Source organism: Dermacentor variabilis, unplaced genomic scaffold, assembly GCF_050947875.1.
Source record: "Dermacentor variabilis isolate Ectoservices unplaced genomic scaffold, ASM5094787v1 scaffold_12, whole genome shotgun sequence".
Classification (NCBI taxonomy): domain Eukaryota; kingdom Metazoa; phylum Arthropoda; class Arachnida; order Ixodida; family Ixodidae; genus Dermacentor; species Dermacentor variabilis.
In genome coordinates this window covers 62,006,179-62,130,812 of record NW_027460280.1, presented here as the reverse complement: position 1 = coordinate 62,130,812, position 124,634 = coordinate 62,006,179, and the positions used below count along the sequence as shown (strand labels likewise).

The 124,634-nt window shown below is 46.6% G+C and overlaps 1 protein-coding gene, 1 long non-coding RNA gene and 1 other non-coding gene across 4 annotated transcripts; 1 reads left to right on the top strand and 2 right to left on the bottom strand.

Annotated features, from left to right (window-relative positions):
• Positions 1 to 15,149: 15,149 nt before the first annotated feature.
• On the top strand, positions 15,150 to 37,158 carry LOC142566064 (uncharacterized). Of its 2 annotated transcripts, XR_012824959.1 has the most exons (4): positions 15,150 to 15,408; positions 36,067 to 36,258; positions 36,529 to 36,668; positions 36,726 to 37,158. It is a non-coding gene; the product is annotated as an uncharacterized LOC142566064 (long non-coding RNA). The 2 variants fall into 2 exon arrangements; XR_012824960.1 differs by lacking the exon at positions 36,067 to 36,258.
• LOC142566063 (uncharacterized) lies at positions 20,038 to 58,650 on the bottom strand. The gene is made up of 5 exons (XM_075676798.1): positions 57,522 to 58,650; positions 54,888 to 54,990; positions 54,701 to 54,741; positions 48,927 to 49,120; positions 20,038 to 21,521 (listed from the first exon to the last, which is right to left on the bottom strand). Exons 1-5 carry the CDS (start codon positions 58,533 to 58,535, stop codon positions 21,338 to 21,340), a joined length of 1,536 nt encoding a protein of 511 aa, XP_075532913.1. The 5' UTR covers positions 58,536 to 58,650; the 3' UTR covers positions 20,038 to 21,337.
• A 20,057-nt stretch (positions 58,651 to 78,707) lies between these two features.
• TRNAS-GGA (transfer RNA serine (anticodon GGA)) lies at positions 78,708 to 78,782 on the bottom strand. Its single transcript has one exon. It is a non-coding gene; the product is annotated as a tRNA-Ser (tRNA).
• Positions 78,783 to 124,634: the final 45,852 nt, after the last annotated feature.

Below are 124,634 nucleotides of genomic sequence, written 5' to 3'. Positions count from 1 at the left end.
TTTTCTTCCCACTGTCCACCAAAGTTGCTTTATATTTGGCGACAGATGTGAGTATCAGAACAGGCCTCTTGTCCATCCACTTCAGTGCCTTCACTCCATCTTTGGACTGAAGTCCGGTAACACTGCCATTTGCAACCTTTACTGCAGTGACATGTTTTGGCAGCCCTTTCCTCACTGAGCGAACTGTGCCACAGATGAAAGTGTCTTCCTTTAGAATGCGAAGAGTGAGCGGCAAGCTCATGTAGAAGTTGTCTACGTACAGCGGGTGCACGACTTCCTTGTAATTTTGCAGGAGTTTCAAGCATACATCTTCGGCGTGTCCGATGCCAACTGTTCACTCACACTTTCCAGCATATACATCAACCTTTAGCCTGTAACTGCCTTTTGTACATTCCTTGAACAGCCTGACTCTGTAAGAACGAAAGTCTGCCACGCCATGGCACTATTGTTTCATCTATCACAACCTCCTTTCCTGGCTCAAGCACAGTGGCAAAAATTTTGGCTCAATTTCTCTATCAGAGGATGGATCTTAAAGACATGATCCTGCAACTATGCAACCAGTTAATTGTCCGCAAAATGCTGGAACCTCAAAAGTAGAGAAAAGGCGGTCACGGCTCATATTTTTACGAATGAGTTCAACACCATACAGGTTACTTTTTGCCCAGTAGTGACTCGGATAAGAAGATGGACAAGATCAATACAAATTGGTATTCCAACAAATGCTTTCGTTTGTTGGAGATTGGTTTCCATCCAATTTTTCAACTGTGATTTAGATTTGGGAGTAGGAAGATGGAGGAGACCAATACAAATCAGTATTCGAATAAATGCTTTCATTTCTTTGGCATTGGTTTCCGTCCAATTTTTCAACCCTGATTTAGATTTGGGAGTAGTTGACTTCAACACTTGTTGTGTGAACCTGTTTGTTTCATTGACCATTATTAGCCAAATGTCATCCGTAATAAACAGTGAACATAAAGATGGGGCATAATGCTAGATGGCAACTGAATGATAGCGGGCGGCCTAGAGTGCGGTGTCACACTAGGCGAAGTGGTTGTTGCCGGTGTCCATTTCTCTAGAGATGGGCTGAGAAGAATGAGAGCATCGTATCCTGAAACATTCGCCTCGAGATCGGAATCATCAGTCAGGTCCGACTCTCCATTCGACGTGCTGGCTGAGGTCTGCAATGGTTCGTAAACACTATCTTTGTCACTGATTTCACTGTCTGTCCACGGCTGAACATCTGACACTGAAGCACTTGACTCATCAGCTGGTGATCACAAAGTTGCTGGTGCATTCTTCTGGCCCAAAACTAAGTTTATTTGTTTCCTCTGCATTGTGCTTTTTTTTTTCATCCGTAAGGGGCATGAGGATCTATTAGACACACTGAAAAGTTTGGGAGTAGCAAGAAAAATGCAGGTACTTATTCCAACAGCACATACGTGCTGTTGGAATAAGTACCTGCAAAAACTCCGGCGAAAAGTTTGCAAGCAACCCAACTGAGAAATGTGCCGCCACTCCACTCTTTGAAACAAACGTGCTACCCCATGTCCAATGCAATAAAAAGATATATTAGTTGCAATTTCAAGCCTCAGATGGCAACACAAGAGCAAGAATTGTGTGTGGGTCACTGGTGGGTCACGCCGCACACAGCATAAAAACGTTTTCATTAAGTGCATCGTGGATTGTCAGTGGGTCATAGCATTTAACATCAGACAAGTATTCTTCTGGCTATCTATAACCTCGTGCAACAAAAATCATACCTCTGAGTTCAAGTGTCATAAAGTTATCGCAGCAGCAAGCAGATGAATGCCCGTAACTTTGCTGCTGCATAGGAGGAGCACAGGCTGTGCTGTGATGTCACTCAGAGTGACACGTAACTTAGATTCAAGGCAGCATCTGTTATTTGTTGAATCTGTTGCTTCAGTGGACTAATTAAAGTTTAGAGAAATAATGAAAAATACAGCCCGAATGTCTGGGTGCTTTTGTTTTACTTCGCACTGTAGCAAGAGAGATGAATTTCCGTTTCGTCTCCTTTTTCTGACGTTTGCACGCGCGCAGAGAACGAAACTATATGTCATTTTCTACTGTACGTGTTCCAGCATTGCGATCATGCTCTTTCATCCTCTCGCGTTTGCCTCACTGCTTGTGGCTATTATACCGCTAATCACGTGTTCTCGTGTAGAGCGCGCATTATCGTCCGTTACAGTAAACGAGACAAGCGCAACAGCTCGCGCGACACCGTCACCGGAAGTACGTGTGCCGGTGACGGCGAAAAAAAGAAGACGGCAGGGTATACCTGCTGCGCGATCCCTAGAACGCAGTGAAGGAAATTCGCTTACACAGGCGAAACGGGGAAAGTCGAGAGAGTGTTTATATAGGCGGCGACGCTCGCCTCCTGAAATCATCTGTTCGCGGCACTTCAATCATTCTCTCTGCTGTTAATGAGCCAATTTGAATAATGCTTGCGGTAGAACACTTCTTAGAGGGCACGTAACAACTTTCAGCGTATGACCAAAATTTGTTATGTAGCCTGTGAGGGGCCCTTTAAAACAAACGCGGTAAAAATCGGGTGTACTGTGGAATGTTGTTACAGCTGTGTAGAGCTTCACAGCCCTCTACACAAGCATTGCTGTGAAGCCTGTGGCAGAAATAGAGTTTTATGAAACCAAAGGACTGCATAGAGCGCGCTCTCGTGTTGTGCTACGTGAATTAAATCATTCGTTTCCTGCCTGCACAAACGTGTGCATCTCGAGTGAATTTCGAGCACACCGTATAATAATGTGCAGTTCCGTCGTGCTTCGCAGCACTATACACAAGCACTGCCGTAAAGATAGTGGCAAAAGTACGATGTCATGAAACCAGATCAATGCATATACCACGCTCTTTTGGTGCGCTGCGTGAATGGAAACATTGGTTGCCTGCCTGCACAAACGTTTGCATCTCGAGTTAATATCACACAGACCATATAATATGTGCAGTTTTGTCGAGCGCTTCACCGCACTGCATGCAAGCATTGCCGTAAAGCCTGTAGTATAAATAGGGTTTCATGAAGTCAAATGAATGCGTAAACCTGGCACTTGTGGTGTACAAGGTAAACAAAGAATTCGTTGCCATGTCTCCGCAGTAGTTGGTCGCGTTGATTTGTGTGAGCATATAGGTTCATGTGCCCCATCTACCTCTGTGATGAGAAAATAAGCAAGAATGTCAGCTAGCTATGTGTCGATGCATATGCTTTTTATTACAATTCAGTACATCTTACTGCATGAGTAAACCATTCATGGAAACAGTACGTTCCCTGAACATTAACTATTTAATAGCCTAGGAAGCGCGTTATAGTGGAAGTTGCAATTTTCTTTTCTGTTCGCAAAATTAAATAACTCAATGCTTTTTCTAAAAGCAAATTTCGCAATAATGATAAGTGTGCTACCATGGTAGCACACTTATGCATAGAGAAGGCTGTGGTGCTGCGTGAGTAAGTTAAGTAGGCAGCACATAATTAGGCTAAACCAGAGAAATATCTGCAGTTAGGGATTTATACAAACGTGCAGAGTATTTTTTAAAAATGTTTTCTCAAATGTTTTCAGTGTGGAGTAAGGAGTTGCATGTGCGTCCAGCGCTGATTTCCAGCGCTTAATTTTTGTTGAACCTTGATGTAACAAAGACGTAACACTCAGCACTCTGTTAGTTCAAAAATTTTTTACAACGGAACACTGTATATTTTAGCTACTCTACGTGCCGCTCATTCGCCCCAAAATTTTGGCCCCTCTGAGGAAGTCACTGTTTAAGTCACTGTTCTCTAAGTGTCCGAAACTTAGATAACGCTACTTCCAACACTCGTGAAACCAGCGTTCTCTAAGTGTCCGAAACTTAGATAACGCTACTTCCAACACTCGTGAAACCAGCAGCCACGTCGGCTTGCCGCCTTTACATCGGCCGCAAATTACTTTTTAAAAATGTGGCACGCGCGGGCCATGTATATGCACTCTGCTGCGCGCGGACAGCCATATGCACGGGCACGGCCGGGCAAGAGACGTTGCGCGCTCTCCTACCCTAGCGCGCGCTTGATCACGGGACGTGGACAGCGCGCATAAAGCTGCCATCCTCCTCGGCTCACCCTCGCACCCTTTCATTCGCAATTAACCCCAGCATGTGGGATGCAATTAACGGGGCACTATAATTTTTGTCACACTTGGACTTTAAAGCGAACATCAGGGCGATGGCGAAAATTCGCCTAGGGTGTCCAAAAATTGCTATCGCAATAATACACTATATATAGAAAGGTATTATGGAAGTTATCTGTGGATGGGGTCGAAACCTTCTAATTTCCCAAACACGTACCCAGCTCTCTGCACACATGGATCCCGCGCGGCACGCTGCATCATTAAGGCGTATCGGTCTTCTCTAGCATGATCATTTCTGCAGTAGTCACTTGGCGAGAAGCTTAATTTCCAACCTATGGGCAAGTGTCGTACCTGAATTTGGAAAGTGCACGGACCATATATATGTTGGCAAAATAATCGGAACTCACTATTTAGACTGGCCAAAATTATAGCTGCTCACTTTAACTCATAAGAATCTCAGCTGAGCTCACTCGGGCTCAAACTCGCCAAAATACTGCTCAGCTGGGCTCACTCAGACTCATGGGATGATCTGAGGGAGTTGACTCATCAGTGAGTTTGCCAGCGTATGATGTGTGCTGAACCACAAACTTGGCTTTCTTGAATAAAAACAGTTGGTCACTGCAGCACATGGATGCACATAAGTGTAATTCAGAGAGCGCAACATTGTAAAGGCTGCCACAGTTACCATGCCATGCTGCAGCTCGTTTCAGTCATGTCAAATGCAATACCACTGCCAGCTTTAAGAGTCAGTCGATCAAATGCAATTGTGATTTACTTATCTCATCACAAAACCTCATTTTCCTGCCTAAGGCTTTGGGTGAATTTTCCTTGGCATCCATTTTGTTACTCTAACAGGTTACCAGTTATCTGTTGCCTATACGAAATTTGAATTTGTGCACATGTCATGTGGACTCCATGCCAGACTCGTAGTACTGCATGCGTTTTTGCAGTTAGGTCTAGAGTTGCAGAATCGCATGTGGGAGCTACTTTAGTTAGCAACTGTAGCTTTGGAACAAACATGTGCATGAGAGAGTGCTTAAGTGTTACCTGTTAAGACTGGGAGCACCAAGGCAACTTGTGCAGTAAAGGCATGGGCAGTACGAGCCCACAGATTTTACTAAGTGTGCACACTTAGTAAAATCTGTAGGCTCATCTGTAGACGCATCACCTCAGCCATGGCTGAGATGATGCGTCTAGACTAGCTTCACTATGAAGAGAGCCAAATAAAAGGTCACCTATCCATCATACCTTATTCTGGAGCCTTTTCTTGAGCTTTTCTAAAACATTAAGCTCAGCGTGTACACTTTATCACAGCATAATTATTACATGTGATATAAAACATTCTATTGCACAGTTTCTCCAACTCTTCATGAAGGCATCTATCCATAGATTAAACAGGAATAGGCTCAATACGTTGACATATCTCCACAGTAGCGTCTCCAGGACCTCCTACTGTCACAATATGCATCACAGCTAGACATTATTTAAATGAACTCCAACAGTGAAGCTCTTCGTTAACATTGGCTAAAATTGTATCTATATACAGCAAAGTGATCATGCATAAATCTGTATGTCATGACAGAACACTTCATCGTTTCTCACGGACTTTAGTTTACAATTGTTTTCAAGTTGCAGGAAAATTGTGCAGTGGGCTAGTTGGTTCAACATACTTAACACTGTTGTACGGAGTGACGAAGGGACAGGACTTGAGCGAGAAAACAACACACGACACCTGAGCACAAACTATCAACTGGTGATTATCACAAGACAATGATTCTGCTGAAAAGTAGGAACCAAAGGAAAGGAGAAGTCGTGGAAGCATACAACATAAAGATGGACCCACAGGGCTTATGTGTCAGTGCGCCGTCTATTTCACTCAGCAATAAAGAGATTAGCATAATCGCTGACAATAGAGGGTGTAGGTAGACTGGGAAGAAGACCCCTGTGCATGCGTGTAGGCTTTATGTACTCTTCACTTGCAGAAAAATAAACCAGTTCATAGTTTGCGCTCGGGTGTCGTGTGTTGTTTTCTCGCTCAAATCCTGTCCCTTCATCACTCTGCGCAACAGTGTTAAGTTTTCAGGTTGTTCACTATGTGATGTAGGAAGGATGAGATTGATGGGAAATCGCAATATTCTCTGGCATATTGCAAAATATATGGCCCAAGTCAAGTGTCATTTTAGGCTTCACTGTCCCCTTTTACAGGGCAAATAGTAAGTTTGAATTCTAAGGATGCTGGTTGCTTTTTCTGACTTAACCTAGGCCATGCTCAGCTCTCGGTTGAAAGGAACAGGTAAACAGGAGGACTTGCCACATAAGCAGGAGGTAGCACTCCACACAGACTTAAGCTTAATATACTGCGTGCTTCCACAGCCCTAGGGGGCTAGTCTGTAAGTGTTGACTAAGTGGACTGTCCATTCCAGTACACACTGAATGAATAGAGCAAGAGAGCCCACGGTGACAATTGCCACTTGCTCTACCAGCTTAGAGCTCTACCTAATCAGTGCGTGCTGAAATAGACAGTCCACTCAGTGGACCCTTATAGAATCTTTCCCTAGAGTGATGTTTGTGTTGGTAGGTTGCAAGTATTGCACTTTCTTTCCCTTCATGTGGGCAGTTCCCACACATGGATGTCATTTAACAAATTGTATTCATATTGCATTTGGTCTATAAATTTCTAATTCATGCTTATGACCAGGCCTACCAGCTCTTGTCCTGCATATTTATAGCCTTCTCATTTCTGCATCAACACTGCACATATTCATAGCAAATTGGAGTCATTCTCCATTGATACCCTCAAGCACTTGAAGTAGACACTGCAATAACCCCAAGGGAGGGGCAACAGTAAAGCGATAACCTTATTGGGCTTGTGGTGCTGCTGAAGGATGCACACATACCATTTATGCTAAAATTCTCAGCACACATCCCAAAGTTCGTAAGAGTTCGACTTTAGCTGGCTAAACTGAATGATGCATTTTGAAGGCAATTCTTGCAACACTTGGTCAAACTGAATGAAACTGGACAGCACAATTAGTTGTGTTCATCTACCATTTATACGACTGCTGCCCCGAGCATTGTGCCTGTTATTTTGCCTTTCGTTTCTGTACTATCAAGTTCAAGTACACACGTACTTTACCACTGTACAAGTAGAAAGGCTTCAAGGCTTTTCCTGGGCATTCAACAGTCACTATTTATTCCTGTAAACCTTCCTGCATGTGAAGGCAAAAGAAACATTAATTCATGCTGGAAGTATAAAAAGACAGGTATTTGCACAGAAAATGTTTATTTTGAGCACTGATGTTCTTGCTGATGTAGTTATGGTGCTGGCTCCCTCCTTGCGTGAAGCATGTGCTTGCTGTACACAGCACCAGACGATGGCTTCCTAGGTCAAAAGATCAAATTGAAATAAGAGGCATTTTGTTTTAGCTCCGGAAAGAGAAAGCAGGATTGAGACATTAACATGTAAAAAAATACTTGTCTAAAGAAAAATTAATACACAAGCAAATTCACTAAAGAGGTTCACTTTCAAGAGCAAAAGTATGGTTACGATGAAAATTACAAGGAAGCTCTACTGCTCATTGAGGTTTCGGTTCAGTAGTTGTTGAGCCACGAGGGTTAGCATGCTACATCTTGCATATTATGTTTTGTATAATATTGCACTCTGAACGATGTAGTGCCTATTTAAATGAACTGACAAGGAACGCTGAAACTCCAGGCTAGTTTGGTCTGCATAAGATATGATACAGACACTGTATTGCATTCATTTAGTGTTTTTGTAACTGATCTCATGCACAAAGGTCATTCACTCCTATCCTACATGAAACACAGTTACTTCTTTGAAGCTTCATCTAGTTCTTGAATTTGCTGCATGCTTATGTCTGAGGGAGTTTGTTTGGTTCCTGTTGATGTGGTACATCTAAGCCACTGCTTTCAAATGCCTATAGTGTTCCCTTGCATGTACAAAACACCCAACAGCTCCTTCCGGCTCTTTACAACCTCTGCCTTGTCCCGCTTCGCCTTTCGAAGCAGTTGGAATAGACTTGTATGGTCCTCTTCCCACGACCTTACATGGCAATTGTTGGATTGTAACGGCCGTAGACCATCTAACACGCTATGCGGAGACAGCATCTCTACCACCCGGGACTGCTGCTGAAGTCGCCGATTTCTTTCTACACAACATTATCTTACACCGCAGCGCTCCGCGCGTTCTCCTTAGTGACTGCAGCAGCCTTCCTCTCTTCTATCCTTACCCAAGTTCTGTGCGCCTCTAACACAATTCGCAAGACGACTTCCAGTTACCGTCCGCACAGGAATAGCTTGACGGAGTGTTTTCACCATACCTTCTCTAACATGATTGCGATGTACATCCGCCCCGGCCACACGAAATAGGATGCAATCCTGCCGTTCGTGACATTCGCCTAATAACATGGCTATGCAACGTACTACTGGCTTTTCACCTTTTTTCTTCATCTATGGCTGTTCACCAAGTTTCATTCTTGATGTATCTTTCCTTTCGACTCCTGCACCCCCATCAGTTCCTTTCTCGGAACAGTTTGTGTCTCGCCTCGCGGACTGCAGTCACCTGGCCCGCTTAACACCAGCATCTCCCAGGATGCTCGCAAGTTTTGTTACGACTCGACCCACTGTGCTGTGACTTTTTCTCCTGGTGACGAAGTTCTTCTTTGGACTCCTGTGCGCATTCCTGGCTTATGCAAAAAATTTCTGACGTGTTTTATTCGACTTTCCACGGTCATTGAGCAGACATCACCTGTCAATTACCATGTCTTGCTCATTAGAACGCCATTCGATTCCCGTTGCTGTGGGACAGAGATAGTGCATGTCTCCCGCTTAAAACCAAATACTTGACGCATTTTATAGTACTTATGCGCAGCCAGGTGGCCGCTTCCACAGCGAGAGAGAATTAGTGTGGGCGCAACACATGCCCGACTTTCAACTTCATCATCTGCACATCTTTTCCGTCTACATATATCATCACCAGCAGCACAGTTTAATCCTCGAGGTAGTAGCCCAAGCTTGGCTGGAATAAAGCGGTTCCTTACGATACATATATATATATTTCTTGCACTTCAAGAAACTTCGTGTGACCTCGAAGACTTGAGCACTGAAGTGACGGCGCTAAGTATATACAAGACCTCGTAGTAGGAGACAGTTCAATTTCACAGCCCGAGTCCCCTTGCTGGTGTAAATTCTTGCCGCCTGAATGAGATCGCTAGGGATGGTTGGTCAATAGTGGGGTCAAGTGGGTGTGGATGGAATTGCACAGGACTTGTAGCCTCGATTTCACTCCGAACAATAGTGTGACGTGCTCACTTAAGGGTGGTGAAGCGGTAAGGTCGACGCTAGACGATCTCGCAGCTGTGTTAGGGAGCTGGGAGAACTGTGGAAAGACGCGGCGGCATACCTTGACAATGACGTCGGTGGACACATTGTTGAAGACCAACAAGTTGAACGCGTCATCCGCGATCCCTTTGAGTATGTGGCCGACTTTCTCAACATGAAACATTTTGTCATTGACTTTCCGGCAAAGAGCGAGCACTTCTTGTATGTATGGGACATACGATTCAGTAGAAGACTGAACTCGGGTAGCAAGCTCTTTTCTAACAGCCAGCCCCCCGGTTCCCACCGTTCGGCAGAACGGTGGGATTTGCAAAGAGGTTGCTGAGCTTCTCCTTGAAGCATCCCAGCTAGAGATCTTGTCCTCGTGTGTCTGGAACCAGACACGAGGAGTTCCACCTAAGTAGAATAGGACATTGGCTAGCATAATGGTAGGGTCCCAGCGGTTGTTTTGGCTAACACGCTCATACAAGTTGAGCCAGTCCTCAATGTCGACATTATCTTGGCCCGAGCATATGCCAGGATTGCAAGGGTTAGTAACCGTAACGCAAGTTGTTGGCGGGGTTGCAGGAGTAGAAGCAGATGAGGTGTCGTCACTGGGAGCCATGGCGGAAAGCAGGACGGTGCGGCCGCTGCGGAGCTCTGTGGCGAGGACGGGGAACGGCATCCTCCACCAAAATGTTACGCAAACGAAGGATTAAGAACTGGAGACTATGTACTAAGGATAATGCGGTGCTGGCCAGTTCAGCCGACAGCTCGAGAGCCAGAGAGCGTTCGTCGTCTTTGTCAGGGCGCCTGTGTGCATCGTCCACAAGAAACTCGCAATATGCATGTATCAATATGTACCCACTTAATAAGCTATTCCAATTTAAATGTAGCCATAATGAATCCCCTGCCCTGTCGCTACTCAACCTGATGTGTTGGCTGAGCACTTGGCCATAGTTGCTTAATGCATGCCAAATGGTTAATGTGTAGTATTTACTTCATTTTTCAGAGGGTACAAGCATGACACTGACGAATGACTGCTTAAACCGTAGTCACTTTATGCATGCCAAGTGGTTAATGCGTAGTATTTACTTCATTTTTCGACGTGTACAAGTGTGACATTGACAAAATGTTGTGCTTGCAGATCATAGACAGCAAAATTGTGGCATATGAACCTTTCCCATACTGCATTGCCACCGATAGTGACGTCAAAATACAGTAGCCATGACGTCTTTCCTGCTCCCATAGCTTCTAGTACTTCCACGTCATCGCCACAGATGACGACATGGATGATGGCCCTTCCGTATCTGACATGGCTAGTGTGTTGACCATCATCAGGGCATTTGCAGAGAAGTGGGGACTGATGGAGAAACTGGCTGGCGGACTTGCCGTGTCTTAGGATGCGGTCACCAGTGCAAGGTTGCTACGGTAGCAAGTGAAAGTAAAAAGTTTTTTGCTGCCTGCCTGCAAATAAAGCTTGTCTGCGTGTGTTTGAGAATTATCATGTTTTTTTTAGCCGGTAAGTCTATAGCCGCTCATCTGTGATTGTTGGCTAATTAGTATGATTAGTGCATACCTGATCCACGTTACCCGCCAACTACATATTAACGAGGTTTGTAACAGTAACACTGCCCGCAACAAATATCAATGTGCTGGACACTTTTTTGACTGCATGTTGAAACCTTCAAGCTCCTTCAAGCTTAAGAAGTTACGGAGCATATGCAAACCCACTGGAAGTGCCCTCTGTATCTGCAAACATCACCCCTGTGAGCATCGTTTGCATGGTGCTGCGAACCTCAGCAGCACCAGCTAACGAGCAGGTGCAGCGGTTCCCCGCAACGCAGCGGCACATCGCCTACACCATGCCACAATTGAGAACTGTTGTGCAGCGGCATGCTTTTGCACCAAAGAATTGAGGGCTATGGGACAGCACACCATGACTGGTGCGCATGGTGCAGTAAACTGTGCATAAATCGGACACACCTTATTTAGTACATCAACCACCATGTCTGCAGCATGCCAAAGTGCCACAGCCATTTCAGCCACAGCTGTGCGCATCACTGAGTGACACTCCACGATAAGGCTATCAAAGCAGTCTGCACAGTGGGCTTCAGGGAAGGTTCTTCAGCAGATATTGAGTGTGCACCCAATGGCAAACAAGCCAAATTAAAGTTTGTTCTTGTTCAGGAACCTTGACCCCTGTTTCTCACTGATGGTAGCACAAAGGCATATTTACTACGATTTTTAGACACCAATTACCATAGACGTTTAACATTTTGACGAGATGGAAAAGATCTGACAGTGATGTTCAGGACTCAAAGCACAAGGTAAGGACAATGAACGTATATATGATGGCACCTGCACTGTTTTTTTGCGTAAACTCATCATGCCACAGGTTTTTAGTGTCAAGATGTAAAACTTACCAGACCCAGCTTCTCTTGTCAGTCAACAACATACACTATAGAATTAACGTCTAAAGTTATCACTAAAATGAGTGCTAAAACCCCTTAATGCTTACATTAGGACCAGAATTCACAAGTAGTTGTAATATCAACGTGTAAGCACTCGGAGGGTTCATTCACTACCGCCCTTAGTCGGCGGACGGCAGACCTGAACCATGCGTCAGGAATGCGAGTTTACATTGCGAGATAAATGATGAATACTCTTTATGTTCTCTATAAACAAGTGCGCGCACATGCCGCACTTGGGTCATCTGCCATTTACACATTCTGCCGTGTGTTGGTAGCAGCACCGTAACCAGGTAATGTTACGTTTAAGTGATTGTGAAAAAGGCTCTTACAAGTTTGAAGGAACCTAAGATAAACAGTGTCGTCTAATATGCATTCTCGGCGCTAGTACACTGTAGCACTGGCTGATCGGTGCGGCGGTCCGTGGGATGCGTCACAAGGAAAATAAGCTGGTAAGGAACCTGGAAATGAAGTATCAGGCAGCCGAAAGCGTAGGTTTTCATAGTAGATGCACATCGAGTGGAAAAAGGAAGTACTTACGATAGCTTACGCTAGCACAAGCCCCAAAAAATAAACGCTCCACATCTTTGTGCAGTTGTTTGAGCGTAGCTCCTCTTTGAGCTTGCCATTCTGCCGCCAAAACCAAAGACGGATGTCACATCACGGACGCAAAAAACAATGAACAAAACAAAGCTCTACGACAAGTCTTGTTGCACCAATTACAATACATCCCTTAACGTATATCATTTACTCTGGCCGTGCTCGCAAGCTCACATAAACTCCGAACCGGACAAGCGCAAGTTTGAAAAAGCAATCCGGAGCGAAGAACTCGCTCCCCAACTCTGGGCCGTCCAGCAGGTCCACGACGCTGCCAGGGAGCTCAAACTCCCGGTTCCGTCGTGGGAGACGCCCACTCCCACTCCATGAGAGCCCAAAGCTCTCGTGGCCTGCAGGACCTGAATAAAGTCCTTCCTTCCTTCCAAAGAATGAATGCGACATCCCGGACGTGACGTTTGGGTGAACCATGGTGAACCTAACGCCTGCGTTCCGTCGACCAGGTGAACGCATACACTTTCCCCAAAAAATCACGAAAATAACACAAAAACAGCACCGTGCAATAAACACGCTATTGGTATGCATTCAGGCGTTCAGAATTATAGCTCATGATAATTTCGCTTAACGCCACACAATGCACTGATCGGAAAACTACAAAAAATTTCAAGACAAAGTCTAACACAATAGATGGCGGTTGGTACAAAATCTAGCACGATATATAGACATAAAAAGTATAATATGATTAAGCATCATGAGCTTATTGAGACGTGGCTGCTTAATTTGGTCCGTACAAAATGTCTGAGCTGAAACAGGACAAAAATTCTTGGCCCTGTTTAAAATCCTTGCAGCAGCCTCCGTTTCTGGCTAGGCCAAACTTCACGTGGAGGAGCGCTACCAATGTCTTGTTCGACATTCTATTTCGAAGGTCGGTTTTAATGACCGATACCAGGCGGAACACTCGTTTGACGGCGGCATTTGATAAGGGTAGCGATAGCAAAGACAGGAGGGGGGTTTGGAGTTGTATGTAGGGAACGGATGGCTGTGGTGGCTGTGGGGCAACGGAAGAGGATATGTTCTACGTTGGCGTTGGAGCAGGGGCAAGTCGGGCAGGAAGGGTCCGAGCGAACTGCCACGTAGGCGCCATGCGGCCGGCAGAAAATTCGGCAAGGTGTTCTCCCTCCGTTCTGGCGCCGAGGTCACCCGCGGCGCACCGTCAACTGGAGCTAAAATCATATGCTTAAAACGTAGAACGCCGAAAGCTCACATGTGGAGTACGCGCGCGGGTAGCGTTAGTTCGCGGATGGACACTTGTTTCCTGAGGCCAGCTTTCTTAATTAAAATTATCAAAAGGCCGCGATCCTTGACCTTTTGACATGCATATGTGTTCTCTAACATATATGTTAACATGTGCTTTTCATTTGTGCTTAAATATTTTTACTTTTTTTTACACAGGAAAAAGATGCAGCCCAAAAATAGCCATGTAGCCAAAAGGAAAATTCTGACCACAGCTCGGACAAAAAGTAGCCCAATTTGGCTATTAATAGCCCAATCTGGCAACCATGGCGGTGGGCTGCGTCAGAAAGCTCTTGCTATTATACTTCTCAATGTCCTACCCATATTAACTCTACGGTCCTACCTAGGTAAAAAGAAAAAGAAACGCACGATAAATTCTCATAACCAAATTTTCTGAGCCCCTATTGTGAACTTTGTTTTTGTACGCCTCGGTTTTAATGTCGTTTCCCTACTTTTCTTCCACCACTTGCGGACAATCATACAAGCGCGCTCGGGCGTTTTTAGGAAAGTTGACGTACAATTGAGCAGCATGATAATGCAGATCATAATGAATACTGATGCTGCATCTAAGATGTTTGTTGCATGTACTGCTATTACTTATAGGCTACATTTTCAGTTTTTAATTGGATTTTGTTCTGACAGCTCAATTGATCAATTTCTTGATTAATTTCTACACTACATTAAATAAAATGAATAAACGCTAATTATATTGCGCAAATTTTTTTTCTATTTTGCGGCAGCTGCATATTCATGCTGACAAAACGGAAAAATTCTTCAGTAATCGGATATCTGCGATCCGGAGACCTCCAATATGGCTCGCCTCATAGCCCACAGTGTTACATATAGAACTTGTACATCCGTTAAGCAATAAAAAACTGCTGGAAAATTCTGCGAAAAGCACTGCGAAGTTCTTGGCAGGCCATCAGGCCAGCAGTTTTTTGTTAACCTCCTTGGTCTCATCCAAGAAGTATAGGAAGGGCTACCTTCTTGTTTGTGTTTGTATAAACCTTTCTCCAAAGCATGCTTTCTCATAAAAGCATACAACCATGACATTGTCACATGTAGGAACTAAAACGGAAATGCGTGCATGTTTTGCCTACATTTTTTTAAGAAAAAAAAAAGTACCGCTGACCGCTGCTGATCATATTACGCAGAAAGATCGCATTTTAGAGCCTACGCCCTTAAATGTAACCCTTGTAACAGTCCATTGTCTGGTAATTAATGGGAAAAATGCAAAGTTGCTTTCGTTTATGGAAATGCAAGCTTCTGCAAAGACGCGCTAGCATAAACTTGTCTCGCCGGCTGTCGGCAGTGGCGGAAAGCAGCCGTTCAGGGCATGGAGGTCGCCTCATGTTCCAGAGGCTACCAGAGGGTAGGAAACTCTATGACCAGAGGTGCGCGCAACACGCGGAAACCATCCCTGAACGACTGCTTTCTACAGCTGCTGACAGGTGGCGAAACAAATTTATGCTAGCGCCGCCTTTGCAGAAGCTTGCATCCCCATAAACAAATGCAAAGTTTGCATTTCTTCCGTAAAAAACCAAAGACGTAACTGTGCAAATTGTTACATTGAACGACATAGATCTTCAAGTGCGATCTTTTTGCGAAACTTTATCAAGACCAGAACATCGGTAAGTACAGAATCCTTTTTCGATGATTTTAACATAGCACAAACGCAGAAACTAGCACCACAGAACACCCATACAAACTTAGAGAAGGGAAACTGTACCTTCCACAGTGCTACGGAAATAAGCGTAGCGGTGGCGTCGTAAACTAAAGTATGCGACCACGGGTGGCGCTGTACAACAGGAAACGGAAACGGGGTTTTGCACAGTTTACCAGGTGTTCTGTGGCTTTACTGGGTTTCTGGCTGCTGCGCTAAGTTTGTATAGGTGTTCTGTGGCTGCGCCTCGATCGTGCTCCCGCCAGTTGCTGTGTGGCAAACGTAGCGCCTACATATTTATGTAGGCGCTACGTTTGCCACACAGCAACCAAACTGGCGGGAGCACGATCGAGGCGCAGCAGAATACATGTAGCGCTGGGTCATATCGAGTTAAGGCACACTCTGAACTGACTTTTAAGGGCATCCCGAGCGGTTTTTCGTTTTTCGGCGGCACAACTCGGGGCACCCCCAGTTGTGCCGCCGCGCTCCAGCTGTTGCATTTCGTGTAGGGCTACTGACAGAATGCGGTTTCCAGATGGCACGATGGCCTCGACTGGAATAAACGCACACGACACCAAAGATTGAGTAAGCCTGAAAATATTTTATTTGCATCTTACAAGTACAACAAAAAGCACACGCCTACGCATCCACTCAAACGCGGTTACATAGTCATGAACATAGTCAAGAAATGGATCATTAATAAGGGTAGCACAAACGCACAAGAAAGAAGACCTAAGCTACAAAACGTACGGTCGGCTGCTAAGTATAATAATTTCCCTGTCACCGCGTGCCACTTTTATACAGCATCTTTACAGCACTACCAGGCCGGGTAGTTTGGCGGAAAGAACGCAACAGCTTACGGCCGTCAGCTGCCTCTTCTTTACGGGCGTCATAATTATCCTCATCTCCGCATCGACGTCGTGCAAGTCTGCATACAGGTATCTGTATCTGAACCATATGTGCCAGCTTAATACATGTGTAGTGAAATTATGATAACCACTGCGTCTTATCAAACGTATTGGTCTTGCAAATGCGCATTACAGCTGACGGAACGACATACTCTAAGTGAAGCACAAGAGAACAAGGACGAAAGGAGGATACAACACTTGAAGAAGAAATGAAGAATTAGTAGGCGTACAGCAAACAAGCGATGACGGAGAACACACGATGATGCATAGGGTGTTCTGTGACATCGGTTTGCGTACTTACGGTGTTATGGAGATCAACGGCATAAAAACGTACCTTCAAGCGTACTCCCTCAACCTCCGCCGCATTCATTATGGTAACGCCTAAACAAAATGAGGCACTATTCTTTGCCAAGAGTAGACCTTTTTACAGCAAGTCTATGTAATGACTCGCAGACAAAACCAGCATGCTTTCGAAAATGTTTTACCGCCGTAGTATTCGAACGCCAACGGCCAGGAAACACATCGATACCAATAGGCTGTCGGCTGTCGGTGGTTAATCAAGCACAAAAATCTTGACGCTATGACTAAAAAGCAGTTTCAACAATAAAATTTAAAAAAAATTAACTGCCTATTTTCCTGAGGTAAAAAAGCATCCTTAGACACCTCGATTGTTCATGTCAATGGTTTGTGTAAATTAAAAAATTCAGCATGTTCAGCGCCCCTAGCAGAGAAAGCACAAATTAAAGTATTCGACCAAATTACAGTAGCTCCACTTGCGCGCTTACGCTGAAACGCGCCTCGATTGATTTTTCGCCCTCTGTGGCCATTTGTTGAACTTGAGAGTGTGCGGGGCCTGCTAGCACCAACGTTTTTAGATCTAAAAACGTTGGCTAGCACACGCTAACCAGCTGTGCTACGCTGACTGTAGCCACGGCCATCGCACGGTCCAGCGACCGTGCTGTAGCACTGCAGAATAAAAACCTGCAGTATGTGGCCATATTCTGTCTTACTATATTACAGAATGCGTCGTAAATCGTTTGTTTAAACAAGCAGGAACGCATCAGGCCCTGGAATGAACACGATAACATTTGATTTTTTTTTCTTAAACTATACTTTTTGTTCTGCTTATGTACTTATTTTTTTCCTTCATATTCTTGTTTAGCATTGGCGCTCGAGCAACGCTATGCCTGATTATATGCTGGCGACACTGTGTTATGACCGGAAAATCCGGCTGGATTGCCGACCTACGGACAAGTAGTAGGTGCTTATGTAGTAATCCACGTTTTGGCTGCCAAGCTTCAGTCCGTTAGCAAGACAAATAAACTTCGTTGCCATATCTGATATAATGAATCAGTGCACTGGCTTCTGGACCGGCCGAGCTTACAAATACACTGCGCACGCGTTGCACCCGCGGCCACTGACATCGCGGCTCATCGGTTGAGATCACGGAGATCGGTCTTATTTCTCAAAAGCACGCATGCAATGGCGTTAAGTAATAGAAGTGTCACGCGCTGCATTTCAATCGCGATCGAGCTCGATCGGGACTAAATTTTTCAACAGCGATTCGCAATTATCCGCAGATTTCGCAAAGCAGCCACTCGCGACCGAGAAATTTGATCCTGGAAGGGCTCAGTCGCAAGACGCTGCATGTTTTAAGTACGCACACCCAATGGCACACACATTTCTTTGCAATAAACACAACCACACGAAGAAAGGCAAACAGAACTAAAAGTTTGTTACAAATGGATAATTTCCTTTTCGCTTTCCTTGCACGCTGATGGCCTAAATGGTTCTTAGTAGGGCCCTAAAGCACTGTGTTTGATTTAAAGAAAAAAAAAAAAAGACAGCTGTGTACCAGTCTACAAAAGACATTACAGCCACAAAAATATTTCGAAATGAAAAGTTTGGCGTTTGATGAACGAATACGTGGCTGCCGCAGTCTCTCGCATGCTTTCGCTGCCCTCCCCACATGCGCTCCCTCTTTCTCACCGAGTACTGTCACCAACTCCATGCGGCTCATCTCCATGCAAACATTTCTTGGCTATGCCACTGGCGCCACTCTTCCTGCTTCGTTCTCGAAGGCCACATAATGACTGTGTTGCCAAAAGCAGACCAAATTTGTTTATTATGCACTTTGCCCCATTCTACATGAAAAGAAACCTTCGCCTGCTGTTACTTCCTTGCAAATGCAGGGGGTTTTACTCACTTCATTACCCGCTTTATCCGGATAGGTTGAGCACTTATGGCAGTATGTACAGTCAACTGCAAAAGTTTATGGGACGCAGGATCTTCCAAGAAGCTGAATTCGAAGTGAAGCGTGGTCACACAGCCTCGAATTAAATGTTACAGCATGTAGTAGCCTTTGCTACCTACACAGTGATTCATCAAATACGAAGTGTCATGCCTTGCAGTGCAAGAACTTACATTTGAAGGGGAAACTGCATCCCGTAAACTTTTGCTGTTGACTGTACATAACGTAAGTGCATGCATCAGTGTGTGATACCACGAGATCGATGGCCACCTCGGTTTTAATGCGAAGCATTCTTGTCCGAGTCAACCCAGTTTTTGTCTTTATCTGGTACCTGACAGTTTTCGTGAGCTGATCCTCAAGATTGTGCAGTCTAAAAATATATGCCACTACAACCACTGGGTACGTGCTCCTGGGCATGTTCCCCTCAATGTGTGCCTCAACAAACTTCTTTGATGCCAACTTCGGTCAGTGCGTAGTAACACCACCAACATAGTGACATCTACGTAACACTTCGTTTTACAGCATTACTTTGATGTCAATTGGAGTTGAGTCCACTTGGATTCTTTACGAGTCACTCAGTTTCTAAGGACAGCGTACTGCACTTGGTACATGTTTCAAGCTGGTTGCATTACAAAGAGATGCGATTATTTATTGTGCTCTCAAGGAATTGAGGCTTCACGCTGTATCACTGGGTTGAGACCATTGCAACACTATGCTTTGAAACCTGTGTGGTTTAGGAGTCCACACGCCACAAAGCCATAATGAGGGGATTACATTAGCTTGCATCACAACATGAAATTCGCTACGAGCGCCGACAAAAACAGTATATACGTTGCTGTACTTCTTGTTCCAGCCTACAACGATGCAAAAAAGTTATGTCCACTAAAATGACACGCAGTCTGATGTGTATACTGTAGTTTCATAACAATGGAAAACTGTGGAAGCTATGCAAGTGGTGCGGTCATAGAAGCCTCGCTAAATGTTTTTCAGTGTACAGGCGTTTTAGATTTGCTACGCTTTCTAAGAAATAACTACTTAATATATTTCAACTACAATTTCCGGGTGTAAGGCTGCGTCAAATTATGCATCATTTGTGCTGCTTTGTGTTTCCAGTATGCGACATACTGCACTGTAGCTGCTAGTCGCAGAAATGTACCACCCTGCTCATTTGGGGGTAAATAGCTTCAGATCTGCGATGCTTTTCAAGTACTAATTAACATGTCATATATTTTGTGCCATAAAAGTGTGAAACAATGTTACATTGATTTACATGACACATATACCTGTATGTGACACACTATTTTTGCGTTGCGAATGCAAGCAGTGAGAGAAGTCTCCTTAGCCTGCATAGAGTTACCTGCTATGTATGAAACTGAGTATAACAGATGCCATGTTTTTTTCCATCATGGCTGCAATTCAATACACACGGACAACAGCATAAAGACAAACATATATTTCTCAAAGCCACAACTGCACCGCAATAAAGCATTTACAATCCTTTCAACACAGTTTAAGCAGTGATGCAGAGATTTATATTATACAGTTGACTATTGAAGTCAGCGCATGCATACTTATGCACACACTCGACAAACGATCATGGCAACAGCTTTGACAAAATATTCTTTCAATGGCTGGCTTTATAAGCAGACACTGATGTATCCAACTTTGTGTAAGGTTTGTAACAACTGGGCAGTGAAATTTCATTTGTGCAGCAATAGAATGGGAAGACACCATCAGGCAGAAAGAGCTCACCATGTTTGTACTATGTATAATGTATCACAGGGAACTGACATGGACAACAATTCAACACCTACCTAGTGCCTCAAGCTTTGAAATGACCATAGAGGAAAAAAACTACTTTGTAACTTTCTCAAGAAGGAAAGGAAATATTCATTTAATACCACTTGCAAAACAGGACTGATGCACTAAAAAGTGTGTGCTAGAGAAAAATCACAGGGACAGGCAAAAAGCAAAATTATATAGCATCAAAAATGAGCAACAGAATGTGCCAAGCACAGATGAACTATGCTGAAAAATGCTCAAATGTATAGATGCAATGTGTAAATAGACCCAAATGACATGTACAACATGAAGGAAACAGGTGGCAATGCCCTAAAGCACCAGAGGAAAATTCACTTCTTAATGCAAGAATTGTGTCTGTGTAAAGAAATTATACAAATACTAAACATATTTTGCGGTCTTTCTTTTTCCTGCAAAAGGCACAGGAAAGCATAAACAAAATTATATAAACTACTAATGAACCCCCTTCAAAATCCCTAAATTAAGAGAAGAAAAATCTGCTGGTTCCTTATATAAATGCCTCTGTGATGCCAGCAAATACACTTGAGCAAGCAAAAAAGGAATACTTCCTACAAATGTAAATTCCTGCCTAGGCTGGCAATTCAAGAAAAAATGTAAAGGTGCATGCAGTTCTACTGCAAACCTATCAAGAAAATGAAATTTTATTAGCCCTCAGGCGAGTAAGTTGTGTCATGCTGTAAGGGCACACAAAAAGCCACTAAAACACTGGGTTATTGCCCTAGCGTTTCAACCAACATGAGTCTCAACTAGCTAGGATTTGTAAACACTGGGGTGTTGAATGAAATCTCTCGCATAATGCTCAAGAACTAAATGTCATAACAGTGTGCATAACACTATTTTGAATGACTGTTAGCCCACACTCAATATGAGAACAATTCCTACAAACTTTACAGACTTTACAGCCCCTACTTTGTGATTTACTTAGAGGGGTGTGATTGGCAACTCTGTGAGACATCTTCGAGACTGGCTTCGCTGCCACTGCTTACACCCGATGTGTCAGTTGAGTCGCAACGATTCAGTGCACGTCGAGCAGCAGCTTTCTTTTTGTTTGCTGCCTTTTTCTGGTTTCTGCGGCGACGTGCTAAAACACTTGAATTAGCCCTGCAAAAGAGGGACAGATAGGAATTGGTGAGATATATGGGTTAACTTAGCTGCAACAGTTTAAAGAGGCAACACAGTAACAAATGACAGAGCACCAATGTGCCATGTTCAGCATAACTGAAAGAAATTGGAATGGTTCTTTCAGGTCTCCCCCTCCCACCCCCCCCCCCTTCACACACACACACAGACAAATGGGCTTGTATTTGCCATCTTGTCAGTGTCAACCCAGTGTGACAATTAAGCCACTCTGCCACCGAGGTAGTTTACAGGTCAACCACTGATTATTCACATGCCGCAAGCCAAGCAGTAAATTCTGCTTTAAAAACATTCAATGAGAAGTAACCACTTTTCACTTTCCATTGCTGACTTCTATGTCAGGAATGCTCTCCAGCAAAAAAGTTCCATGTCGATATGAAGTAAGTGGCTTTTTCTTGCACTGCAGGAATTTTTTTTTTTTTGCCACACATTTTGAGTATTTCTCGAAAGTGGTACTGTGCACAGGATTTCTAGCATGTGACCATGCTTTGTACGATGGCTGCCTTCAATTTGGCAATTATAGCATGCCTCCTGTGGATTTTACATGGTAGATCCATCGGCGATTGTCACACAGTTCACGATGTCTACTGAAACAAGCAATGCGTTACTGAATACAGTCAAACACCTTTATAACAAAATGCTTGGGACACCCACAATTCTTTGTTGTACAGGCGACTTCTGTTTAAAGGTCATGCTCTGTACAAGTCGCAATAGAGCAGGCTAACCATGTTCAAAAAAACACACACACACACACACACACACACACACACACACATCTTAGTGAAAGAAATGGCTAAATTTCTTGTGCACACTTTGTCTGATGGAATTGAGACTTCAGGCAAACGTTACTACAGCAAGGTTCAAAGCATGCTCAGCGGCAAAATGCAGAAGCTGCGCAAAGTAAAGCTGCAGATCATCTAATGCTGTTATTGCCTCCCTTGCTGTCATAATTATTGGTTTGTATAAAGGACCTTTGGCATGCTAGCCTTCATTGACAATTGCGTCATTTACACCCTAGATGGTTTTGAAAACATTGTACGAGTTGAGAAATTCCTGGAACTGTGCAGCTGTACTACTTCTGACATCCGCATGCTCCTCCAGCCGTTAGTGCTTTTGCAGAGCAGCTTGGCAACGTCTACGGAGGGCAGTGCCGCCACCTAAATGTGGCGTTCATTGTAAAGCAGAAAATCAGCCGTAAGGGATGCCTAATTTCTTTCCTTATACAAGCAAATTCGTTGTAGAGGCGTTCACAATATATAAGAAAGATAGGAATTCAACCGGGACGCAATCAATCCTTTGTTATACAGGTATTTGACTATATATTGTTTCTATATCTCTCTGGCACTGCGCTTAACTATCGCTTATCCTTCCCTAAAATACCAGCTACAGTGATCTTGCACAACCTGCTCATGCAGCCTTCACGGCTGCTATGGCCAAGCAACCTGCAGTCAGGGCAAACGGAATGTTTGACTAGTGCTCCTTATTTTGAGAAGCCTGAAGAATGCCGAAGGACATAATATTGCTACACGCGTGTGGAATTCGATTGTTTGAACGAGGCACATGGGCGCCATCACCCAAGAAAAGAGAAGGAAGAACGAACTGGGCTCGCGCGGTGAATCTAACGGGTCAGCGCTGCAACCAATTTTGTAAATATAAACTGTATATAGTTGCTCGTCTTACTGACTCATCCTTCACGTAACATTGTGGTGGAGGTGGAACGTTCAATGTTCTCACCACGGAGCTCCAAAGCGGCCGCACCGTCGTCTTCTCAGCCATGGCTTCCGATTGAACCATTCCGTCGTCACCTACACCTGCGGCGCCAACCACAATGTACGTTACGATTCCTAGTCTCCGTGATCCTGGGACATTCTACGCCCAAAATGGTGTTGACGTCGACGACTGGCTCAGCATGTGTGAGCGGGTTAGCCAAAGCCACCACTGGGACCCTACCATCATGCTTGCCAATGTGATTTTTTATCTGGACGGGACACAGCGTGTCTATTTTCACACCCACGAGGTCGAGCTCTCCAGCTGGGGCATTTTCAAAGAAAGGCTTCAGGACCTATTTGGCAACCCGTCAGGTCGCCAACAGGCAGCATGAAAGGAGCTTGCCACCCGTGTCCAGTCGTCGACCGAATTGTACGTCTCCTACATACAGGAAGTGCTCACGCTTTGCCGGAAAGTCGACGAGCACATGACCGAGGTTGACAAGGTGGGCCATATCCTAAAAGGCAACGCGGACGATGACTTCAATTTGCTGGTCTATAACGACGTTTCTACCGTCGACGCCATCGTCAAAGAATGCCACCGCATTGTCCCACAGTTTTCCCGACTCCCAAACACCCCTGCCACGTCCTCTTGTTCCACTCTTACTGCCGCACGACCATTTCAAAAGAATGTCACACGTATCGTTCAACGTGAGATTGAAGCGGCAAGTCCGGCCGCCCTTCATCCATGACCCCTTGATGGAACCTTCGACCAAGCGGCCCCCACTATTTCCATTATTAAAGCAGTTGTGCGGCAAGAAATTGCAAACCTTGGCATCCCTAATGCCTGCTCTGTCTCCCGACCTGATTCGGCACCCATTCCCATGTCCACAACCTGTAATGACCATTATTTCGCTCCCAGACCACGCAATTCTGCTGAATGGAAAACCCCCGACTACAAACCGATCTGTTTCTGCTGCCACCGCGTTGGTCATGAAGCCCGCCACTGCCGCACCACCTGGATGCCGCTCTACTGGAGCTCATTCCCTGCTCCTCGCCCTTACGCTGACACTCGCCGTTATTCACCTCACCGTCTGTACCCTACTTTTGATGCCCAAGACAGCCGCTCCTTCGTGCGATCGCCGTCGCCTCAACCTCGCCAAACCCACAGACGGAAAACTAGGCCATGCAGTTCTTGGAGGTAGTGCTGCATCACCTTCGTTCTGTCCAAATCCTCTGTTGACGCTCCTCACCAACACAAACCTAATTGAAGTAGACGTAGATGGTGTTTCGTTGATGGCATTAATTGATACTTGAGCCGAAGTGTCCATAATGAGCGCTAACCTATGTCGTCGCCTCAAAAAAGTTCTTACGCCTGCCATCACTCGAGCTGTACGCGTTGCCAATGGCGCCACTGTTGCCATCAGTGGTATGTGCACAGCTCGCATAGGAATTGCTGGCCACCAAGTTCCAGTCCTGTCCACCGTGCTGACCAGTTGCCCTCATGACCTAATCTTCGGGCTTGACTTTCTGACGGCGCATTCTGCCCTCCTCGACTGTTCCACAGGTACGCTGTGCCTCGAGCTTCCTCTTCTTTCAGACGTTCGCCCCGAACAACTGAACACCCTCTGCACTACAGCATTTGTTCGCTTACCTTCAAAAGCCCTAACGTTTGTCGAATTGGACTCAACGGCAACCGTGCCTGATGGCGACTATGTTGTCGCACCTATTTGTGATGTCGTTCTGGCGTGCGACATCTCTGTGCTACACTGTCGTAACCCTTGCCACTAATCGCATGTGTCTCCCCCTTACCAATTTTGGCTTGATGAAGCAAGTATTACCTAAAGGCATAGCGGTGGCCACGCTCCGGTTAGTGACAGATGACCACGTGAGATGACCAAGCAGCCGCACTGCTTGGTCAGGTGCGAGGTCGAGTGACGAGGTCGGCGAGGTCGAGGTGCGAGGCAAGTGGTCAGTGCAAGGGACGTCTGACCAAGTGGTCAGACGTCCCTGGTGATGCACTGGTGAAGACGCACTGGTGATGCTGGTCCCATTCACCGCCGACCGTATTGCATGTCCACGGCAGAGCGGCAAGTTATTCAGTAGGAAGTAAACAAGAGCTCGCCAGAGGCATTGTTGAGCCCTCGTCGAGTCTTTGGGCGTCGCCGGTCATGCTCATCAAAAAGAAAAATGGCACGTGGCGTTTCTGCATTGATTACCGCCACCTAAACCGAATCACTAAAAAGGATGTTTACCCTTTACCACGAATCGACGACGCTCTTGACTGTCTTCACGGTGCCAAATACTTTTCGTCCATTGACCTTCAATCTGGTTATTGGAAGATTTCCATCGATGAGCAAGACCAAGAAAAGACCTCTATCATCATTCCAGATGGCCTCTACCAATTCAAGTTTATGCCGTTCGGTTTATGCAATGCCCCCGCCACGTTTGAACGGATGATGGACTCTCTGCTTCAAGGTTTCAAATGGTCAACTTGCCTTTGTTACCTCGACGACGTCCTTGTGTTTTCTCCTACATTTGAGACGCACCTTGAGCGTGTTGCAGCTATCCTAGACATCTTTCGCAAGGCTAGGCTCCAATTAAACTCATCGAAGTGTCACTTAAAGCGCAGACAGATTGCAGTGCTAGGCCATCTCGTCGATGTTTCCAGCGTACAAACTGATCCAGAGAAGGTTCGAGCAGCAACGGCTTTTCCTGTACCTCAGTCTGTCAAAGACGTCCGTAGTTTTGTGGGACTCTGTTCTTCTTTCAGACCGCGTTATACCCTATGCTAGCCGGCTCCTGACAACTGCAGAGCGCAATTATTCGATTACTGAGCGCAAATGTATTGCTCTCGTCTGGGCTGTTTCAAAGTTCCACCCATATTTACATGGCAAGCCCTTCTCAGTAATCACAGACGATCATGCGCTCTGTTGGCTTTCGTTGCTCAAGGATCCTACCGGCCAGCTCGGTCGTTGGGCCCTCCAAGTACAAGAATATCCATACACAGTGACTTACAAGTCGGGACGCCAACACCAGGACGCAGATTGCCTCTCTCACTACCCAGTCGAAGATGCAACCTCTACGTCTGATACTGACACAGACGCCTGTGTGTTCTCTGTTTTTCCACTGCTCCATGTCGCCAACGAGCAGCGCCGTGACCTGTCCTTGTGTGTCATCATTGACCGCCTGGAATCGGCACTTGCCGACAGTTCCCTTTACTTATTCACACTTCAAGATGGCGTACTCTACGGCCACAAAATTCACCCCGACGGCCCTGCATTACTCCTTGTGATCCCTAAACACCTTCGCTCGGCTGTTCTCCACGAACTTCACCACCTCCCCACTGCCGGTGGTCACCTGGGTGTGTCACGTACTTATGACCGGATCCGCCGACGCTTCTTTTGGGCCAGGGCTAGCTCGCTCTGTTCGAAGATACGTAGCTGCGTGTGAGAAATGCCAGCGACGCAAGACATCATCGACGCTCCCTGCTGGGTACCTTAAACCACTCGAGATAAATTTAATGATAGTCTCTGTTCAGTTTCTCTCTTTAGTGTATTGTTGCTTGTACAGAGCTCAATATAAGATTTGAACACTGCGAAAGGGCCAAATTCCATTGCTTTCTCAGATTAAAGCAGCAGAAAATAATGGACTTCACCATCCTTAGCCTCCCAAGATCACATGCAATGCTATCCTAGAAATACACTCCCAATGGTGGTTTTTAAAGTGAAGCTTTCTTTGCCTCTTCCTTCGACTTTCCCACAGCTGCTGCTGCTGTCTGGCACAGCAGCGTCAGGGGGTGGTTCAGAGCGTGTGAAAACATGAGAGGAGCATGGCAAAGAGGAAAGGCTATGCGAGAAACTCGTTTGAACCGCTACACCACGTTGAATGTGCACAATACCCTCTAGAGGTCCCTGGGCATTGCCACATTAGCCTCTTGACAGCTGTAATTATCCGTGACTCTCCGCAAAAGCATTGCAGAAATTGCAGCGCTTACCTTCTACTAATGTGCAAGTCCAGAGGGATGCTAGACAGAATGGTAGAGAGGGGGCAGAGAATGGGTGGGTAGAACCAATGCAGTCGCGAAACGAGTGAATAACAGCCTTGCCACTCTTTGCTCACAGTTCCCATACAGAGGGGGAATAGGGAAAAGGTGACGCGAGAAGGCAAGGAAACGCTACTGCTATAGACACGACACTGGTTGCAGGTAAACAGGATAAGTTCAAGGCACGGTATGGTACGTTTTTGATATTTCTGAAAAATAAACACCATGCAAATTTGTCAAGCAGACCACTTACACAGGGTGTGCAGAAGCAGAACCACATCAAAGCACATGGTAAGGTACAGGTGACACTACAGAAGTGGTCACACATCAAATTAACACACTGTGCCCGCTGCAGTAGCTTTGTAGCTATGGTATTGCTCAAGGTCGTGGGTTTGTTCCTGACTGAAGCAGTCGCATTATGACTGGGGCGAAATAAAAAGTGCTTGTGCACTTAGGTTTAGGGATACGTTAAAGAACACCAGGGTGTCAAAATTAATCCGGAGTCCGCCACTACGGCATGCCTCATAATCCAATTGTGGTTTTGACACGTATAGCCCAGAATTCAATTAAAGTTTAATACTTCTGCCATGATATGATGTGCCATGTGAGGCAATGAATATGCTCAACCTTCTCAGAGCTTATGAAGTATGGCGCACAACAATGCCTCAAGCAAAGACCTCCTCCTGTGTTTTCTGTGTACTATGCAGAAAAAAAGCAGTGGTGTAAGCAGAAGAAATTAAACATTCGCCGTCAACATCACTGCTCATTATAGTTAATCAAAGCAAACAACACAGAAAGCTTTGCTTACATTGCCTCCCACAGTGCGTGGGACCTGCATAATTTTTGAATCATATTTATTCTTTTTTTCAAAGGGGGCCAAGAATCAGCTTTGCAGACTGCATTAATATTAAATTAATTTCAATTCAATTATGTTAAAGGAGTACTTCTGTAACATCTTTTATGTTTCATTCACTGAGTCAAATGAAGGCCCCGGACCTCGAAACCTTAAAAAGAATACTGCCAAGCCTGAGAGCACCCTATATAATTTACTACAATAGCTTTTCTACGAACCAGTTGGTTTATTTTCTCATGAGGTGTATGTGTCGTGACATTATGATGTAGAAGGTGGTCATGTTAGAGTGAAACATGCAATGTTTTGTACTTGCCCTGGCTCGCACGATCAACTGCTACGCTGCAACTTGTTGCAAGGCTAGATGTGGAAGCACAGCAGATGAGCGAGTGAGCTAGAGCAGGTGCCAAAACATTACAACGTTCTATTCTCACAAGACCACATGGTCCTATGCGACCACCTTCTGCATCATGACATGTACACCTCCTGGGAATAGAAACGCTATTGTAGTAAATTACTTAGGGTGCTTAGAGGCTTGGCAGTATCTTTTCTAGGGTTTTGAGGTCCAGAGCCTTCATTTAAAGGGGCAAAATAAAAGTAAAAAAGTCATGTCAGCATTCCCTTAAGAATAAAATTAACAAGAAAAAATAATGAAAAAAACATTTCCTCCGAGAACAGAATATAGGAAAGATATCTTAAAATACCAGAATATAGTGAAATAAAATCAAGTGCCGAAAAGGGTCTATGAGAGAAAGCGCTCTCAAAGGTTCTCATTGGCTTTCTTAATTATCATGCCTGATCACAAAAGCTGCTCTTCTGTGCAGGGAAGGCTGGCACGCTGCTTGCACATGCAGCACTTAAAAGGACACTAACTCAGTTTAGACTGATAATGTAGTCTTTGAAATCTCCTGGCATAAGGCAATGTGCGACAGCACCTGGGATCGCTGGGACTGCTTTTATTTATGTTTTAGTTAATTTTGGTATAAGCAGTCGATTATTAGGAGAGAAAATGAATGTGAGTTATCGTGCTAAAATCCCAGCGCCGGTACACCAGTGCGACTTCACAAAATTCAAAATATTTTTTATTATTTGGGCCATGTTTCCTTAGCAAAATTTTTCTAAACTTGCTATGTTTCGTCTTTGGTTTCTTTACAATACAATGTAGTGAACTTGCTGTTGAATGAGCAAGGCAAGTCCTTGACTCTCAAACTCCCTTGCCTTCGGTGTGCAATTCCCTTGCCTTTTTTTTTACATCGTTCTGTTTACACCATGGATTAAGGTATTGTGTTTTGATCTTTTCACGAAGTGTTTCTATGAGCAATATATATATATTATGAATGTATACAAACGTATCGTGTCTGTGTCTTGTATTCAATGTTGCCCGTCCTGCAAGGACCACAATGTGGTCTGCAGTATGTACCAAATGAATATATAAAGAGTCCATTTTTAGTGATAAACAATTAACTAGGCCCTAATAGATGCCGTCAAAATCTAGACACCATAGCAAGCTAGTGCAGGAGCTTCGAGGCAGTGTCGGCACTATTCTTTCATTTTTGTGCCTTTTTCTGGCTTACTGAGCCTCTTTTTGTGTTAATCATGGCCTTTTTGAAGGGCAATTTACTAATACGGGTGAAATCATTTTTCTCTTTAGTGTCCCTTCAAGTTTTGGGGATCGGTCTGGGAGCCTGTGTACAGAGTCAGTTTGGATTAGTCTGTGTTACAGAGTCATTTTCACTTTGTGAATTTGCCATGGTGAGACAGAAGTCAAATGTATGAATGAATACAGACATACTGTTTGAATAATGGCAAAGGACCAGACAGTGCTATATTCAATTCTGCCCTGCAGTTGTTGTGTGTTGCAATATGTCGAAAGTGTCGGCCTAACATGCTGTCCAGTGAATCAGCGAAATGATCGGTGGCATCACTGTCAAAATCTTGCTCCAGGAGCTTGTCCAAGTTATGCAGCTGGAGAATCTGCCATTGAAGAACTATTTCCCGTGTCACACGCATTTTTCGCTTCTTGATAATGGAGGTGTTTACAAGGTCGGGTGCTACACTACACAACGCCTTTTGTGCATTCAATAAAAGGCTGCCTGTGCTTTATGCTGCAGTCATGTTGCTGGGTTGATGCCAGGTCGGTCAACCTGCAAAGCTTTGACAGCTTGTAGGGGGCAGAGAACATGACTTTCATGTCGTAATGCTGGGCCACCTTTCAAAAACAAAAACCACCAATTTAATACAACCAAAATATCATTGACAATAGACAACTGCCAATCATCACTCAGGGACAAGAATGTTGTTAAAGCGTTCCGCTTTGTCGATTTTTGGTTGTTTTCAAATTGTGAAGCGCAGGCCATTGAATGTGAAAGCAGAATGGTGTTGGCTACATTCAAAGATGCAATGAACCTGCTTGACCTAATGCACGAACTCCTGGTCAATGGTCAAATTAGATTTTTCAGTTTAAAGGTGTTGATGTCTGCTGGTGCTATGAACCGTGCAGCAACAAACCACTTCTGCCTTTCAAGCCTGCCCCCACTAAGCTCATTAAATGAGCTATTGCCACATTTTGCCTAAAGAATGCTCTCGGCAAATATTGCCTGCACTGTATCTCAGACACATTCAACTATCAAGATGAAAGACTGCCGAGCACCGGGTATCCTCAGCACCTCCTCATTTCGATTACAGAGGGCCTTCTCAAAAAGACGCACACAAAGCCACAAATGTGTGAAGCCCGTGCACAGTGTAGGCAGAAGGTAGCTGTAATATCTTATGTTTATATGCTATCACACAATCTGCAAAACGTGGCCCAGCATTACGATGCGAAAGTCGTGTTCTCTGCCCCCCATAAGGTGTCAAAGCTTTGTAGGTTGACTGACCCAGCGCCAACCCAGCAACGTGACTGCAGCATAAAGCACAGGCGGCCTTTTGTTGAATGTGAAAAAGGTGTAGTATATGAAATTCCTTTAAGGTACAGAAAAGTGCATGCTGGCCAAACTGGGAGATGTGTTAATGTAAGGTTAAGGGAGCACGTAAACAATGTAAAAAAATGCACGTGAAGGAAAAGATTTCGAAGGTTTTCTGGCAAGTCATTGTCTGACTTGTAAGGACTGCTCGCCGGGCCTTGTAAATGCCTCCATTATCATGAAGAGTGAAACGCATGTGACATGAGAAATCACAGAATCTGAATGGATTTCTAGACTCGGGGAGGGATGTGTCCATCATGCTTTCAGACAAAGAGCTGGCATATTTACGCATGCGCAGATGATAACCCCTGGCTTGGAGAGCATGTATATTCACGACTCATTCACAATAAAAGCTGTTGGAAGTTCAGCACTTGTGCTTGTCGTCTTGTCTCCGTCCGTGTCCTTTCTTTGTGCTGCCACCTTTTCCTTATGAAGCCTCTCCTCGATAGAACAAAATCAAAAGCCAACCCAAGCTCAATGAGGAACTCACAAAAGTGATATGATAGCAGTAAGCCTCTGTCAAATAAAGGAAACAGCCACTGATGAGATTTTTTTTCTAGCTCTTCAGGCCTGCTTGGTACCATAGAGAGGAAAGCTAAAATGAAACTATAGCATGTTTTTTTCTGCCACCAAGATAAAGAAACACAGAACTATTGAAGATTGGGGCACATATCTGCCAAAATCATTGCTGCTGTGCACAATCGCACTGCATGGGCTAATTCTGTTTTACATGTTGCATCAAGGCATGCTATTTGGCTGTAGAAGCCAGGTTTTGCAGATTATGAGTCAATCATAGCATTGCTAGTACCTTACCAACTTCTGTTACTTTATTTAACATGTAACATAACATGTGATGCATGTTGAGCTTACTGCTCAGAGGAATAAACTATGGAGATCATGCACACTACTTGGCATCGTAAATGTTAAATAGAATGAAGTGCATATCATGAAAATTTATATTCGCAAAGTGACACCACAACAGTTTTGCATCATAAACCATAATGTGCCTCATTATACTGAGCAATTGTAGACTTGCGTTTGCTTGCCTTCTATGCTCAGAGAAGAAAAAATAAGGTTCTTCTGCTTTCCAAAATTCTGTTTTTCTCAAGCTCTCGCACCTCCAACTGCGTAAATTTTGTCAGAATGATGGAAGTGTTTATGTACTTCCAAACTGCAGAAATCATTTTTCACTGCACTGTACTTTTGGGAGACTACCAGCCCATTTCTGGCCACCTCGCAACTGTCCTGTGGCTTGGAGTTGCATTTACGAAAGCCTACTCTGCCCTGCTCAGAATGGCTCACAGTGTCGCCTGCATTGTCTCCTCTGTGCACCAAACTGAGGGTAGTCACACAGCAAGTGGTCAAGGTGTCTGCGGTTGCGCAGACACCTTGGCCACCTGCTGTGTGACTGCCCTCAGTTTGACGCACACAGACACTTTTGTGTGCATTACTACAAATCGGAGATTGCCTTTCATGTGCAGTCGGAACCCTAGATAACTTACGCACCTCCTCCGTTTCAAGCTAGTGGATGATAAACACCATCACAATATCCACTGTACATCTCAAGGTTTGCATTATCATTGCACATGTACACCCGGCCACAAAATTTTACGGACTAAGGGATCTCGTAAAACTTGGAGCAGCCTGTAAAAGTAGCCAATAAAACAGTGCATCAATATGTTGCTTGCATATACTAGCAGCGGCTGGAAATACGAACACCAGGCTCCATTGTGAGGCTGCAAAGATATTAAGCTTTTCCTCAGATTCTGTGGTCCGTATAATCTTGTGGCCAGGTGTACAAGCTGTTGCTAGCTGAGGCACACTACGCTTGCCCATTCCCACACAAACACACAGTGCACTAGCAACTACAGTCAAATACTTCTAGTAAATGAAATTGCCCTTTTGACAGAATTACCTGTATAACGAAGGATTCAGTGTGTCCCGTTGAATTCTTATCTTTCATGTTTCTAATTTATTCATCCCGAATGGCTTAACTGTTTTACAATAAATGCTCGTATGGATTGGCACCACTGGTGCACTCCACATTATTTATGGCAGCCTCCCATCCTTGAAGCAAAAAGCAACGTCCAATGGGACAAACAGCCAAACACTTTGATGAAGGGCACCAGTGTTTGAGTATAGTATGATAACAGTATATTATATGGAAATTGTGTTAGCCAGCACAAAAGAAAAAAAAACGAAACAATATAGTTGCAGAAATGCTAGTGCTTCTTATTGGTGGCGGTGCTAAGTACACGGAGCTGTAAGAGCTGCTGGGTGCGTTCAAGTAAGGACAATCGAGGGGGATCCCGACTATTTTTTTATTTCAACAAACTTACACCTAGACATAGTGAAATCCCTCCACACATTGGAGCTGAGCTTTTTTTTGTAAGCACAAGTCTTTGTCTATAGCAGAGGTAGTCCTGGGGCAACTTGATCCAAATTGAGATGATTGTTGCTTTTCTTTTTTCGCATGCAAAAACTGTCACATTTCTTATACTTTGCGATTTTTCTAATTTTGCCGCCAAAATTAAGAACCTGGTACATAAGGGCAAAAAAATACACTATGCTAAATGTTTAGCATGCAGCAAGGTATGTTAAAAAAACATTTTGAAAGAAACTCATGGAAGTAAGAAAATAAAAAAATTGTAAAACATAAAGGCTCATATTTAGCCTCTCATTCAAAAGCCAAGTTTGTCTTTTTTTTTGTTTGCACAGTGGGCTTGTGCAGACAATTGAGTGCATTTTATTTTCATTAACAATTTTGTTTTAAGTAGGCATATGAAGTATGAAAGAAGAGAAAATATTTTTTAGACTCAAAATTGGAACAATGTACAACTGTGTAGCACAGTTGTGTGGCTAGACTTTGTCTCACCTAAGACTTCAAGGCAAAACAAAAGATATGTGCAATTCGATGTGTGGAGAGATTTTGCTATGTCATAAAGATTTAACTGAAATTAAAAAAGTTCACAGACTATTACGATACTCCCTAATGTGAAAGTTGAGCTCAGCTCTATACGTGTATTCATTTCACAATATATCTGTCTCATGCAGCACACTGCAAACGGAGCGAACTGCGGTTTAACTGCCTTGCTAATCGAGAGATCCCGAGAGGCAGTGTGTGGGTGATGCATGGGCGTGATTCACAGCAGTCGCCGCAGACAGACCACCACTCATGCAGCGCTTTATTCCTATATTTGGTATCAGTGGTGCTATCAGTGAACGGAAGACACTCGCTACTCTGGCACCATCTCGTAGCCATCATCTCCACCCGTTTTGTGCAGCACTATGCTTTTCTTCTCACGCTTTTGCCATACCCTCCTCCTCCGCTTTCCTCCTCATACTCCCTTTGCTACTGACGTCTTTCATTGTGTTTGCTCTGTCATCCTTCCTGTGCTCATTCACTCGGGCATGCTGAGAGAGTCCGAGGGACACCGACGCTCAACGCAGAAACGGGCGCCCTGTCTCGGTCTCTTCTCTTGTGTGTGTCCTTTTATTTGGTGTCTTTATATTTTATACTAATAAGCACTTAAAAGCTGCGCTCTAAAGAATAGTTGGGAACCCCCTCCAACTGTCCTTATCTCAATACACCCAGCAGCAAGGACCGCCAGAAGATGTATAGTACGATGGTGGAACAGCTATTTGCATTATTGGTGCAGATCTTGTCGCATCCGAAAAAGTAATAGTGCAGTGATAAGAATTTTGACACAGTGTCAAATATATATCTATGAACCACATAGTCTTAATATTAATTGAAAGTGCCAACAAATATAGCAGAGCTAGCTTTATGTGGATAAATCATCATCATCATCATTTATTATCCCTTAAGGGCCCTGGATTGGACATTACATAAGGGGGGGGGGTTAACAAGAGAAGTATTCACATGGTCATATAATTATAAAGCGAAATAAAAAGGCAGACAGGCAAAGTAACATTATACATTGTTATGGAACCGTGGTTGAAGGCAAAGACGGAGAAAAAAAAAAAGATGAAAATAACACCCATGCAGTTGATCTCCGCATATGTTTGCAATTGAATAAAAAGCTTACAATACAATTCAATATAAAATTCAATTCAATACAACATTCAATTCAATACAAAAATACAATTCAATACACATATACATACACACAAGTCAAAGCAGAAAATGTGACATATATGTTATGTCCCATCTTAGGGAAGAGCCACAAAGTGAAATACGCGTTGGATATATGAGAAAAGCAGAAAATGTTTACCGATTACGAGATTATTTGGCAAAGTGAGCCGATATTAGCTGCCTGAATTTTGAGTTGTCACGTTCATTGACTAATGGTTCTGGAATCGAGTTCCATTCTTCAATCGCCAATGGTAAGAAAGACTTATTAAATGTGTTTGTCGAACCAGTTATGCGTTGTACACTCATAGAATTGAAAAGACGGCGTGATGTCCGTACAGGTGGCACTAAAAGGGAGGTTCTCAGGTCAGGGCAATTATAGCATAGATTTTGAAACAGGCATAGCCGTGAAATCTTCCTTCGATGAGCTAACGATTCAAGATTAATGGATGATTTAATGGCACTAATGCTAACCCGTCTATTATATTCGGAAACGATGAAGCGAGCCGCCCGATTCTGAATGCTTTCAAGTGATTCAATTAGGTATTGCTGGTGACGACTTCATATTGCGCTGGCATATTCAAGTTTCGGCCTAACGTACGCCTCATAGGCGAGTTTTCTGATATAACTAGGGGATAAAGAAAGGGCACGCTTAATGAAACCAAGTGTTTTGGATGTCACTGCCACTAATTTTGTGAAGTGTTCAGACTAGTTGAGTTTGTCGGTGATAACAACACCTAAGTATCGGTACGATTCAACACGTGATATGGCAGTGGAGTTTAATGAGTATGAACAGTTAAAGGTGGAAAGCTTTCGAGATACTTGCATGCTCTTGCATTTGGATATGTTTAGATTCATCAGCCAGGTGGTGCACCAGGTGGCGCCCAGTCGCGTAAAAGTGCAAAGAAAAACGTCGTGAATGCGCCGGAACACGCCCCCCCGAGTCACTTTAATAGACAAGTGGCGCCATCCCATGCCGAGTGAACAAAATGTTGCCGGAGAAGCGCGGGAAAATGGATGCGACTAACTTCTACGGAGCGAACCGTAAGTGCTTCTTGTTTTCTATCATTTTTCACTGTTAAGAGTGTACGCTGAGTGACGCATTGACATTTATTTATTATAGTAAGGTCCCATGAATGCGATATAACCGTTGTCATTCTTATCGTTAACATATTCAGCCTTGCACGTGCTTTCGAATATTGGCGTCCTCCCCCGGGGACATGGCGCCTCAAACCCGCCTTTGCCACACGCTCCTTCTCTCAGTGCGCGGCGTCGCTCCCTCATTGACACGAAGAAAACCTCTCATTTTTCCAGGGATTTCCAAGCATGGTTTAGAAAGAAAGAAGCTGGATGACGACACAGCTGAAAAAATATTTCGAAGAATTCAAAACGGCGATATTTCTGACGCAGATCTCTCTGATGACGAGCAGACCGAGCAAGAGACACGGCATACGGTAATGGTGCATGTTTTGTGATCCCAGGCTTAGAAATAATTTTTTGCTTCTTTTCAGACTTCTGCTACAGATAGCACTGTGCAGCGTGCAGGAGCATCGCCTGGAGCACCTTGCACGCAGGACAAGCAAGTGCCAGATGCATCATCGAAGAAGATGAATGCGTTGAATTGGGTGGCCCAAGCTTTTCAGCCTAAGAACACCGATTGCACCTACAAGCCTCAAGGTGGATCAGTACCTGAAGAGCCCATGGCATACTTCACTCGGTATTTTCCACCCGCACTTTTTAGTGATCTAGCATCATTCACTAACATGTACGTGCTCCAGACAGATGGAAATGTGCTAGGAACTTCTGCAGAAGAAATCAAAGTTTTTTGTGGAATTCTCATGCTCATGGGAATTCTAAAATTCCTGAGAATTCGCATGTATTGGCAAGCCTCGACAAGAATTCCAGCAATAGCGGAATCTATGACAGCAAAGCGATTTTTTAGAATTAGAGCCGCACTGCACATTACGGACTCAAACGCTCCTCGTGACCCAGCCAGCCAGGACAAGTTCTGGAAAGTGCGCCCTGTCATAGAAGCCGTCAGGTCACGATGCTTGCAGCTGGAACCCCTGGAGCACAATAGTATAGATGAGCAAATGATTCCTTTCACAGGCCGTGTCCCTGCAAAACAGTTTGTGAAGGGAAAGCCAAATCCAGAAGGGGTGAAGGTGTTCCTCCGCTGCAGCGCCGATGGCTTAGCTCATGACCTTGAGCTGTACCAGGGTAAGGGAACAGGAGTCAGTGCGCAACATGCACATCTCGGACTTGGCGGGTCAGTTGTCATGCGTCTTGTCGAGGAAATGCCTAAAGAAAAGAACCTGAAGTGCTTCATGGACAACTATTTCACCTCAGTGCCACTCATCCTGCAGCTGAAGGAAATGGACATTCTTGCCAGTGGTACGATACGAGCCAACCGCCTGCTCAAGTGTTGCTTAAAAAGTGACAAAGAACTGAAGAAAGAAGGTCGGGGAAGCATGGATGAGAAGGTTTCCACGAAAGGAGACATTGCTATTGTGAGATGGCAAGATAACGGAATCGTAAATATGGCATCCACACAAATTGGAATTGGTAATGTTGGAAAAGTGAAACGATGGAGCGAGGCAACAAAGCAGCATATTGAAATTGACTGCCCAGAAGTGATCTTAAAGTACAACTTGTACATTGGAGGGGTCGATAAACTCGACTTTTTAATGTCGCTGTACCCCCTTACGGCAAGAACCAGAAAGTGGCCAGTGAGGGTCATGTCTCACTTTGTGTCTTTTGCGTTGTGCAACAGCTGGATAGAATACCTGAGAGACGCAAGTGCCGAGAACCTTGCACAGAAAAGTACTTTGGACATGATGGCCTTCCAAACAGACATTGCTAACAGCCTAATCGCATGCAGCAGAGCTCCTCCAAAAAAGCGTGGTCGGCCAAGCAGTGAATACCCTGAGCCTGTTGCGAAGAAGGCAATACCGCATTTGCTACCGACCGTAACCATCAGGTATGATGGCTACAATCACTGGCCGGAGTATGTCAGCACACCGAACTCGCAACGCTGTCGCCGTGAGGGATGCAAAGCGAAGTGCCGGGTTCGCTGTCGAAAATGCCACGCGTTTTTGTGCGTGTCAGCACACAACAATTGTTTTTACCTTTTTCACGCCAAGTAGGCTTTGCTTTATATTTACCAATCAAATCATAATCCATTAATCACATTCTGTTCCAAATATCTTGCTAAGAACACTACTGCACGTTCTGTTATTGCTGTGCTTTATTTTTTCTGTATTGAGGCGCCCTGTCCCCGAACGGGGACAGCGCAAAATACAATCAAAGAATAAAATTTTTGTTGTAGTTTCTTAAAGACTCGTCATTTGAAGCGTAAAGAGCACAAAATGATGCTCATATATTTTCTTTAATGCAAAGATTTTATTTGCGCCTGAAGGGTATATGATGTGTTCCAGCATTTTACAAGTAATACATGTTAATGAAATTGGTCGATAGTTTGATGGATCAGAGCGGTCACCAGCCTTGAAAACCGGGACAACCTTGCTTAATGTCTAGTCATTTGAAATTGCTGAACTTGAAAGTGATTGACTAAAAATTATTTGTAATATCTGGCATGAAATATCTCTTGTACCTTTTAGTATCTTGGTAGTTATGTCATCCGGCCCGGGAGCACTTGATGGCTTCAAGTTATCAATGAGTTTAGCTATGCCTTCGACTGAAATGGAAATTGGAGGAATCTGGCTGAAATTATGACTGGGATAGCTGGGTACGTTTAGCACTGGTTCCCGAGTAAAAACTGAAGAAAAGTAAGTGTTCATGACATCTGCGGCGACGTGCGAGCCATCTTGGTCGTGCAAGATTATATTTTGAGGCGAGTTTCGGTTTGGCAACAGGATATTCCAGAACTTTTTTAGGGTTATTCCGAATGATGTTTTGCAAGTCTTTATGGAAAAATTTCTTTTTGGAATGCCTCAAAAGATTTGTATAACCCCGGAGGCATTCAAAGTACTTGTCCCATTTTGAAGCAGAGGCAGAATTTTTGGCAGCTCGGAAAAGTCATTTTTTTTTCCCTTAACAACCGTCGAAGGCCGTTAGAAAACCAGTGCTTATCAGCATCTCCGCGAATACAGATCAGCGCGACATATGTTTCCATGAACGAAAGTATTTTTTGCTTGTAAAGTAACCAGTTACTATTAACGGTTCGGTTGTGAGCAGTTTTACTAAAGTGATAAAGAAATGCCTCCAGTTCAAGGTTAATTTGCACATAGTCGGCTTTGTTATAGTCGCGAATATATTTTAAAAATGGCTTGCGGGTGGGAATGGGAATAGCCAAATTAAAAAATAGTAGTTTGTGATCACTAAGGCCACTACTAGTACACGAGAGAGACTGACATAACTCAGGCTTTGAGACAAATACTAGATCAAGGATGTTGGTACCACGGGTTGGGATTCTAACAGACTGGAACCGATTAAAGGTGAGAATTAAGTCAATAAATTTCTTCGACTGACGAGAAGATGCTGACAACAGTTCCCAGTCTATATCCGGATAATTAAAGTCTCCGCATAGGACCAAGTTCGCTTGCGGAAAGCGGGTTTGGAGGTGGTAAAGGACAGAATACAGCTCATCAACAAAAGAGCAATCTAAATCTGGCGGACGGTAGCAGGCGATAAGCAAGGTGTTACCAAATTTAAGGGACAGGTTAATACATAGTAGTTCAAGGCTGCATTGGACGGGCACCAAGTGTGAGACCAAGTGCGCCGGACGCACTGGCGCCCCGCGGAGCGCGGCCACGGTGAGCCGTGTTCACCCTAAGAGTGGACGAGACTGTACATGTCTCGTCCACAAAGACTCGTGCAACACTTCGCATTATGCCGATGTCAACTCCAGTTAGTCTGTCCGATTTCCTTAGTTACTTCGGATCGTACGTTTTCTCGGCTCATCATCATCATCATCATCATCATAAGCCTATTTTACGTCCACTGCGCCACTGGGGTGCAGCGGTGGCGTAGAGGTAGAACACCCGCCTCGCGTGCAAGAGGTCCGTGGTTCGAATACCGGTGCCGGCAATTTTCCACCGGATTAAAAAAAAAAAATCCACGTGTTGATAAAATTGCACAAACAGGCCTAGAGTGTGGCCTGATCCCGGTGGCCAGAACCGGTAACGCACTCCCTCACCAGAGCAGGATTGGCCACCCTGGTGCAGTACTTGGCCACAACCTCCCATGAACACAACAACCAAACCCCGGCCCTCAGTCCCCAGCAGCTGCAAAGCAACTGACCACGGCGGCGGTCAGACCTGCGACGCAGCAGACGGTGCTAAGAATCACTGGCTCCGGACAGGCCGCCACAGGAATATGACCCTGGCAACGTTTAACGCTAGAATGTTATCTAGTGAGGCGAGTCTAGCAGTGCTATTGGAGGAATTAGAGGGCAGTAAATGGGATATAATAGGGCTCAGTGAAGTTAGGAGGCCAAAAGAAGCATGTACAGTGCTAAATAGCGGGCACGTCCTGTGCTACCGGGGCTTAGGGGAGAGAAGAGAACTAGGAGTCGGATTCCTGGTTAATAAGAATATAGCTGGTAACATACAGGAATTCTATAGCATTAACGAGAGGGTGGCAGGCCTTGTTGTGAAACTTAATAAGAGGTACAAAATGAAGATTGTACAGGTCTACGCCCCTACATCCAATCATGATGACCAGGAAGTCGAAAGCTTCTATGAAGACGTGGAATCGGCGATGGTTAGAGTGAAAACTAAATACACTATACTTATGGGCGACTTTAATGCCAAGGTAGGCAAGAAGCAGGCTGGAGACAAGGCAGTGGGGGAATATGGCATAGGCACTAGGAATAGCAGAGGAGAGTTATTAGTAGAGTTTGCGGAACAGAATAATATGAGGATAATGAATACCTTCTTCCGCAAGCGGGATAGCCGAAAGTGGACGTGGAGGAGCCCGAACGGCGAGACTAGAAATGAAATAGACTTCATACTCTGCGCTAACCCTGGCATCATACAAGATGTGGACGTGCTCGGCAAGGTGCGCTGCAGTGACCACAGGATGGTAAAAACTAGAATTAGCCTAGACCTGAGGAGGGAACGGAAGAAACTGGTACATAAGAAGCCGATCAATGAGTTAGCGGTAAGAGGGAAAATAGAGGAATTCCAGATCAAGCTACAGAACAGGTATTCAGCTTTAACTCAGGAAGAGGACCTTAGTGTTGAAGCAATGAATGACAATCTTGTGGGCATCATTAAGGAGTGTGCAATGGAAGTCGGTGGTAACTCCATTAGGCAGGATACCAGCAAACTATCGCAGGAGACGAAAGATCCGATCAAGAAACGCCAATGTATGAAAGCATCTAACCCTACAGCTAGAATAGAACTGGCAGAACTTTCGAAGTTAATCAACAAGCGTAAGACAGCTGACATAAGGAAGTATAATATGGATAGAATTGAACATGCTCTCAGGAACGGAGGAAGCCTAAAAACAGTGAAGAAGAAACTAGGAATTGGCAAGAATCAGATGTATGCGTTAAGAGACAAAGCCGGCAATATCATTACTAATATGGATGAGATAGTTCAAGTGGCTGAGGAGTTCTATAGAGATTTATACAGTACCAGTGGCACCCACGACGATAATGGAAGAGAAAATAGTCTAGAGGAATTCGAAATCCCGAAGGTAACGCCGGAAGAAGTAAAGAAAGCCTTAGGAGATATGCAAAGGGGGAAGGCAGCTGGGGAGGATCAGGTAACAGCAGATTTGTTGAAGGATGGTGGACAGATTGTTCTAGAGAAACTGGCCACCCTGTATACGCAATGCCTCATGACCTCGAGCATACCGGAATCTTGGAAGAACGCTAACATAATCCTAATCCATAAGAAAGGGGACGCCAAAGACTTGAAAAATTATAGACCGATCAGCTTACTGTCCGTTGCCTACAAAGTATTTACTAAGGTAATTGCAAATAGAATCAGGAACACCTTAGACTTCTGTCAACCAAAGGACCAGGCAGGATTCCGTAAAGGCTACTCAACAATAGACCATATTCACACTATCAATCAAGTGATAGAGAAATGTGCAGAATATAACCAACCCTTATATATAGCTTTCATTGATTACGAGAATGCGTTTGATTCAGTCGAAACCTCAGCAGTCATGGAGGCATTACGGAATCAGGGTGTAGATGAGCCATATGTAAAAATACTGGAAGATATCTATAGCGGCTCCACAGCCACCGTAGTCCTCCATAAAGCAAGCAACGAAATCCCAATAAAGAAAGGCGTCAGGCAGGGAGATACGATATCTCCAATGCTTTTCACAGCGTGTTTACAGGAGGTATTCAGAGACCTGGATTGGGAAGAATTAGGGATAAAAGTTAATGGAGAATACCTTAGCAACTTGCGATTCGCTGATGATATTGCCTTGCTTAGTAACTCAGGGGACCAATTGCAATGCATGCTCACTGACCTGGAGAGGCAAAGCAGAAGAGTGGGTCTAAAAATTAATCTGCAGAAAACTAAAGTAATGCTTAACAGTCTCGGTAGAGAACAGCAATTTACAATAGGCAGCGAGGCACTGGAAGTCGTAAGGGAATACATCTACTTAGGGCAGGTTGTGACGGCGGATCCGGATCATGAGACGGAAATAATCAGAAGAATAAGAATGGGCTGGGGTGCGTTTGGCAGGCATTCCCAAATCATGAACAGCAGGTTGCCAGTATCCCTCAAGAGAAAAGTATATATTAGCTGTGTCTTACCAGTACTCACCTACGGGGCAGAAACCTGGAGGCTTACGAAAAGGGTTCTACTCAAATTGAGGACGACAGAACGAGCTATGGAAAGAAGAATGATAGGTGTAACGTTAAGGGATAAGAAAAGAGCAGATTGGGTGAGGGAACAAACGCGAGTTAATGACATCTTAGTTGAAATCAAGAAAAAGAAATGGGCATGGGCAGGACATGTAATGAGGAGGGAAGATAACCGATGGTCATTAAGGGTTACGGACTGGATCCCAAGGGAAGGGAAGCGTAGCAGGGGGCGGCAGAAAGTTAGGTGGGCGGATGAGATTAAGAAGTTTGCAGGGATGGCATGGCCACAATTAGTACATGACCGGGGTTTTTGGAGAAGCATGGGAGAGGCCTTTGCCCTGCAGTGGGCGCAACCAGGCTGATGATGATGACGTCCACTGCAGGACGAAGGCCTCTCCCTGCGATCTCCAATTAATCCTGTCCTGCGCCAACTGATTCTAACTAGTGCCCGCTAATTTCTTAATTTTATCATCCCACCTAGTCTCCTGCCGTCCTCGACTCGCTTCCTTTCTCTTGGCACCCATTCTGTAACCCTTATGGTCCACCGCTTATCTAACCTACGCATTACATGACCTGCCCAGCTACATTTCTTTCTCTTAATCTCAATTAGAATATCGGCTATCCCTGTTTGCTCTCTGATCCACAGTGCTCTCTTTCCGTCTCTCAACATTATGCATAACATTCTTCGTTCCATCGCTCTTTGCGCGGACCTTAACTTGTTCTCGAGTTCCTTTGTCAGTCTCCAAGTTTCTGCCCCATATGTTAGCACCGGTAAAATTCACTGATTGTGCACCTTTCTTTACAATGATAATGGTAAGCTTCCAGTCAGGATCTGACAATGTCTGCCATATGTGCTCCAACCCATTTTTATTCTTCGGTAAATTTTCTTCTCATGATCAGGGTCCCCCGTGAGTAATTGATCTAGGTAAATGTACTCCTTCACAGACTCTAGAGGCTGAGTGACGATCCTGAACTCTTGTTCCCTTGCCTGGCTATTGATCATTATCTTTGTCTTCTGCATGTTAATCTTCAACCCCACTCTTCCACTCTCTCTGTTAAGAAGAAGCTTTAGCTCGGTTGGACCCGCTGTGGTTGCTCAGTGGATATGGTGTTGGGCTGCTGAGCACGAGGTTGCGGGATCAAATTCCGGCCTTGGCGGCCGCATCTCGATGGGGGCGAAATGCGAAAACACAATGTGCACTTAGATTTAGGTGCACGTTAAAGAATCCCAGGTGGTCGAAATTTCTGGAGTCCACTACGGCGTGCCTCATAATCAGAAAGTGGTTTTGGCATGTAAAGCTGCATAACTTAAATTTTAGCTCGGTTGCTCCTATCTAAATACATGTCAAAGGAGAATTCGTTTTTCTCGGCAACCACTGCGCCAAATTTGACTAGGTTTGTAGCCCACAAAAGAAAAACTTAAAATCTAGTGGCTGTTGGTTTCGAATACTAGATTTAGGTCGACAATATTTGGTAAAGAAATTGCAAAAATTGAAAATTTTCAGTAAACGAAACTATGAAGTTCACAACTCTACAACTCATCAATGAAAAATGAATCGCAATTCTGTGAACTGCATCTAATGGTACATCTAAAGCGGACAAAATTGATATGTTACACATAAATCTTAAAGAATTTAGTAATATGGAAATATAGCTTTTGCAGAACCCTTCTACACAACGTAACAAATTCACTTAAGATATAAATTGACATATCCAATTTGTCCGCTTTGAATAGTCTAATGGATGCTGTTTATAGACCCGTGATATCTGCTCTTGAATTGGAGCTTCTCCCTTCTATCTCTTTCGAATTTTTAAAGTTTTAGAAATTCTTTTAACAAAATTCAGGCCCTAAATCGAAATTTCATTTCCAACAGTCACTAGAATTTAGCTTTCACTCTCAAATGCAACAAATTTCATTAGAATCTGTGCAGGGGCTATCACAGAAAAGCGTTTTTGCGTTTTACATGTATTTGAATAGGCCGCGTCGGAGTTGGGCCCGAGCTAAAGCTTCCTCTTAAGGTCGTCAATCATTTCTTGTAACTCGTCCCCAGCGTTGCTGAACAGGACAATGTCATCCGCAAACCGAAGGTTGCCGAGATATTTGCTATCGATCCTCCCTCCTAAGCCTTCCCAGTTTGACTTGAATGCACGCAGTGAATAGCACTAAGAGATTGCGTCTCCTTGTGTGACTCCTTTTTCTATAGGTATCTTCCTACTTTTCTTGTGGAGAATGAAGGTAGCTGTGGAATCTCTGTAGATATTTTCCAAGGTATTTACATAAGCCTCCTGTACTCCTTGATTACACAATGCCTCTATGACTGCTGGGATCTCTACTTAATCAAATGCCTTTTCAGAATCTATGAAAGCTATAGACAGTTTCATCGGGCGAGGAGGATAGGGCACGCGAAGAGCCTTTCCTCCTCTCTGGCTTGGGCGATCCGGCGCGGCACTGCTTGAAAGTATTGCTGTCGCGTGTTGCGGAACGATTTTGAGATGTTTTAGATCTTACTTCGTGAAATTTACGCCATGTTCGTTCATATAAGGTCATCAGGGAAGCCTTTCGGTGCATCGGTAACTACTGTAGGCAGAAATATGTCTTGGGGGGCGCAAAAATGTGACGCGCATAATCAGCCGCCGTGTACGCGCATTATCAGTCGCGATGCGTGTATGTGTTGTTTACTATTTTGCTTATATCGATTTTAATTCAACAAAGAAAACCGGCGTCTCTGTATTACCAGCATTAAATGGTAAATCAGCTCACTGTCTGATCGATTGGCGTAGGGAGTAAAACACAAAACATAAGAGCGCATGCTCGTGCACGGCCAACCTAAGGTAACCACGAAACATCTGAGCAGCAGGCGCTATCAAATATTTGTGATACACTGGCATCGTTTTCACGCATTTCAAGTCTAGTATGCTTGAAATTACCATATGTCTACGCTAGCCTTGCTGCATGAGGCCCATGGCGCTGCTCAACACAGCAATCACTGCGGTTGGTGAGCCAGCACGATACATATATAAGCTGTGTGCTTCGGCATTGCCTTTTTGGCCTGTATACAGCCATAATATATGAGAGGGTTCGCATAAAAAGAATGCAATGGCTATTTTTGAGCGCAAAATTTCCGTAATACTTGTGAGTGCGTCGTAGAGAACTGAACGAACACAACTGAAAAAAAAAAATCTGTTATCATCCTCTTTCTTTAAATAGCAACAGAAAACGGGCTAACGCAGCACTACGTTTATAAATATGTAACCGCTGATGCTGTACGCTTGGACCATGCGCTATATAAAACAAAGATATCTGTAATCCAGCACCCACTAGTGCTTAGGACGCTCGCGCAGTTCGTAAACAGTCGCTTTGCTGGACAAGCTTAATTCAGACTGTAAGGTATGCTGATGTTGCTGGCCAAAACTATTTTATTCATGGGTGGAAACCTCATCCATCCAACCAAGTAGTCACGCAATGTAACCTGCAGCGAACAGTTTGAACGCTTGTCAAAGTATAACAGCACAGCTCCTATCGTAGCAGAACGGTACCGACACTGTTACGATCGTCGCGTATGTTTCATGGCTCCTATGTATATAAACCGCAACTTAGAAATAGAGGATAATACTGCAATAAGGTCACATTAGTGATTGGAACTTTCGGAAATACACAATTGGTCTCCGAGGCTGATTGTTGGCTCAAATATTCGCGCACACACTGCGCTGCGTGTTCAGTCCACCTACACGCCACCAGAAATTCCGGCCATGACGCCTTAAACCACTTCAGCACGTCTCAAAGAACCGTTTACCACGTAGAAGACGTACGTCATGCTAAACAGACCGCACGACCACGAAAACAAACACCAGAACCTACCGCAGAGCATATACCTGCCATGCAAAAGACTGCTTTCACCCAAGTCAGTATGGCGCTGCTCATAGATGGCGCCACTGCATTAACAATAAGCCGGCGCCTACGAAAAAACGGTCTATATAGAGAGGCTGAATGTACTCTGTGGATTTCTCGATTACCTTATTGATGACACGGCTATCATCCATTGTAGAGTATCCCTTCCTAGTACGCTTTCTCTCGCATTTTTTTTCCAAAATGTATGAACGAGGTTCTACTGTATTTGTTAACATGGTTCACGGTACATCTGCCCTTTGCCTGTTTATCCGTTAGCATTGGCAACTTTAAGGCAGACGTGTCCTACCTTATTACCTTATTTCTTGCAGAAAACAGATCTACGGTGTACCTGGAACCAACATTCTGTAAGCGAAGTGCCGTTTTGTGTATGTACACAATCACTCACTGCACATCTTTTTTTTTTTTGCTTCGCTCAGTTTGAATACACTCAAGTTTCTTATGGGTGTACGTAATCCTGGAAAGCATACCTTCACATACAGGCAATGACAGTGCTCAGAAATCTAGCATCCATCAATTAAGCGTAACATTTGTCCTGCACATGTCTGGATTTTTGGACTTCAGTTCCTATATATGTGTGTGAACTTCCTGAACAAAATATCAGTTGTAAGTAAGCCCCGTGTTGTAGTGTTTTCCTTCCCTTTGTCTGTGTTGCTTTTGTGCTGTTATAAATTGTACGATTATCCTAACCTAACCAACTCACCCACCTTGCTATCTTACACACGAATGTGTTAAAAAACTGTGATCTGTGTATAGTGCCTTACAAGTTCTGCTGCTAATGTCAGTAGACAATGCCAAGAACATAATCCAATGACACTGAACAGAAGAAAGCTGTGTACAGTGCAGTAAGAGGTTCCTCACTAGAAGAGAAAACGAAGGCCTGTAATGTGCACCTGAATTTAGCATCTGCACATGATTGGTGTTAGGATAAATACAACGATGCCAAGAATGTGCGTGAGATTTCCGCGTCAACAAAAAAACCAAATGAAGAGCCAATCAGGCAAGACCATGCTGAGGTTCCAAGGAAGAAGAGATGACAGAATCAGTGGAAGATGGCTTTAGTTGCAAAGGTGACTTGTAGGGTCAGAGGGACCCTACTGTGCAAGACAGCTGCATGGAAGCTTCCTCGATGACCCAGTGTCTCTTGACAATGGCACCCCATGACGGCAGCTTGAGAGCATGGAAGTAGAGGTGCGAAGGAGTGTGCTAGAAGGGTGCATCGGGACCTTGGTGCGTAAGGCCTTCACTCAGCTGCCTCAAGACTACCGCAATGGCCTGGCGACTCCCAGCAGCAAGCATTATCAATGGCAGCGCAATGGCCAGCTATTCCCCAAGCATCTACAGCCTGCTGGTGATGCGATGCAGCAACTTGAGTTCTATTAGTTCGTCGACCAAGTCACTGAACCAGTTTCGAACCATACAGATCGCTGCCATCATTGACTAGGATTCGGTGACTATTTTACAACTCTTTTCGTGTAGTTAGAGTGGCATGAAAATTTATACGTGGAGAACTGGATTGGATTGAATAACTTTATGGCAACCCACCATGCTATCTGCATCCTTTTCTTGGTTTTGTGAATGTTTGAGTAAGTTTCCCGTGAGTGCAAGTGGTCATATTTTTCTATGTCAATAGTTTCACTGTGGAACCGAGACAACACTTGGTTACAAAAAGTCACTCCCGAACCTTAACTCACCACAAGACCAAAAGTCCATTTCTAAGAAGTTTGCGTTGAAATCCCAGTAACAGTAAGTCAGTATGATGCCAAAGGTTTCAAATTATTTCTTCATATAGGCCTGAGCAGAAGTCATCAAAATCCATGGCAACATGGCAAGCTGGTGTGAAAACCTCAAAAACAGCATCGCCCATGTCTCACTTCTCCATCTTTCCAGGCTTACCATGCCTCCTCTCAAAAATACGAGTGCCCTTTTCAGCATTACAGAAGTGTAATTTACAACTACAACTCGTATTTCTTTTTAGTGTACCCCTTATATGAAGAAAGGATAGAGATATACCTGTACACAATATGGCTGATGTGGTCATTGAAGCTAACTGTCTTTTTGGGCTGGACACTTTCAAGGGAGCTGGCTGGAAGTGAAGTGTCTGAATCGAGGGACAAGGATGAGAGAAATTCATCGCTTGACTCAGAGGTGGTACGTCTCCAGTCAGTGCCATTCTTGAGAATGCCTCGACGAGAACTCTGAGGTATCTAGAAATGCAAGAGATCTTAATTAGCCACAAGAGAAAATACAGCACACCATTCCTGCCTACAAATAAATACATTATACAAGTCATGACATGCGGGCCCAAGGCCACATTGGTCAAGTGCATCTGGGACATGTAGAGAATGTGAGTGCAATCACAAGCTACAGATGGATGCAGAAGGTCAAATGTTCTGACTATTTTATTAAAGAAATGGCGTAAACCACACCATAAATTGCTTTGTGGCAGTTACTACATCCCTTCACTATGAGCACTGCTATTTGTTATTTACAAATAAAGTTCACCTTTCACAGTGATAACACACATCATTGATGTGTTGAAAAAGTGTTTTATATGGGGAGATCAGTTTCAAGTTTTACAGAATTTTAAAAACATCACTTGTGGCAGATAGCATAATTCTTGTCTTTGAGCTGGATTATTTGAAGAGGCGGACATTACTAGCATGAGAAATTGAAACACATATTCAACTAATTAAAAAGTTTTACTAATTAACTTCTTAATTACTTGACAGCACATATTGCAGTTTACAAATCGTAGCCGGCGAGTTTGCAAGGCGTTATCCACAAGTTTCAAGCTATTATTTTCCAAATTGTAGGACAAAATACACGGGCGTTCAGTTATTTTTGTACTTCAATGCATAAGAGTGTTGAGAAAGTAAGTGGAACAACAGTGCATTTTAAGGAGAGTTTAATGGCATGTATCTCCAAGCTGGTGTCATTCTGGAAATTTATTCCAATTGAATACACCTTGTGAACTTGCCAATTACAATTCGTGATTGTTTAGACAAGGAAAAACCTTTTTTTCGTGCACAATTCGTAGGAACGAAGGATGAAGGCGACAGGACAAAGCGCATGTTCTGTCCTGTCACCTTCTTTCGTCCTACGAATTGCACACTAAAAAAAGGCTTGTTTTCCTTGTTTACATAATGTTTCACCAACCAGCCCAATTTCAGTATGTGCCATAAAGTAATTAATTCAGAAGTTAAGTAGTGAATTTTTGTTCATTAGTTAAATGTGTGTTTCGATTTCTTTTAGGTAATGTCTGCCACTCTGAATAATCCTACTCAAAGACTAGAATTATGTTATCTGCAACAGGCGATGTTCAAAAATTTCACGACAGCTAAAAATTGTCACCCCGTATATATTGTGCAGCACATGTTGAGTAGTGGCCCACAACTGACAAGGACATTAAATGGCCTTTTTTGCTCCTCGAATCAAAACTCAGAATTTTCTGCAATGTGTACAGTGTACAATGTGCACTGCTAACCCACGAGGGCAGAGCATGCACGTTTCCTTCACATCTCTCAATTGTAGAATCACCCAGCCCTGCAGGAGATCACATGTGGTTTGTTACAATGGCACCTTTCTACACACCTGTACAGTACACTGACACAGCTTCAGCTAGCACTGGCAGTTTTCCCTTTGACAGTAGACCACACTGTCCATCAGACGTTTCAACATACACGCACAAGCACATGATCATTAAGAGTAAGGTATCTAGTATGCCACAACAGACAAAACAAGATTGCTTGGCTTTCTCGAACTTAGAAAATGTGAGGAAAATGCCTGTTAGACTGCATTTTTGGAGTAAGGCAGTCAAATGTGCGTGTGTGCCTAGAACACAAGACAACTTTGGCTTCGGCCGTTAATGACTGTGCACATTCACAATTCCTGAACACTTAGCCACTAAATATTTTCCACTAGTGTCTTGGCAGCATCCACTCCTTTGTAGAACATATTTATATCACATCACATACGCTTGGCTTGACTATCATAAGAGAACCTGTTTGCTGTCAACTTTTCTTCCAATTAACGGTATGCTTTACATTGTTTACACAAACACTCGAATGACATGAAACAATATAATAGAATAGCTTTGCTTTGACATGAAGCAATACCAGGTTTGTTTCTTGCTTAATCCTTTGTCGAGGTCTACTAGAGGGGACAAAAGACATTTGCAATGTCTTTGCAAACCTGTTTGCTGTCAACTTTTCTTCCAATTAACGGTATGCTTTACATTGTTTACACAAACACTCGAATGACATGAAACAATATAATAGAATAGCTTTGCTTTGACATGAAGCAATACCAGGTTTGTTTCTCGCTGAATCCTTTGTCGAAATAAGTCTACTAGAAGGGACAAAAGACATTTGCATACAGAGGGTGTCCCAGCTATCATTCTTCGCATTTTTCAAGAAGACCAGCCAATCTACATGAAGATAACCAAGTGCATATAGCTCACAGTCTAGTAGAGTAGCCACTAGTACACTTTTTTGTTACTGCCATTCAGTTTAATAATAATTGTTGCAATTAGCTAATTTTTTTCATTACTGCTCTGAATAGTGTGCTGTCAATGAAGAATTTGTAGGAAATTGAAGGTTAAAGCTCGCGCGTTCTCAGCCAGGTGCTTTTTGTCATTTTATTTCATCCGGCTGAGAAAGAAAGCCTGTGAAAAATGAAAAATATCACGTGACTAACCGCCTGCCTGAGTCAAAATGCAGTGCCCTCAAACAAGCCCCATAGCAGTTAGCAAAGGTGTCGGTGCTGGTCCCGTAGCACCACCAAGGTGTTGCACTGTCACGGCCGGGGTGCGACAGATTGCCCACAAACATCTTAGGAGCTTTTCTGCAACCAGCTTAGTATTGTTCGCTGTCCTCCTGACCAAATAAAATTGTTTTTTACTATCTTAAGTAATTAACAGTTAATAATTACCCACTTTAAAGCTTTGATTTACATTTGAAACACAAAATCTTCAATGTACAAGTTGTAGAGCCTATTGAGAAACATCTGAATAACTTCTTTTCGTGCTGATAGCTGCTATGGTTTTAATTTTTCCGGGCTACAAAGAAAGCACACAATATTTGAAAAAATACCACGTGACTATGCACTTACGGGCAGTGACTTTAGTGCCCTCAAGCATTCTACCACTGAAAGATTGGCGCTGCATGCAGACGTAAGGCATGAACAGGCTGCAAGGAAAAATTATACCCACCATATCCGACACTTCGTCATCTGCTGCCAAAACCTCCATGCCCTTTATGATGCAAACAGCAAAAACACTGCTAGAGCTTCAAGAATGGTCATGCGCTATTTATCACATATTTCATTGCTTCAACCTACAAGATATCTCGACAAGACTGGAAGCCAAGATCATTGCTTCTATCCATCTGTTTGCTCAGAGCTTGCTCACGCCTTCGGTCTGCATGCAGCATTGATCATTCATGCGTGGCATGTCTGTGGGCACTAATGTCGATGTGTGTAGACATATATTCACAAGGTACTTTTTCAAATATTGTGCACTTTCTTTACAGTGCAGAAAATTAAAACCACAGCAGCTATCATTACGTGAGAAGATTATTTGGACATTTCACAATAGGCTCTTAAATTTCTACATTGCAGGTTTCACATTTAAATTATTTTAGAAGTTGCCTAAATAATTATTGTTAATTAATTACCTAAGCTAATAGTAAAAAATATTTTGAGTTGTTCAAAAGGGCAGCTAACAATACTAGGTTATTTGCATTCTTGTAACCCACAAAGATATCTTTAAAGTTTGGGCCAACTTAGCTGAAACACCCTGATTGTGAACAGTTTGGCAAGGTAAAAAAAAAAAAAAGGCTCCTTATGAAGGTTTCTGTGGTGACGAATTCAGATCAGGCATGACAAAGCATTCCATTAACTTCATTCCAACCTAGCTAAGCTTTCCTTTTCAGGAATGCTAAATTCAAAACATTATGTGCGAGACATGGTCTCTACCAAAACAAGATGATCATAAATTTTTCTTTTGGTAGTATTAAGAGTTATTTACTAGAATGTAAGTGTATCTGCTTTGATGCCACCATTCATCACCACACACGTGGTTTCACCAAGTGACAATATGGAAAAAAAGTCGAAATTGGCTATTCTGCAAATCTTTCTTCCAATAAATAACTCTCGCCCACAGATTAATTCCTACATTTTGTTTTAACAAAATGCATCTGGAATGTTATTGGGCCTCTATGCATCATGAGTAGAGCTGAAGCACAAAATTGACACAGGGGTCAGGGAACCAGACACAAACAAGTGCTGTGTTTGGTTTCTTGTCCCCTGTGTCAATTTCATGCTTCAACTCCACTTGAGGATTACCAACTAGCCCGCTCTCAAGCTTTGCTAAACTCAATACTTCCCAAAAATTTCATTTCCCCAACTGTTGCAAAGGGGTAGTCCCTCAGGATGAGGGAACAGAGAGACAGCCTTGTTCTGAGGGGCCGGTGTGGTGTGAAGCTAATTTTCAGATAAACCAGCTTACTGAGCAAGAACATTCCCTTTTAGCAAGAAGACTAGTAGCACCTTCATACACACAATTTACCTTCATCCCCGAGAACTGTGCGTCTGATGTAATGATGTAGTATATGGCTATGGCGAGTGTTTTTCAGCAAGAAAAGATGAAGGCCTAGAAAGTTACACACAGGGGTGCCAAACTTTCAACATCTTATTTTCGCAAACATACATGCACACACACTGAATGAGTAGCACGCATCAGTAACCCAATGTACTATATATATATATATATATATATATATATATATATATATATATATAGTGTCCTTGCAAAAATAAAATCTAGTTGAGAGTTCAGTGCCCATGTGTATCGCCTTGTCTAGTCCCTTGTCTTTTTGCGTTGAAAGACATTCATGATGACCCCAAACCAACTAGCTCAGAAACTAGTCAATAAGTTGTATATGGATGAGACTTTCCAGTTGTAACAAAGCCTTGCATGGCTGCCAACTTGTAAAATTTAGCAAAATTTAAATTCACTCGCAAAGCAAAAGTCGATGCATAAACAAGCCTTCATTTAGCATCTTCCATGATCCTGCAAGGTTTGAGGTGCACAATACATAAGCCCCTCCACAAATACGACGCACACATACAAATTTCTTGTGAAAACCAGTGCTAATGGCAAGGAGGGTCCGACTAGAACTTGGAGCTGAAGAATGACCTATATTAGTTGCAAAGATATCCAAGGCATGGGGCCTCATCCTTACTGCGACAACCAAGTGCTCACTTAAAGGTAATATTTCAAATAGAAAAGAGAGCGCACAATTAAGGCCCGACTTAATTACAATAAAGGCAGTGAGGATGTCTGACATTTGTTGCAATACTTGCCCTGCTTTCTGCAAGACCTAGTTTTATTTCCCTTAGTTGCTTGAAATGGGTGCACAGCACAGATGGATGTTGTAGTAAATAAAATAGCCATTTCTTTTCGAGGGTTGACAGGGTTTTTACTCCATTGCTTCCTTTTGTTGATATGTTGTGATATGCAGCAGTGGCTCACTGGCTATGGTGCTCTGCTGCTGAGCGCAAGTTGCAAGTTCGAATCCCTGGCCATTGCTGGCGAGCTTAAATGGGGGTGGAATGCAGAAACATGGTGGTCAAATTTAATCCACGGCCTGCCACTATGGCATCCCTCACAACTTGCTGTGCAGTTTCGGGGTATTAAACTCTATAATTTGATTATTATTATTATTTTAGCTTCTCGGCATGATACGGTACAGCAGTCACACAAGAAAATGGCCAACAATACACACCTGATATGCAGAAGACTCAGAGAGGGATCGTTGCTGGCGGGCTGAAAAGTGATACATTCATGCGTTAATGCAGAAACAGCGTTGGTAACTGTATGTAAAAAAAACTGCCTCTGCTAAACAACAAAAGTCAGTACAGCACATAAGAATAAGATTTGCTTGAATTAATATTATAAAACAGCGCACTTACAGACAGGCAGTGCCTTTGACACCAAGTTGCTCTTGTCTTCCACCTTGTTTTTCTCTGGCAATTCAACGGAGTTGCACTTTGAGAATTGAGCCTGCCTAGACAGCTGTATTGGAAATGGTGAAGTAGTAGTCAGACAATGAAGAAAAATTTTGGTACGAACCATTTAAGTATTGACATGAGAATGACGTAAACTTAAACAGGGATGTGTATGCATCTGGATAGCATATTCATGCTCCTATTTGCCACTCAAAAAATCTTGTCTTAAAGGTAAACTTTTTAAATGTTCCCTTTTCATGCAGGAACTGCTGAAAATGGTGGAAAGAGCCAAGAGAGGGCAGTAATAATAGCTGCAGACATGAAGGGGGAGCTGAAACCATGACTGGAAACAGCACATACACTGTTCACATACAGCTTCCTGTATAGACCTACTGCAACACTTATGAAGACATTGGCAATGCTCATGCAATCACAGCAGACTGTACAAGACTGATAAATGAAGCGGTAGCCAGGCTTCCTAGACTTGTACAGTGGTTATTTGTGATAAACAACGATGTATGTCGGCACTTCATAGTCATAGTATGTATACAGCCCACTTCCAAAGCATAAGTACAGTCACATCACTAAGGCAGTCTAAACCACATAATTCAGAAACGTGCTTTAGCTTGAAGCCCATGCTTTACTTGGTCCACATAACACCTGGCGTGAAAATGCCCAAGGCACTCGTGTTTCCTTCGGCATGTTCACGTCAGGCATTCTTTTCACTAATTCAAGCATAAGGCACATTTAATACAGGAGTAAGTAAACATATATCATGAAAAACTTTAAACTCATTTCACTGGTTTATTTAAACCACTTTTATATGTCCCAACTGGAACAAAGGCAAGTTCACAGTGGATACCAATGGGATGAGGTAGGTGGCACACAAAATGGACTTGGCACATGGGCCAGGGTAATTCTGCAATATTTTCGTTAGTTAGCCACCATTTTTCCATAAGAAAAGTTTGCAATCTACAAAAGTCATCTTAAGAGAAAATGCATTCCCTATGCAGTAGCATGTGTTACCAAATCGTCTTCTGCGTGTATCCCGTTTCTTTATTTTCACCACGTCTACAGAAAAATTTGATCACCACAGGCTTTGAACATCATTGCTGTCACTACTTATATCATTTATGTCTGAACTACATACAATTTCTCTGTGACACATTGCATAAGACACAAAATTCAGCCAAACAACCAGTATCTTCCTTGATGTTTCGCAAAGTACTAAGATGGACACCAGAAGGGAGCAAAAATTATTTGATAGGGGAAAAAAAAAAAGAAAAATAATCAAAGGTTTCACTTTGCCTCTTAGTGAACAAGTGACATAGGAATCAAAGTTCATAGAAGTAAAAGGCATGAGCAAAATTGCTACCTTTGAAATCCAGCAAATTAAATGAAAAATTAAGTTCACATATGGCAATCAAAGATGCAACCTTAATGACATCCATGCTTCCAAGAAATAGCTGACACAAACACTTTGTGATTCAGTATTCTTATTTATTAATAGCTTCTGACTCCGTATATGAAGGTACAAGGCCTCAATTTGTCAACATACAACAAATAACGAATTATCTCAATTTTTCAAAAAAATTTCAAGGAACGAAAACAAGGACTGTGCTCACCATGCACCAGTTTTAGCATCCGAATTAATAAAAACACTTTGTGCCAGACTTCGTATGTGCACTGAAAATAGTCTTGCAGAAAACATAAAATTTGTTTTAAAAAATTCTCTCTCTTCCATCTAAAGACTAAACAGCCAAATAACAAAACAGCAAAAGTGCCATGTTACTGAAGAAAATCATAAATTATATGCGATTTACACCGACACACCACAAGCCGCCACTATTCTTTGAACTGCCAAGTTAACCATTCTGTATGAAGTGGCAAACATCAAGTTTTATCTAACCAAATCATATACCAGTAGACCTCGGCACAAATAATTACCAAGAACATCATTCACATACCATGAGATAGCATAATTACAGAAGATGAATTCGTACCGAAAAATGTTCTGTACTTAATTTGACACTGGAATGCAAGCACTAAGTCTTGCAAGTTTGCAGAACTGGATATGTAGCCATTTACAGAAAGGTTACTGATAGCTTTCAGAAAGGTTTCAGAAAGGTTGATAGCTTTTAGAGGTTTGATAGCTTTGAATGGTAATAAAGCCATAACGAGAAAAAGAAAAAGCGCATTTTGTGCATTTTTCATATTTAACCACACTACTTTACAGAGCTCTAACATGTGCTGTGTGTGCTAATTATTACATTTTGCGGAACACCCGTTTCTTTTAATTATTAAACGTTCACTCTACGAGAACCACAGGTTGGAAAGTGAACAACTTTTAAAGATTTTAGAGCGGCATCGTCATAGTCTGGATATTACAGGTTTAACAAAATCTTACGCTGGGCGCACTTTAGACGCAGTATGTGATTATGAAATCGCTAGCCACGTTGCAGCATCAATGAAATATAGATCAGTAAAAATCTACGTAAGGTGCTTGACACATTAATATGCATCAGACAATGGTTGTATAGCCGACTAACAGAAACGAAACGAAAACCGGAACTAACGAACCAAATAAAAGAAACCCACCCTTTTCGTCAAAGCCATTCGCACAGACTCCGAAGGTTCCAACTCCAGTGCTTGAAGATGACCGAAGTCAGTGCCCACATAAAATGTCTTCCAGGTACCAAATGCAGACTCAGCTTTGTAGAGGAAAAGGAATAATGTCTTCTGGAGGTTGACTACTTTGTATGCGTCAACGAGGGAGTCCCTTGCATAGGGAGTTGCCATAGCCGCGCTATGCACTTCTTCAGGCGAGTGGTAGTCTGAAAATACAACTTGAAACGCCGATTTACACGCGCAAAACGATCCGGACACAGTAGAGGGATTAGTGGCTACGGTATGGAACACAAGCATGAGCATGCTGTCCGACTGCCGAACAAGGAACCGGGGCAGAGCGCTTGGGGTCGCGGCTCCTTTGTTGACAGCGCAGTGGTGACGGTGTGACGATGCAAGGCAAGGCCGCGATGTTTCTACGAGCTTAGGTTCACCGCACCAATGCTCCATGGCAGCTCCGAATGATGAACTTGCGTAAAGCCGGGGAAGCGTGACCACAACCCACCCTTCGAGGCGACCGAGGTTTGCTGTGCGTTCCACAGAAATGGGGCGCAGAGAAGCGTGCCTAGGGTCAGAACCGAAGGGGGCGCCGCGGTAAATAGAATACACGCCGGTGATCAAGTTTGCACACGGGAACCTTTTTTCTGCATATAAACAGACACGTGCCTCGTGGTGTTCCAGGAGCCTTAAAACGGCGCTAGATATACTTAACCCGTTCTGTTGCAACTGCAACGCACAAATGCAGTCAAAATTCTCTTTGACTGCCTCTTCCTTAGTCCGTTCAGCGCCGTTCTTGCGCCGTTCTTGTGAACCTCTGACGAAGGAACATTTGCTTTGGAGAAGCATCGCAATGGCGGGCGTCCCGGCAAGATCGGGGAACACGAGGCGACCGCTGCAGTCCGTGGAACTGGTAGAACCTGCATCCCAGCTTGACTTACTAGAGGGGTTAGGAATAAATGGCGTTGGTGCGGTCATCACATCGGTCATGTTGACAGTGTTCTTCCTCCAAGTTAACTTTATTTTATCAGGAAACGCTGCAACGATTACGAATACGCACTGCCTGCCGGGGGCTTGTTTACGTATCTTATTTTCTCTGCCGCGCTTCTTCTTATTTTTATGCAAAGTTTCAACTCGTGACAAGAGAGGCCGCCAGCGTACTGGCCAGCGTAACGCCGTTGTATTTAGCTTGCAGTCTGCTTACGAAGACGGCGAAAATCTCTGATAATTATTCGGTGTAACGTAATCTAGTCCACGTAAAATATATAATTTCGTAAACAAAGATCCTCTGTGAGTATGCCATGCGTAGCGTGGCTCTCCGCCGGCGGCGCCGGTTTAGGCGCCGGTCCCCTGCTGCGTGTCGTCTGCTGCTGCTTTGCTTCAGCCGCACATCACTGGGCTCGCAGCGATAGCCATGAAACAAACAGTTGCCAGAGTACTTCCTAGTTTATTATGCTTTTTCGTCGTTTCTGCGCCTGAGCTGTCACCAGCTGAGAATGAAGTTCGTTAGGGTGCTTTGTCTTGAAGGCGAGAGCGCAGTTTGGGAGCCGCAGCAAAGGAATCGCCAGTCTCTCTAAAGTGACCCCGCTGTGAACCATTTCAAGGCAGGGAAGGAGAAATTCAGAAGTTGAGCAGCTCGACTTCAGTCATGCAGGTACACCGTGACACTTGAAACGGATGCCGAAGTGTCGACGCTGTGCAGACCTTATATTTTGTCTGCCTAGAGAGGTCCCGGAACGCAGGTCGGTTTCTGAGGTGTCAACAACACACCCTACGTTGTAATGAAACAACAGGCGTGCTTATGCGCCCGTGTGATGCGTCGTCTGCTGCGCTGCTGCCTCGCACCAATTGCTCAATGCAGAACCGAACTGGTTCAGGTGGTGAAGGCGAATCGAATAGACCTCGCATATATTCTTATACTGTGGTATACTGGAATAGGGCCGTGTGTCGTCCATATAGCAAAACAATGGGAGAACGGGGACGCTTCGGCGACGACACCCGGGCCCCCGACAGGCGCTGCGATCGACCGGCGTGACTGGCGCGCTAAATTTAAATATGTTCTGCAAAATTCTCATTTATAAACTAAAGCGCCCTCAAAAGCCAATGGAAGTTAAAATAATTTGCGAGAAGTAAATCGTACAAACTGTTAGGATACATCAATAACGCCGTCTAAGCTTGCCCCTTTCCAACCACCAGTTCCTGAAGTGTTCCTGATCGCCTGCTCAGCGTTTTGATTGCATAATGAATGAATAAAGCCTTTATTTTAAGGAAGGGGACGGCTCTAGGCCGCTGATGGGGATTAGGAGGGAAGGGACTGTGGGTACCCAGACTGTTGGCTGAAACACTTCATCTCAGTCTGGGATCTTCCGCTTTATGCAGGCTCAGGTGCATGTTCAGTTCCGCCGCTCTCACATGGGTTCCACGGGATATCTTTCATGTTGTATCGCCCAGATAAGTGGTCGCGCGGTTTCACTGAAGAAAAAAAAAATAATCTGTGACGAATGCGGCCACCATCGTTTGGCCATTTTGCTCCACAAAAGGGCGCCGAAGGGCAATACAACAGCCAATGTTCTTAATGGGCTCGATCTAAAGAAGCACGGAGTTGTTGTAATCGTTGTGCAAAAAACTCAATGCAAAAAAAAAAAATTGAGAGAGAGAGAGAGAGAGAGAGAGAGAGAGAGAGAGAGAGAGAGAGAGAGACGTTTACAAACCCAGCGCTTGCCGTGCACATAAACAATGTGCGAACGTGGCAGGAGAAACAGCAGCAAGCAATGGGCGAGCTCCGTATGGACATGCATCACCTCCGCGACAACCCTAATGGCTGATCCCAAAGGCCTTGTGTTGCACCATTCTTTTTCCGCTTTCCAGCAATGACTTCAGGCTGCAGCGACAGATGACGCTGCAGTGGACAGGAGTAGGAACAGAATAGCATTCTATTAACACATAATAAGTTAATAACACATAACGTTAGTAGTATGAGCAGGAATAACATTGATTCACATTGGAGGAAAATAACTAGGAAGCTTACCACCAAGTATGCGGCCTGTATGGTGAGCAACACAGCAACAAATAACGTCAAGCGGAAAGTCAGAGAGGTTGAGATAATCTCATGGGTGGCGGCAATCGAAAAGAAACCTGCCATGATTAAGGAAGGTTTAGCTCGGGTGCTCCTATCTAAATACACGCAAAAGGAGAATTCGTTTTCCTCGGCGAGCACTGCACCAAATTGTGCGAGGTTTAATGCATTTAAAAGAAAAACTTAAAATCTAGTGACTGTTTGTTTCGAATGTTTGATGTAGGTCGTCAATTTTTTATTAAAAATTGTCAAAAAATTGAAAATTTTCTGAAAACGAAACTATTAAGTTTAAGACTCTGTATCTCAGCAATGAAAAATGATATCACAATTCTGTGAATGCATATAATAGTACATTTATAGCGGACAAAATTGATATGTCACACATGAATCTCAAAAAATTAATAATATGGAAATACAGCTTTTGCAGAACCCTTGTACACAACGTAACAAATTCACGTAAGATATAAAATGACATATCGAATTTGTCCGCTTTCAATGATCTAATAGATGCCGTTTACAGAACCGCGATACCTATTCTTGATTCAGAGCTATTAATTTGTAAACTTCATGCTTCTATTGTTTTCAAACTTCCGAATTTTTGAAAATCGTTTTAACCAAATTCCAGCCCTGGCGTAAAGCCAGGGCACAACACATGAACAAAAGTTACTCCAACGACAAGGAGGCGGTCTTCACCGACGCAGCCCGTTATTGAGACAGGAAGGGTTTCGTGGCGGCAGTTACTAGCCACTGAGGCAACCACCTCACTAGCGTCACCGTGAACACAGCGCATGCCGAAGCGGCAGAGGAAGCAGCCGTGGCCCTCACACAAACGAAAGCTACATACGTGATCTGTGATTCGCAAACGGCAATTCGCAATTTTGCAAATGGGCGCATCTCGCAAGAGGCGTATCACATACTTCAGCGACATCCCATACACCAGGGAGAGGCCGACTTCGATAACCGAATGCATTTGCTATGGATCCCGGCACACGCTGGATTGAGCACCCCCAACGAAGCGGCTCACCGCGTTGCTCGAGGCCTAACTCACCGAGCATCATCGGAGTATGAGCCCCCGCGGGGTACTGCAAACGTCTGGGCGTGGGAGGATCGTATGACCAGGTTCCACGACATCACGACACACTACCAGTTGAAAAGACGCGTATACCCATTCCCTCACGCTAGGTTAGACAGGACACAAGCAGTACACTTCAGACAATTACAAACGGATCCTTACAGAAACCCCATACTCATGCACGCCATTGTACCCAGACATATACACTACAAACAGATGCACATCATGTGGCGAGGTTGCCACACTTAATCACATGCTATGGGAGTGTCGGGACTTAACAAACAAGTCGGGAAGCGCCGACCCCTCCGTCTCTTCCACCGCCAGCCTCCGCTCGCGCTGTAAGACCGCACTGCTCAGCTCGAACTTGACAGCACAACTCTGGACCGTCCAGCGAGCCGAGGAAGCCGCTTCGAGACAAGGTCTCGGAACCGCGTCCGCGGCGGGAGCCCAGCCCCACTAAAAGGACGCCGGACTCGAATCTTGTTGATTAGAAAATAAAAGTTTTCTCTCTCTCTCTTAAGAGGAAGCTTTAGCTCGGGCCCAACTCCGACGCGGCCTATTCAAATACATGTAAAACGCAAAAACGTTTTTCTGACATAACCCCTGCACCGATATTGATGAAATTTGTTGCATTTGAAAGAGAAAGTTAAATTCTAGTGACTGTTGGAAGCGGAATTTCGATTTAGGGCTTAAATTTTCTTAACACGATTTTCAAATATTTGACCGTTTGAAAAAAATAGAAGCACGAAGTTTACAAATTCATACCTCTGCATCAAGAACTGATATCGTGGTTCTGTAAACGGCATCCATTAGATCATTGAAAGCGGACAAATTCAGTATGTCATTTTACATCTTACGTGAATTTGTTACGTTGGTTACAACGGTTTTGCAAACGTTGTATGTCCCTATGATTAAATTTTTTTATATTCATGTGTAACATACCAATTTTGTCCGCTTTAGATGTACTATTAGATGCAATTCACAGAATTGTGATATCATGTTTCATTGCTGAGTTACATAGTTGTAAACATGATAGTTTCGTTTTTTGAAATTTTTCGATTTTTGCGAATTTTTAATAAAAAATTCACGATCTAACTCAAAAATTCGAAACCAACAGTCACTAGATTTTGAGTTTTTCTTGTAAATGCAACAAACCTCGTCAAATTTGGTGCGGTGGTTGCTGAGAAAAACGAATTCTCCTTTTACATGTATTTAGATAGGAGCCCCCGAGCTAAAGCTTCCTCTTAAGACTTCTCTTAAAGCTTCCTCTTAAGAGGAAGCTTTAACTCGGGCCCAACTCCGACGCGGCCTATTCAAATACATGTAAAACGCAAAAACGTTTTCATGAGATAACCACTGGACCGATTTTGATGAAATTTGTCGCATTTGAAAAAGAAAGTTAAATTCTAGTGACTGTTGGAAGTGGAATTTCGATTTAGGGCTTGAATTTTCTTAAAATAAGTTTTAAATATTTGACCGTTTGAAAAAAATAGAATCACGAAGTTTACAAATTCATAGCTCTGCATCAAGAACTGATATCGCGGTTCTGTAAACGGCATTCATTAGATCATTCAAAGCGGACAAATTCAATATGTCATTTTACATCTTACGTGAATTTGTTACGTTGGTTACAACGGTTTTGCAAAAGTTGTATTTCCCTATGATTAAATTTTTTTTATATTCATGTGTAACATATCAATTTTGTCCGCTTTAGATGTACTATTAGATGCAATTCACAGAATTGCATTATCATATTTAGTGGTAAAGTTACAGAGTTGTAAACTTCATAGTTTCGTTTTTTGAAAATTTCCGATTTTTGCCAATTTTTAATAAAAAATTGACAATCTAAATCGAAAATTCGAAACCAACAGTCACTATATTTTAAGTTTGTCTTTTAAATGCAACAAACCTCGTCAAATTTGGTGCAGTGGTTGCCGAGAAAAACGAATTCACCTTTTACATGTATTTAGATAGGAGCACTCGAGCTAAAGCTTCCTTTAGCTTGGGCCCCACTCCGACGCGGCCTATTCAAATAAATGTAATACGCAGAAACGCTTTTCTGAGATAACCCCTGGACCGATTTTAATGAAATGCATTGCATTTGAGAGAGAAAGTCAAATTCTAGTGACTGTTGGAAGCGGAATCTTTATTTAGGGCCTGAATTTTGTTAACAAAATTTTCAAAAATTCGAAAGTTCGAAAAGGTAGAAGCACGAAGTTAACAAATTAATAGCTCTGCATTAAGAACAGATATAGCGGTTCTGTAAATGGAACCCATTCGATCATCGAAAGCGGACAAATTCAATATGTCATTTAATATTTTACGCGAATTTGTACGTTGTGCACAAGGGTTCTGCAAAAGTTGCATTTCCATATTACTAAATTTTTACAAATTCATGTGTAACATATCACTTTTGTAGGCTTTAGATGTACTATAAAATGTAATTAACAGAATTGTGGCATCGTTTCTCATTGTTGAGTTAGAGTTTTAAACTTGATAGTTTCCTTTTCAGGAAATTTTTAATTTTTAATAAAAATTGATGACCTAAATCGAAAATTCGAAATGAACAGTCACTAGATTTTACGTTTTTGATTTAAATGCAACAAATTTCGTCAAAATTGCACCAGTGGTTGCCGAGAAAAACGAATGATCTTTTTACATGCATTTACATAGGAGCACCCGAGCTAAAGCTTCCGCTTAAGAGCAAAAACCTCGTAAGAGCAAAAAACGAATCAGGAAATAAACAATTCATGATAACTCAAAGGGAAGCTCATTACTTTCTAAGCGAGATCAGGATGCCTTAGAACACGCACTTATAAAGCGACATATAAGAAAGAAGAAGAAGCATGTGCTTGCTGCGGTGAAGCTAGGGAAACGATGGAGCATGTTGAATTAGAATGTGGAGATATTTGCCCAGCGGTCAATTTAGGAAGCACTGGCCTCCTTGAAGCCCTAGGGTTCAGCGAGAGCAGGGGGCAAGTAAACATGTCCGCAATAGAGATTAGTAATTGAGGCGATTGGAAGATTGGTGGAAGAAAAGTAAGGAAACGACAAAAAACGGAGGCGTACAAAAACAAAGTTCACAATAGGGGTTCAGAAACTTTGGTTATAGGAATTAATCGTTGTTGCTTTTTTTTTCTCTTTTAACATAGGTAGGACATTAGGAAATAAAATAAGAGCTTGGTGGAGCAACCCACCGCCCCGCTCCAAGTGGGACGCTCAAAAGATCCACCAATCACTACATTCATCCATCCGTAGGTGTTCTGTGGGAGTGCTCTAGCCCTCCAGGTAGCCATTACAAAAAAAAAAAAAAGAGTCACGCTTTCGCCACCGGAAGACACACTACCCCATTCCAGTACGCAATACTTATACTTTTTATTTGTGAATAGTGGAGTAACAACCAAATACATTTAAGTGCAGCAGAAGCCAAGGCATATATATGAACGAGAGAGAAAGGAAACCGAGGGGCCCGATTTTTATCAGTCCCATCACAAGAAGTCAACAAACAATGGTACCAATTAAGGACAGCATAGGGGAAATTACTTGTAGTTCTTAATTGAAGACGCCGGCCTTCTTCAAGAGTGCGGTTGGAGCTCAATTTATACATTTTTCTCCTCAAAAAAAAGGAAGTGAGAGAGAGAGAGAGAGAGAGAGAGAGAGAGAGAGAGAGAAAACGTTACTACAAACTTGCGCGCACATGCAGTGGTGCTCCAACGGGACTACAAAGTTGAGCGTACATACAGTGGCGTTACGAAAAAAAAAAAGAAAGACTGTAGACAGTTTGTGAATAACCCACACGTGAACAGATGCACATTCAGTCGTCTCCACAAGGGAGGGAAGACGCAAAACGCAGATAATAGAATGTAGGAGAGAGGAGTAACTTGTTAACAAATAGCATGCGAGTGGTCGCACTGCCAGGACAAGTTGCTGCAACTTTTGTGCGGCCACAAAGGCTGTCAATACACCCCCACTTCGTTACAGGACACCTGTACTGTGACTTACACTGACTTCTGAGTTGAACGAACTGCGTTCCATTGCAATCTTAGCACAAGTGATATCCTTTGTGTCTGCGGCCAAGCTGTTTCTTATACAAAGTCTATGCGTGTGTGAAGAATGATAAAATAAAATATAAACGATGAATTATGTGTCAAGGTGAAGTAGTAAACTTCAACATAACAGAAGAGCGAGAATAATTTCTAATAAATGATGAGCAAATATACATATCACTTCATAAACATGCCACATACTATATGTCATATATAACCGTTAGGAAAGGCCTAGGGCAACTAGGCAAAATATCATCATCATCAGCCTATTTTATGTCTACTGCAGGACGAAGTCCTCTTCCTAGGATCTCCAATCACCCCTGTTCTGCGCCAGCCGATTCCAACTAGCGCCTGCGAATTTCCTAATTTCATCGCCCCATCCAGTCTTCTGCCGTCCTCGACTGCGCTTCCCTTCTCTTGGCACCCATTCTGTAACCCTAATGGTTCACAGGTTATCTAACCTACGCATTACATGACCTGCCCAGCTCGATTTTTTTCTCTTAAAGTCAATTAGAATATTGGCTATCTCCGTTTGCTCTCTGATCCATACCGCTCTCTTTCGGTCTCTTAACGTTACGCCGAACATTCTTCGTTCCATTGCCCTTGGCGCGGTCCTTAACGTGTTCTCAAGCTTCTTTGTCAATCTCCAAGTTTCTGCCCCATATGTTAGCACCGGTAAAATGCACTGATTGAACATCTTTCTTTTCAATGATAATGATAAGCTTCCAGTCAGGATATGAAAATGTCTGCCGTATGCGCTCCAACCCATCTCTATTCTGTAAATTTCCTTCTCATGATCAGGGTCCGCTGTGAGTAATTGACCTAGGTAAACGTACTCCTCTAGAGGCTGACTGGCGATTCTGAACTCTTGTTCCCTTGCCAGGCTATTGATCATTATCTTCATTTTCTGCATATTAATCTTCAACCCAGCTCTTACACTCTCTCTGTTAAGGTCCTTAGTCATTTGTTGTAACTCGCCTCCAATGTTGCTGAATAGGACAATGTCATATGAAAATCGAAGGTTGCTGGGATATTCGCTGTTGGTCCTCACTCCTAAGCCTTCCCAGTTTAATAGCTTGAATACTTTCAAGCACGCAGTGAATAGCATTGGAGAAATTGTGTCTCCTTGTCTGACTCCTTTCTTTATAGGTATCTTCCTACTTTTCTTGTGGAGAATTAAGGTAGCTGTGGAATCTCTGTAAATATTTTCGAAGGTATTTACGTTAGCTTCCTGTGCTCCTTGATTACGTAATGCCTCGATGACTGCTGGTATCTCTACTGAATGAAAAGCCTTTTCGTAATCTATGAAAGCCATATAGAAAGACTGATAGTACTCTGCGGATTTCTCGATTACTTGCTTGGTGACATGGATGTGATCCATTGTATAGAGTATCCCTTTCTGAAGCCAGCCTGTTATCTTGGTGGTCTGAAGTCCAGTGTTGTCCTTATTCTACTGGAAATTATCTTGGTGAATATTTTATATAATACTGGAAGTAAGCTAAAGGGCCTATAAGTTTTCAATTCTTTAACGTCTCCCTTTTTGTAGATTAGTATAATGTTGGCATTCTTCCAGTTCTCTGGGACACTTGAAGTCGATAGATAGTTCGTATAAAGGGCCGCCAGTTTTTCACGCATTATGTCTCTTCCATCTTTGATTAAATCGACTGTTATTTCATCTTCTCCTGCCGCTTTCCTCCCGTTTCATGTCTTGCAAGGCCTTTCTAACTTCATCGCTAGCTATAGCAGGAGCCTCTGTAACCTGTTCATTACTATACTTCGAAGTATGAAATCTGTTTCATTTCTTGTTTCTCCATTAGGGCTTTTCCACGTCCATTTTCTGTTGCTACGCTTCCTCAAGAAGGTTTTCATTATTCGCAGCTCATTCCTTTCTGCGAGTTCTACCAGCACCGCCGTAGTTGCCAATTGCTTGTTTGCCAGCCTTCTTTTTCCCCACTTTTGTATTTAAGTCGCCCAATACTACAGTATACTGAGTTTGCACTTTTCTCATCGCTAATTCAACATATGTGATCCTTTTCATCATCATCATGAATGGAGGCTGGAGTGTAGGCTTCTACTGCCTTGATTCTATACCTCTTATTATGTTTTATTACGACTACTGCTACCCTCTCATTAATGCTGTAGAATTCATCAATGTTGCCCGCTATGTCCTTATGGATTAGAAATCCTACCCCGTATTACTTCTTATCTGGGAGTCCTCTATAGCAGAGGACATGGCCGTTAGTCAGCATTGTATAAACCTTACCAGTTCTGCTAACCTCACTAAGGCCAATAATATCCCAAACAATGCCTGATAGTTCATCAAAGAGTCCTGCTATACGCTAGCCTCACTCGTGAGAGTTCGGGTGTTATACGTTACCAGGGTCAGTTTCCGTTGGCGGCCATGTCCGGGTCCAGACATTCTTAGCACAATCTGCTGCGTTGCAGGTCTGACCGCCGCCTTGGTCAGGTACTCCGCAGGTGGTGGGCACTGAAGGCCGTTGGCTGATTGGGAAGGATTGGGAAGCATACTTGCTACCTTCACTTCAACCATCATCATCCTAATGTCATAAAGCATGCACTTAGCACCAACATCAGATATAGTAGCATTAATAGGTGTAGGACTAGTACTATACAATGCAGTAACCAACCTTTTAAAAGAATTACTTAGGGAACATGCAGCAGCGGCAGGAGTGAAGGATGGCAGTCGCCTTCTATGCCGGCTGTCGCACCGCTGGAGAGAATGCGCATATATGATCAATAAGTGGCTTATATGGCCACGACAATGTATTTTTCTACGGTCTCCCTGATAATAATCAGAAATGGCAACAGAGTTGAATATTATCGCATTAACTAGCAGTACTACCGACCCACTTCCTGCAGACGCAATCCAACGTGCGCACCGCCTAGGTTCGTATTGTCAGGATTGGGGGCTCAATCCCATCGCTCGTGGTCCGTTGTCAAGATTGGAGTCCGGCATGAATTCGAAGGTAGCTGGCCCATGCCGTCGTCCAACTTATCCACGCTGAGGACGTTGATGAAGGGAAGAACTGCTTCTCGTCGAGAACGAGGAATATGGGTTTATTTACAGTATTTAAATCAGTCTAACATGACTGCTTAAGAAAAAGAGTGTCAGTCCAACCTGACTGCTCAAGAGAAGTGTCGATGATGATGAAGTGGTTCTTGAAGGGGTAAGGAAAGGTTGTCGCTGTTTTCTGCAGCCCTTGCGGGAGCACGGCTCAGCGCCAACGGGGGTGAGGGGGGATAGTGGGAGCAAAGGAGATAGGAGAGTAGAGGGTTAAAGGGTCGCCATGGCAGCGGATGAGTAGTCCGGCAGGAAGGGCCCAGTGGGTCCGGTAGGATTGGTGATCTGGTGAAAGGCCAGGGAGCGGTGATCCAGCAGGAGCCAGATGATTGGGGCAGTTCGAGTAGCCTAGAGTGGTTTGGGTAGCCGTGAGGCTATGCGTCTTTGGAGAAAATCCTAGAGTCTCGCCGAGAGCCCCGACGAGTCGAGGTACTCGACGACACTCAGGAGGGCTGGTAGCTCGCTACGACCAGGGAAGAGGATGTCTTCCTGTCGTGTAGAAGGAAGCCCCAGTCGTCGGAACTCCTGCAGGAGACGGTCACGCTGCTGCAGGTAGGCAGGGCAGGCCAGCAGGAGGTGCTCCAGGGTCTCGGGCTCCCCACAGGAGGCACAGGCTGGAGAGGCGACGAGGCCGTGCCGGTGGCGGCGAGCACCCGTCCAACAGCAGCCAATCCTCAGTCGCAGAAGGAGGGAGGTCTCCCTGCGTGCGAGGCCGCGCTGTGGAAGTGGTCGCGGAGGGCGGCCCAAGGACATCCGCTTGTCCGGATGGCAGGCCAGCAGATGGCGCCGAAGCCTGTGGCATGTGAAATCACTGGCTGTCACTGCCAGGCTGGGCGGGACCACGCAGTGGTGGGCACGCTTTGCCAGTGCATCTGCTTCCTCGTTGCCCGGTATCCCTACGTGGGCTGGAAGCCAGTGCAGGGATACTGAGCAGCCCGCCTCCTGGAGCGCCATCAGCCTTGACGAGAGCAGGGCAACCCCGAGGCTGGCCCTTTCTGGCCTCTGCAGGCTGAGGAGTGCCGCCTTGGAGTCGCAGTAGATGGTCACTGGGGTCACTGGCAGCTCCTCTGCGAGTAAGTCCACAGCCAGGTGAAGGCCTGCAAACTCTGCTGCTGTTGACGTCGCATGGTTGGGGAGGCGACACTGCTTGCTCTTCCCCAAAGCGGGCACCACGCAGGCCGCAGTCGACGAGCCTGTGTCCGGCATTACCGAGCCGTCAACGTAGATCTGCAGGTTTCCACCGTGGTCCTCATGCAGGAGGGAAGCAGCCGTCTGTTGAAGGGCACAAGTTGGGGAGCGCCGTTTGGAAACGCCGGGCAGCTCTGTGGTGATGGGTATGGGTGGTCTCTGGGGAGGAGGCAGTTGTGCGTTGTTCGCTGGAGGCCTCCCAATCACCTCTTCGTACAGCCCACAGAGTCTGCCCATCTGTGAATGGGGCCGTGAGCGCAGTCGGGAGAGCAGGGCACTGCCGTCTGGTCCATGGTGGAGGCGGTCAACATGGCGTAGCCCTTGCTGTAGGAGGAGGAGTGACAGGGGCCATGCTCCCGCCTCGGCCAAGGTTGCAGCGACTTGGGAGCTGCGGGGAGCGCCCAGGCAGAGCCTAATCGCGGCCCGATGCTGCAGCTCTAGCTTCTTGAGACGGGCTGGTGGTAGTGCCACGAGTGGGAGGGCGTACCGCAGGCGTGAGGTGGCTGCTGCATCGTACAGCCGTAGTGCCCACCCAGTGGTACAGCCCTGTCCTCGGGAAAGAAGCTGGGAGACTGCCTTGCGGACACGGAGGACCTGGACATGCAGGGTCTTGACAGCAGGCAGCCAGGACAGTCGGTGATCAATGCGCAGCCCCAGGTACGTCACTGCAGTGCTCCAGGGTAACTGGACGCCTTCCAGGTGCAGCCGGGGTGCTGTGCGGCGGGCAGCTGCTCTTGGGTGGAGCAGCATGGCCTCCGTCTTCCTTGCCGAGATGGCCAGGCCAATGCTGCTCAGGTAAGCAGCGGCGGTGTCAAGAGCTCTTTGCAGGGCTGAGCGCGCGCTGCGGTGGTTGTGTGGTGGGCTTCGCACCCACAGGGCGATGTCGTCCGCGTAGATGGAGGCACTCACCGGATAGTCGGGGTCGATCGGCAGGGCAGCAGGAAGCCGGGCCAGGGCCAGGTTGAACAGGAAAGGGCTCACCACTGACCCTTGTGGCACGCCCGCTGCCACCGGACGAGGGGAGCTCTTCGATCGGCCCACTCGTACCCTGAGGGTGCGTTCCTCTAGGAACGACGAGATGAACCGCCGCAGATTCCCGTTGATGCCAAGTAGGTCCAGGGCCTGCTGAACGACTGGGTGGGGCAGGCCGTCGAAGGCCCCCTTGATGTCGATAAGCACCAGGAGCACGGCGTCACCGCAGGCCTTGGCCTCTTCCAGCGTGGAGACCACATCCGCGATGGAGTCCGCGGTGCATCGGCGCCGCCGGAACCCCGTCTGCTCATCGGCCAGGAAGCCACGGGCACGGGCCACCCAGTCCAGTCGGACCAAAGCAATGGCCTCCATCACCTTACAGGAGGCGGAAGTGAGGGAGACCGGCCGGTAGGAGCTCACGTTTCCAACCGGCTTTCCGGCCTTCAGGATGGGGGCCACGATGGCTGTGCGCCACTGCTCCGGCACCTGCCCTGACCTCCAGATGTCGTTATAGCAGTCGAGCAGGCGCTGCTGCTCGCTGGCGGCCAGGTTGCGGAGCATTTGGGTCGTCACTCCGTCGGCTCCTGGTGCGCTGCGGCGCTTCCCCCTCTTCAGGGCCACTTGGAGCTCGTGCAGCGTCAGGGGGTCCTGGCAGATAGCAGTGATCTGGCTCGATGTCCACCCCGGGTGATGGTTGTGCAAGCAGCTAGGCAGGCTGAGGGAAGGCTGTCCTACCGGCAGGATGGCTGCAGTGCGTGGTACAGCCGGCGCGAACTGGTCGGCGAGGAGCTCCGCAAGGGCCTCTTCGCTGATGCCCAGCGTGATGGCAGCGGCGAGGACAGGTTGTAGGTTTGTTCTCCTGCCGGTGAGAGATTTGAGGAGTCTCCAAGCCAGGGGTCCCCTGGATCTGTCCTCGATGGCAGAGCAGAGGCTCCTCCAGCTCTGGCTCCTCCTGCGCCGGGCCTGGCGCCTGCAGCGGGCATCCGCGCGTCTGTACTCGGTCCAATGCTCTGCCTTGCCCGTCCGGATTGCTCTGCGCTCCATACGGCGCCTGGAGGCGCGGAGGTTGAGCAGGTGGAGGTCCGGAGCGGGGGTATCTGGTTGGGCAGAGCACTGAACGGTGGCAGCCTGAGCACAATCCGCAATGGCGCTGAGGAAGTCACGGCCATCGTCCAAATTGCTGCAGTGCTTCCGGAACAGGGACCAGTCTGTGACGTGGTAAGTTCTTGTCCTAGGCCTTCTCCCAGACACGGGGCTGATCACGATAGGGAAGTGGTCAGACCCCCATGTGTCCGGAGTTGTGGCCCAGGAGTAGCACTGCTCGGTGGTGAGGGAGAGGTCGATGGCCGTGCGAGCTCCGCGGCGGACGTAGGTAGGCTCCCCAGTGTTCAACATCAGCAGGCCAGCTCGGCTGATGGCGTCTGTGAGGTCCTTGCCTCGGCGGGTGCAGCTGCGGCTACCCCAATCCGTGTGGTGTGCGTTGAAGTCACCGCACAGGACTGCATGGCCACCGAGGCGAACAGCCAGCTGTACGAGGCTGGAAGGATCCCACGGCTTTCCTGGACGAATGTAGATGCTCGCCACAGCGGTGTCTTGGCTGCCAAGGCGTACGGTGACGGCACATGACTCCAGGGGGCCACCCGCGATGTCAGCAACAGGTAGAACAGCATGCGCCAGGGTGCTGCGGACGTAGATTGCCGTGCGTGGCTTCCCTGTCTTGTGGGCTCCATCTAGGCAGGGTGCTGCAGTGCAACTGCGTGTGACACAGGTGGTGGCGCCCGAGTAGCCAGTGTAGCCGGGGAGCCGTACGTTCTCGGCCACGGCGTATACCTCCTGCAGTGCGAGGACGTCGAAGTCGCACCGCAGGAGGTACTCACACAGCTCGCCGTGCCGTCGCTGCAGCGAGTTTACGTTCCACTGGAGCACCCTCGGGCGGCGGCGGCGGGACCTCGATGAGATGCTAGCCATGCTGGTGTTGGGTGGATGGCACGCCTCCCGCCTGGAGGCAGAGGGCTCGGAGTGGGCTATCAGCAGGCAGCATCTCTCCGATGGCCTTCAGCGTCAGCTGCAGGCTCGCGATCAGCTGGTCGCGGGGGTCTGGACAGGCCTGCGGTGGTGGTGTGGCTGGTGCCTCCGGGGTTGTGGTGGTAGCTACAGGTGGTCCGGCTCGGAGGGTCCGTGGGGCTGCTTTGGGTGGCTGGCCAGGAGGGAGCATCGCCGACTGGTAAATTTGTGTGCGGCCGGTTAGGGCCTGTGCATATGAGACTTGCGTGGAGGTCTTCGCCTGCAGTGTCTCTTCCCGCACAGAGGCCCGGACGGCACGACGAGAGAGGGGAGTAGGGGCGGTCGCCATGATGGTTGCCACCCTACGTTCTTCCTGCCACCTGGGACAGGCAGGAGTATTAGCAGGGTGATTGCCACCACAATTGTTGCAGTGGGCGGCATTTGGGCAGCTTTCTCCTCGCTCGTGTGACCTCCCACAGTGCAGGCAGCTGGTAGGTCTGTCGCAGGTTGCAGCCACGTGCCCATAGCGGCCACATTGCTGGCACTGCAGTGGACGCGGTCTTCCAGGCCTCACCCGGAACTGGAGCTTGTATATAGACACATGCTCGGGAGGGACTGGGCTGCTAAAGCGGAGCATCGCCTTGTTGCCGGAGCGGGTCGCAGACAGGATGGGGACACTGGACTCGATCGCACCAGCCAGCTCTGCGTCGGTAGTCTCGTCGTCAATGCCGTGTATAAAGCCCGTGCTGTTTCCACGGACAGCTGGTGGACGAGCAGCAACGGGAATGCCGCGGAGCTCGGTGGTGGCGAGCAGCCTCTCCAAGCAGGCCTGCGAGGTCGCGTCCGCGGCCACGATGTTTCTTTTTGTGTTAACCCGGACCGCGGACACCCCTGGCAGCGCAGAGAGCACAGCGGCAATAGCAAGGCGGGATCCTCGCTCGAAGGCCCCTCCCGGGCCAGAAGGGCGGAACAGGGCCGTCCCGACCACCGCTGGGTCAACCGGTATGGTGGCGGCTTGTAGAGCCCTGGCGCGACGCTGGGCGTTCCTAGAGAGGACCATGGTGAAAGTATCCTCTGCTGGTTCGCCGTTCTCGGGTGCCAGGGAGGGTGCGATTTGAGCACTGCTGGGGGTGTTCTGCAGTGGCGCCTGTTGCTGTGGAGAAGCCGCTGGGCCCGAGGTGGTAGCAGTCGCTGGAGGCTGCAGGCTGCCTGGAGTTGTCCGTCGCTTCCCCTTGCCCTTCTTTTTTGAGGCAAGGCGCTTCGAAGGAGGAGCTGGCGGATACTTCAGGAAGGCAGCTGCGCTCTGTCCAGTGGCTGGTGGAGCGTGATCATCAGTAGTCGCGCCCTCTCTTGGAGTAAGTGCCAAGGAGGCAGTTGATGACTCGTCAAGGTTCCGAGAGACGGCGCTCGCATTCTGAAGGAGCGGGGGCAGGCAGGTCGCTACAGCCGGCGCCGACGTTTCGAGACCACCGCCAGCGTGTGCGTGGGGCAGGGACGATTTGATGGCCGTCACTCCTGGTTGTCGAGGGATTGCGCTGTCGACATCCGACCGCTCCGAGCGTACGTTGGGTGATACGTGAGCCTCGGAGCACGGAGGGGCGCTTGATGGCTGCTTGCGCGGGCCGGCCACGTCGTCCTCCTCACTCTCAGCTTCACGGGCGCGTTTCCGCGAGCTCGAGGAATCCATTTCTTCCTCGTCGTCTGAAGAGGGGAGGGAGACGGCAGTCCTCTCAGCAAGGGTGGAGTCCTGCGTCAGGGAGATGGGGCTCGCCTGGGGTAATTCCACAACAGCTTCCGGTGCCCCAGTGCTGTCGAGTACAGCCATAGGCAGAGCAGGAGCCGCTGGTTGCGTAGTGGTAGCTTGCTTGCGCAGCCATTCGTCGACAATGTGCGCGGCACGGTTCTGGAGCTCTTCTCTCGCACGGAACTCTTGAAGATTAGACGGCTCGAGTGTCACGAGCGACATGCTGGCATGTCGACGGTGACCCGCGCGCGGTGGGCGTCCTTCCGGTGAAAGGAAACTCATGATTTAAAAAAAAAAAAAAAAAACCGCTCACACAACAGAACCGCAGCGCACGATATCAGCACGGCATGGGAAAACGCATCCCCGCCGCGAAAAACAAACTCTCGCTCGGTACGCGCAGCGCGCGCACAACACAACACACGTGGCGCGTGCACAAAGCACCACACCCGTGCGTGGAGCAGGTGTCGTCTCGGTGTCTCGACACTCGAAGTGTGGACGCCGGGCAAGGGGAGGGATCCTATGGCAGGCACGATGCAGCGAGGTAGGCGTAGGGGGTCGCGCAGAGCATGCGTGGCAGCACGCGATGGCGGTGGCCACGCGGCTCATGCAGCACACGCCGGAACGATGTGCAAGCACGTCCGCCCACGTGGAGTCGGTTGCGGCTGGCGAGGCGAGGTCGTCGGAGCGAAAGGCTGCGTGACCTCTCTCATCGACAGTCCGAGCAAAACCCCAGAAGTGTCGAGCATTCGCACCACAGCAGTTTTTAAACATTCAGTCCTCCCGCGATACAAGGTGACGCGAACGTTCGTTTACTCATTGTAAATTCGCCGCCGCCCCGCAGAACAGTTTACGCACACAAAGGCACACACATTCCGATGTCCGGAGCCGACGGCAGAGGGGAGTAGTTCCGGGTACCTAGGAGCCATTCTGGGTAGCTCGTTGTCCTGCGTCCCGGTCGGCGCGTGGGAAGCAACAAAAAACGGCTTTCCCGCGGCAGCTCGCGCAAGCGTAGCAGATCAGGTCCGCGCTGGGGAGTTCGGGCACAATAGTTCGTCCGCCGAACTCATTCCGTCACAACGGTGATGGGGCTAGAGGATGGCGGCGGTTTTCAGCACAAAGCCCGCTTCACCGAACGCATCCTAGCTGAAGCGACGGAGAGTGGGGGATGCGCGTCTTGTTCCCCAGTCGTAATTGGGTGGCAATCCTGCATTGCAGCTCGCCATTCTTAACAGTATGCGCCTAATAAATCCCTTCCTGTTCTTGTGAAGTTCGCAAACTTCAAAATCAAAGAAAAACTACCGTCTCTGCGCAGCCATTTCAAGCATAAGAATATCAATCTAAGTGAAGATTTTTCCGTTGCTACTCGAACCGCGCGAAGAAAACTTATTGCATTCGGTAAGAGCCAATTGCCTCTTATGAACCTTTCAAATTGCGATATAAGTTAATCCTGAACGGAAAATCATACATGTGCAACGCCAATTCAGATCAAATTGAAGAACTCAAGCATTGTAGTGATAATATAGCGCGTGCATATCCTGTTCGGCCACGTCCTCCGATCTAGGAAAGATCCAGGGGCAGTGGTTTATTTTCTTCATTTACTCAAGCTTCAGTTTTATATTCTAACGTCAGAAGCACCTTCAACAAATACGATTCTTTATCTTCTGCAATTGAAACATGTTCTGCAAAAATCATTGCGCTTACTGAAACATGGTTACCTGCGCATGTCACTGACACAGAAGTGTTTCACGGTGCTGTGCAATTTCGTGTTTATCGCTTTCGTGAAATAACTAATGCAGAGGATGCTAACCACCTTCAGACTGATCTAATTAGTGTAGCAAACTGGTGCAAACATTGGCTAATGTAACTAAACGTTGGCAAATGTAAAGTGATGAGGGTATCCCGTATAACTAACAGCATGCATGCATATTATCTAAATAATGATCCCTTAGAATTAGTTCACTCTTATAAATACCTAGGTGCGCATATCCCCGGTAATTTATCGTGGAATGTTCATACCGACTACGTAATTCGCAATGCTAACCGCATGCTTGGCTACCTACGCCGTAACTTTTGCAGTGGTGCTAGAAGGGTTGGAAGGTACAGAGATGACTTACGTTTAGTGACGCTAGTGTGGTAGGAGTAGTCAGAGTGAATGAACCTTGCTGCACGATTCTGTATGGATTCCAGTGCTGTTGCCAGGTTAGATTGGTGTCCCCCACTGAGCATGCGCATATATTCAAATTATCACTATGGTTCAGCGTTTTCGGTTGAAACAGAAGAAAAAAAAATCCGAAAAACTCATGTACAATGACTATCCAAGTATTCGAATAGCCATAACCCGTCGTGTATGAGCTCCCCTCTCGCGCTTCCCTCTGGGCACGCTGCGTTTTCTGGCGGCACCGCCGTGAAATCCGAGCTTACCCAGTGGCACATACACATTGAACCAAGTTGGCGTTAAAGAGGTTCATTGAAGAGCGGCACACACCCAGTGGTGCACGTACCCATTGGAACGGCCTACATTTTAACAGATAGTGCTTTATGAAGGGCTACACCGAAAATCTGTCCCATGTACATACGTCACGCAATCATCATAACACAAATCCGCGAGATGGCGATACTTTGCCGTCGTGGGTAAAGTCCCTTGATAATTTGAAAGTACCGCCACTCTTTGAACTTTGCCGCCGCCGCGCGACCTCCTCGCCCCTTCAGCGTCCCTTCCGCGGGAACCGCTTTTGCGCCCGCTTTTCTGCTCGGCGATTGGTCTCCCTACCGTTGCCCTTGGAAACGCGCGCGTTACGTTCTACTTTTATTTTTATTTTTTTTGTTGGCGCCATTTGTCTCCTCCGCTGGCTCGGCGCAGCGAACGTTGCGCGCTGCATTTCCTGCGGTGTTGTGCTAGCGCTATGTCGTGCTGTAGCGCATATAACTGCAGCAACAAGCCCGAAAATGGTTATGCAGTTTTAATGCGCACGCATTCTTTCGCGAGTACCCCAGTCCCGTCACGCGAAAAGTGTAATGTCTTGTATCTGCACAAAAATGCATACTTTGCGAAGCTAAGACATTTAATCGTTATAGTATGGTAAATGTAGATGATTAGCAGCTTTACATGCTATAAGGAACACTCTAAACTAATAAAATATAAAGAGAATACCCACATGGATAAATAGGGCTCCTTAGAAAGTGCATGGGAAAGCTTATGGTAGGGGTGGACCAACTGAAGTTTGAGGGTGGGTCAACTTGAAATGTGGGGTGGGCCAACTGAAATTTGGGGGGGCGGGCAAACGTAAATTTGGGGGTGGGCCAACTTGAAATTTGGACATGGGCCAAATTAAATTTGGGTGTAGGCCAACTTGAAATTTTAACGTGGGCCAACTGAAATTTAGGGGTGGGCCAACTTGAAATTTTCAGGATGGGACAACTTCAAATCTGGGGGTGAGCCAACTTCTTGGCTACCCAAATTTGCACGTGGTCCAACTTAAATTTGGAGGTATGCTTACGCACACTTGGACCACTCTAGTGGAGTTTGTGCATTCTTTTTTACGATACAACAAGAAGCGTGATGGCTTGCGCAAGAAGCAGTGGCTGCGCAGCATTGGCCGAAATAACTTTACTGCGACAAAGTGCTTAGATTTAGGTGCACGTTAACCCCAGGTGGTCAAAATTTCCGGAGTCCCCCTACGGCGTGCCTCATAATCAGAAAGTGGTTTTGGCCGTAAAGCCCCACAATTTATTTTTTTACAGTGTTGTTTGCGAGACAATCACGTTTATTATTGTTCGTATCAAAACATCCCCCAATGATGCATTTATTTAATTCTTCCGGCCTGCTCATAAGCGTTTTCTGCTGCGACAATTTGGACGTTGCATAAAAATTATATATGAATAAAGGGAAAATGAGACATCCACCCGTTCGTAGCAATTGCTACAAAGGAAACCCATACGGGTTCCTCGAAAGAAAAGCCTCATAGTTGAAGAAAAATTCGTCCTGGTCCGGGACTCGAACCCGGGACCACCGCCTTTCCGGGGCAGCCGCTCTACCATCTGAGCTAACCAGGCGGCTAGCAGATGGCAGAGCGAAGTCGAATTTGTCGACAACACGAAGCAAAGGCAAGAGTTTGACGTAGTAGTTCTGCGGAAACCCGCAAGGTGGAGAGAAGTAATGAATAAAGGGACTACTTCTCTCCACCTTGCGGGTTTCCGCAGAACTACTACGTCAAAAATTATATATATATCTATAGGTTGTCCTCAGTACGCTGAATATTCTGCTGGGACTCCGCCTCGCACTTCGTCAACTGTTATTCAGCCGGAAATGCAGCACTATAGTTTCTGCTTTCCGCTGTGAACAATTATGTGCGAAGATACAGCCTCGCGATTGCACTTTTCATGATTGTTAGATCTGTTGCCTGTTTTACTGAAAATCGAAATAGCGGCTTGTAGAGGAGCTTTCTTTCCAGCTTGCTTGCATGTGTGCGTTAGTCACTTAGATACAATGAATGCAGGCCCTGCAAAAAAAAAAAAATTAATGGAAGTATACCCGAGGTATCACGGGTAGGCAGCGCTAGCTAGTCCACGTATTGCGTTTTTTTTTTCAGTTCTCGAATATGTTTCGAATCGGGCTGCCACACACGCATGAGTGGGTGATGATCATTATTAGGTTTTTTTCACGGAAAGAGGCAATGTGCAGGGGTGTTCACATGATCGCACACGCTTGCTCGCACTGAAATTGCGCAAACGTCCTATTCAGTTTAGAGATCGCAGCGCAAAAGCTATAGTATACTTTCACATTGAGAAGACAAACATATGGACGGACGATGCACTTACGACTTATTCATTATAAGAAGGCACGCTGAATATAATACCTGCGGCTCACATGCGCGCACAGGCAAAAAAAAAAGCCCAACACAGAAGGATGTGCCAAAAGCAATACTACAATACTTATAGATCAGACGCACAAAGTAAATCAGCTTATCATGTGGCAAAAAATGTCTGGAGTAAAGAACTCGCCTCAAAGCTCCTTTTACATCTGTATGCCCCATTCGTACGGATTAAAGAAGAAACCAAACTCCTCATAAACGTTACCTTAAGCATTCCCGATGTTGTTATCATCATTTTTCAAATTTTCTACACCACTGGGGCACGCAACTGGCCCAAAATCATCCGCCTCCATTGAATGCTGCAGCCCGTCCACGGGAGCGAAGGAGAAAAAGCGTGCCGTGCGTAGCCGGCGCGCGAGGAGAATCGAGGACAGCGCCGCGAAGAGGAGAGTATTGCTACTTTCGTAAAACCCTCTATACTGGAAAGTAGCGACACTGTCCTCCTCGCGCGCGCTTCCCTCCTCAATTCTCATATTTAATTTTCCCACGGGCCGGTGAGCTAAGCGTCAAGCATGATTAAGCGTTCACGACTGGTAGGCGATCCTCAACAAGAAAAAAAAAATGCTCTCTGACATCAGCCTCGGAGTAGTTATTGTCTGAAAGTTTTTTTTCTTATTGGTGAACATAATTTTATTAGATAAATGTAGCTCTCAAGGGCACGTCAGTAATATTATAATGAACACGAAATTTAACTTGCACTAGATATGTGCGTAATGTACTTTGCCCAGTGAACTAACACTATGCCTGAAAGCTCACTGCACTGGTTAACAGAGCCGACCAACAAATTTGGGTGGAGATCTTTACTTTTTTTTCACAAAAATTAAAGCAATATCTCAAAATACTCGCGGGAAACATTTTAGACACACACAATATAACTTTTATTTATGACTAACCAATTATAATGTCGACTATAGAAGCAACCAAACATGATTTTCATACAGTAAACAGCAGAGAACACGTATGGGTAAGAAAAATTACACATATCACACGCACCTTCTTCCTCACACTGCATACACAAAAAAAATCAATGTTTGCATTAAGATTTATTACTGCAAGCATATAAAATATTTACCGCATCTTTGCCATAGCGGCGTGCATGCCCATGCTCTTGATAAAATTATAAAAATCTTTGTGCAACTTTGCCTGCAAGTATTAAGAGAAGTACAGTACTTGCCTCGCAAAAAACGGCGTGTTTCGAGGATGCGAAGTCTTCCGATATTGTGCAGCCATTGTTTTCGCCGCACGACGTCGCGTTTTTCTCCGGCCATTGCAAAGAACCCTACTCCTTTTTTCCGCCTGCTGCTGCACTGAAACGCTCAACAGCCAGGCGTATTTCCGGCAAAGGAAGCTCACCTCACTTGCAAAACGCACGTGCGCCGTGGCAGCGCGATCAACACGTGGTCCGCAAGCCCGCCCGTCCTGGCTTTAGTGGCCTGCGAAATTTAGCGTGTCCGGTATTCTGGGAAGCGCGGGCGGTTTGCCGGATGAGCGGGGGCATAAACGTGAGCGGCCAGATTGGTGGCGCCAGCTGATGGCGCAAAACTCAACCACGTCAACACAGAGCCAATTACTATATTCTGCTTAGCTGTTGGTGTAAATTTTCGACAGCGGCGTAATCGTGTTCACAATTACGGCACTGCCGAAACTTTGCACCAGCAGCGAAGCAGAATATAGTAGGTTACTGCAAGTTTTACTCTATGTTTGTCTGCTTGAGCTCTACGCCGCCAGGCGGCTGCACCGCTCAGGCCGCTCACGAATCCGGCAATCCGCCCAAGCACACCCGTTTGCCGGAATAGCGAACTGGGTAAAACAAGTTTCTTGACACAGGAAACATTGGTTGCGCTTTCTAGACAATCACATATAGGAAGACAGGACAGGACCTGTCTTCTTACATGTGATTGTCTAGAAAGCGCATCCAATGTTTCCTATTACAATGAACCAACTTGCCCAACAACGCATCCTGCTAAGTTTCTTGACGTCTCCTCAAAGGGTGGGCTGATAGGGCGGTTTCGCGCGCCGCAACCAGTCAGCGCACGGGAAGCGCAGGCATGGCGACAGCGAGGTTGAAAGAGTGGAGTACAGCGGCGCGGGTGAGGGAGCGGCGGCAAGGAGAGTATTGCTACTTTCCAGAATAAAGGGGGTTTTATTGTGGGCAGGGTGCCTCAACGCCAACCAGCGCTCGCGACGTCAACATCTTGGGGAAATCTTTACGGCGTAGGGCACGTCGTCCCTACGCGGATTTGGACAATTTCAGGAGAATAAAATGTGCCACGCCAATTTCTTACCAAATGAGCACGTACGTCACAGTATGGTTCCTGGGGCTGTTATTAATAATAATAATAATAATAATAATAGGTGCTACAAACGCTCGGTAATGTTGGCCTGCTGGGGAAAGTATCTTCATAACAGGCAGATGCTACAATAATATACTTTTTTTTTCTGGAACGAGGACCTTCCCCCATCGAAACTGAATCCTGCGTATGCCTCTGACAGGGCTTTACTTTTTTACTGTTTTGATATTCCACCAACGAAACTGTGGGAATCGATCTTATGCGACGCATTTTGCGGATACCTGGATATATGCAGCATTGCATGTCATGTGTACATGTCATTCCCGTTATCTCATGGTCGACGTTAAGGCGATTAACAGTGAAACAACGTAGCGGCACGCCGTATTGCCAACACGCGTCATGTATGAGACGTGTATGCAGCCAGGTGCCTCTCTCGGGCTTTAATGATTTACATGTCATGACGGGACATCAATGTCATGAATAGTACGATATTGTCACGTAGTAATGCCGGTGAAAAATAGAGCAGTGAGACTGAATTTTTAATGACCGAATCTGTGCCCACAAAAGCAAGTTACACTCAAAGCACAACCATAGCGGCGAATACAGTCGGCGATCGTCAAAATCTGATCTGCCGGTCAAGCGCGTCGGCTTTTATACATGAGTCATGGAAGTTTCCCGAGTAATCACAGGTGCCCGCGTGTCTTCCAGAAAGTATTACACAATTCGCGTCGCGCATACAATCAGATTACGCAAGTTTCAGTGACAACAGACAACGCGTAGAACCATCGATAACATTCCAGTAAGTTCCAATCATGCATGCGCATCTTACGCTGAGCGATAACTTTAAGTTGTTAGTCGGTGAAATGCAGTCCCCCAGAAAAGGAAAAATAAGTACACGTGTCAATATTATGTCATGACATAACATAAATCGCATGAATAACATGACAGGAATGACATGACATATGCAGGGAATGCATGACATGACAAGAAAGCAAATTTTGTCAATTTTATTTATTAGTTACCTGCATCGCCTCGTCGGGCATTACAGCAGGGAGGTTACAGACTTAAGTAGATACATGAACAAATTATTTCAATGCGTGGAAAAAAGCATAATTTGATCTGGTATATACAATTCTCGATGGCAAACTGTTCCAGTGTCGAACAGTTCTAACAAGAAACCACCGTCCAAGCACTCCGTACAGATGGTTAAGCACCGAAGCTGAAACGTGCAGCCCCGGTGTTTATCACTGGGTTAATATCGACGGTTCATTAAACGACGGATTGGTAGGCTGCCGGTTGCCCGGTACGCAGTTGCTGCTTGCGCTCGGCCGCACGAGCCTGTTCTTGTGCCCAGGCTGCAGCATCGGCATGGCGTAGACGAGCTCTTTCTTGGTTATGCTCGCGGCGTTGCTGATCGAAAGCTGCCTCCTCCTCAGGAACCGTTGTCAGATGGGAAGAGGACTTGGCACCTTTGAAGGCGCCGCGTCCATGAGCTTTCGTGTACTCATCAACCCAGCATCATTAGATACATTGACCCCGGTTCCCCCCCTCAACCCGGGTTGACTGGGCGGGGGGCTTTGGTTCGGGCCAACGGTCCTTCCCGGACAAGGGAGCTGTTGTGGTGCAGCAACGCAGAGTTACTGCACTCAACACACAAACAGCCATGTCGGTCTTACAGGACTCAAGCCTGACTGACCCTCGGACTGCCTCGGCGCAAATGAGGCCAAGGCATACAACCATGGAGATCACCAAAGCCGTCCGCGGAGCAGCGCGACCAACCAAGGGTGCGCCACCACCGGTTCCAGCTCTGGGTTCCATTGAAGCAAACAAAACCCCGCAGATCGACTGGCACACACGGTTGAGTCGAGCGACCTTAGGAGCATGCATCATAACTTAATGGATAGCTTTCCACCTGACTCATCAAAAATCACCGCAGGACGGGCCCACACTTCGAGAAACTTCTTCTCGCCCAAGCGGTGCCGCTCCCGGGTGGGATGGAACCAGACCTCCTTCCGTGCTTTCGCAAGCACTTCGTGAAGGCCCGGTGCCCTCGCCCCGAAAACTGCATCGCGACGTGCCAACCAAACTTGGTAGGAGCACTCGGCGAGGAGAAGCACGAACTGGTTGACCGCCTGATTAGGCAAAGGGTGCAAAAACCGAACTGTCTGATAAGGAACGCCTGGGAGTATGTATGACGCGTGGCCTACCCATTTCGGAGCCGCAGAGAAACTGCTGCGCGCGCGCTCGGCTGCGAAGGAGAGGAACGACGTCACCACTGGTACTTTAACCACTGACGCAGCCTCTCTCTCTCTTTTTTTCGTGCATGCGCATGGGGCTGCGCCGGAGGAGTTTTCGGCGTGGAGGAGACAGGCGGACGGACGGACGAATCGGCTAGCCATATACAGCTTCGCTGTAAAAAGGAAAAACGCAAGACGTTACCCCTACAAGAAAATTGAAGCTGTTGTCCAGTCGCTTTGAAATATAGTGTTGTGTCTGGATATATTGTTCGCAGTTTATGCCTGTTTAAAATAATAAATATAAAGAAAAATTTTAATATGACATGCCTTCTATGGTCATTCAGTTCTGGCCATTTGCGTTTATGTTTGCTTTCTGTGATGCTAAGCTGTCGGCTGTAGTTACCCAGAACAAATCGAACTGCGCTATTCTGGATATTTTTCTAATTTATTTATAAGCGCAGATGTATGTGGGTCCCAACACACATACCAATATTCAAGTATTGAGCCTGCGTTACTGAATTATACAGATGCGTTTTTAAGTTACTCGGTGAAGGGTTAAAATTCTGCCGCAAGAATCCCAAAATTGATGCTGCCTTTTTTTTCCAATATATTTAACATACTTTTTCTATCGTAAGTCAGAAGTAAAATAGACGCCTAGATATTTAAATTGCTTGTTTATGCTTAGAGTAAAATCATGAATTCTATATGTACACGGATGATTAGCGTGTTTTCTTGTGAACGTGACGTGAAAAGTTTTATCAATATTTAATGACATATCCCAACGCACACGCCAGTCTGCTAGAGTATACTATATAAAACAGACAGAGGTTGAGCCGTAAAGCCAACGGTTTTACATTAATCCCCATTCGAACCTAGCTTGACCCGAAGTCCTGTAGCACCTCACAAACTTTCCCCGCTTTATTAAAGCTTCTGCATTACTGCCGTGTTGCAAAGTTCCTTTTTTTTCTTTATTAACTTTTTCATTATTAGTGGAAGTACGAAAGAAAGTCTCAGCCGCCATAATTGTTTTATTCGTGCGTTAGTCATCTCTTGGCGTCAGGAACTTGTCGGCTACGAGCGCGTTTACACGTACAACTTCGAAGGGAACTGCGAGGTTAGGATCCTCTGTCACATATGGGCTGCTACTGCACAAATCGCTTCAGATATTGCGGTACACACGGCTTTCTGTTAAGAAGCAACTATTCGAAGCTATACGCGCACATCTCTAACGCCAAATTCTGCCGGCCGATGTGGATCAGCTTTCTGCAAGCTTCACGAACTTGTGAGGAGGCTTAATTTTCCGATTGGCTATATGCAGGATAGCATGTTTAGTTCGTGTACTCGAAGATCTATAGGCCCGCTTTGAACCTGCTTTTACGCGATCTTGCAGCGGCTAATGAACTGAGCACGCGCACTGATGAAGGATACGACATTAAGCTGCACCAAATCGATCTACAAAACTTTCATCTTGCGCTGGTTAGCAATAGGAAACCAGATGCATACTATATAGGTGTGTGCTTTATAGACGATCGTCTCACTACTTATACAAAAAAAAAAAAAAAAAATCGGCAGGGACACGACTGCTTACGTGTGGGAATGCGAAAGCATTACCGTTTGTAAACCTCGGAATGTCATGGAACACGCTCACTTTGTACACTGATGTCGTAGCGTCATCTGTTCCCCATTGGCTTCGACGTGACGTGTACAATGACGCGCGCACTAGGCACACCTTTGGCAACGCCTAGCGGTGAGATATCTGCAAACCTGACGTGAGCTAAGTGAAGACACACATAAACGCGACAAGTGAAAAATCGCAACAATGCAGTGTGTAATAAAAGAGACGAACATTGCAAACATACCTCAGGTTAGAGCTCCATTTGTACATGCGTAACAATATGTGGTAGTCTTTCCAATAGCATTGTGCGTGTGTGTGATCGGGTGTGTGATCGTGGCAACTGCTGAGACAACGGGTGTATTTCACACAGACACACAAAACAAGCTCAGCACATATTTTATAGAGGTGTTCTTGCAGAACTGCAAGACTCCAAAAATGCGTTGGCAAAACTCGTGCATGAGTGGACGAACAAAACCACGCCAGACCGCAGCGTTGTTTTCATGACCTTATCGTTATCCACCTTCTTTTGGACTTGCATCGCAAATGGTTTTGAAACTTGTTCTTTGTTACGATGCGGGGATGTTAGAGCCGTGGTCACTTGAACTTTTGTGCGACGTACTTGGTCTTGAGGTGGCCTGGGGACCTTTGGTGGTGCGGCAGATCGATGTTTACAGCATGATCCTGGTGCTTTTTATTGGCTCTGGACACTTCCACATTCTGTACGTCTCTGTCATCTTCTGTAAAATCCAAACAGTCGAAAGGCTTTAAATCTGAATTTGAATAAACCCACGGACAAAGTAAGCGATTATCTTTCTGACGCGGATTTGTAGGCTGGTGTTAGTGCGCTCAGTTAAGCAATACATCTTATGTGCGGAATGTAGACACGTGAAGAACAGTAAGTATCCATCAGCTGACGCATGCAAGACGCAAAAAGGCTAAGTAATACTTTCGTGCATGAACCCGCGGCCGGACCGCGCGTAAGCACACAGTTACCCTCACAGTTTATAGAATGGTGAACCTTCATGGTACGACGAGAAAAATATTTCTTGTCGTATACATGGGGTAGACTGATGTCGGCATGTAACTGACAGCGCGTATTTCCCAGATGTATGTACATGCACTACGGAAGTGTATGCGCGTGGTCTTAGCGTGACCAATTAAATAGGAGCGCACTTAAGAACTTACTGTATCTAGCACGAAGATAACGCGAAGCGAAGAAATTGAACCTTTGACAACTTGGAATAGAGAACAACATTACGTTTAAAACGCGAACATATGTTATAGAACCTTATCGGTGGGATTTTAGTGGCCTTCTAGCATAGTACGATGGGCGATTCGCTACCGCGATGAGCGCCTTTAGAGGGACTCTGCGCATGCGCAGTGGTTCGCGCGGAAGTGCATTGCTTTAATAGATAACCCGCAGGTGCTATGCGCTATAACTGTACCGTGTACTCAACTTAAATCGTATCACGTGATCTCGAAGAGCAGTGCGCAGCTGCAGCTGTGTTTGCGCAATAAATCCGGGTTGACGGTCATCGCGCTAGTGCATCGGTGGAGTGAACCTGAAGCTCCTAAATAATCTACAAACAAGGTTCTTGCGGCACCACACTTTTTGTCGCGCTCAGGAGGGCTTCCCTAATCGCAGACCTTAATCGTAAGGGAGCAAAAGGACAAGGAGCGAGGACATAGAGCAAATAAGATAACTATTTACATATATGCAACAGAGAGACTATATATGTGAAGGTTGTCCATAGTTCGCTTGTGGAGCAACTTGCTTTAGAGAGTTTGTCACCAGGCCGCACACACTGGCACTGTTAGGACACGTATATAGCAACCGGGTGGCGAGGCCCGACTGCGCGAGGAAGTCACGCAGTGCTTTGTGAGCTGCCTCCCGCATGCGAGGAGGACCGAGTGGCCAACTCCAGTTGCCTGACAAAACGGAAACGCACGCCATGAAGGAGACAGGACGGGCCCCGAACTGGTTTACTAGTGCACAGACAGCACCGGTAAACAACAGGGAGCGATGATAAAAAAAAATTAAAAAATTAACCGCTCATCACGTATGTAGACTTTGCAGCTTAGTCTTTCTTTGAGAGCGATAGAAGGGGCGCAAACGCCATTTCTGTCTTCTTCATGTTGTATATTCAGCGAGTGTTTCCAAACAAGATGAGATAATTGCTTCCTATCTCCGAAAGGAGATAACTGTTCTTCTTATAGGATGTTTCTCCCTTAATGGCGCGCTTCACACTTTTGCATTTATGCTTACTGTTGTACAATTGAAACTCAATTTAACAAACTGTTGACTACGCTCGCATTATTTCGTTAAATCGGGAAGTTCGGAAAATCGAGTAAGGGATTTTTCGGTCCTTCGAAATCTAAAATTGTAACGTAGCGACACCCAAGAGGTACTGCGGCACTGCATTTGCCACTAACCCACGACTGCGCGTGTAAAAAAGATCGCGAGGGGGGCCCAACTACCACCGTCCCTAGCGGCATCTGGTACGTAAGAACGCTGGCGACTGCCGAGTCCGTTGTTTCGTGCATGGGCGCGGCGTGCAGCATCGTCAAAATAAAGCTAGGGCCGTGACTAGGGTGCCTAGATGTTTTAATTAAGGCGATAGCGTTAGAGCGCACGCGCGAAGAAAGACCCGTCTGCGTCAAAATCGGAAAGAAATCACAGCATTTCTTTACTCGCTTATTTCTGGAAAAGCTTCGTTAAATCGGGTTTAATGCAGGCTAGTTTCTTTAATTCGGGTTGATGACAAAATTGAACCTTATGGGTACTTGCCGGGGAATAGAAATGTCTTCGTTAGATCGGGAATTTCGTAAAATCTGGTTTCGTTAGATCGAGTTTTAATTGAATTTATTCTACAACTTAGACAGTTATCTATTTCTATATTATGCGGACTACTGCCCTTACGCAAGTACTATGCGTTGTGCACGCCTTCTCTTCATTCTTTTTGTTTGCATGTTAGCCAACTGTTTTCTTGCTCCTGCCTACTATTGTTGTTTATGAGTATGCTATCTTCAAAAGACCACTCCTGTAATAACCCTGCCAAAGGATTGGCAGTATGAAGAAATAAATAAAAAACCAACTAGCCCAGATTTTTTTCTTAAGGACTCCAGTACCGCCACTAGCGTTTCAAGTAAAAAAAAAGTAAGGACAGACGTTTTCTTGGAACTCTGTCCTTACAGACAAATGTAGTTGGAGATGGTGCTAAAACTTGTGTGCAGTGAACTCACTCTCGTCCAACGGCGGTGGGGCGGCTTGGGCGCTCCTGGTAGCGAGTGACAACAACACGCCTAGCACCAGTGCGCACCGAGTCTTCGCAATGGCAACCATGCTGTCTTGGATGCGGGACGCGCTGTAACTGAGGCGCTTTTTCTCTCGGCCACACGCAACCTTAAAACAGGCCAACCTACCCGCCGCGAGCGAAGCACAGCTGCTCTGTCTCGGCCATATTGTTCTCGGCGGTGAATAAAGAACCCAAGAATACGACATCCGTCCGCGTCAGCGAGCCTCTCACTTTATCACGCGCGTGTGTTGCGGACCCTACCTCGTCACAGTGCGAGCTCAAGGGGCGAGGGCAGATGGGATGGTACAGAGGCGGGAATTGTGCAGAAGGCAAATTTTAAAAAAAATTAATTGAATTGCTGCGATTAAACTCCCGAAAATGCACAGATGAGCTACGAGGGACGGCGTGTAGTTGGAGGTTCCCGATTAATTTTGACCTCCTGTGGTAATTTAAAATGCACACAAAGAACGGCGCACGAGCGCTTCTGCACTTTGTCCCCCGTCGGAACACGGCCGCCGCACCCGAACCCGCTCGTAAATGACACAGCCCTTGTTGAGAACTCGTACCGAAAGCTCATTACCTGTATATGTCACACGTTTGTAGCAATTCCTAAGACACCAAACAGGTAGTTGCATTGAAATGATGTGGCCTTTTAATTAACTCAATCTCCTCCATTTTAACGGGCTAACAAATCACTTTGCGCAAAATCGAACGTGTGCTCACCGTTGAATTATTTATCGAGAACGATCACGTGCCACTACAAGTACGCGAAACACCCCAGAACCTTCGTCTGTTTCTCCGCTCGTGCCAGATTAACGCTGAGGGCGCGATGCTTCACATGCTAAAGAAAGAAGGCAAAGCAGCGCATTTTAAGGGAGAGAAGGGAATGCCCCGGAAGAACAGGTGTTCACGGTAGCTCCCTCTCTCCGGAATACACCGTGAAGAGCGGTGCATCATAACACCGCGTCAGACCCGGTCAGGCATGCACGGCACACAACGCAGGTGTGGAGTCGGTTGCTGCGTCAGTGCTCCGAATTCCTACAGTGCCTTGGGCGCCAGACTCTGCTATACGAGCAAAATATACGAGCAGGACGTTCGGCACCTAACGGCCTTTGCACGTTTTGCACAAAATGTGACCTCTTACTGTGTATTGTATATTGTTTGTTTATGTTCATTTATTTTCGGTGCCGCATTTGCTGTCGAGAAACGCGCGACTCGGGAGCCCGTCAAATTCTGACGAGCTTTCTTTTTTTTTTCGATGCCCCACCCCTCTTTTGAACGGAACGTTCGTTCGTTCATTCATTCATTCATTCATTCATTCATACTACCTTACCGGAGCTTTTCCGTCGCTTCTACCCATTATTTCCGTTATTTTTATCTTCGCCGCAGCCGCGGGACAGTTCACGTGTTCAGCGAGAGGTGCGACAGTTACGATGCCTGAGGCTTCTACTTTTGCGTTTTCCATACCCAATGAAAACAAAGTAAATACCACTAGTGCCACTGCATTGGCTTGGAGAGGCAGGTTCCATAGTGCATGCGAAAGCGATAGTCAGCTGCGTGTCGGGAGTTGTGTACAACGACTTTATGTGTTTATTGTTATTCGAATAATTACCCGGCACAGAATTCAAAATCGCTGAGGAGTTGTAATTCAAAGCTAACACAACTCGAGTCAATACACCTAAAATATATACGCGTAACAAGAACACCCGGCGAATATGCCGCGTTGGTACCCGCGTGTCCGCGCCAGAGCCGCGGGCGCAGTTTTTCCAGTGTTCCCACAGCCATCTGCACGAAATGTTCCGCGCTCTGTGTCTCGTCTGCAGATGAAATGATCTAGATAATTCGAGTTCGTGGGTCGGGATATGTAGCAAACAGCCGTGGTGGCGTAGTGGCTTTGGTGTTGTGCTGCTAAGCCCGAGGTCGCGGGATCGAAACCAGACCGCGGCGGCCACATTTCGATGGGGCCGAAATGCAACAACACCCGTGTACCGCGCATTATAGGTGCACATTGAAGAACCCCAGGTGGTCGAAATTAACCCGGAGGCCCCAGGTACGGCCTGCTTCATAATCGTATCGTGATTTTTCCACGTAAAACCCCAGAATTTAATTTCGTATACACTAAAACACCGAAGCCATCGGCTCGGCTCCTCTGTGAAGCGCTGAAGTTTGCACTTGGGTGTGAGAATTTCGCGATATATACTTTTGGTCCGTTCAAGAACTGGTGGTGCAGGACCAGTTTCTGTCGACAGTCATGACTACATCCATCGCTACAATGTTTGTACTCAAGGCTCGAACGAGCCTGGCAGTTGCGTGTGCATTAGCCAGACAAGGCACTCGAGCACCGCCGTCCAGCCGTGGCAGCTGAGTGGGCGCTTCTTCGCGCGCGCGCTCGAGCGCCGTTCTCCTCGGCGCATAAATCTGCGTTTCCGCGTACACCTCTCGTTTTACGACTTAGATGTGGTGGCGAATTTACGAGCACCGCGCGATTGCCCCGCGGCGCACATCCCACGAGGCGGCGAACGGGCCGAGATGGGCCGGGCGGATTAATCGCGATGCCGCGGCGGCAGCACGCGCCGCCGTCTGCGGGGCGCCGAGCGGGGTACGCGCTCCCAACAAGCGGCTTCCATTATTTCTCGCTTAGCTGGCCGCTTTTCTCGTTACCGCAGGACGCACCAAATCCGACGCGCAGAGTGCCCTCCAGGCATGCGAGCCCCTGGGCCCTGAATGGGGGTCGTGACCGCGCGGGCCATCCCGCGATGGGATCGAAGCACCGAACGAGCGGCGCATATTGCTCAAGCGTTTGGCGCGATGCCGCCGTGAACGTGGTGAAAACCAAGTTCGGGCAAGCTGAGTCTCGACTTTTCTTAAACCTTCGGAATGTCGAGAGGGAGGTGCGATCATGGCTTAGAGCATCGTGACACACTAATTGCCATACACACTGACGCCGCTATATTTCATCGCTGATGATGATCAAAAGAATACATAAACCCTTCCAGAGCTGGTATTGCAGGATTGAGCATTGCAAACATGCAAGGGCGGCGCATAGGTGACGTGCTGACAATCGTATCTGCTAAGTATTAAACGGCTACGCGCCGCGAAAACAGCGGAAATTTTAAACAGAAGCCTGCGTGCCCTTTCTCTTGACGGAGCCCCGCTCAGCCAGAGTCGCAGTCACACGCACAAATTCCCCTCCATAAGACGTGCTGCCTGCAACGTAACCGATTACGGCACGTGACTTCGCTAAAGCATCCAATGCATGCAGATCGCGCAATGCCTCCGCTGGAAGTGCACTCCGTGCAGCAAATAATGACCTCCCCCCCCCCCCCCCCACACACACACATAAAAAAAGGAAGCGGTACTTCTGACGTAAAAGTGACGCGATGCCTCAGTTACGCTATGGGAGAAGGTAAGGAAGGTAAGTCGCTTCCGGAATCTAACCCAGGCAAAGGCTGTATCGGCCCTGAAGCTTGCCTCCGGGCGGCATGGTCATGCGACATTTCAATTTCTGCTCTATTCTCCAATAATGAGCCACTTCGAAAAATTGTTGGGGTAAAGCGCCCCTTAGACGGCGTTTGGCAAGTTCCAGTGCATAACGAAACTGTTAAATCGGGCCAGGTGAGGGGCCCTTTAAGTAGATGAGCCGGTTGCCAACAAACGAAGAGAAAGACTAATGGCAAGCCAAATGTATTTTCTGAGTGAAGAACTTGAAGGTATGCCAGGTAATTGCAACTTACGCATTTACAGCCGGTGAGTTCGCAAGGCGTATTCACTTGGAACGAATTCTCAGTATTACACCAGTTTCGAGATATTAATTTTGAAAGTGTGTGACGAAATACACTGGTGTTCCGGCTACTTCAGTGATTCCATGCATACAACAGCGTTTTCTTAAAAAGGCAAGCGGAACAGCAGTGCACTTTTGCCGCAAGTTTACGGCGCATATCTCGAAACCTGTGCCAACTTCAGAATTCATTCCAAGTCGAGATGCGTTGCAGACTCACTAGCTACAATTTGTAATTTGCAACATGTGCTGCACATTATTTAAATTATTTAGTAAAAAAAGCTAACCAGGAAAATTTTGTTAATAAATTACGCCTTTGATTGCTCGCGGAAGTCACGTCTTAAAATTTTGCTGTCTGCTGCAGGTGACCTAAAAAGAAATTGGTGCAGCTATATAACACCCTATACATATGTTATAGCACAAAAAAAACGAAAAAAAAATGTAGAGAAACAGATATGCACCGCTATGCAATCCGAGCACAACTATCTTCAAGAGAGGTAACTGCCATGCCGTCATACCGGTAAGAAGAAGAAGAAAGAAAAAAAGAAAAGCGGGGGGAGGAGAAAACGGCATGCGCTGGAGTTTTAGCACAAGAAGAATTGGCTTTACGAGCACCTTTGTAACACGCGACATCCGCCTCGCATTTGATAGATGCATGCACTAGCGTTACAGCGAGGGCCGCCTAAACCACCGAGCTCGAAGGCGAGCGGGCGGTTTCTCTCTCGCTTTCGCCCCCCCTGCCCGCCGGTGCTCTTTCCTCCGCGTTGCATAGTTCTCTAGAACGCACGTGCCAGGGCCTCCTGCATACTTAACGGGCGCACGACGCACGTACATAAATTCACGTGCAACGTGTTTTGCACTGCGCGAGGGGAAATCAGTTGATTGCGCGCAACAGGCAACCATCAGCAGCGGGCGTGCGATTGCGCGACAAAAGGAACGTAGCTTGTGACCCTCGCGTATGCACCGATCTACAGCGTTTACCCTGGTCATCTCGTGCGACTGTCGCTGTAAGCCTCACGGCGTGTGAAGAAATTATCGAAAGAAGCTCGATTAGCGGCACGGAAATCGTTTTTCGAATTATCAGAGATGCTTTAAGGTACCCTTAAAAATCCCCCACTCCCTTACTTCTGCTAACATAACGGAAATCTTTGTTATATCTTTCATGTCAATTGTACCGAGAGCCTGGCTGGCCTGGCGGTCAACCTAGAAACTGGAGACCGGTAAATGAAGCTGTTGCTCAGTGGCTATGGTGTTGGGCTGCTGAGCACGAGGTCGCGGGATCGAATCCCGGCCACGGCGGCCGCATTTCGATGGGGGCGAAATGCGAAAACACCCGTGTGCTTAGATTTAGGTGCACGTTAAAGAACCCCAGGTGGTCAAAATTTCCGGAGTCCTCCACTACGGCGTGCCTCATAATCAGAAAGTGGTTTTGGCACGTAAAACCCCGAATATTATTATTATTATTAAATGAAGCTGAGAACGACAAGAAAGCTGAGCTAGTTGGTAAGGATTCATAATGCAAAAAAGGGTAAGGCGTGCAGACACGGACACAGAAGAAGAAAAGGGGACAACACGAACGTCACTATCAAATGAAGGAAGCACTGAGGCGAAAAAAGAAAGACACAAAACTCATCTGCGCATGCTCTGGAATGGTAGCACCACGTGTCACTCGGGTACACGTGCCGGTCTACGTGAGAGATAACTGTTAGGAAGATTGATCTCTTCCTTATGTAAGGTAATCGAAGGCTGACTCACGTACGCACTTCCACCATTATTGATATGCCATGCCTCGACAATAAGAAGCGTATCTTTATTCCTATGCCAGTAGAATATAGCGCATTCATCAAACTCAGGCGTGCAGTTACAATCTTGGCAATCTTGGCAATGTAAGGAAACATTAGAAGGCGATGCACCGGTTAACAACCTTTTATGTTCCATTAGCCTCTGACTGATACACCGCCCCGTTTGTCCTGCGTAGAAATGGTCACAGCTATAGAGGGAACTTTATAAACCACATCCATATGACAGTAAGTAAAACGGTTGTTCTTGATGTGCTTCACTGTACAAGTATCTGTTCTTTTTTTACCTTTTACCTGCTCCTTTTGCCTCTGCACGGCAGCGCATATTTTACCTAGCTCATTGGGAGCAGTGAAAACAACATTAACACCATATCTACTTGCAACTTTTTTGAGCCTGTGCAATACTCAATGAATGTAGGGAATAGCCCCTACTCTTTTCTTGCTATTACTGCTTCCTGTAGTCACGTCCATTACCCTCGAAATCGACTTCTTTAGGCGTTCAGCCACAGCGGCCACTGCCACGCTAGGATAACCTGCTTCAAATAGGCGGAAAATCTCACGCATGAGAAGGGTATCCATTGCTGACAAAGAAGTGCTCGTATCGGCTCCGTCGTTAATGCCAGCTTTCGCAGTGCTAATTAGTTTGGATTCCGAAGATTTTATTACCACTGTGATCGTGAAGGTATCCGCTATCCTCCGATACCCGACTTTCCATCAAAGGTGCGTTTTTCATCGATTTATCGGACTTTACCTGGTTCACTGCCAATAGGCATTGCTAGTCCTAAGCGAAGCCAAGGCTTGCTAGGCCTAGCCAGCCGTACTACTGCCACGACAACATGGAGGTTTTCCCCGCCGCTTTGACGCACTGTTCCCAGGTTTCCCAAATGTGCGTGCAAGTAGAGGGAGAAGAAATTATGCCCGAGGAATTTCATCGCACGCCAGGATGGCTGCACAACGGTGGGCACACAAGCCGAACACGCCTGCAAGCAACGCAGGGTGAGTCGAATTCTCGTACCGATACTCTCAGCTCTCAGCAGAAGACTAAATTCAGCAAGAACGTTAGGACCGCAGTTATTCGGGCGGCTCGCATGCCCGCAATGCCTGCAGAAGAAATTAAGATCGTCGTGCGGCCCCGCGGAGGGCCCTATATTTCCAAGGCGGGAGCTGCATGCGTGGCTACTGCCATCATGGCAGCAGCGGGAATTGAGAAGGCAGGTCGAGCTGAGGATATGGCGTGTCCCAATACCCTTCAGAACATTATGGTGCTCAGCACTCCGTGCGAGGAGCGAGCGAAGAAGTATGCTCGAATACAAGCTATCAACGTCCAAGGCAAAATATACGAAGTGAGCGCTTACGGAACGACCGCCCACGACACAGTCAAGGGCGTGATCAGGGGCATAGCGCTCGAGGACAGAGAAGCCGAAATAATGCAGCAGATCGTTACAAAGTACAACCCCCTCGCCGTTGGGGCGAAGCGTATCGGGAACACGACGACAATAATCGTAGTGTTCAATGGAATCAAGGTTCCCAAGTATCTGCGTTATGGATCCACGCTCTATCCGTGCAGTCTCTGCAGGAAGCAAATAGAAGTGTGCAAAGTATGCGGAAAGGTCGGCCACAGACGCGACGTGTGCCCCACACCGAACGTACGTGTTTGTCTTTCATGCGGTGTTTCTAATCCTAGAAAGGGCCACAAGTGTGTCCACAAGTGCAAGCTCTGTGGCGAAGAACACCACACTGGGGACCGCCTCTGCAGAGCCAAATACAAGGTTCCATACGTCGTGCGGCGACGACGATGGGAACGCCGTAACGCCGAAGAACAGCGAAAGCAAGCACTCGAATCAAGCTCCTTTCCACGCCTAAGACGCTCCCGCTCGCGCAGCGCATCTCGCAGCCGTGACTCGTCGGACAGGAACAGCTGCGGCGCAAAGCGATCGCGCTCCCGGGACAAAGTCAGCTGGGCCGACGTAGCCAAGGGCGAAGTTAAAGGCAGCAGCACCAGCTCCAACAGCGCCACTAGTGGCCGAAGCACTCCGAGTTAAGTACTCCGAAAAGACACTGTTATCAGGAGCCTGGAAGCCAAGTATCTGCCAGACACGCCAACGGAAACCCACCCGCCGTACGGGGGGCAGCCCAACGCGTGGCTCGACCGAGACATTACCATATCAGAGGTACGGGTAGCGCTGCACGAGCTTAACACCCGCTCAGCAGCCGGCTCAGATCTCGTTACAAACAAGATGCTACGCAACCTGGACGATACTTCGATAGAGGCTCTGACCCATTACTTCAATGAATGCTGGCATTCGGGCAAGCTCCCCCGACAGTGGAAAACGGCAAGAACGATCCTGATTCCAAAACCGGGCAAACCACTGGACATCGGCAACCTGCGTCCCATCTCACTGACGTCCTGCGTGGGCAAGGTGCTGGAGCACGTGGTCGCCAACCGGTGGCAGGAATACCTAGAGAAGGAAGGCCTCTATCCGGACGCGATGATCGGCTTCCGGCGCAGACTCAGCACACAAGATGCCATGTTACAACTCAAACAAGAAATCATCGACAACAAGACATAAGAGAGCAAAGTAATTCTGGGTCTCGATTTACAAAGTGCATTCGACAAAGTCAAACACTCAGCCATATTAGCACAAGTATCAATACTCAACATGGGGGTAACGAGCTACAATTATATTCAAGACTTCTTGACCAACCGCACGGTGGAACTGCACGCCGGAGGCCTAAAGCTCCCCGAACACAAGCTTGGCAGTACGGGTACTCCGCAGGGTTCAGTCATCTCGCCATTGCTCTTTAACCTCGTCATGATCGGGGTAGCGAGGGCAGTAGCGGGGACCGGCGTCCGGCATACGATCTACGCCGACGACATTACCATGCGGGCGGTCGGCGGCACCGACGCCAGCATCGAGCAAAAGCTGCAAGCGGCGGTTACCGCCATCGAGCAGCACCTTGACGGCACAGGCCTAATGTGCTCGCCCGCCAAATCCGAGCTGTTCGTCCTCACACCGCTTCGACCGGGACGGAAGCGCGCTCCCCTTCGGGAGTGTGACCACATCAAGATTGTGACTGCATTGGGGCAACGCATCCCCGAAGTTCCTAAGATCAGGATCCTGGGCCTGCTGCTCAACAAAGAGCGGCCGCAACGACGAGACCATCAACAAGCTTACCACCAAGGCAATAGGTGCCATCCGGCTCATACACCGAGTCTCTACACGACGGGCGGGCATGCGTGAAGACAGGCTCGTGCGCCTTGTCCAGTCGTTCGTACGTGATCAGTCACATCGCCTACGTTGCGACCTACCTCAACTGGCACGTCACTGACAGGACCAAGATCAACACGCTGATCAGACGGGCTTACAAGACGGCGCTGGGTTTAATGGAGACCACGAGTACGGCTCGGCTCCTGCAGCTCGGCGTCCATAACACCCTAGAAGAAATAGCCGAGGCGCAGCTCACCGCGCAATTCGAGCGCCTCTCTACCACCAAGACGGGCCGCAGTATACTAACGTCCCTGGGTTACAACCCCCATGCTCCCAGCCGGCAACCGTGCGTGATCACAGATGAGGCGCGGGCCCACATTTACGTGGACCCCATCCCGAAGAACATGCAGCCAGAGTACAACCAAGAACGGCGACAAGCGCGGGCCAAGGCTCTCACCGAACAACACGCCCAAGACCCGCACGCCCGGTACGTGGATGCAGCGGAATACAAGCGGGAAGGCTTCGCGGAAGTGGTCGTTTCGGCGGCTACCGGCACGAGACAACGGCAACGAGCGTACGGTGCACGAACGCCACAGACGCTGAGGAGGTTGCCATCGCTCCGGCGATCACCGAGGTTGAGTGTCGCACCGTGCTTAGCGACTCGAGGAATGCCGTGCGCAACTTTGCCAAGGGGGTGAATATGCGCGCCGGCGGCCGCCATCATCGGCAAGCTCCAACTTCAAGACCGCGGCAGCACCGTCCGTATCAAGTGGTTCCCGGCGCACGCCGGCGAGTGTGCATCCTAACCGAACCACAACGAGACGGCCCATTCGGCGGCGCGAGCGCTTACCTTCCGCGCCCCCGAGAGTGACCGTTCCGTGTGGTGGTTCGAAACCAAGGACAGATTGACGAGTTATACCGAAGTAACCAAGTGTTTTACCGCTTAGCTCGGCGGACAATGCCGCCTCCCCACCCGACACTCAGTCGGGACGAGGCCGTATTCCTAAGGCAAATACAGACAGCGTCACTCCTCGCCCCCGCAATGCTGCACGTGCTTCACCCAGAGCTCTAGCCGAGTGGGCTGTGCGGTGTTTGTGCAGCGGGTCCGGCGGACCAATGGCACATCATGTGGGACTGCGCCAGGTTCCCGACGGCAGCTACCTCCAGGACTTACCCGCCCGAACTTCAAGCTGCACTGCAGTCTGGAGACAAGGACTCACAACTATGGGCCGTCCAGCAGGCCCGGGGTGCGCTCGAAAAGCACAAGCCTCATGACCCACTACAAACGGGCCCAACTGGGGTAGTGCAGAGTAGGGTATAACCCCGGGTCGACGCTTGGCCAGCGTCACGACGCGTTAAACTGTCGTTTGCCGGCACATTATTAAAGTTATCCCTATCCTAACCCTATCACGCATGAAGTTGAAAGTGGTACATCCACCAGAAAAAAAATGCAGAAGGTTTAAAACATTTATTCTGTGGTTTTACGTGCGAAAATATGATTAAGGATCACACCATAGTGGTGAAGAGCAGGTTTTGCAATGTTGATACCCTTTTCGCTTCTTTGTTCCCTGTGAGTTCGTCATTGTGACAGTTGTGCAAAAAGGAAAGCTTTTTCTTTTCTCTTTCTTTTTTTTGTCTTGTTTCATTAACACGGTAGTGGTCACTAGTATCGATCTGTCTGTCTGATGAGCGAAAGTAAGAGAGAGAGAGAGAGAGCAACACGCATTCCCAAGTTTAAAGTGCGCTTCTTCACCCTTGTTCCTGTACTTGGTTCGTGATAATTCTCAATTCATCGCTTTCACTTGCGAGTGAAGTAATGCAGGCGGGATTTCGTGCTCGAGCGTGCTCATTCTTCTCAACCACTGCAGCAGCCCGCCGGGCCTCAGTTATTGCATCCCAACTTCGAAACTAGACACTGCAACCCTCTATAAGTTCCAGACCAAAATGACACGGAAAAGAACGAAAGAAGCAACGGGATCAGAGCATGTCGCGTTTCTTGTTTCGTTCTTTGGCCTGGGCCATTTCTCGTTGTTAAGATGAAGCTACACCCAACTCGTCCAGATGTCAGTTCTATTAAACTGCAACCACCATCAGCGTTCAACTGCGCTAAGAACAAGCGCCGCTGTTCCACTTCATCACTAGGGTTGTAATTAGCCATGGGCAGGAAGTAATTAATCAACTAGCTGCTGCAAGGCCGGATCCAAAACCAGCAGAAGTTGTTATAGAGTGAATAAATTCTCATAGTGTCTGTCTTTCGCAGTATTTATTTCACCGTTTAACTGATTTTTTTTATTTCTTGAACTTTGTGAATATGTTGGCATCGTATAGTTTTCGAGAATGAGCGGAACATACTATTGTTTTCCATACAATATTTTTAAAAAGAATTGAGTTGATCCAATTCTTTCTTTTATTGTTTTCTCCTTTCATTGATCTGAGTGAAAGATCCTGGTAATATGGCTGCATAAGTTTGTCAAAGAAGGCATCATAAGCCTTATTCGTGTCATTGGTATTTATTGTACACTCTCAGCTTGTGGTGCACGCAATTGAACGGAATGTCTCCAACGATTGTTCGTTAATATAGTACGAGTCACTATATTAAATTTAGAGTTAACATTCTTATGATAAACATGTATAAAACAGAACAAATGAAGGTGATCGCCGATGTCGACAGCAAGCAGACCAGCAGTACTAACTGCGGAGTGTGTACATTCGTGACGGAGATGTCACTTTACGTTGCACGCTTTGATATTAGACGGGTTGCCTTGGTAATCATATTCACGCCTGCAAAGGCCCGAGCTTGCTAAGTCGGACATTTCTTTTGAAGACGCATCGTCGGACATCTGACGTCTACCATGAAATACAGACCTTGTATTACCGAGGTAACCAAGAGTTTTTTTCAACAAATTAAACGAAGTGCACTCCGGCAGGTGGCCCACGGAGAGGTACAACGATTGTTGTCGAAATACAAACCGCAAGGCATTTGACATACCTGCCTACAATTGAGAGGTCTTCAATCGCTTGTCGGGAAGGTTTTTTTGACATAAACTGCAACACCACCGCTCCTGCTATACTGTCGTAGAAGACTAGTGTACAAGTAGTTTGCAATGTAAGACAGATTCTCATCAGTTAATAGCCATGTCTCTGTGAATAACATAACGACAAAGTTGACGGAGAGTGACCCGAACAAGTGAAGTTGTTCATCATGCTTATCATAAATACTGCGTGCGTTTAAATGAAATACTGGAAGCTGCTTACAGGGTCTTGAGCATTGAAATAATTGTGGATCAAGGTAGTGTTTTGATCGCACAGCTGGCGCGATCGGTTGTTGGGAACTCGGCGCTGACGCCCGTGGTTGTACCTGGGTCGCAAGCCCCAAGGGTAGCGTTGGCCTGGCGGCCTGGGGTACAACTGGAAGCATCCGAAGGTCCCGGCAAAGCATGAGTCGACTGGTAACAACAAAACAACTTGTTTATTTTAACATCGCAAAGAGTTGGCGGTCAGGTTGACCGAAGTAGAGAGACGGGAGAGCACTTTACTCAACAGAAGAAATCGGAGCCCTCCTTTTGGCGTCCGGGGGCAGCTGTTTTTATACTCTCGCAGTTGAGGGCAAGAAGGAACCCCTCAATAGACGAGCACGTGAACGTACAATGGGCTAATGGTGACGCACACTGTCGTAGCGCTGCCGGTCGGGCACAATGACTGGAATGAGAGGGTGATCCCTGCTTTCGCATCGCCTGGTTCAGGCACAATGACTGGAATGAGAGGGTGATCCCTGCTTTCGCATCGCCTGGTTCAGGCACAATGACTGGAAGGGGAGGGTGACCCCTGCTTTCGCATCGCCCGGTTTGGGCACAATGGCACATACACTCACACACGCACATGAAGACACGTGGCATCGGAACATGCCTGGAAACGCCTGGAAACACCTGGCGGGGAGCGTTGCGGCGACGACGATCGGGCCAAAATGTCTGCCGCCCCGCCGCAGTCGCGCCGGCAAAACCGCGTGTCGCAGGCGAAACGCAACAGACCGCCCCGCCGGGGGAAGGAGATCCCGATGGACAGGGGACTGCATCCGCTGTCCGGAGGGATGTCGCTCGATGATGCTCATAACCGAAGTCGGGCGTCCCTCGACGTTTCTTGAGCGCAGCGCACAGAGAAGGCCTCGTTCTCTTGTTCAGGTTCGCACGGGACACTGCAAAGTGACTTCGGGAGAGTTCACATTTTTGTTCTCGTTCCCGGCAAGCGTTAGAACTACGCTGAAACTCAACCGCTCAGTCAGCAAGCACGGCACAACCCTCACTAAGCCCTGCCAGGCTCTTTCCCCTTTTTATACCACTGCCTAGTTCCTTACAGTAGTCTAGCATCACTCAGAACGCGTCCACAAATTGGAAAATTGCACTAGAAAGCATATCATCACTTTGAAACACTAAACAAAAGCAATATGTTAAAAAAAATCCTGCCTCAGGAAGAAAAACATCAGTAACCAACAATTTTGAGGCTGATTCCTACGTTAGGGGCTTCGACTTAAGCCATCGGCGTTACCGTTGAGACTCCCCTTTTTGTAACGCACCTCAAAGGAATATTGTTGTAAAGCGAGGCTCCAGCGCAGGAGGCGGCCATTTTTGGGAGAGATGGTCTGCAGCCATTGGAGAGGGCAGTGATCCGTCTCAATGATAAACCTCGAGCCGGCTAGATAGCATGACAATTTCTGAACGGCCCACACGAGACACGCACACTCTTTCTCGGTGGCGCTATACGCCTGCTCACGACTGGTCAGCTTACGACTAGCATACAGGACGGGGTGTTCTACTTCTCCATTTTCCCGTTGGCACAGTACAACGCCCATGCCTCGCTCACTAGCATCGCACTGAACAATGAACCCTTTTGTATAGTCTGGCGATCGTAGCACAGGCTGGTTCGTTAGGGCACTCTTTAGGGCGCTAAAAGCTCTTTCCTTTGTCTCGTCCCAGACGACTGTTTGAGGCTCTGTCTTTCTTAGAGCATCCGTCAGGGGAGCCGCGATATCAGAGTACCTAGGGATGTACCTCTGATAGTAGCCGGCGACACCTAAGAACGACCGAATATCGTTCTTGGTGCGCGGTTGCGGAAAGTCTCGCACAGCGGCCACTTTTATTTCAGAGGGGCGGCGACGACCCTGACCAATCACGTGACCGAGGTAGACAACCTCGGCCTGTGCTAACTGGCACTTAGGAGCCTTGACTGTCAAGCCCGCTTCGCGCAGGCGGGTTAGCACTGCCCGCAAGTGTGCCATATGCTCAGACCAGGATGCGGAGAATATCGCTACGTCGTCTAGATACGGTAAAGCGAATTCTTGCTGTCCCCGCAACACTTTATCCGTGAGGCTTGAAAAACAGTATGGCGCGTTCTTCAAACCAAAACTCAACACTGTAGGACGGAATGTTCCCATTGGTGAAATGAACGCCGCATACCTACTAGCCTCTTCTGTAAGTGGAACCTGCCAATAACCCCTGACAAGATCTAGGGTGGAAATAAACTGAGCGCTACTAACTTTCTCAAGGCGCTCCTCGATGTTAGGGATCGGATAAATTTGATCCTTAGTGATGGAATTAAGCCTGCGGTAGTCGACGCAAGGACGAGGTTCCTTGCCCGGTACCTCAACTAAAATCAAAGGGGAGGTATAATCACTCTCACCTGCCTCAATAACACCGAGCTGTAGCATTTTCTTTACCTCAGCCTCCATAATATCGCTCTGGCGGGGTGACACCCGATACGCCTTGGATCGTACTGGCTCTGGGGAGGTAAGTTCTATGTTATGAGTAAGTACAGAAGTTCTACCAGGCCTCTCAGAGAACAGACCTTGAAACTCTTGTAATAGCTGGTGTAGTTCGGTTTTCTGCTCGGGCGACAGCGGTGCTTTACTGATAAGGTCACTAATGACTTGACCGGTGTCTTCCCTGTTCGTCACTGAGCCTAGTCCCGGAAGCTCGACCGGAAGCTCTTCAGGAACGTTTACCATCATGCACACCACTGCTTCCCTTTGTCTATAAGGTTTGAGCAGATTACAGTGGTAAACCTGCTGTGCTTTCCGCTTTCCTGGCAGACTTACCACGTAGTTAACGTCCGACAGTTTCTGAACAATTCGTGCTGGGCCCTCCCACTGCACGTCTAGTTTGTTGTTTAGCGATGTGCGCAATATCATGACCTCATCGCCCACCTCAAAACGACGGGCCCTGGCGGTCCGATCATAATAAACCTTGGCCCTCTGCTGGGCCTTTGTCATTGCTTCACCTGACAACTCCTGTGCCCTTCTTAAGCGTTCGAGGAGCTTAAGTACGTACTCCACCACGACTGGGTCGTCGCCCCTGCCTTCCCACGATTCTCGAAGCATGCGAAGCGGAGATCGAAGCGAGCGACCGTACACCAGTTCAGCTGGCGAAAACCCCGTAGCTGCATGCGGCGCGGTCCTTAATGCAAACATCACCCCAGGCAGACACAGCTCCCAGTCAGTTCGATGTTCAAAACACAATGCTCTCAACACGCGCTTCATGACGGAGTGGAGCTTCTCAACGGAATTCGACTGTGGGTGGTACACTGAGCTGTGTAGCAGCTTTACCCCACACCTTTCGAGAAAAGTTGTCGTCAAAGCGCTAGTAAACACTGTGCCCTGATCTGATTGGATTTCCGCAGGAAAACCAACTCGCGCAAATATGGACAGTAGTGCATTGACTATCTCAACTGAGCTGAGTTCTTTAAGCGGCACTGCTTCAGGGAACTTTGTCGCTGGGCAGATCACAGTCAAAATGTGTCTGTACCCCGTGGCTGTTACCGGCAGAGGTCCCACTGTATCAATAACGAGCCGTCTAAAAGGCTCCGTAATGATAGGTACCAATTTCAACGGCGCCCTCGATTTGTCCCCTGGTTTGCCCACCCGCTGACAGGTGTCACATGACCTCACGAAGTGGTCTGCGTCCCGAAAACACCCTGGCCAATAGTACTCTTGCAAGAGACGGTCCTTAGTTTTCTTAACTCCTAGGTGTCCGGACCACGAACCCCCGTGTGACAAGCGCAACAGATCCTGACGATAGCATTGAGGCACGATCAGCTGATCGAACTCCACTCCTCTGCGGTCTAGATACTTCCGGTACAGGACTCCACCTCTTTCCACAAAACGCGTATTTTTCCTGGCGATACCTTCCTTGACATTGCAGCGTATGTTTTCCAGGCTACCATCCTTCTTTTGCTCGGCTATCAAAGCCGACCGGCTGACTTTTAGCAACCTATCAAGTCCGTCTGACGTAGGCGCGATGAGCAAATCAGTAGATAGCTCTTCTAACTTTCCCGTGTCGGGCGTTTCCTCTCCAGTATCTGGCGCTTTTAACGTTACAGACTCAAGTTTATTCAGTTCGGGCGTGCTCTGAATATCAGCTTGCTGCGCCTCTGACCATTTTTCGTTGTTTGATAACGTCGGCCCCGCAACTACCGCCTTTGCAGCGAGCTCCCGAACCTTCGATCTGGTTAAGGCCTGAACACTAGCTTCACCAAACAAAAGCCCCTTCTCGCGCTGGAGGTGATCGGACCTGTTTGAAAATAGGTACGGGTACTGGGGTGGCAGCATAGATGACACTGCCGCCTCTGTCTCAAGCGCTCCGAAAGGTCCTTCAATAAGCACCTTTGCTACTGGCAGACACACGCTATGAGCTTCCACGGCTTGCTTGATCCACGCGCACTCGCCCGTGAACATATGGGGTTCTACATAAGACGGGTGAACTACATCCATCGTAGCTGCGGAATCGCGAAGCACTCGGCACTCTTTCCCGTTCACGAGGAGGTCTCGCATGTAAGGCTCGAGAAGCTTCATGTTCTCGTCAGTGCTGCCTATTGAAAAAAACACAACTTTTGGTGTTGTTTCCGGACACTGCGCCGAAAAGTGACCCGGCTTCTGGCACGTATAACAAACGCGCGCTCGCCTCATCTCGAACCGCTTTCTGCGTTTGGCTGCCGCCGTCTCTTTACGTTTGGTCGGACTGCTTTCACTCGCATCCTCCCTACGCGTGTCCCCCTTTAATCTCATGGGCGTGAACTTCGGCCTCTCAAACTTCGAGCCAAATTCACCCTTTTGACCGTCCTTAGCTCCGCGAGCCCGACGCGTCACAAACTCCTCGGCTAGCTCAGCGGCTTTAGCCACCGTACAAACGTCTGGCCTATCCAAGACCCAGTATCGCACGTTCTCCGGTAACCGGCTATAAAACTGTTCTAGCCCGAAGCACTGCAGAACTTTATCGTGGTCACCAAACGCTTTTCCTTCTTTGAGCCACTCCTGCATGTTTGACATAAGCCTATACGCAAACTCTGTATATGACTCACTTTTGCCTTTCTCATTTTCCCGAAACTTCCGACGGAACGCTTCCGCAGACAGCCGGTACTTTTTTAGAAGACTCGATTTCACTGTGTCGAAATCCTCTGCCTCCTCTCTATCCAAGCGAGCGACTACGTCGGCCGCCTCGCCGGGTAACAAAGTGAGCAAGCGCTGTGGCCACGTTTCCCGAGAGAACCCCTGCTTCTCGCACGTTCGCTCAAAGTTAACCAGGAACAAACCAATGTCCTCTCCAAGCTTAAACGGCCGCATCAGGTCAGTCATTTTGAACAATACGCGTTCTCCTGCACCGTGTGCCTGACTTCCATTACGAGCGCGTTCCATCTCTACATCAAGACGCTTCATTTCCAAAGCGTGTTGACGGTCACGCTCTTCTTTTTCTTTCTGCTCTTTAAGTTCGCGCTCCTGTTTCTCTTTTTGCTCTTTAAGTTCGCGCTCCTGTCTTTTTGACCTCTCCTCAATAGTCTCAAGGCATTCCGACAGCTCGTCATCCTCAGCCTCTAACTCAAGAATAGTCCTTAGCAGTTCAGGTTTTCTTAGTTTGTCTGAGACATCCAGACCCAACTCTCTTGCAAGCTCCAACAATTTCGGTTTGCGCAACGACTTCAAATCCATGGCTGCTCTGAATGCTGCTTTCTCTACTGCTTACTACTGTCTTGCCGCAAACTAACCCGGCAGCAACGACAACCACAATTACCAACTCTGTTTCTGACACTAACAAAAGCCTGGCAAAGCTCAGAAGAAGAAAGTCCCGCACTCACCAAACCTCGCAGGCAGGAATTCCGCGCAGTCGTTCCGCTGCAGGCAACCAGTCGTCACACAGGGCTCGTTGCACTGCTCCCGGATCGTCGTTGAGCTGCTCAGCATACAGTCAACTGCATCTCTTCGCTGCTGGCCTCCGTTGTCGCGATCTCACCGCTGGCAGACAGTTGTTTGGAGTCGGAGGCGATCTCACCGCTGCCAACCAGATGTTTTGATCGCACCGCTGGCGCGATCGGTTGTTGGGAACTCGGCGCTGACGCCCGTGGTTGTACCTGGGTCGCAAGCCCCAAGGGTAGCGTTGGCCTGGCGGCCTGGAGTACAACTGGAAGCATCCGAAGGTCCCGGCAAAGCATGAGTCGACTGGTAACAACAAAACAACTTGTTTATTTTAACATCGCAAAGAGTTGGCGGTCAGGTTGACCGAAGTAGAGAGACGGGAGAGCACTTTACTCAACAGAAGAAATCGGAGCCCTCCTTTTGGCGTCCGGGGGCAGCTGTTTTTATACTCTCGCAGTTGAGGGCAAGAAGGAACCCCTCAATAGACGAGCACGTGAACGTACAATGGGCTAATGGTGACGCACACTGTCGTAGCGCTGCCGGTCGGGCACAATGACTGGAATGAGAGGGTGATCCCTGCTTTCGCATCGCCTGGTTCAGGCACAATGACTGGAATGAGAGGGTGATCCCTGCTTTCGCATCGCCTGGTTCAGGCACAATGACTGGAAGGGGAGGGTGACCCCTGCTTTCGCATCGCCCGGTTTGGGCACAATGGCACATACACTCACACACGCACATGAAGACACGTGGCATCGGAACATGCCTGGAAACGCCTGGAAACACCTGGCGGGGAGCGTTGCGGCGACGACGATCGGGCCAAAATGTCTGCCGCCCCGCCGCAGTCGCGCCGGCAAAACCGCGTGTCGCAGGCGAAACGCAACAGTAGGCACACGATGTAGGAACAACCATTTTTTTTGGTTGAAACACTGTATAACAGACAGGGCGAAGGGGCATTTATTCAGTGCCTCCGGTCATCATCTCCATATAATGCACGGTTACAATGCGCTTTGCTGAAAAGGCTTCATCTCTCCTAGTGAAGACTTTGATGTCTGGCCTCCGGTGACCAGACAAATCGCCACTTGAGTTCTTCCGTCTTTTTAGTCGTTGCACGAAGAAGCTGCTTGATCTTACGGGTGAAGTGCTCAATAACAAAGACTGGAGAAAATGCCTGAAAACCGAGATTGGTAGTATTTATTCTTTCTTGATTTAGCGAGGACGGCATTCCTCTTGCTTCGTGGAACGAATCGTGAGATTATATTCGTCTCATGTCGCGCGGTAGGCACTCTACGACACACGTCGATGTCAGCTTGTGCTGCTTATTCCTGGACACGTTCGCCAGTTTTCTTCAACGCAACTGCGGGCTCTTCGTTAAGTGGTATTCCTTTGATTTCTAAGTTGTTGGAGCGCTGATACTGTTCTACGGTTGTTCAATCTTACTAAAAAGTTTGGCATTATTAGCGTTTAATTCCCAGTTTTCTTCTAGCAGCACTGCATTTTCTCAAGTCTTTTAAGATCCTGCACGCCGTCCTTGATTGTTCTGCTTGCACCGAAAATCTTCAGTGGTTTTATCAGTCTCGCGCATTTAGTTATACATGTTCAGCCCCCCAAAAATACCGAAAAGCAACAACACACACCCACAAAATATGCGTTCGGCTGCTGTGCACAGCTGGGAAAAAACGCACGTTCACACATGCTATAGCTTAGTACGTCTTACTTACGAAAAGGAGATGGTTTCGTCTGATGCGCGTCTTACATGCGCCGCTGCAGAAATGTAAGCATGGACGTTTCGTGGCTCCTTTATAAGCAGCCGTTGGGAAGTTGTTTTTCCCTGGCGGACCAAGACCGAATTCTTGTTATCGGCAGGCGGTGACACGATCATTGCTGTCGCCCAAGGTCTGTTGATGACTTGTGCGCATCTTACATTCGAAGCGGACGTCTGTGCCAGCTATAAAAATAAATATAAAAAAAGGGGGGCAGGCATATGTTAATTGATAATATAGCCTAGCTTGATATCTGAAATAAATCTAAAGCTTTCTCAGGCAGCCCTTGGATTTTATTTTCTAAGAATTTGTACAGGGCGTAAGATCACAGATTTATTTTGATCTTATAAGGCATGAGACGTGACACATATTACGTGATAGCTCTAGAAGTTCCGGAGTTTCTCAACCTTATACAAAGTCACAACATCACATATTAATGGACAGCAGATACATTGTGACTTATAATAGGAGATAAAAGAGCGGACGCGTTCGTAAATTGACTATGCATCACTGGCTACGACAAAACCACAGCACGCGATCTCGAAGATATACACAGCCGACTCATTAACTCGGCTTGAAAACAAAGCGCTCTCCGTCACTAGAAAACAAGAACATTTAAATATAAACTAAGCGTTATCGGCCAATCCAAGCGACTTTGCTCACACATTGGGCATCCACCTTGTTTTAGCGGACAGGCGTTTTTCCACCTTTCCTCTCTCATAAAACAGCTGGCGCAGTGGTTCGCAGCCTCCCAACGTAGCACTTTTCCCACGGCTCCACTGCGAACGATCCTGTGCGACGGCGACACATACGGACTGCGATGAAGTTGAAGATATTCGGATTACATCGTGGCAGCCGCACATTCGTGCTGCTCCTCGAATACGTTTGTTTTCTTATTGTCAGGCGCGGAGCGCACGTTGTCGCGGTGCGCGAATACTGACTGTTTAAAGTGGAAAGATGGAAGAAAGAACGCTTTCCGGCGCTGTCGACGAGCACCGTAACTCAGGATCGCGGGGTCGATGATCTTACACAACACCGTGCGAGAAACACCAGCCATTTAACGACCACGCTGACAGAAGAGGCGCAGATGGGGCGGGCATCATTCATTAGCCGTGCCAGGTTCTTGTCAGAGGCGGCTCGCGCGTCTCTTGACGGCGCGGAGGAAGCCCGCTCCGCGCTGCGGGAGCGGCGCCTTCTCGTAACTTCGTGTCCGCGGAGCCCCTCGGTACACACGCGCATTCCGGCACGGCCTGCCCGTCCCGCGGTAGCTCGTTTGCGCCCAGCTGCGCGAGATCGTATTCATGATCGATGATCACGCGCTGTCCACAGGCTCGCTGCTGCTTTGGCCCCTCGTGCTGGAGGCGAGAGAAGCCCGGGCCGAGAAAGAGCGAGCGCGCGCACGAGCAGGCAACGAGAGAGAGGGGGGCCCCTAAACGATCTAAATGGAGATCTCAGTCCGCGACAGCGGGATATCCCGCGCCCGAAGACAGATGGCCGAGTTCCGATGGCGTCAGCCCGCTGCTTTTTTACTCCCACGCCGAAGGGCCAAAGGCCACTGCTATGGCCGCCGAACGCACTCCGATCACTTACGGCGAGATACGATTGCGTCAGCATCTTGCGGCGCCGTGGATCTGCATCACCTTGAAACGCGAGGGGAGAAAGAAAGGAACGAGAGCGCAGGGGCATTCCCCAGCACATCGCCGGGGTTCGAGACAAGTTCGAACACTTGCACGAAAAGAACGCTGCGGCCGCGCTATGGGTGCGCTGCCAACCTCGACGCGTGCCGGTCTGCTCTCTCACCGTTTAGAGTGAGAGTCAGCTCAACCATCCATCACCTTTAATGAAGAAATAGGCCTGAATATAAAGGGTGAACGTGCTCCATGCTCTTCCTCCCGAGGGCTCCTCGGTTTTCTGGTCTATAAGAAAGGACAATTTCGAGGGTATATATAAAGCTGATTTTCTGTTATTCTTCGCTGCTTTCGATCTTGGAATGCGCGTCATTTATCTTTTGTTTATTTATTCTTTCTTATATTTTGGGGGTGGGGGAGGGGTTGGGATGGGATTATATTTTTGGAAATATTATTCTTTCTTCGCATTTAGCAGAACTACCCTTTAGGTTGTAAGATATGGCGTGAAGAGAAGGCCCAAATACCAAATGGACGAAATAGTCGGTCGCTTAGGATTTTAATTCAACAACTCATATAAGTCATGATGGAAAAGAAAACAGAGAATAGCTTCTTAGCTTGCAAAAAAAAAGAACAATTTATTCCTATGTCTTGCTTAAATGACAACTGCAACGAAATTTCGGACCACTTAAAATCCTGGTATCAGATCAGATAGCATATTTATGGTGTTTCAGCGAACACTTTCCAAAATTTTTAATGTTTGCCTGTAGCAGACAGCACAGTTCCAGTTCATGAACTGGTCTACTAGAAGAGGCGGACATTACTTGCTCAAAAATTGAAATACATAATTGACTAACTAACAAAACATCACTACTTAAGTTTCTAACTAATTACATTATGGCGCATACTGCAATTTACAAATTCTAGCCGTGGAGTTCGCAAGGCGGATCCACTTGGAACGAAGGATGACATCACTTTCGAGATGTTAATTCCCGAACATTGCAGAGAAATGCATTGGCGTTCCGGTTACTTTCTTGAAAAAACGACGTTTTATGCATTCAAGCACAAAATTAACTGGAACGCCAATGCATTTCTCCGCAAAGTTCGGGCATTATTATCTCCAAACTGGTGTTCTACTGAGAATTCGTTGCAAGTGGATCTGCCTTGCGAACTCCACGGCTAGAATTTGTATTTTCCAATTTTGGCCATAATGCAATTAGTTAAAAACCTAATCAGTGAACGTGTGTTAATTAGTCGATTATGCATTTCAATTTTTGTGCAAGTAATGTCCGCCTCATCGAGTACACCCGTTCATAACTAGAACTGTGCTGTCTGCTACAGGTAAACATTAAAAAAATTTTGAAAGTGTTCTCTGAACCCTCTTGTATATACTGGGCGTCCCAGCTAACTTTAGTCAGAGTTTAAAAATATGCAAATGTCACGTAGCTGGACAGAACAAAAGTAATGTTGTTTGCCGTCGGTTGGAGCTACTCAAACTATACTCAAACCCCCTATATATAAAGCACAATCCGTGCAAGAAATTACGTTGAAAATACGAGTGGGTGCGTCACGGGAAGCTCGAAGAAAATGGCGCTTTCGATGGCGAAATTTGCCAGAAACGGCGCCCTTCCCGCTCGCCGGAAGTGAAGCACGAGCCAGAACATTGACAACCACGAGGCAGCTTTTTAGGCATGGCCTCCGAGATGAGGCGACGCTCGCGGCTGCCTGCGGCTAGCGTAACTGTCACGCAAGCACCCCGTGGATGCTATACAGTGAGTCTATACCTCGGGCGGTAATGGCACCACAGGCTTCCGCGGCTTCACGGCCAGGAAGAAGTCAAATACCATCGCTGTGTGGCTCCCGACATTGGCTGTTGTCGAGCGTTTGCAAACGCTTCAACGTCTCTCGATAACAAGCGAAGTCACCGTGCCGGTCCAGGTGTACCTGGTAGAGGGCTCGGATTTACAGCGCTGTGTCGTTTACAACGTTGACGTTGGCGAGGACCAGAGTGCCCTCCAGCGTGAGCTCTACTGTCCTACTCACCGTGTCATTCAAGCACGTTACATGGGAAAGGGGCGCTCTTGCATGGGAAGGGCCCACCAACTCCCCCAGCCCGCCTGTACTACTATGGCTGCATTCTACGACCTCGGCCATATAAACCCAGTGTCGTCTACTGTTACAACTGTTTCCTACCGGGCCACATGCGCCGATCCTATCCATTTACAGCGTCAGATGAAGCTGTACTAGCTGGCGCAGTGTCTTACCGATGTGGACTCTGCAAGACCGACGACCACGAGATCACGTCTCCAACTTGTCCCACAAAGCAAAAGGCCACTCAGATGGTTCGTCGCGGGATTCGTAAGCAATGGCCTCAGCATGCTGCAACACAACCAGTGCCGACACCTAACAGGTTTGCGGCGCTCCAGTGGGATGACGACGACTGGCCAGAGCTTTCCGAGCCCGACCCGCCTGCACCCCATTCCCAACAGGCTCACAGTGACAAAGTTCGGAAAGACCGCCGTCGCCCGCTGGTTACACAGAAGCAGAGCGTGCCGGCACATCCGCGTGATGATATGGCAGCAGTTGACATTCAAATTGCCCGCCTTTTAGCGGAGGTATCCAAGCTCCGACAGCACCGTGAACTACTTGCGCGTCGGCGACGTGCAGTGGAATCTCACACCACTACAACTATCGGTTCCGCTGCATCATCGTCTCTGTCACGCCTTGCTGTATCGTTCGTAGAGCCTACCAAGTATTCAGTTCCGTTGCCGGATAACTCTACAGCATCCCTTTTGCGGTTCATGGTCAGCCAGTTATCCAAACTGACATCTGTGATTTTACAACGCCTGAACTCGTAATCAAAATGGCGGGCACAGGTGTTTGTGGCGTGCTGCAGTGGAACTGTAGATGGCTCTCCACGAAAGTGGGGGAGCTTAAATCCCGTCTACGTATGAACAAGCTGCAGGTGTGGGCCCTGTTACTACAGGAGACCAACGCCTTGCTTGCCATTCCGGGCTTCAGTGGATACGTGTCTCCTTCCATAAGTGACCGTCGCGTGCGCACAGCTGCCCCTCCAGGAAAGGCGGCAGTGTAACTCATATATGGTGTAACTCATACCAGGAGGTAGTGGCAGTAGCTGTGAAGTTACCCAAGGCAACTGTCGTGGTAGTGTCATACTACATAAGACCAGCCGGTGGCTCTTCTTCAAGAATTAATCTGGGCTGGTTAGTGAATGGCCGTCGCGAATACCCAGCGCGTCCTATTTTAGTTGGTGGTGATTTCAACGTCGCTCACCCAGATTGGGGTACCCTACTTCTAGCCCTCGAGGTAGGCGTGTGCGGGACGCCTTCGCGGATGCGTTGTTTATACTACTGAACCATCCCAATTCAGCAACGCGGGCTGTGCCTCAAGCTCGACGTACAACATATGCACCGGATCTCACGTGGTGGGCGGGTCCCGGCACTCCCACTTGGCACCTGGAGCCCGACTGCTGGGGTAGTGACCACCATCCTATCATCATCGGCCTCCATCCGTCGCAGGCCCGCCGATTGCGCCGCAAGTGTTCTGTGGTCAACTGGGACACCTTTCGCTCCGTTCTCTGTGGGCTCGTCACCACTACTTGTTGACCGCATACAAAGCGCGCTCAATAAAGCTACAACCATCAGCTGGGTAGACGTCGATCGACCGGCACCGGATATCGGCCTGCTCAACTTGGGGGCTGCTCGCAGACAAGCTGAGCTGGCAGCATCCCGAGACCCCACTTCTGCACAAGCACGTATAAGACTGAATTTCCTTACTGCTAAGGCTCGCAGATATGAACGCGACCTCTCGCGGAGGCACTGGTATACGTGGTGTGAGCGGTTTTCACCCAAGACATCGAATGCTTCTCTCTGGCGAACGTTCCGTGCCATGGAACACGGTTGCCGCCGTCCAGACGCGGCAGCCACAGCCTGCTTCGCTGCTGGCTTGTCGCGGGATGATTTCGCCAGAGAAGCAGCCCGGAAATTTTTCCCGCAGTACGACGTGTTGCCTCAAACAGCCTATGGTGCTTCCTTGGCAGGCATTCCGACACATATCGACAGGTTGCCATCTACAGAAGACTCCGAGGTGATTGCAACCTCTTTCACCATGCCTGAGTTGCTTGCAGCGATAGATGGTACCAGTCGCAAGACAGCACCCGGTCCAGACTCTATTACTTATGAGGCCTACAAGAACCTGAGTTCCGCTGTGCTGCGTCAACTCCTCGACACCATTAACAAGGTATGGCTAGATGGCGTTGTCCCTCCAGGCTGGAAATCAGCTATTGTGATCCCGATTCCGAAACCAAGCAAGCCGCCGACTGACCTTGGCAACATCCGACCCATTTCCCTAACGTCAACGTTGTGCAAGCTTGCTGAGAAAATGCTAGCCACACGATTGTCGTGGTGGCTATAGCACCACGGTTTCTACCACCCTGCTCAAATTGGCTTCCGTCCATCTATAGGTACTGAAGATGGGCTGGCTGTCTTGGCATCCTCGGTTTTATCGTCAACTCGTAGCCACAGTGTCCGTACTGTCCTCGCTATGGACGTCGAAAAGGCGTATGATAACATCAGTCATGCTGCCATCTTGGCTTCAATTGACATGCTGCATTTTCCCCCTAGAGTACGGAATTTATTGAAATCTTTCCTTGAAGACCGATATTTTGCAATTCGCATCAGTGGTGACGCCGTCGGCTCATTTGTCCCTCTTCGTGGCGTACCCCAGGGATCTGTACTGTCACCCACATTATTCAATATTGCTTTCATCCCGCTTGCATGGCGCTTACACGATGTACCCGACATAAAGTTCTTGTACGCTGATGACATCACGGTATGGAGCACTCATCACGACCTGCAGATTCAAGCCACTGCCCTTCAATCAGCTTTAGATATCACGGCGACTTACGCTTCTTCGGTCGGGCTTAGGCTTTCCGTCAGCAAATCTGCTTACATGTCAGTCGCCAATCGCTGGCGCCGGCGTAAACTCTCTGCAACACCCATTCGTCTTCATCTATCCGGAACCCCTCTTCAACAATGTTCAACTGTAAAAATTCTGGGTCTGATGGTACAGGAGTCGGGAACCGGAACTGCCTGGCTCTCCAGCGCTAAAAAGCAGGCAATTCAGACGTTGGGTCTGATTAGGCGCATTGCTCCTAAAACGGGCGGCGCCAGCTCATATGTTGCGCGACAATTAGTGGAGGCGGTAGTGCAACCACGCCTTGTTTATCAAGCCCAATTCCAGCATTTGACGAGGGCACAATGGGATCGCCTTGAGGCTGTTAATCGCGAGGCAATGAGGGTCATCACTTGCCTTCCCCGCATCACACCGACCGTGGCTCTCCAAGAAAATGCACAGCTCAACACACTAGATGAGCTGGTGCAGCAGCGACGTGACGCTCGCAGGCTTAAGGCCAGCCTTTCACACGCAACGTGTGCTCTCAGGGCTTACGCTTTCTCGAACTCCCTTCTACCACCACCATCGCCAGTTCTTCCTCCCTGTAGTTTTGTACAGCTAAGTGATAACAAGCCAACTGATATACATCGCCCGACATCAACTCACGCGGCGGCGTCGCTTCGTAACCGAATTATAGCTCAAGATGCCCACTCTGGCTCCATCGTCCTTTACGTTGATGCAAGCATTCAGCACTGTGAAACAACCACTGCAATTTATTGCCCATGCGCACCTGCCCTTAATAAGACGACCCGGTTTCAAATCCAAGAGCCTCCTTCCTCCTTTTGTGCTGAGCTCCTTGCTGTCCGAGAAGCGTTGTGCTCTGTGGCCGCCTTTCCCATGGTCCCCACGGCCCGCATCGTCATCCGCACTGATTTCCTCCAGGCGACGCGGCTTCTGCGACGCGTCAGTCGCAGCCCTGACATATGCCAACAGATCCATCTTCTGGCGGCACGCATCCCGCAGCCAATATCTGTCGAGTGGATCCCACGCGACCTTCTAAGCTTCCAAAGCCGTGCGGATTCTGCGACCCGTCTAGCGACCTCTCCATCGTCACTGCCTCAACTCTTTCACCTAGATGATGCCACCCTCCTTTTAACAAGAAAGGAGCACCTCCGGCGCCGCACACGTGCTCTCATACCTCCGTGTGCGGTAAACCTCCCCCGCGGTCTTACCCGTAGAGAGGAGGTTGTGCTTCGGAGGATCCGGGTCGGGGTTGGCCTCACTCCTGCTGTGACTAGGAAGTTGCCGCACTATCGCCCGTTATATCCTCGTCCTGAGTGTCCGCTCTGCAAGTCGCGAAATGCTGAAGCCGACATCCACCACCTGCTGTGGGTTTGCCCTGCACTGAAACCGACGAGGCTCCGGCACCTCGCAGCAGCGGGACTTTCACCGCATAATCCGAGCAATTACACTGCTTGGACGCAGGGACCGCATTATCGATCCCTCTTGGACTTCATTAGGTCGGCGAATCTTTTTTCATTCATTTAATCATCCTTATTAACCCCATCCCATACCCCTGTATGCCCGGAGGCATTTACCGTCGCATTAAAAGAAGTGCTATTTAAATTAAAGAAAAAAAGAAAGACAGACAATTATCTATACACTATTCCGGCCGGGGCATAGCCAAGTTACCGAAAGATGAACTTTGTTGCAGTTGGCTTTTAAAAGGACCCTGAATCATCGCTTCCTAAATTATAAAAGCAGTGGAAACACTCAGAGACCGATGATCCCGTTAAAGGCATACAACCACGAAAGACGAACGCGATAAGTGTCCCGTAAACAGTATGTTGCACATTGGCATGAGCGTGTTCAGTTTTTCTATGGTTATATCTGGTGTTTCTTTCTAGAATAATTATCGCTGACATCTAGCGGCGTTTCATTTAGCATTTATAATATTGTAAATGTGTTAATTAGTCACCAGCGTTTGAGCCGAGGTAACAGAAAGGGCAGCGATGGTGGCTTTGATTAATGCCGTTTCAGACCTGCGGTCACGGCAACAAATCCGGAAGATCGGACGGCGAAGGGTTCTTGCATCCGAAATTTCAAATCAAATCAAATCAAGTTTATTCATTACAAAAAAAGAAACGGTGGCATTTTTTGTTTTACAGACGAGGGTCCCAAAGTCGAACACTGTAACCGCGACCCTCGGTGGGTAATTATAAGAAAAAAAAAATACATAGGTGACAGGACAGAAATAAAATTTACAAAATGTACACTAAGAGAAACAAAGAGGTGAAGTGGAACAACAGAAACGTGATTAGGACTAAATTGTACAGTATTACTATGAAAAAGATGAAAACAAAATCGGCGTACAACAGAACCTTTATATTATGTTAAGAAGGAAAAGAACCAAATAGAGAAAAATATAATCGGCAGACCCAAATGAAAATAAAGTAAAAATATCAGTGTGCTAAAAATATACATATAGAAAATTTCAACAAACATAAAAAGAAGCATTTATAAACAAAACAACTAAAGGGCAACGGCAAGCATGTGAATAGCAAAACATAGGAAAAAACAGTGTTAAGAAAAAATAAATAAAACATTTGGAACCATAATTGTGTTAATGCGTCAAAAGGAAATCTTTAAGGGATTTCTTGAAGGCATAGAACGAAGCGAGTGATTTTTATGTTTGATGGTAAGCGATTTCATAAAATATGCCAGCAAAAGATGACGTTAGGTTACGATAAATGGTACGAACACGAGGCAGTAAAAAAAATTCTGTTAAAGGACAACCTAGTTCTATTGTAGTTATGTAAATCATTTGTGTCAACGAATTCGTAAAGCAATTGGCTGTTAAGTAACTTGAAAAAATAAGATCGTTATATTGTATTGAAACAAGTTCACGGTCGTTAAAATGAGGTTTTGACGGAGCAAATTGGATGCATTTGACGGGCGAGGACTGCTAGTAATGATACAAATGGCTTGATTTTGTAAATGCTGAGCTGATGATAGGTGACAATTTTACGTGTTACCTTAGGCAGTGATTCCATAGTTAATGTGACTATGAATAAAAACGAAGTAAAGTGATAAAAGAGCCTTGTGTGAAAAGAAGGCGCGTGCTTTTATTAGTGCGCCAATGCCAAATGCCGTTTATTTTCTTAATATTGGTATTGTGTGAGTCAAATTAGAGGTTAGTGTCCAAGAGAACATCGAGGAATAGAACCAAGTCACCGGCTGGAATCTGATGAGCACCAAGTGTTAACGCTAGTGGAGAAGTTAGGACCTTGTGACCACCATTGAATACTATATCTTTAGTTTTCTCGGGATTAATAATTAGGTAATTACTGCGACACCATTCTATAACGTCAGTTAACGCAGCAGTTAACTTTGATGTTAAGGAGATTAACGACGTGCCTGATAATGATAAGGTGGTGCCGTCGGCGTATAAAACGCAGTGAGATGTGTGTAAAAGGCGGGCAGGTCATTAATGTAAATAATAAATAGTAATGGACCGAGAATCGACGCCTGGGGTGCACCTAAGTTAATTATTTTAGTTTGAGAAAGGCCACCCGCTACAGAAACCACGTACTGCCTATCCAACAAATAGCTTGTTAATAGAGTGAAGACGGGACCAGTAATACCGTATGCTTCAGAGACGTTCTCATACATTGAATCTGTGGGGTGCGTGGTGAGGCCGCGAATCCGTTCGGATTATCGGGCCTCCACCTGCGGCAAAGCTTTCATCGCCATTAATTTATCATTTCTTTAAATAATTTAGTAAGTACAAGCATAGTCTTTCAAAAACCTTTGAAAGACTCTGGTATAAGCAATTTCCGTTATTTGTCCTTGGCGCCTTTGTTGGTTGGCTTCTCATATTACACAATGTAGTGAGACAGCCTATTGCCACCCCCATCTGTTTAATATTTTCTTCTCTGCGTACTTATTTTTGTGAAAAGGGAAGTGGATTCGTACGCCAATCGAATGATGCAATGACAACCTTTATTACACCACTAAAAATAATTACGTTATCAACTGTTTCTGCTATAACCAATGGTTACAAACTGTTCTGAAACATGTTATGCCTAGGTATAACGGCTAACATTGCTTGCGGCGAAGAGGATGAAGATCGCGTGCAATCCGACCGCGAGGCGTTCGGCCACGCTGGAAGCAAGCATATGACGTGGCTCGTTGGAATGCGTCAGGGCAGTCAATCAGAGAACGCATCACCTGCGCTGTGCTCGACGGCGAAGCGGGCTACTGGACGACAACACGGCTGCTCCATACATTCCCCGAAGAGATTGTTCGCACCGGGAATCCTTCTGGACAAAGTGGACTACAGCATGGCGAGGCGGATGGCAGAGCAGCAAGCCGACACAACGGGCCGCCAAATTTGGCTGGTGGAGCAGGGATTTACGGGCCGCGGCGACGCGAGTTGCTGCAAGGCGGCCACCATGCTGCGGAACATCCAGGACAACATTGGGCTGCTCGGCACCTTGCACGACAGCGCGGACGGGGAGCACGGACACCACGCCTATGCTGATATCTTCCTGCAGCCGCAGCTGTCATCCCTGTCCTCATCGCTGTTCGAGGACCCAGTGCAATCTGGACGCCCCGCACAGGAAATCTCTGCGGAGAAGGTGAGCAACGTAATGAAATCTTTATTGCGATAGCGCTTATATGGAACTACAGGCACATTTTTGTTGTCGCCGTGGTCTTCTGTTTAAATTCCAATGGCGATAACCTTCGCCGCGCGCCGTATGCTGTATGTGCGAGCGAAAGCGCGCTAGGGGGGACGACCATCGCCGCTCAATCTGGCGCGCGCAAGGACGGAAAGCTGAGAGGAAACGCGCGGTCTTCAGTCACGCGAAATGTCCTGAGGGGATGGGAGAGAGGGAAGGGGGGCGACGACCTTCGGCGGCAATTTCGTATTTCGCGACCGCGCGCAAGGGGAACCAACGACCGCAGCTCAATCTCGGGCGCCAAGGAGGAAAGCGAGGAGACAACGCGGGAGGAAGGGGGTGGGACGGCGTTCTACTCCGGCAGCAACTGTGTACTTTACGAGGCTACGCGCGGTCGCTTGCGCCCTACCTTGAAAGCGATCTGCAGACGGCTATCACCTTTGTGCTTGCTCTGTTCTCGCAATTACTCGCGTTGAAGCGATGGACAGCGCGAAGGTCACTTCACTCGGTGCTGCTGCCGCGCTTCCTCACGCAAGCGCTTTTACAGCGACTGTCCGCGGTCATTGAGTGTGAGGTGTTCATGTTTGCCTGTTTGCGCTGACGCCATGCTTGTTAATTTGGTTAATAAGCGAATGTTTCCAAGTTTATACAGTCGATAAAACTAGTATCTGTACTTCGTATAGCTGTCCACTAATTTTCTATCGCAATCGATTCTTCGCCTTTAGAAAGAAACTCCGACATTTTTTTAAGAGCACCTGCGCCAAATGGACGCGACACGGTCAACTAATGAGAACGCTTGAGTGACAGCCTATGCAGAAAGCAACTGTTAGCTACTCTACAACGTGAGGGACACATGTAGGAATAACATTTAGTCAATCTTGCTTTTACATACTGCCGCTTTAGGCCACCAGGGCGCAGCTACGCATACTTTTCTTCTTTTATTAGTATACTGTTCACCGTCTTACAAGCTTTAGCTCGGGCTCGACTGCTACGCGACCTATTCAAGTACATGTAAAACGCAAAAACGCTTTTCTGAGATAACTCTTGGACTGATTTAAATGAAATTTGTTGCATTTGAAAGACAAAGTTAAATTCTAGTGACTGTCTGAAACGGAAATTCGATTTAAGGCCTGAAGTTTGCGAAAAGAATGATCCAAAATTCGAAAGTTCGAAAAAATAGACGCACGAAGTTCATTAAAGAATAGCTCTGCATCAAAAAGAGATATCGTGGTTCTGTAAGCGGCATCCATTAGATCATTCAAAGCGGACAAATTCGATATGTCAATTTATGTCTTACGTGTATTTGTGACGTTGTGTATAAGGGTATTGCAAAAGCTGTATTTCCAGATTACTTAATGTTTCAGAATAATGTTTGACATTCCAATTTGGTCCGCTTTAGATGTACTATCAGATGCATTTCACAGAATTGTGATATCATTTTCACTTACTGAGTTACAGGGTTGTAAACTTGATAGCTTCGTGTTCTGAAAATTTTCGATTTTTGCCAGTTTTTAATAAAACATTTACGACCTAAATCAAAAATTCGAAGCGAACAGTTACTAGATTTTAAGTTTTTTTAAATGCAGAAACCTCGTCAAATTTGGTGCAGTGGTTGCCGAAATAAACGAGTTCTTCTTTTACATGTATTTAGATAGTAGCACCCGACCTAAAGCTTCGTCTTAAGCATATAGTTTCAGTGGCGCTAGTGATAATTCATATAACTATGCAGAAACTCCTGGAACGAGTCCGACATCCCTGCTCCAACAGGCGTCCTTCTTGCTGCTGTGTGCAGCCATCGACACAGTGCCTTGGACATCGGCGACTGCCGGGAAGCAGACCGCCGAAGCAAGGAAGAGTCTACAATTAATTTTAATTTCACTGGCAGCGCTGGCACATGCTACAAGACATGGAACACAGTGCCCCAGCCAGTCAGAGCAATGGTGCAAGTAACGATAATTTAGAAATATCTTATTTTTTCTGCCTTTCGCTTAAGCTAGAATAAAACGGATGATTTGCGAAATGTTTACTCTTTTAATTACTCTGTTATGCACGAAATTAATAATTCTATAATGAAAACTATGTCGTACCATTCATTGGTATATTGAATAAAACCATATTTAGGCGTCCTGTCTGTCTTATTATTTAATATAGTTTTAGCATGTGACCTTGTACATTAATGACAAACCCCCGCCGTACAGTAAAGAACGCAGAGGCTTTATTTTTTTAACGCATGAAATATCGTCATCAGTCCACAGAAGGATGGTTTTTGTATCGATCTCCACTTGCATCTTTGCTACGTCAGCATAGGCCACACTATGCCTGAAAATTTTCTAACACTCATCAGTATATCTAATTCTCTACTCACCTTGTCACCAATACCTTTCTGGTGTAAACGCGCCGGCCAAATTCGCAAGAGGGTATTTTTGTGCAGTGGCCTTTTTGAAGCGATCAGCCTTGCAACAGAACAACATTTGTACGCCTTAGAGTTGCCCAAAAGGTAACGATTGCTTCTGACTTGATCAACGTATGCATCGGACCTGCCATGGTTGCTACAGTGGCTACGGTGTTAGCCTACTGAGCACGAGGTCGCGGGATCGAATCCCGGCCACGGCGGCCGCATTTAGATGTGGGCGAAATGCGATAACACCCTTGTACTTAGGTTTAGATACACGTTAAAAAACCCCAAGCGGTCCAGGTTATTTCGGAGTCCCCGTCTATGGCATTCCTGATAATCAGATCGTGGTTTCTGCTTGTAAAACTCCATGATTTGAATTTCTTTAATTAATATACATCGGGCGAACAGGACACAGTGCTAATGCCAGTGTAAGTAGTATTAATGGGAAGAAAATAAAAAGGACCGTTAGTGTCACGTGGTCGCGCGCTGCACCAAGCGCATTGAACATATAAAAGCGTGAAACAAACAGGTGAACTCTGAAACTGATATATTCTCTAAGGGTAAAGTTTTTTGTAATGATTTTTATCAGAAAGCTTACATTTAGCTACGTGCCAACACTCATAGATGTGATCAAAGGTTCCTTCTCTTGCAGGAAACGCCTTAATTTGGGAATGTCGGTTAGTCACAATCACTTCAATCACCATTCCTTTCGCCCCAAAAATGCTGAGAGACCTTTTGAGGCCCTCGAGCTCCATGTCGCGGCTGCCCTTTGTCTCGTTAGACTGAAAAATTAGGAGAAAGCAGTGAATGACTGCACCCATTCACCTCTGCGGACTGTCGAATGAACAAAATACTTGTTTCTGTACAAAATGGTTTAAACTGCGATAAGCATTTCATCCAGAAATATGTAATTTTCCACACCACATGATTCAGTTTGGGGCAAAATGTACCCACGCACAATTTCCACATGCAGGACCTTGTTGTGGTCAATGTCGATCAGTGAATATGTATCATATTGGTAGAGTGACCCGGCGAATCAGCTCTTCCATCCGCAGCAGCATGCAGTGACTTCTCAGCGAGTTCTTCAAAAAGCAGGTTTTGATGCTCAATCCTGAACTGCGGAAGAAGAGTACAATTACAGTGCAAATACTGCTATGTCAGTTAATTTTAACTGCCTTCACTACGAACATAGTGATCGTGCGACATACCTTAGGGATTTCTGGAATCAGACGATATGTCTGTACAGCAAGGTGGTAACGATAGGTAGGGCACACTATATTCCTATACTCTTCGGGGCTCTGTGAAATCTGGAAACGTTACACCCTAAGTATAGGGCTCCTGCCCGAAGTAACACATTTGCAGCTGCTTTCCTCATAGTCATCAGCTGGTTTGTTTAAGTATGAACATGCAGGTTTCAGCACATCCTTTCAACTCGCTGCAGTGTGGCTTTTATTCCTTTGTCGACAGCTGAGCACACTTGTCAAACGCACTGGGCATGTTAATAGCAGCTGGTCCAGTGCGGATTCAAATACAATACATTTTCGCTTCTCATGTAAGGACGGTAGTGCCTGGTCAACATCCTTTCTGAAATTTACATATGCCATGTCAGTACTGTTGTGCAGTACTTCGAACACTTTTTCACATAACTGAGACCACTAGTGTCCGATAATGCATAGGAAGAATCAATGTTCCTGCCCTGTATGTCATTTCCAGATTCTATGTCACAAGAGTCCGATGTGGGTTCAAGGCACACTGGTGACGATGCTCGTGGCATGTCAAAGCAGTAGGTCAGGACAGCACGAGACTGCATACTGACTTGCGTCTGCATTCCTACGAAGAACGATATATGAATATATGATGCGCAGAAAAGTTGCTGGACTAATGAAGTGTTTACTTGTGGCGACATAACCACAGAATAGTGAAAAATATATGCAGTAAAATGCGCCTCGGCAAGTCAAAGAAGCCACAAGCTCATTCTGGACAAATAGAAATCCTTACCGCGACTTCGGCAGATGACCGTTGTCTGAACTACTGCATCTGATTGACGTTTCAGGTGTGGCGCCTCAGTGTCTCTAGCCTTTTTGGCATAACCTAAACCGGCATGTTCAATTATTTCTGATTCTGGCTGCTTTTCTTGATGCGCTGGTAAAATTCCATCAAGGGGAGTAGTCTGGTGTCCACCCCCTTCACTGTGAGCTAAAGTCATCACGAAGAAGAACAATGCACAACTGCGTGGAAGGCACAGGAAATTGTGCTAA

What these genes read in the sequence shown, in the direction of transcription:
- LOC142566063 (XM_075676798.1), bottom strand. Translation starts at nt 58,535, where the DNA reads ATGACCGATGTGATGACCGCACCAACGCCATTTATTCCTAACCCCTCT. An exon ending in GTCAAAGGCACTGCCTGTCT is followed by an intron (nt 54,742 to 54,887) that starts GTAAGTGCGCTG and finishes ATCACTTTTCAG; the next exon opens with CCCGCCAGCAACGATCCCTC. An exon ending in ATCAGCCATATTGTGTACAG is followed by an intron (nt 21,522 to 48,926) that starts GTATATCTCTAT and finishes CCTCTTTTGCAG; the next exon opens with GGCTAATTCAAGTGTTTTAG.